General features: G+C 41.0%; 5 protein-coding genes across 12 annotated transcripts in view; 2 read left to right on the plus strand and 3 right to left on the minus strand.

Annotated features, from left to right (window-relative positions):
- Nucleotides 1-13,853, plus strand: part of RNF115 (ring finger protein 115) — a 64,338-nt gene extending 50,485 nt beyond the window's left edge. The window contains exons 5-9 of the mRNA XM_029227409.1: nucleotides 1,666-1,716; nucleotides 2,893-2,965; nucleotides 3,904-3,997; nucleotides 6,525-6,640; nucleotides 7,833-13,853. Coding sequence (XP_029083242.1) covers nucleotides 1,666-1,716; nucleotides 2,893-2,965; nucleotides 3,904-3,997; nucleotides 6,525-6,640; nucleotides 7,833-7,964 — 466 coding nt within the window. The 3' untranslated portion in view covers nucleotides 7,965-13,853. The remainder of the gene's footprint in view (nucleotides 1-1,665; nucleotides 1,717-2,892; nucleotides 2,966-3,903; nucleotides 3,998-6,524; nucleotides 6,641-7,832) is intronic.
- Nucleotides 13,854-16,483: 2,630 nt separating this feature from the next.
- Nucleotides 16,484-21,461, minus strand: CD160 (CD160 molecule). Its single transcript, XM_029226951.1, is given in 5 exon segments — nucleotides 16,484-16,704; nucleotides 16,707-16,733; nucleotides 21,158-21,339; nucleotides 21,341-21,413; nucleotides 21,416-21,461. Coding segments are annotated over 5 exon segments (549 nt in total).
- Nucleotides 21,462-37,907: 16,446 nt separating this feature from the next.
- Nucleotides 37,908-80,710, plus strand: PDZK1 (PDZ domain containing 1). 7 transcript variants are annotated; one of them, XM_029228411.1, is made up of 10 exons: nucleotides 38,023-38,079; nucleotides 62,069-62,339; nucleotides 64,764-64,975; nucleotides 65,885-66,131; nucleotides 67,884-68,020; nucleotides 69,251-69,446; nucleotides 71,771-71,967; nucleotides 76,974-77,198; nucleotides 77,872-78,162; nucleotides 79,773-80,710. In XM_029228411.1, the coding sequence occupies exons 3-10, from the start codon at nucleotides 64,766-64,768 to the stop codon at nucleotides 79,824-79,826; spliced, it is 1,557 nt and encodes a 518-aa protein (XP_029084244.1). In that variant the 5' UTR covers nucleotides 38,023-38,079; nucleotides 62,069-62,339; nucleotides 64,764-64,765; the 3' UTR covers nucleotides 79,827-80,710. The 7 variants fall into 7 exon arrangements, with proteins under 7 accessions (XP_029084243.1, XP_029084244.1, XP_029084246.1 ...); XM_029228409.1 differs by lacking the exon at nucleotides 38,023-38,079 and adding an exon at nucleotides 48,014-48,216; XM_029228410.1 differs by lacking the exon at nucleotides 62,069-62,339 and having other exon boundaries at nucleotides 37,908-38,079.
- On the minus strand, nucleotides 78,183-121,035 carry GPR89A (G protein-coupled receptor 89A). 2 transcript variants are annotated; one of them, XM_029228416.1, is made up of 15 exons: nucleotides 120,831-120,990; nucleotides 112,393-112,452; nucleotides 110,884-110,987; nucleotides 106,263-106,369; nucleotides 105,008-105,109; nucleotides 102,036-102,156; nucleotides 101,309-101,389; nucleotides 93,872-93,981; nucleotides 91,857-91,945; nucleotides 90,833-90,925; nucleotides 84,389-84,484; nucleotides 82,667-82,756; nucleotides 81,672-81,737; nucleotides 81,401-81,532; nucleotides 78,183-78,501 (listed from the first exon to the last, which is right to left on the minus strand). In XM_029228416.1, exons 1-15 carry the CDS (start codon nucleotides 120,870-120,872, stop codon nucleotides 78,475-78,477), a joined length of 1,320 nt encoding a protein of 439 aa, XP_029084249.1. In that variant the 5' UTR covers nucleotides 120,873-120,990; the 3' UTR covers nucleotides 78,183-78,474. The 2 variants fall into 2 exon arrangements, with proteins under 2 accessions (XP_029084249.1, XP_029084248.1); XM_029228415.1 differs by lacking the exon at nucleotides 78,183-78,501 and having other exon boundaries at nucleotides 80,863-81,532; nucleotides 120,831-121,035.
- Nucleotides 121,036-137,692: 16,657 nt separating this feature from the next.
- On the minus strand, nucleotides 137,693-139,057 carry GJA8 (gap junction protein alpha 8). Its single transcript, XM_029230557.1, has one exon. The coding sequence runs from the start codon at nucleotides 139,055-139,057 to the stop codon at nucleotides 137,693-137,695; it is 1,365 nt and encodes a 454-aa protein (XP_029086390.1).
- Between the last annotated feature and the right edge of the window lie 5,122 nt (nucleotides 139,058-144,179).

Consider the following 144,179-nt stretch of genomic DNA (forward strand, 5'->3'; position numbering starts at 1 on the left):
TGTATCCAACAAGCGGTTAATATCCAAAACATACAAAGAACTCATGCAACTCAACAGCAACAAAAACAACCCAAATTAAAAATGTGCAGAGGACTTGAATAGACATTTTTCCAAAGAAGACATTACAGTTGGCCAACAGGCACATGAAAAAATGCTCAACATCACTAATCATCAGAGAAATATAAATCAAAACCACAATGAGATATCACCTCATACCTGTTAGAATGGCTGTTATCAAAAAGCAAGAAATAGCAAGTGTTGATAAGGATGTGGAGAAAAGGGAATGAACCCTTGTTCACTGTTGGTAGGAATGTAAATTGGTGTAGCCACTATGGAAAACAATATGGAGGTTCCTCAAAAAATTAAAAATAGAACTACCTTATGATCCAGCAATTCCACTTCTGGGTATTCATCTGAAGAAAACAAAAACACAAATTTGAAAAAATATACGCATCCCCCTGTTCATTGCAGCATTGTTTACCATAGCCAAGACATGGAAACAACCTAAGGGTCCACTGATGGTTGAATGGGTGAAGAAATTGTGGTACATATATACAGTGGAATGTTATTCAGCCGTGAAAAAGAATGAAATATTGCCATTTGCAACAACGTGGATGGACCTTGAGGGCATTATGCTAAGTGAAATAGATGAGACAAAGAGAAAGACAAATACTGTATGATCTTATATGTGGAATCTAAAAAAAGAATTCAGTAACCGAGTTCACAGATATAGAGAATAGATTGGTGAATTGCCAGAGGCAGGGGTTGGGGGGTGGGTGAAATGGGTGAAAGGGGTCAAAAGGGACAAATTTTCAGTTATAAAATAAATAATGGGGATATAATGTATAGCACGGTGACTGTATCATCAGGGAAATGCAAATCAAACCCACAATGAGATACTATAGTTCATTACAGTATTATCACTTTAATACTGTATTGCATATTTGAAAGTTGCTAAGAGAGTAGATCTTAAAAGTTCTCATCACAAGAAAGTAAAATTTTATAACTATGTGTGGTAATGAATGCTAATTAGTCTTATTGTGGTGATCCTTTGCATTATATACAAACATCAAATCATTGTGTTGTACACCTGAAAAAAAATCATATAATGTTATATGTCAGTTATACCTCAGGAAAAAAAAAAGTAAGTCATTAAGTCCAACCTACACCCAGAGGAGGAGTATAAAATAACTTGTGAACATATTTTAAAACAAACACATAGTATAGTTAGCTATTGTTGAACTTTTACAAAAGGGCCCTTTAAATAGCATCTTGCACAATGTGCATAACACATAAAAATGGAACTACCCTTGTTGTAGGGAGGTGGGTCCAGAATCTCCCTGGCTTAGCATCCCTTTCAGCCTCTCATTTTGCTGCCAAGTATCCAAGAATCATAGTTTGAAAACTAACCATACAATAAGATTCCTTTCCAGCTTAATTCATAAAAATCTATTAATACATAAAGTAGCAGAGCTCAGGAAGACAGCCATAATAGCAGAGTAGCACTCTACCATGTAGTGGACTGATTTCTGGTGCTCTCTATTGTATAATAGTCAGTGAAAAGCCATTGTGTTTTGGGGAAGGAGTTGGTGATTAGTCAGCCATGGATATCTATAGAGTACTTTCATTAGTCTGTTCTCTTATCTAATTTTTTCCCTTCAACAGAGTACTACAACAAATCATTGCAGGATTCATTCCTGGATCCCCATTTTCTTGGTAAGTAATTAATTGCCTTCTGTCTTACTCTCCTGCAGTAGCATCATTTTAGGTATGGTAGTATCTGTGCCATAGTGAGAAAGAAAGAGCTGCGTAGGTGAGTATATAGGTGTAATTGGCAGGCTGTTAAAGACTGCCATTGTCTGCTGAGCCCAAACTTAATCAGAACTGATTCATTATAATTCAGGCTCATGAGGGCTATCCTGGTCCCACAGGATGTCTGGGTACTGGGTGTGTCTGATTCCATTCATATTCAGGTGTGAGGGTTGTGTTGAGGTGGGGAATGAGATGGTCCCTACCAGGCTTGGTATCTGATTTGTGTGTTTCTCCCGTAGATCATATGGGAAGATTTTATTCCTTAAGAATTTCTGAAATTGAAAAGATACTGCTTAACTTCCTTTTTTTTTAAGTAAGAAGGTTTTTCAGAAGAAATAAGAGTATTAGAGTGACACGTACGGTACGGGTTAAAGATGGAACTTCCTCTTGTCTGGACAGTTATTTGCCATTTCTGACTCTGCTCCAGAAGGCTTCTTTGCTCAAAGGGACCTCAGTCCTTCCACACAGTTACCCTATTTTCCAGCCTCTCGTTTCTTTAAACGTGTTCCAGCCAGAGTCTGGATATCTGTCATCCAGGCTAGTACACCAACAGCTCCAGAAAGAGGTGCTGCCAAGTCCCTTTTGTGATTCCTCTAAGTTGTGATTCAGAGACACTGCTGTGGCTGCTTCTCTACGTGAAAGCTCCTCATTGTCCAGGACCAAAGGCCGAGTCTTAGAATGAGGGAAGTCTGCTGTTGATTTTCGCTGATCACGAAGGGAAAACTCTCCTTAAAAAGCAGCTCCATCTATGTTTAAGTTAAATGGGCACAGAGAAGACAAACTTTTCTTAACCAACAGGCAATGAGTCACTCTTTTTGCTCTGGTTTGTCATGTGGTATTTTAGGTAGCTTCACATTTTATGCTGTATACAGTTAAGCAAAAATTCCTACAGAATGAGAGACTGCCTCTGGATAATCTGTTTGACCTTGAAATTATTGAGAAATTCTTTGCCACTTGATTCTAGAGAACTGGTGACTTTCCAGCTCTGAGAGAGAACAGGATTCCTCTGCCAATCTTTCTGTGGTGTAAGGCGGAGCCTGGTCACGCCATCTAATGCTCTGTGTCTCATCTCATGTATAGGAGCGGGATGCTGCACTCCAACCCTGGGGACTATGCCTGGGGTCAGACAGGGCTTGATGCCATTGTAACTCAGGTGAGGAGCTGCCTTTTGAGGGTGTCTGTTCAGTGTGTCTCATGGTTCCACAGGCTTCCTGCTTTCCTTCTGCTACTTTCTGAAACGGCAGTCACTCTGCTTTCCCTAATAGTTTGAGCTTGTGGGTTTCCATTTTACTAAAGGGATAGATGGTTTATGGGTTTAGCTCAGCATCCATGTACTTTCTTGGTCCTAGGGACTTTCTAGAAGATAGCTTCAACTCCAAAGGAAGAAAAGACTTCTGTAACAAACAATATTTTATATTTTTGGCCTCTTGTTCAGTCCTATGAGGATCCTATTAACAAGTACTTCACAAAAAAGAAGGGTCTGCTCATATGTTGAAGCAGGGATTTCTGCTAGATGGAACAAAGTAGGGGAAGGAAGCAGAGAAAAAGGTATTCCCATGCTATGTGTAATTGCTTCCACTTGTTTATGTTTATTTTAATTTAATTGGTTTTTCATTTCCCTTGTGGATTGCTGAGAATAGAAAGCATGTTGTTTATGTCTAAGTCTTCTTGTAGGCAGTAATTTACCTATTTCTTGGCTTACCTTGTGCTATTTTCCATACTCTGACCCTTTTTTTCCTTTCAGCAAAATGAAGTTTTTGAACTGGTTAAGTATTATGTTTTGTTACGCTGTAGTTTTATTCGTGACATCACAGCCCTTTTGCTGTCTCCGAAGTTGCTTTATGCCCAGAGGTGGGCCCTGCAATGATGGATCTGTCTGTGGGCTTATACTAATGTCACTCTGAAATTGTAAAGCAATCATGAGTGTTCTGGCAGCAGGAAAGGGAAAACCCAAGCCTCTCATAGCCTTGCAGAAGTAAGAGCAACTAACATTTTTAATATCTGCACTGTTCTCAGCTGGAACAGCTCCCTCCCTCGGGATAGTTAGATGTCTACCACTTCTTCTTTTTCTTTTTTCTTTTTTTTTTGTAGCTTTTAGGACAACTGGAAAACACAGGGCCTCCCCCAGCTGACAAGGAAAAGATCACATCTCTTCCAACAGTGTCAGTAACTCAGGAACAAGTTGGTAGGTTCATTTTCATACGTATTTTGTCATCTTATTACCTCTGTTCAGAATCTGAGCCATTTCCTATACTAAAGATCTTCAAGTGAAGCTGTAGCACTCCTAAAATTTATACCTGGGTGCCAGGTATGGAAGGTACCTACCCCTTCGTTAGGGTTAGTCAACAGGTAATTCCTGAGCAATTACCATGTTGGTTTTCTAGATGCCAGGCAGGAAATAAAGAGGTACAAAGGTATAGAAGACTTGATTTCTTGAAGAACTTACCAGGGGAAGCAGAACTTACCAAATGATTAGACAATAGTTTAAAAAGTGGTTGAGCAGATGATACTGACTTTGGGAGAAAAGGAAGAGAAAAAATGGGGGGCTAGGCATTTGTTTCACATCTACCCTGTACTCAGGTACATTAGACATAGACATTATTTTATTTATAAGCACTAAAAGAACTTAGTGGTAAGGGACATTATTTTGGACTGGGAGTTTCTTTCCCCATAAATTCCAGTTTAGAGTCAGAAGATTTTAAAGACAGGATGGGCCATATTAGAGAGATTATTCTATATATGGAAAAGCATGAACCAGTGAAGAATGTCAGCATGGACATGGTGTCTGGATCAGGTATAAGGAGTGTAACCTCATTAGACCTGAAATAGAATCTGATTTGGGGAGTAGTGAGAGGTATGACTGGATAGGAAGGGTGGGGCCTTGTTGTAGAGGACCCTGAAACTGGCAGAGTAGTTAGGGCTGGATAGTTTAGGTAGTAGGTAAGTTTTGTAGGTCCCCAAATGGAGGAATGAGGGAATTTAAGTGGTCTTTAGGGAAGATTAGTTTGGAGGGTAGTGTCTAAAATAGATGGGAAGGGACTTCCCTGGTGGCGCAGCGGTTAAGAATCCGCCTGCCAGTGCAGGGGACACAGGTTCGAGCCCTGGCCTGGGAAGATCCCACATGCCGCGGAACAACTAAGCCCGTGTGCCACAACTACTGAGCCTGCACTCTAGAGCCCATGAGCCACAACTACTGAGCCTGCACTCTAGAGCCTGTGAGCCACAACTACTGAGCCCACGTGCTGCAACTACTGAAGCCTGTGGCTAGAGCCCGTGCTCTGCAACAGTAGAAGACACCGCAATGACAAGCCCACAAATTGCAGCAAAGAGTAGCCCCCACTCAATGCAACTAGAGAAAGCCCACGTGCAGCAACGAAGACCCAACACAGCCAAAAGTAGATAAATAAATAAATTTAAAAAGCAGTCATTAAAAAAAAAAAAAGATTGAAAGAGGGAGGAAGCAGAAACAGATTTAAGGGGCTGTTGCAGCATCCTGATGGGGTTCAGGTGACGGTGGCAATGCTAACAGAAAGGAAGGGGTAGACTCAGATTGAAGAAAGCCTTTTATCACTGATTGCATAATGGGATAAAGGAGTGGAAAGGGTGAAAGATGATTCTAAGATTTTGCAACTCTATAACCACAGAGGTGGTGCTGACATCAGGGATGGGGGAATTGTGAGCCGGCCCTGGTTTGGGTAAGGGGGTGATGTTTTTAATTTTGAATTTGTTGATTTTGAGGTACCAGCTGAGAATCCAAGTGAAGATGAGCTGGGAATTGCTATGAAGCTGATATTAGGGAGAATTAGCTGGTAGCAAAATATAGGATATATCTGGAAGGCCTGGAGTCAGGGATGCTACATGGGAGGCTGTTACAGTAGAGTAGGCATGAGAAGTAGAAGCTAAAATTAGGGCTCAGGTGATGGGAATGGAGAGGAAGGAGTGAATCTGTTAAGTGGTATTTTACTCCAAATGCCTTGAGTACTGTGGAGCATGTAACATACATAGCCCAGCTACTGAAGAGATAGACTAGCTGGTATTACTAGCCAAACTTGGGAAACTTGGAATTTACTGCCTGGTATCCCCTGTTCAGTTTGTAGCCATTTTCTCTGAGAAGAGGGCTTCCTGTCTCTGGACTTAGAGCCTGAGCTACCCTTGGGCCTTGCAGTTCTGTAGCACTATCTCCTGGTACAGCTTCTAATGAACAGCTTGTAAAAGAGGCTTTAGGGTAACCATGATGAAATAGGATGTGTAATGTAGAAAGTAGTAGGGTAAAAGTGGCTTGAGACACTGAGTGGGAACAGCCAAGATTGCCGAGATGAGTTCCTTGGTTGTGGTGGACAGATTGCCAGTGTTTCCTAAGTAGAAACTGCCAGAAGGCTTTCACACACTTGGGAAGATGTTTTTCCTGTTTCACTTAAAAGATAATCTAAGCCCCAGTTCTTCCAACTCTTTACATTGAAAAGTAGGCCTTATGTAGTTCCTGTCTGGGCCTTATTGGAACAGGCCCATTAGTTAGTCCTCCTTCTCATACCCCTGTCTACTACCACCTCTATTCCCAGTTTGAAATAAAATTCATGCTTCCTATCTGCCTCCACCTTGGGTGCACTTTGTCTTTACTTTGTGTATTCCTTTGGCTGTTAAAGACATTGGGCTAGTTTTTTTCTTCCTTCTTTTTGCTTGTTTATTTTAAAAGGCGTTTCCTCCTCCAACAGATAAGGGTTTAGAGTGTCCAGTATGCAAAGAGGATTACACAGTTGAGGAGGAAGTCCGGCAGTTACCCTGCAACCACTTCTTTCACAGCAGTTGTATTGTGCCGTGGTTAGAACTGGTAAGTATGGACAGCTCTCATCTGTGATGGGGCAACTGTGCCAGTCATGTCTTCTTGGTGGGATGGTTCACAGTAAGGATGTAGTTAACAGTTAATTGGTACATATACACAATGGAATATTACTCAGCAATAAAAAGGAACGAAATTGGGTCATTTGTACAGACGGACATAGAGTCTGTCACACAGAGTGAAGTAAGTCAGAAAGAGAAAAACAAATATCGTGTATTAACGCATATATGTGGAATCTGAAAAAATTGGTATAGACGATCTTATTTACAAAGCAAAAATAGAGGCACAGACACGTAAGGATACCAAGGGGGAAAGGGAGGGGTGGGATGAATTGGTAGATTGGGATTGACATGTATACACTATTGATACTATGTATAAAATAGATAACTAATGAGAACCTACCGTATAGCACAGGGAACTCTCCTCGGTGCTCTGCAGTGACCTAAACGTGAAGGAAATCCAAAAAAGGAGATATATGTATACGTGTAGCTGATTCACTTCGCTGTACGGTAGAAACTAACATAACATTGTAAAGCAACTATACTCCAATAAAAATTTTTTAAAAAACAAAAAAAAAAAACCAAACAGTTAATAGAGAGCCAGGCAGATCAGATTTTAGTCCCTGGCTAACTCCTAGTAGCACCATTCCTGTGTTTTAGATTATTAATCTGTTTGGAACTTCTCTGACCAGGGGTTAGCAGACTACAGCCTGCAGGTCCCTGTGGCCTGCCACCTATTTTTGTAAATGCAGTTTTATTGGAACACAGCCATGCCCATTTGTTTACAAATTGTCTATGGCTACTTTTGTGCTACATCAGCAGAGTTGAGTAGTTGCAACATAGGTGGTGTGGCCTGCAACGACTAAAGTATTTACTACCTTTTCCTTTACAGGAAAAGTTTGCTGACTCCTGCTCTAGACCATCTCAGGTCATTGTTTCTAGTTAGTTCTGCTTGGTGATATGTGTTAGCTATTGTTAAGTTGCTGCCTAGAATTCTCTGTCAATTCTGTTGACATTCTGTTTGGGCGATGTCCTGGTGTTACACATGGAGCCCAGCGTGCACTATGTGAGAATTCATGCCCTTTTGGTTTTTCTACCTGCTAACTCTCAGGGTTTCTTAAGTGTTTAGTTCTTCCAGCTTTCGGGTCAGGCTGTTCATGTAGACTGATATCTTTCTGTTTCAGCACGACGCATGTCCTGTATGTAGGAAGAGCTTAAATGGTGAGGACTCTACTCAGCAAACCCAGACCTCTGGGTCCTCTGCAAGCAACAGATTTAGCAGTGACAGCCAGCTACATGACCGATGGACTTTCTGAAACTAAAGACCGCCTCTGAGCCAGGGCTATGGTAGACCTCTTATCACAGCTGTTAATTGTATCAAAACAAAAAAGTCGTAGGTGAATTTAGGAATCACCTAAGAAACCCAAACCCATAACATTAATTCATTGAGTGTTTTTCTTCTCTAAATTTAAAGTTAGTATCTACAGATGGAATTGTATCTACAACCAAATGCCTCTCATTCAGAGCGATAATTTTGTAAGTGCGAAACTTAATTATGTGGGTTTCCCCTGCCAGAATAGAATCAGTTCCTTAAAGTCTAGCTAGGGTCCTGCTATCTGTCATGTTACCTTGTGATGGATGTTTCCACCTCTTTCTCCAACCTCCACCCTATCATAAGTGTACTTTACACTAAATACAGTGGAACCAGAGCCCTAAAGTCCTGCTGATATAAAGTCCTTCTGTTTTAGTTGTACAAAAGCATCTACTTTTGGCCACATTAGCCATGAAGTGAGATCAGATTAATTCAAGAATCTGAGACACTAACGATTCTTGTTTTTTCTTAAATTTTCAGAGAGCAAATCAAAGAAAAATTACAGTGGGAAGGAGAAAGTGGCTTATCATTGTATTCTTTGGTTTTCTCATTTTTATTTTTAAAGACTACTTCACAAGATGCAGCTTCTGCAGAAACCAACCTGACATGTCTTAGGAGTCTTATGTTGGGAGGAATCTGATTCTGGTTCCTTTTTGGGAATGAGTTGGGCAGCATACAGGCACAGAAGGACAGATGTTTGAAATCTTTGGTTCCGAGGTTTTTTAGTGATCCTCAACTCATTGTTTATCCTGGGGACCTTAAAATAATTTCCCTCACAGAAATAGAATTACTTCATTACTGCTTCTACAGCTAAGTCATTGTTTTTTTGTAATTCACTGGTCTTCAGGAATTGAGATTTTATGTTGTCCCATTTTAATTTTTTAAGCCCATTTATCATCTCTGAAACCTTTCTGTTTGCTTGGTTCTGTCTGTACTTGGAGTCATACTGATTATTGTGATCATGCCCAAACAACTTGGCCTAGGAGACGTAGGCCTTCTTTTTTCAGCCTAACAGTGTCCCATGCACATGCACATGCTCTTTGGCGCATTTAAGTGTTTAAAGTTGAATAAATGAAGAAGATTAAGAATGTTGTTGGAACTTCAAAGTCTCAAAAATAAATGATGGGGACATGTAACCACTGTTGGTGCACCAAAAAGGGTGACAGAGGGGCAACAATGGTATGGTCATATCAGCCCTTCATAGTTTGGAATGATCAGAACAAGAAGGCTGCTCTTTGGTGAGTCTCTCTTGGCTAGGAGTCTTTCCTCGGTTTTTGTTGACTCGTTGTACACTGGTTTTGGGGGTGAGGGATGGGGTTAGAGATATCTTTGTAATTTAGTAGAGGACAGAGGAGTAGGAGAGGGAAGAGAGAAAGTGGGAGAGTTTAATTTAATAGCCTACCTCTAAAAATTGTGACCATAAGTTATGATTCAGGTTGGGCCCAGAGAGAATAAAAGATGTTTTCTCGTATGCCTTATGTTATCCTATGTAGAGATCGTTTCTTTGGAGAATGTGAACTATTTACTATGGCTATTGAAATGTAGCCCAGAAATACACACTGGTTTTGAATGGTGAGGGGTGAAGAGGCTGAGGGGACATGGGAGGTATGTTGTGAATATTTAATGGCCATTACTTAGATGGAGAAGGGCTAGGCTGAAGTTGGAGCACATTGTAGTTTTCAAGTGGAACAATATCAGCTGTCTCAGAAAAATGATGCCAGCCTGGCAGTTTTTGTCTGCTTGTTAGTGTCTGGAGATGCCAGAACAGGCAGGTGTATTTTTACTTAACACTAGAGAACTAGAAAGAATCTGAGTAGCTTTACAAAAGGATGCAAACAAAGTGCTGGACAGGGATTTAACTTTTCAATATATGGAAGAGCAAATCGCATCAGTCTTAAGTTATCTGAAATTTTCTTCACTTTTTTTGTGCTTTTAGACAGAGTGCATAAATCCGTTTGCTGTTTCTGAGACCCCTCCTACTTAATGAATCTGTAGTGTTTCTTCCTAGAATAGGAGGCATCTCAGACTTCCAGGTTAATTTAGGTAGTGTATTAGGGTTCTCCAGAGAAACAGAAGCAGTAAGGTGTGTGTGTGTGTGTGTGTGTGTGTGTGTGTCTCTGTCTGTGTCTGTGTGTGTGTCTGTGTGTGTGTGTGTGGGTCTGTGTGTGTGTAGAGATTTATTATAAGGAATTGGCTCACATGATTATGGAGCCAGACACAGTTTGATATAGTTCCCAAGGCAGAGGACTACATAACCCAGACTTCTCAGGTGTTCATTCGTTTACAACTGGAAGGCTTACAGACTCAGGAAACTGGAGCCTTACTAGGAGTCAAGGGAGAGATGATTCAGCTTTCCCTCATTATCAAAGAGAATAGAAAAAAGTTGCCATTTCAAATCTTGGGCCCTTAGACTTGAGGCCTTTACATTTGTACTAAATGGCCTACCCTTTGAATTCCATGCATAGATAAACAGATTGTTTTCCTATTCATGAATGTCTTTTTTTCTTATTCTTCCTTTCGTTCATTGTAATTTGAAATAAAAGAGGAAGTAAAACTATGTTAGCACAAAATTAGGAGGGACTTGCTAGAGGTTGGTAGACCTGAAAGTTGAGAGGTTATGTAGGGCAATTCCTTGCTGGCCTCCAAGTGATTATTGCTTCTTGGGTAGTTTCCAGATGGGTTATTCTGGCTGGACAGAACTGGGCAGTTGGGTGGGCAGGGCAGAGTGGTGAACATTTAACCGATATCTCCAACAGAGAGAAGGAATAATCCTTGTATTAAAAATTAATTTTCCTGCAAATTTCCTATTGCCAGTTCTCTGAAGAGTTGGGAAACCTGAAGTATCCAGATAGCTTCCTTAGTTGTCAACATTTGCTGCATAACAATTGAGCAAGTGCTTGTTAAATGTTTTCCTTGAGCAGTGCTCTTCTGGTCCAATAGTTAGTTGTCAAGTTGGAAGGAGGATTTGGGGGCAAGAATTTGTTTCTTCCCCCCGCAACAAGTCTCAGTTGGATTAAATAGTTATTAGGAGAAAAATTCCTTGTTTATGTCTTTGTATTGCACATTTGTATATATGCGTGTGTGTGTGTGTGTGTGTATATATGTATATTCATAGACATATGCATATATGCACATTTCACTCTAGAGGAAGAAGGGATATGGTGGGCACCGAAGTAGATAAAGTGAGCAGGGGTACAGCAGAGGACTGGAGCTTTAGTCTGATTCTCTCATTGCATGTGCCTCAGGCCCATGTGTTTCTGTAGTTCTCTGTAATAGGGCACTGTTAGCTTGGGCAGGCACCCCGTTATGCGGTGTGGCAAATGGATTCACTGGAGCTAAAAGTCTGGTCATTTCTGAAGGTTGAGGATAAATGGCTTTGAGGAAAGGGTGTTGGTCATCTCTTGTTTCTATATTATAATTAATTGAACTAAGACACAGTTATCTATTGCTTTCAAAAAATTTTCTTGGTAAGTTATTGATGACAACTTGACTTCTCACATGAACTTCTGCATGCTTCAGTTTCGTTCTTCCTGGTGTCCAAGTCCTATTTCCTCAAGGAATATATATCAGATATATCAGACTTAACAAAAACTAATCAGGAGGGGATCATAGTTTGTCTGTTTTAAACAACAACAAAACAACCCCTGGGGTTTTGGGAGGTGAAGGGTACCTCAGAGTTGGTTGTTAGAGCTCATCTAGGCAGGCCACTGACATCTGTGAAGGAAAACAGATTTTTAGGAGGAGAAGGAACAGGGCTGGTGAATGAATATTTGGATGTTAGGGAAAATCCCTCTTTTGTCTCTGTGGTAGAGAGGTGGGAAGATAAAGGTGCTGTTTACAAGAATAAACCAGTGGAGATTTGGGAGTTTGCGGGGGGACTAGCAGGAGAGAGTACTCCTACTGAGAGTTTCCAAAATGAATCTAACATAAGTTCTGATGTAGGGAGTTCAGGGAAAGATTTGGTGGGGTAAACATATCACAGGTGTTTATCCTACAGTGGGAAATTATAGCTTGCAGTAATGTCAGCATCTCAGCACTCAGGCTGGGAACCCCAGGTCTGCGCCATGGGTTTAAAATGGAATGTGTAGAATACAATGAGTACAACTGGAGATCTTTTCCAGGATCGAGACAGGATCAAAATGTCTTAGCTAATGGACATTAAGAGGTTTTGATCTCTCATACCTGCCAGATAAGTGGAATTACAGGCACTCAACTCTCTAATTTTATACCTATAAACTTTGTGTTTTGCCAGATTATACTTAGATGGTGTCCACAGAAGTGGAGTCTATATGTTGCCTTTCCTCTTTCACCTGAAACACTTATATCTGTAAATCATGAGATGTAGGCTTGTCGTTCTTTACCTTTTCTAATAAGATATACCATTTTTAAGGTCCCCAAATTATTAGACTCGCTCCCAACAAGATTATAGTTGTATTTTTAGTATCTTTTGATGGAAAAAACACATAGCAAAAAGCTGCTATGATTTTAGTAATGCTTTTAAATCAGTTTGTCTTTATTAGTCACACCAGAATCTATATCCAGTTGAAGTACAGTATATACATATTTGTAAGATATATTATTTATTCAGACTGAACATAATGCTTACATAGACCTCCTAAAATAACTACATGGCCTCACAGAGGTTCAAATTCCTTGGGTTGTGAATCACTCATATAGATTGAGGTTAAGATGTGTGTCCAGAAGTCTACCTATTCATGCATGGAAATTTATAGACTTATTTGAAAGGAGTGGTATCAATACACTTTGAAAGCCGAGATATAAGTATTTCAAATTTTTGTTTAACCATCTTGAGATAAGCAGAATAAATAAAATAAATTCTTTAGAAGTGGGACCCTTGACTTGCTGTTGCTTTGTTTATTCTGCTTAGTTCAAGTCAGAGCTAGTAGTCTAATGCTCTTGAATGTCTTGATAAACTTGGCCAGCAGTCGTGTGTCCTTTCTGCAGATTTTTTATGTAGACTATAATTAGCATAATAGCACAATGGATAAAACCTTTTCTGTAGTTAGACATGGCTTCTGTGTGAGACTTCCAGTGATTGTATAATATTGAGTGGTTTCAGAAGAGTCTTTGAATAGTGAAAAGTAAAAGACATCTCTGCTCATGTGAGCTTAAAATTTAGTTAGAAAAACAAAACTAACACATAAAACAGGTAAAGATTAAAGTGAGTGTAGTACAGTGGAGAAAGCTTTGGAGACTTCTGAGTCAGAATTCAAGTGGTTCTGGGTTTAAAATCCAGAATCTCATTTGATTCTCAGAGCAGTCCTGTGGAAACAGAAGATAGAGTAGGAAATACTGCGTTTTACAGATAAGTAGCATCTCAAAACTTCATTTGCCCAAGGACATGTAGCTGGTACGTTGCAGGGTCAGAATTTAAATCCAGATCTTCTGACTCCATGCCTAGTCTTTCTACCTCCATAAGACACAAAATCCAAAATCCTTAGTTTGAGGTTCAAGGCCATCACTAATAAGGGTCTTACCCATCTCTTTCAGCCTTCTGTCCCTCTGGTCCCACAAACCTTAGCTCCCCCATTTGGCAGGTCCTGGCCAAGGATCACAGGTAAGGTGTCTGTTTCCCTTTGATGGCTTGCCATTTAGCCCCAGTTAAATTGTCTGTGTTTCTACCTCTTTATTCATGTAGTTCCTCCTAGCAGGAATATCCTGCCCCCACCTCTCTGCTTAACTAAGACAAGAGGTTATCTGTCCAAAGAGACAAGAGGATTTATGAATTTAGAGAGAAAAGAAAAGGCTGCAGATAATTGCTTTGACATTTACTAAAAAAAAAAAAAAAAAAAAGAGAAATGACCAGAGAGATTGACAGGTACTTAGTTGAAGCTAGACAGTTAAGATCTGTGGAGCACCTGGTCTGCACAAATCTTCCTCTTCCTCCAGCACTGCTATGTGGATGCCGCTCAACACCAGGGTCCCTTCGTTTCCTCATTTTCTGCCAAGTCAGTTACTGGGTCTGGTGCCCTTCCTCTCCTATCCTACCTGTCTTTGCTTGTTTCCTCTCTCTTCCCTTAACAGTGTCAAATAAAAATTTCTTCCAAAAACATTGGTGTTCTCATTTTATTTGACTCACTTGTTTATTTTACTTTGTTGGAGGGGAGGGAGGAAAAGTTCTTCCTGGGTACAAAAACACACTTATCCAATATTTGAGTGAGAACTGTACGCCAGCTGCTTTTGTGAGAGCTGCTTTTTTATTTACTGGCGACTGAGGTAGGAAGAAAGTTAGGTTTGCTCTGGCAGTGAGGAGGGGAGGTCAGGGAACACATTCATTTGCCCGTCTTGTGTTCTCCAGATTCCTGGCATATTTAGCATCTCTTCCCCTGTGCCCTGTTATTTCCTTCTCTATGCATATTGTAATGTGAAAGATGCCAAGCTAAAGAGAGTCAGATTTATCTTGCTGTAACTTTTTTAAGACTTTTATTTTGATGTGGACCGTTTTTAAAGTCTTTATTGAATTTGTTACAATATTGCTTCTGTTTTATGTTTTGGTGTTTTGGCTACGAGGCATGTGAGATCTTAGCTCCCTGACCAGGGATCAAACCTACACCCCCTACATTGGAAGGCGAAGTCTTAACTACTGGACCACCAGGGAAGTCCCTCTATAACTTTTTTTAAAGTTTTTTCTGGCACAAGGCTTACAAAGCTGTAGAAAGAAAAAGGAAAGTTTGTTTTATGCTACAAACTTAGAATAGTAACAAAATACCTGATGTAATTCATCCTGGGATGTGTGTTTGATAGGCCCTTATGACTAGAGGGAATGGAACAGGAAAGAAGGGGAGGTATTGTATGTGTTGTGTCTACTGCTTAAAGTTGCAGTTGTGATCTTGTGAAATCTACCTGATCCTGATGCAAGTGGGAAAGAAGCCAACCTTTGATCTCTTCTTGCTGGAAGGTAAGACAATCGAAGAAATAGATGCCACTCAACAAGTTCAAGGTTGGTTTTCCATGTATAGCACTGAGTGGCTAGCACAGTGATAGGACAGGGATACTCATTGAAATTAGTTTCATGAGCTGAGGGAGGCATAGAGATCCAGGAAAGTTCCCTCATTGTATCACATGTAAGCATGATAACTTGACCTACATGATTTCTCTGGTCCTGAGAAAATGTGTGTACTTTGGTTCTGCTGAACACTACCACTTCCATAATTCTGCTGAGTCTTGAGGTGGGAAGAGTGATAAAAGGAATGACCTATCAGAAGTTCATTCTCCTCACCTGACTAGGAAAGGGAAAAGAGCTTAGAGATTTTTTCCTCTCACATAACTTGGGAGTAGGTTGTATGGCTAGACCCAATCTCCTTTTCTCTTTAGAGTTTTTAATATGTATGAAGAAATAAAATTGATTTTGCCAATGAAATAGCCTAACCATTGAGAAGATTTAGATTCAATAAAGAATTATGTCTGAAGGGTCAGACTGCTTGATGTTCACCAGTTTCTCCCTGAAAACTGGAGTAGGCTTACACTTGTCAGGGGCTTGCCAAGGATCACAGATGTGGTCTTTGTTTTCCTTTGATAGTTTGCAGTTAAGGGGTTGGAATGAGGGAGTGTTAGGTGGTCCTGTTTCTGGAAATGGGAGGAAGCAATCTCAGAATGGGGAGAGTGGTGATGGAGTTGAGAGGGAAAGTGCTTAGCATGTAGTAGATAATCACTGAGAGCACGGAGTTTGGAGTGAGAAGGTCCTGTATTAATTCCCATGCACTGGGGCAACATTTAACCTCCTTATACCCATTTGCTGGTGAGTAGTTGGGGAATATTTACCTGGAAGCATTGCATGAGGTTAGAGTCACCATATGGAAAGCCTAACCTGTCATACAAATTCTTTAAACAAATCTATTAAGAGCCTGCTATGTGCCTGGTACTGTTTTTGGTTGGGGTAAACAAGACAAAGGTTCTGCACGTATAGAGCTTACATTCTGGTGGCACAGTGGTAGTTATTGAATTGAGGAAGGCCTAAATAAGGCTTGGAGTTAAGAATGCCAAGGAGAGGCAAAAACCTGCATCAGTTACTGATTACGCAAACGTGTCGTTGCAAGTTCCAATATCTTTTTTATCTAATAGGGAAAACTAATTGACATTGATAAACGATGCTCAGAGGACTCAACTACAAGGGTTTTATATACTCAATCTGGCCATCAACCTTTGGTGGAGAGCTGCATTGTTTAAAACCCACCTCCAGACCAAGTCTGTTTCTTGCCTTGCTCATCACATTATAGCCAAACATCTGTTGCCTCAACTTGTAGCCCTCTGTTCATCCAGTAAGTAGAGGTATTTGTATTTGCTTGCCTCTCCCACAGGCTAGCTTTCCTCATGGGTGTGACCTCCTACCCAATGGAAAGTCTGATTCATCTATCATCCCCTAGTTAGTATGAAGTCTTTAGTCCCTTTGGACCGATTTTGCCCTCATACTGGTGTGATGTTTTCATGTGGACAGCCAGGGGCCTAAGGAGCATTTCCCTGTCCCACTCTGGGCTTCCTTTCCACCCTTCTCCTGGAGAGTAATCAAGATGTTAAAGGTATAGCACCCTCGTTTCTTGGGGTGCTAAAAGCTCTTCTGAACATACCTTGAAGGGCCACTAGGCTGGTGACCAGCATCATCCAGACCTTTTCTTGCAGGAAGCCTGAACTGAGAGCACCTTTACTGTGGCCAAACTTGGGGTGTCCTGTTTCAATCCCATTACTGTGTAGTTCACTCTCTGGTTCAGAAGAGAATCAATGGATCAGGAGAGAGTTTTGGAAGTTACTAATACCTCCTTTTGCATAATCTCAGGACATCTTTTTTATGATCCCCAAGGATACCTCTCAGTATAATCCGTTGCCCACATAAGTATTTTTTAACATTTGTGGGTGGTGATGATGACGTACATAAGTGGCAATAAATAAATATAGACTCTATGTGTGTCACAGTGGGGATGCAAATAGGCCTACCTTGAAGGAACTCAAGTCTTGCCAGAGAGACAGCTAAAATAGCTTAGTTACCTTGGAGTTGGGTGTCTCCAAGTCTCATTTAAAAACCATCTTCTGGAGTGGGTCAAGCAGTTTAGTCTAAGTTAAAATCGTGGGTTTTGGGCTTCCCTGGTGGCGTAGTGGTTAAGAATCCGCCTGCCAATGCAGGGGACATGGGTTCGAGCCCTGGTCTGGGAAGATCCCACATGCTGTGGAGCAACTAAGCCCGTGCGCCACAGCTACTGAGCCCACGTGCCACAACTACTGAAGCCCGCGCGCCTGTGCTCCGCAACAAGAGAAGCCACCGCAATGAGAAGCCTGCGCACTGCAACGAAGAGTAGCCCCGCTCGCGGCAACTAGAGAAAGCCTGTGTGCAGCAATAAAGACCCAACACTCAGCCATAAAAAGAAATGAAATTGAGCTATTTGTAATGAGGTGGGTAGACCTAGAGTCTGTCATACAGAGTGAAGTAAGTCAGAAAGAGAAAGACAAATACCGTATGCTAACACATATATATGGAATTTAAGAAAAAAAAAATGTCATGAAGAACCTAGGGGTAAGACAGGAATAAAGACACAGACCTACTGGAGAACAGACTTGAGGATATGGGGAGGGGGAAGGGTGAGCTGTGACAAAGCGAGAGAGAGGCATGGACATATATACACTACCAAACGTAAGGTAGATGGCTAGTGGGAAGCAGCCGCATAGCACAGGGATATCAGCTCGGTGCTTTGTGACCACCTGGAGGGGTGGGATAGGGAGGGAGGGAGGGAGGAAGATGCAAGAGGGAAGAGATATGGGAATATATGTATATGTATAACTGATTCACTTTGTTATAAAGCAGAAACTAACACACCATTGTAAAGCAATTATACCCCAATAAAGATGTTTAAAAAAAAAGACCCAACAGAGCCAAAAATAAATTAATTAAAAATAAATAAAATCTTGGGTTTTGTAATAGATATGGATTTTTGTCCATTATTTACTAGCTGAGTGAACTTACACAAATTACCTTTGAGCCTGATTGTCACAGGACAAGAATAGTACCTAACTGAAAAGGCCATGAAGATTAAATGAAGTAATGTATCACTTAGCACAATGCCTGGCACGCAGTAAACACTCAGTAAATGATAGACATTGCTTATTGATATTATCTGTTACCTGTTTGGCCTTATTAGTTTCATGTTCGGAAAGGAACCTTATTTCCACATTTGTTGAGCATCCATATTTACTGACTCTAATACTTAAATATGCTGAGAGGATGATAAAGGCTTTCTATCTTAGAACCATCACAAGTAGAAATACTTAAGGTGTATTAGGAGAACATCAATACTGGATTATAAGGGGCAGTGGCTTCGTCATACTCCCATTCTATTCTCCAAGACTTAGCACCGTGCCTGGGATACACAATCAATAAGTTTAGATGAATGAAAGAGGAGTTTCCATTAGATCAACTGGAACAGAGTATTCACGTAAGTAGTAGAATGAAATTTTATAGAGATAGAGCACCTCCAGTGCCAGGCTAAACTAATCACTGTCTCATAGACAGTGAAAAGCCATTAAAACTCTGGGGTGGTATGTACAAATCAGCATTTTAGAAAGATGTCTGGTGGCAGTATGGATTAGAGGCAGAGACAGTATCTAGTTGATGGACCACTTACTAGGCAAGAGCTCAGTGCCAGGCTCTGAGGTAGGTGTGGGAGGTATAAAGATGAGTAAAACATGGGCAGATTTGAGATCTGGGGCTTACCACTTAGGAGACTGTTGGAATATTTTAAGTGTGAGATGATGAAGACCTGGAAAACACCTTTGGAAAGAAAGGAATGAATGTGGGAAAGAACTAGTAGTACTTAGTAACTGACTGGATGGGGGAAGAGAAAAAAGGAGGAACCAAGGTTTTGACTGAATCATGGACAGAAATATGGTCTCAGGAGGATAGGTTTGATTTTGAGTGATTTGCTCTTTTTTTTAAGACTTTATTTTTTATTTATTTTTTGACCTGGGCCTACATTGGTGAAAGCACTGAGTCCTAACCACTGGACCACCAGGGTGTTGCTAAGACTTTATTATTTTGTATTTTTAAATTTGGGGGGGGGGGCTGCGCCACGCGGCATACAGAATCTTAGTTCCCCAACTAGGGTCAAACCCGTGCCCCTTGCATTGGAAGCATGTAGTCTTAACCACTGGACCACCAGGGAAGTCCCAGGAGGTGCAGGTTTAAATCATGAGGGTAGATCAGGAATTGGGAGAGATAGTAGAGAGAAAAGATTGAAGGAGTGGGGAATGAGTCTCGAGGAATGAATTTTCATGTTTGAGAGGTGGGAGGAGGAAACAGGCAGAGAAGGAGAGAAAAGAACAGCCAGAAAAGTAGAAAAACCAGAGGGGGACAGAGTCACAGAAGCCAATAAAGATGAGAGTTTAATAAGGAAGAGAATGGAAGTGCTGAACGCTAAGCTAGTTAGGTCAGATGGGAAGACACCAGGAAGCAAGGAAGAAAATAGAAATCAACCTAGACTGAAGTAGAAAATTTGGATTAACTACTAACCGTAGGTGATGATGAAAACATTTGTTAAAAGGCTCTGCGACAGGTTTTTATTTGGGGGTGGGTGGGTGTAATTTACATCTATTTTTCTTAAAGTCAAAAAGATAGTATTTGAAAGTTCATAAAAGGTAATAGCAGTGTCTTTTTATTCTCAGAGACAACCACTATCAACTCTTTGAGGTGTTTTACCATATTCCTACATAAAATGCTAATATTACCACTCTTGATGATAGTTTAGACATTGTCTATTGATTTTCTGTTATAGAAGATGAGGATATGGTTCTCTTAAACCCCTACCCTTCTCTGCATCTTTCAAAAAAATCATTATATTATAAATCTTAGTTTTTACATAATTTGGATTCTGTAAATGTAACTTATTACAGAGCCAAGTTGTGTGCTATGATTATGTTTCCTTTTGTAAAATTTAGTGTTTTCCATGGAGATGATGATCACCTTAATTTTTTTTAAACAGGCAGAGTTTTCCATATCCATATCTTTAATCCCTCGTCAGATCTGTCATGGGCCATCAGAGAAATGGTCAATTCCATTTTCACCCCCTAGAGATCTTTCAGTGTCCTGTATCTTTTGCTTTCTTCAGGACTAACTGCCCTTTTTGGCCCTTTTTAATTCTAGAATTTTTTTATCCCCTCCCCCTGTTAGATTTCTTGTTTCCTGGATCCCATTTTATCCACTCTACCAATTCACTTTCTTGCTTTACTGAAGCACATCCTCTGGTCGCTCCTTAAGAAAGGTCATATGAAAGGCAATTTTTTTTTTTTTTTTTGAGTCACTGTGTGACTGACAGTGTCTTCATTTTTCCTCATGTTTGATTGGGTATAGAATTCTAAGTAGAACATAATTTTCAGTTTTGAAGACTTGCTCCATTGTCTAGGAGTATGAAGAAGTCATATATATAAAGCTGAGGCTGCAGTGGCCATATTTAGGCTGTGCCAAAGTAGTAACAGAGCAGGGGAGCATGCACAAAATGAGGAAATATGCAGAGATGGGAGGACTTGCTGCCCCAGAGAGGACACAGTAACTGTTTTGGGTTCTTTTGGCTTTCTGGTTTCTTATTCCAGAAACCAGAACTCATGAGGGCTAGCTATACTTCTTCTTTATTATTTTCCCCCCTTTAATCTATGGCAATTTGAGTGGGTTTCTGTTTCTTATGACTAAATGCTCTTTAAGACAACTATCCATTTTATCCATCTTTCTTTCCCAGCCTGAAGGCTCAGTGCCTATATTCAGAAATACAGCCACATCTCTGAGAGACTGAATTGGGAATCAGGAGGCCTAAATTCCAGACCTTTCTGCTTTTACTGGCACTGTTCAGTGAGTGGCTTTGGATAAGTTGCTTTTCCTGCTGTGATTCAGTCTCAGTGTCGATAAAAATGGGATGGCTACCTCAGAAGGATTTTTTTAAATTAAAGATGAAATGAGATACCTTTGTATCCATGCTTTGAGGAAAGGCAGCATTTGCCAATGGGAGTGATGGAAAAGGATTTGAGTAATGGGAAGGACTCTTCTCCAAGGAGACTGCCTATCCAGGACCTGAAATAACTACTTCTGTCTTTAGCTGTTGACCCTGCTTACTGTCCCACCTGGTGGCACTGGGGATATCGGGAGACCACCTGTGACTCAAACAGAGAAATAATGGCCCTGAAGGTGGATATCCAGCTTCTGGCTTCTGGCACACCACTGGTAGGTCTCACTGTCCAATGCCATAGCTTGGTTTATGGTGAACACTAACTGAGATGATATTTCACTGATACCATCTTTCCCAGGATCCTATTTAAGTCTCAGTTGCTCCAGTCTCAGGGGAACAGTCTCAAGACTTGTCCTTGCACAAAAACACCATACCCACCTCAGCCTCTTCTTTTTTAAGCTACACAGTTGCTTCCCCTCCTGGGAAGTTGAGCTGAGGATGTGCATTCATCCTGGACTAGGAAGAGGAGTGTTAGCCATGGAAGCCGGGTGTATACATGGTAATCTAAATTCACTCACATATAAATGTTGAGGCAGAGATGAGGGCTGCTCCATAGACATTAAATACCACCCTCTTAGAAGAGTAGCCTACAGGCTATACCCGTATCTGAGGGAGATCTGCAATCCCAGTTCTTCATTAATTCAGAATTGGTTTATATTTTATTTCTACTCTTCAACTGGAACTTCTTTTGTATACATCTAATCTTTGGTATAGCCCTAGCGACAGGTATTATTGTTCCCAGTTTACAGTTAAACTGAGGCACAGAGTGGTTAAGTGGGTTGCTAAAGTTGACAAATATTGTAGTATCTAGATGTCAAACCTGGATTTCATATATTTATAGTGTGTAAGAGCCTGAGGGCCAAATTACCAGGCTCTTTTGCAACATATAGCAGAGGCAGAATGTCTGGTGGGGAGGGCAATAGAGTTAGTTCCAACAAAAAAGAAAAAGAAACTATTTTTCACCCTTTCATTAGTGTCAAGAAGAATGGGTCCTTTTCTTCCCCACCAGAAAAAAATCATGGGATCCATCCCTCATGAGTTCAGGATTTTCCCTGATGGCGGCTGTCTCTGCTCTGGGGATCTCGGGATGGGCTGTCCTCACGACCAAGCTTGTTCTCCACAATTGCCAGCCAGAATGGCCAGGGCAAAGCAGCCTCTGCCAGGAGCTGCATGTTGTCAAGAGCCCCAGGAACTCGAAGCAGATGTTGGCTCTGCTGATGTCCTTGGCCTCACTTTTCTGAAAGCACAAGGGGAACTCCTAGACAAGGCCTTACAGGGATCCAAGACCATCCCCCTGCTTCAGGCAGTAGCCTCGGTTGGCTAGAGTCTGATGGAGGTGGAGGAGGGCTTGGACATGAGAGTCCAGCTGGCTGGGAAGTAACACAGTTAATTAAATGAGGTGTACTGGAGAGAAGATAGGAGAAAAGAGAGAAAGAGAGAAGAGGCATAGAGAGACACTAAAGGCTATATTTTCAGATTTTTTTCCCCTAAATTAAGTTGGGTTGCTGGTCAAAGAATATGAACATTAAAAATTTTTTCTACTATGTTATTGGATTGCTCTCCAAAAAGATGGTTGAGATTCAGATGTTCAGCAAGAATATTTAATGTACATTTCTTCATGGACTTGCCAATACTGGTTATTATCTTTTACATTTTTGCCAATCTGATGGATGAAAAATTAGACCTCACTGTTGTTTTGCCTTCGAAACTATGACTAGTGAGGGTGAGGATCTCTTCATACATTTATTGGTCATTAGTATTTCCTCTTCTATGAATTGCCTGTTCATATTCTTTGCATGCTTAAAAAAAAAATCAACTTCTAGGAACTTTCTCTATATTAGAGATATTAACCTGTTGCCATTTTTTCTTTCTTTTTTTTTAACAAATAGTTTCTTTCATTTTGTTGTCTCTTGACTTTATTTTTTTCCATAAGGAAAATTTACATTTGTGTGTAGTTAAATACAATATACTTCTCTTTCCTAAGTCATTTGTGTTTCCTTTATTGTTTAAGTAAGTTACCCTCAGGCTGAGGTTACAATTTTCTTCCAATATTTTAATTATTTTACCTTTATATTTATATCTTCTAATTTTAGCTAAGAAAAATTATTTTCATGTCAAAAAGCCCAAACTGAACAAAAATCAAAACCAAGAAAATACCTGAATTTTCATCAAAAGGGAAATGGTTGAATGAATTTTGATTAATTTACACAATAGAATATTATATATTAAAAAGAATGAGTTCTATAAATATGGGCCTAAAGGCAGATGTCCATAATATACCATCATGTCAAAAAAAGGCAAATTGCAGAGCTATGTATATAAAATAAATATTTTTATTTAAAAAAATCCTCTGTGTAGATGTTAAAAATGTATTTAAGCACTTTTGTAGTTTGTAACCAAACTACAATGGGATAGGATTTTTGGATAGGTAATTACATCCACAGGGTTTAAAATTCAAAGAGTAGAGAGGGGTATACAGTTAAAAGTCTTCTTCCTACACCGACTACCCAGTGATCTATTATTGACCAATGTTGCTTTGTTGTTGTGGACCCTTCTACAGATATTCTGTGCATATATAAGCAATTCCCTATTTTTCCTTTTTTAAAAAACAACAATAATAACAACAACGAATGATGTTCTACATTTTTCTTTTTTCACTTACCAGTATGTCATGGAGACCATTCCATATCAGTACATAAAGCGCTTTCCCTCTTTAAAAATTGCTGCACAGTATTTATAATTATGTGAATTTATTGACATAGATTTCCATCAGTGAGCATTTTGATTATTTCCAATCTTTTTTCCAAACCCTACCTGGACATACATCATTTTGCAAATGATGAATCTCTAGAAATGGCATTGCTGGTCAAAGGGTATATGCATTTGCAATTTTGAGAAATGTTGCCATATTTTCCTCCATAGAGGTTGCACCAGCGTACCTTTCCACAAGCAACATATGAAATGCTTCCTCATACCCATGCCAACAACATGATGCTAATTTGAGAAGTGAAAAATGGCCTTAATGTAGTTTTAATTTATATTTATCTTATCATGACCGAGGTTAAGCACATTTTTACATGTTCAAGAGACATTTGTTTTTCCCTTTCCATAAAGTTGCCCGTTTCCTATTGGGTTGATGTCTTTGGTGGTGTTTTCAGATTGATTTGTAGGTGCTCTTTCTATACTCAAAAAATTAGTTCTTTGTGATAGGAGGTAGAAATATTTTTCTAGTTTGCCATTCATCTTTCCCTATGGTAGTTTTTGTTTTGCAGGAATCTTTTTGTTTTCATATAATTATGTGACATGTATACAGACCATCTCCACCCCAAGACTGAAAAAATTCTCCCATGGTTTCTTCCAGTATTCGTATTTTTTCATGTTTTAAATTAAATTTTTTGGTATTCATGAAATTTATTTTGGTGTAAGGTGTGAGGTACAGAACCAACTTAATTTTTCAAGTTGTCTACCGGTCATTCCAGTACGTTTAGTTGAGTGAAACTTCTTTTCACCGTTGACTTGAAATGCTTTGTCATATATTCAATATATCTGTGTGTATGCATGCCTATTTCTGTACATTCATTCTGTTTATATATGTGCCTGACAAATTTTAGATTTATATTTTAATTCCTAGAAAATAGTAATTTATATATTTGTTAATATTTTTAAATGTCTAATCATTTTTATAGATTTAGAATATTTTAATATTTAGTCCCCCTCTTTACTTTTTAAGAATTTTTCTATTAACTTAATTTTCTATCTAATTTTTATAATCTGCTTATCTGGTCTCTCCTTTCCCACCATCTACCAACAAGAAGACCTACTGGTATTTTTAAAATTGGGTTATGTTCTATTTATATTTTAACTTAGAACTGAAATTTTTGTGACATTGAATTTTTTGATCCAAGAACATGATATTCCTTACCGTTTTTAAAGTCTTGTGTTTTGATACGTGTGTAGCTCGGCCACGTTTAGAAGTTTTTTCATAAAGGTCTCGTCCATTTCTTAAGCTTATTTCTGAGTATTTAATATTTTATATCACTGCTGAAAATATTATCGCTTTCCCATTGCATCTTTTATGTTTGTTTGTATCTTTATATCATTTTAATTTATATCATTCATTATATCTTTTAACTCTTCATTGTTTTTCACACCTGAAAGATAACTAATGATTAAATATTAATTTCATACCCAGTTACCTTCTCTTACTCAATTCTATAATTGTTTTTAATAATTTTTCAGTTGTTTCTCTTGGATTTTCTAGTCATGCAATCATATTATTTGTAAATAATGATAATTACTTCCTTTTCTATTTTTATATCTCTGATTTCTTTCTCCTGTCTAATTGTATTGGTTAATATCTCCAGAAAATATTAAATAATAGTGGTGATAATGAGTCCTGTCTTTTTTCTTAGTTTAATGGGAGATTCTTCAGTTGTTTCCTTATTAAGCATTGTGCTCTCTTTGGGGATGAGATATATTTTATTATGTTAAGGAATATATATTTATTTCTATTTTATTGAGTTTTTAAGATATCTAGAATAAATACTGAATGCTTTATTAATTGGCTTTTAAACATCAACAAAAATGACCCTATGATTTTTCTTTATTCACATATTAGTATGGTGGTCAATGCTAATAGATTTCCTAAAATTGATACATCCTTACAATCCTAAAAAACAAAACAAAAACAAAAATAACATTTGGTCTTGGTATATTAGTCTTTTAATATGCTGCTGGCTTCTGTTTCATAATATTAAAAAAAATTTATTGGAGTATAGTTGATTTACAATGTTGTGTTACTTTCTGCTGTACAGCAAAGTGAATCAGTTATACATATACATATATCCACTCTTTTTTAGATTATTTTCCTATATAGGTCATTACAGAGTACTGAGTAGAGTTCCCTGTGCTATACAGTAGGTCCTTATTAGTTACCTATTTTATATAATAATGTGCATATATGTCAATCCCAATCTCCCAATTTATCCCTCCCTGCCCTTTTTGCCCCTGGTAACCACAAGTTTGTTTTCTACATCTATGACTATTTCTGTTTTGTAAATAAGTTCATTTGTACCATTTTTTTTAGATTCCACATATAAGGGATATCATATGGTATTTGTCTTTCTCTGTCTGACTCACTTCACTCAGTATGACAATCTGTAGGTCCATCCATGTTGCTGCATATGGCATTATTTTGTTCTTCTTTAATGGCTGAGTAATATTCCATTGTATATATGTACCACATCTTCTTTATCCACTCCTGTGTCGATGGACATTTAGGTTGCTTCCATGTCTTGGCTATCGTAAATAGTACTGCAGTGAACATTGGGATGCATGTATATTTTTGAATTATGGTTTTCTCAGGGTATATGCCCAGGAGTGGGATTGCTGGGTCATATGGTAGTTCTATTTGTAGTTTTTTAAGGAACCTCCATACTGTTCTTCATAGTGGTTGTATCAATTTACATTCCTACCAACAGTGCAAGAGTGTTCCCTTTTCTCCACACCCTCTCCAGCATTTACTGTTTCTAGAGTTTTTGATGATGGCCATTCTGACTGGTGTGAGGTGATACCTCATTGTGGTTTTGATTTGCATTTCTCTAATGATTAATGATGTTGAGCATTCTTTCATGTGCTTGTTGGCTATCTTCTTTGGAGAAATGTCTATTTAGGTCTTCTGCCCATTTTTGGATTGGGTTGTTTGTTTTTTTGTTATTGAGCTGCATGAGCTGCTTGTAAATTTTGGAGATTAATCCTTTGTCATTTGCTTCATTTGCAAATATTTTCTCCCATTCTGAGGGTTGTCTTTTGGTCTTGTTTATAGTTTCCTTTGCTGTGTAAAAGCTTTTAAGTTTCATTAGGTCCCATTTGTTTATTTTTGTTTTTATTTCCATTTCTCTAGGAGGTGGGTCAAAAAGGATCTTGCTGTGATTTATGTCATAGAGTATTCTGCCTATGTTTTCCTCTAAGAGTTTTATAGTGTCTGGCCTTACATTTAGGTCTTTAATCCATTTTGAGTTTATTTTTGTATATGGTGTTAGTGAGTGTTCTAATTTCATACTTTTAAATGTAGCTGTCCAGTTTTCCCAGCACCACTTATTGAAGAGGCTGTCTTTTCTCCACTGTATATTCTTGCCTCCTTTATCAAAGGTAAGGTGACCATATGTGCGTGGGTTTATCTCTGGGCCTTCTATCCTGTTCCATTGATCTATCTTTCTGTTTTTGTGCCAGTACCATACTATCTTGATTACTGTAGCTTTGTAGTATAGTCTGAAGTCAGGGAGCCTGATTCCTCCAGCTCCATTTTTCGTTCTCAAGATTGCTTTGGCTATTCGGGGTCTTTTGTGTTTCCATACAAATTGTGAAAATTTTTGTTCTAGTTCTGTGAAAAATGCCAGTGGTGGTTTGATAGGGATTGCATTGAATCTGTAGATTGCTTTGGGTAGTAGAGTCATTTTCACAATGTTGATTCCTCCAATCCAAGAACATGGTATCTCTCTCCATCTATTTGTATCATCTTTAATTTCTTTCATCAGTGTCTTATAATTTTCTGCATACATATCTTTTGTCTCCTTAGGTAGGTTTATTCCTAGATATTTTATTCCTTTTGTTGCAGTGGTAAATGGGAGTGTTTTCTTAATTTATATTTAGTTTTTTAAGGAACCTCCATACTGTTCTCCATAGTGGTTGTACCAATTTACATTCCCACCAACAGTGTAGGAGGATTCCCTTTTCTCCTCACCCTCTCCAGCATTTATTGTTTTTAGATTTTTTTGTTGATGGCCATTCTGTTGATGGTGTGAGGTGATACCACATTGTAGTTTTGATTTGCATTTCTGTAATAATTAGTGAGGTTGAACATCTTTTCATGTGCTTTTTGTCCGTCTGTTTGTCTTCTTTGGAGAAATGTCTATTTAGATCTTCTGCCCATTTTTTGATTGGGTTGTTTGTTTTTTTGATATTGAGCTGCATGAGCTGTTTTGTTTGTATATTTTGGAGATTAATCCCTTGTTGGTTGCTTCATTTGCAAATATTTTCTCCCATTTTGTGGGTTGTATTTTCATTTTGTTTATGATTTCCTTTGCTGTGCAAAAGCTTTTAAGTTTAATTAGGTCATATTTGTTTTTGTTTTTTTTCATTGCTCTAGGAGGTGGATCAAAAAAGATATTGCTGCAATTTATGTCAGAGAGTGTTCTGCCTGTGTTTCTCTCTAAGAGTTTTATAGTTTCCGGCCTTATGTTTAGTTCTTTAATCCATTTTAAGTTTACTTTTTTGTATGGTGTTAGTGTTCTGATTTCATTCTTTTACATGTAGCTGTCCAGTTTTCCCAGCACTACTTATTGAAGAGACTGTCTTTTCTCCACTGTATATTCTTGCCTCCTTTGTCATAGATTAGTTGACCGTAAGTGTGTGGGTTTATCTCTGGACTTTCTGTCCTGTTCCATTGATCTATATTTTTGTTTTTGTGCCAGTGCCATACTGCTTTGATGACTGTAGCTTTGTAGTATAATCTGAAGTCAGGGAGTCTGATTCCTCCAGCTCCGTTTTTCTTTTCCAAGATTGCTTTGGCTATTTGGGATCGTTTGTATGGAAACACAAAAGACCCTGAATAGTCAAAACAATCTTGTTTCATAGTATTTTATTTAAGACTTTTGCTTCAATATTCTTCAATAAGATTGATTTTTAAAATTTTTTGGTGTTACTTTCATTGGGTTTTGGAATACATGTTATGCTCACTTCACAAAAAGAATTTGATTACGTTAGTTAATTATCTATTTTATTGCTTGTTTTTCCTGAATAAACTGCTCAACTTACTTAATAGTTCTATCATTTTCTATTTTCTTGTTGATTTCCACATTTAACTTGATTCTTTCCTTCTACTTTCCTTAGCTTTATTTATTACAAAATTGATTATGTACTAGCCAATAAAGCAAATATCAAAGAATCTTTGTCAAAAAGATCACATTCTCTGCAATTAGCATAGATGTAAAAATTGTTTTTAAATCCTATTTTTCACAAATTGCATCTTCTTTGCCTATCATTCTTTCTTTGTCAGTAAGATGGTATGGGGAGAAATACATAGGTAGAAGATGCTTTTGTTTATGTTCTAATTTTGTGGTTGTGCCGTGGGCTCATTGGTGTTAATTATATTGTTATGCTTTAGATTTTTAGATATATGTTACATATTTTGTACATATAAAATAATATATTTAAAAAATATATGATAAAATCATATATATACATACCTGTGTACATACACACTATGATACCATGCATATAAAATTGAGAACACTGATCTGAGAAGGTTTACCACCCACCCACCATTTATGAAGAAAATTACTCAAGTAGGTACTACACAGCCAAAAAGGAAGACAAAACATAGTATTACTGTAAGATATAAGAAACCCCAGCCACTGAATATGATCTGAAGAATGGAAGACATCTGGAAAGAAATGAAAAGGAAGTCCATTTGACCTTGAAATTTGTAACATTCTCTTTTGAGGCAAAGATTTAATTAATGTCATAAGATTATATTTCTTTTTCTTTGGATCCAATCAAACTGCTTGATTTAATTGAATATTTACATAATTGTAATGTTGTTAGTACTCCTTATAGAATAAATCTACAGGCATAACATGGATCAGTTAACTGGTATTACAGAACAAATATAAATGTTACAAACCTTGACAATGTAAAAAGTTTTAAAGTACCTTACAAAAATTAGGTGGGTTAGAGTTAAAGGAGAGTAAGAAAGAAGTCTAACTGGTATTTCCTCAATTTTCAGAGGGGAGTAAAAAAACATGTAAAATTAGTAAAGCAATAAAGATGTAAGTATTTTTAAATTTATGAAGATGAGCACTAGAAGGACTAAAACATTTAATATCATTAACAAATATTGGAAAGCAGGAGGTGATGTCAGGGTGTTAAATTCCTCATGGAGGAGGGCCAATAGATACTCTTTGAAGTAACAGAAAATAAAGGTATATAATTAAAATTATAACCTTAACCATCAAAGGGGTTAAATGAAAAAATTTTAAAGTAGTGAACGTTTTTTTGGGAGGGTGTACTGTGGGTAGGGAGAGAGGTAAGTGTAAGGAAATTTTTTTTCTCACTGTATGTTATTTTGCTTGATTTATTCTACCTTAGGGACATATTACTTTTAATTAAAATTTTTTTTCAAGAAAAATAGAGTGTATTGCAAACACATAACCTATAAAAAGTAATTTTTAGAAATGAAATGGAGGACGAGGAAAAAGCAACTGTAATTGTAGGGGCCTATGGTATGTCAGGTACTTTATATGCATTGAATCATTTAATTTTCATAGATATTGTTATCTGCTCTTTTCAGGGAAGGATGCTTGCATTCTTTTCCTCCAGGGTATTTCCTAAACATTCCTAAATCCAGAAAACCAAGAGGAACTCTGATTCCAACTCTTTTTTTAAAGCAAATACTCAATAATTTTATTATAATGAACTAACTTTGAGGCCAGATCCTGAAAACTGGCTTTGTTTGCAGTAAGATATTTGGGAACTTTATAAACTTTTTGCTATTTGCTACATTAAAATAAACTCTTATACACATTTCTCCAAAGAAGATATACAGATTGCCAGGAAACACATGAAAGAATGCTCAACATCTCTAATCATTAGAGAAATGCAAATCAAAACTACCATGAGGTATCACCTCACACCAGTCAGAATGGCCATTATCAAAAAATCTAGAAACAATAAATGCTGGAGAGGGTATGAAGAAAAGGGAACCCTCTTGCACTGTTGGTGGGAATGTAAATTGATAGAGCCACTATGGAGAACAGTATGGAGGTTCCTTAAAAAACTAAAAATAGAACTACCATACGACCCAGCAATCCCACTACTGGGCATATACCCTGAGAAAACCATAATTCAAAAAGAGTCATGTACAAATATGTTCATTGCACCTCTATTTACAATAGCCCGGAGATGGAAACAACCTAAGTGCCCATCATCGGATGAATGGATAAAGAAGATGTGGCACATGTATACAATGGAATATTACTCAGCCATAAAAAAAACGGAATTGAGTTATTTGTAGTGAGGTGGATGGACCTAGAGTCTGTCATACAGAGTGAAGTAAGTCAGAAAGAGAAAAACAAATACTGTATGCTAACACATATATATGGAATATAAAAAAAAAAAAATGGTTCTGAAGAACTTAGGTGCAGGACAGGAATAAAGATGCTGACGTAGAGAATGGACTTGAGGACACGGGGAGGGGGAAGGGTAAGCTGGGACGAGCTGAGGGAGTGGCATGGACTCATATATACTACCAAATGTAAAATAGATACCTAGTGAGAAGCAGCCGCATAGTACAGGGAGATAAGTTCAGTGCTTTGTGACCACCTAGAGGGGTGGGATGGGGGGGTGGGAGGGAGACGCAAGAGGGAGGAGATATGGGGATATATGTATATGTATAGCTGATTCACTTTGTTATAAAGCAGAAACTAACACACCATTGTAAAGCAATTATACTCCAATAAAGATGTTTAAAAATAAATAAATAAACTCTTTAGTACAATAAATATTTTCAGAATTAAAATAATTCCGAAGGTATTTCAGTTACACACTTCAGAAGGTTGCTCACCAGATATCTGATGAGTGTTGCTGACATTGAATATAGTCTTACATAAATAAATACAGAATATTTGACTCTGTATTTGGACAAATAGTATCTGGACAATAGTTCAAAAGAATCCGGCTTTTTCTTCCGTTTTCATCTTTTTTTTACATATATGTATATATCTATTTTTTTTCAGATTCTTTTCCCTTATAGGTTATTACAAAATATTGAGTATAGTTCCCTGTGCTATACAGTAGGTCCTTGTTGGTTATCAGTTTTATATCACGTGTTCATCCCTCCCCCACTTTCCCCTTTGGTAATCATAAGTTTGTTTTCTATGTCTGTGGGTCTATTTCTGTTTTGTAAATAATTTCATTTGTATCATTATTTTTTTTTAAATCTCACATATAAGTGATATCATATGATGTTTTTCTTTCTGTCTTTAACAAGATTTCTGTTAGGACCTATAAGATAAAAACTATAAAGTACTATTAAGGAACATGAAAGAAAATCTAAATGGAGATTAATTGTTAATTTTCTTTATATTTACCTATAAATTTGTCACAATCCTAATAAAAAATCCCAGCAGCAACAGCAGCTCAGTGATCTGGTCCCCAGTGCTGCAGCCTTAGCCTCGACCTCTTGTTCCCTCTCCTATGTTGTTACACCTTCGTGCTTCACCATGTCTCCAACAGAATGTCCTGCTGACTTTTGATACAAAACATTGAAAGTTTAGTGATATGCTTTTGTGTCTCACTACAAGCATTATCTGATTTGAAAAGAAAGAGAAAGAGGATTGCAATTATTCCTTCAGCCAAGGGGTGTGGTTAAAAGCAGAGACTCTGGAGCCAGACAGCTTGTGTCCAAGTCCTGGTCCCAAAACTTGGTGACAAGCAAATTTCTTAGGCTCCTGGGACAGGTACTATGCTCAGCCCTTAATAAATGAATGTCTTTGACAAACACTGAGCAACTATGACGTGTCACGTGACACAGGGCACAGAGAGATAACTAAAACAGCAGAGACAGACTATTTTAGTGGTTAAATGCAGCCTCTAAAATCAGAAAGACAGGTTTGTAATCTGGCTTTGACAATTATTAGCTGTATAATGTTCGGCAAGTTTTTTAACCTCTTTGAAAATCTGCTCATTGATCTATAAAATGGTGATGATAATATTCTCTTCCCAGGGTTGTTGTGTAGGTTACATGAAGCAACCTATGTAAACTACTTAGTATAGTGCCTGGCATAGAGTCAGGGCTCAGTAAGTGTTAGCCATGATTATTTTTATGGTTCCTCATATTTGAGACAATTTACAGTGTCTCAAGCACATCCACACACATGATTGCGTTTAGTTCTGATAAAACACTGAGCTATTATGGTTATTTAAAAATCTGTCATTTGAACTAAGCATATGGAGACTTAGGCATTGTGACCAGCTTAAAATCACAGCTTCTAAGTGTGGGAGCAAGGATTCTAACCCCCAAGTTATGGGGTCTTTCTCTTGGAATTTCCTTTGCCTCTTTTCTCACACTCATCCAGCCATTCAGGAACAGCTGCAACACAAGGAGGACTCTGATAACGATAATAAGGTCATAAAGTATATCAAGGAATAGGGAAGGAGAAATTCTAAATGAGGGATCTGGAAAGGCTGCAAGATGGCAGTGGAGTTAGGCCTTGACAGATGTCTGCTGACTTTGGGGAGCTGGTGCCTTACAGGTGCAGCGGTGAGTGTGCTGGGGAGATTTGGATTCCAGTCCTGGCTCTGTACTAGCTAGCTGTGAGATATTGAGAAGGTCATATGCCTTTTCCCGGCGTGGTTCCTTAGGGACTGGTGCAGCGGGACGGGAGGGGGCAGGGTAGGGACTGCTTCCAAGAAAAGAGCGGCAGACAGGCTGGCCGGCTTGCAGGCGCTGATGCAAGAGTGGCCGGGCTTCGCGGTGCCTAGGGCCGAGCTGAAGCAGAGTGTGTAAGTGTGTCGTGGGCCGTTGTGGAGGGCTGTGGGTAGGTGGGGTCCATGGGACAAGGATGCTCCTGGAATAGGTGACCTTTGTGCTCCGGACCGGGAGCACCCTGGTGTGGTGCAGATAGGGCCCTGCTGGTTCTGCACTCTGACCGCTAGAGGGCGCTGCCTTCCAGTCGAAGCCTTCCTGAGACCAACCTTTGGCCCCCTGAACGGCCGGGGCGCAGGGGGCGTGCGGGCTAGCCAGGGAAAACCTAAACTAGTAGCGGAGGTCTGGGGGGTGCAAGATCGGGTCTGGTGGCTCCTGGGGTCACAGCCTGTACAAGGGCGGCAGCTGGCCCTCACTAGCAGGAAGAGGTGGTGGGGAGGGAAGTCTGGGGACTTTCTGGGTCCACCAGGTGCCGGAGGCATTCTCCTCTGCCTCATAAAATGTGGCCAGCCCCGGAGCGGGCAAGGATGAGGGTGCAGACTAGGTTGGCACCAGGCTGGCACCCTCACCTTTCAGCCTTTTCCCGGCGATTCCTGAACTCCGTTGGCTGCCCAGGGCCTGTGGACTCTCAGTATGGAGAGCTCGCAGCCGCAGCCGACAGGACACGCCCTCCTTTCCCCGACCTTTTAAAGCGGGAGGCACCTGGGTTCAGATCCAAGCTTCGTGTGATTTCGTGCACGTTCGTAAAATTGCTCAGCCACACATTCCTCTTGTGTTTAAAGCTGCCTCATGGGAATGTTGTGACGATTAAATGACACATGAAGCTGTGCCCAAGGTTTTCTGGTGGGGACAAGATTGTAAAGAAGAGGCTCCATTCTCTTCTCTACCAAAGCCCAGACCTAGCCTGTCAGAGGAGCTGGAACACTAGCAATCCGCTCCACAAATACCTCTGTTTGCAGATCTCCCACAAAAGTGAAAAAGATGCCCAGAGATGGGATCTCAGTAATCACCGTAACACCAAATTCCTTAGAGTAGAGCCAGATTTGTATGTAAGCCAAAGTTAGGGTCAGCAGGCCCTTGGAGCGCTTGTCTGCTTTCTCAGGCCTCCGGCTCTGACCCCTCTCAACACATTAGAGCAGGGCTTCTCAACCTTAACATAAATGTGCTGTGGACACTTCTGTTGTCTCGTGAAGCCTGTGGAGCCTGTTCTCAGAATAACATTAAACAATTCATAAAATAAAATACATAAGATAACAAAATAAACAAATTATTTCAAAATGGTTGTCCAAACATTAGAAGAATGTGTGATAGAGTAGTATACGTGCTTTTTAAGATGTGGCATCAACCTAATAAACTATTGTAATTTCATAATAGTGATGAGCATATAGGACATTTTGAGAAATCTGTAACAACCGTAAGGAGATTTGAAAGTAACTAATTTCTATTGATGGCAAGTTCTAATGTGGTTTGTTGCCTACATCATAGTTGAAGCAAATGCTTTCAACTAGAGACTGGTGAAAATAAAGATGTAATGTTGGGCTTCCCTGGTGGCGCAGTGGTTGAGCGTCCACCTGCTGATGCAGGGGACACGGGTTCGTGCCCCGGTCCGGGAAGATCCCACATGCCGCGGAGCAGCTGGGCCCGTGAGCCATGGCCGCTGAGCCTGCGCGTCCGGAGCCTGTGCTCCGCACCGGGAGAGGCCACAGCAGTGAGAGGCCCGCGTACCGAGAAAAAAAAGTTAAAAAAAGATGTAATGTTTCCCCCCGATTCACGATCCCATGGACCCTCAGTTAAGGGCTCCTGCAGGACAGGGTCCTCATTTTGCATGTAGGGAAACTGAGGTAACCAGGTCTCCTGATTTCTATGTGAAGGGTCTTCCCACTAAAGTGTATAACTCTGGAACTTGGGGAAAACTATCTCCAAACCATTATCTTCACCCTGGAATCCCCAGGTTTACTCTGCCAAAAACATGCCAGTGACCCAAAGTCTCCCTTTTTTGCATCACCCCCAGAGCATACATCTGGGATGTGAGCTTCCCTCAAGGTGCCTCACACGGCGAGCACCAAGCTCCATGGAGCCCAGTGGCTTTTCCCAGGCCAGGCTTTGAGGGATCCAGAGGAGAGTTTATTCAAACCTTGGTAATTTTCCTCTGGTAACTATCTCCTCTTCATTGATAAGAACAACCATTTGTCATTCATCCCCCAAGAAGACTGAAATTAGCCTGGAGGATTTAAAACAGCACAAGGAATTTAGGCTTTCTCAGGTGCAGTTACTTCAAGGAGTTCACCTGGATTTCCCTCCCATGAACACACAGTGTGGTTCTTTCCCACTTGAGGATATTGTCAGAACAGGCTGTATCCCTGAAAGCCCCCTGGAGAAGAGCGAGCATGCCAGCCCCGTGGGCATGCGGAACACTTCTCTTCCCAGGCTTCCGGGGGCAAAGAACATTTCAAGAAACGGGGTTTTTCAGGGACCTCACTGGAAGCCTGTCCTTGCCTGAGCAGTCCTGTCAACTGTCCCATCCCTGCTCCCAGACCCCAGGTCCCCAGTGGGGCTCTTTACCTCAGGACAGAAATTCTTCTTTCCTGCTCTCAGGCTGGGGGCTCTGGTGAAAGCACTTTGAATGAGGTCTCAGCCCTTGACTTGTTCATTTTTGTTGAAACTCCATCCCCCACGTCTGTCATTGCAGGTGCCTTCATTACTGGTAGTTATGGTCTTTGAAAGCCAGAGAATGGGTTCTTTTTTAGCAGTCAGGGGTCTTCCTGCTGCTCTCCTCCACCCTTACTGTGAAAGTTTCTCTCCTCTCTCTCCTCCGTGTCCTCCTTTGCCATTTTATCCTTTTCCTTTTCCTTTTTTTTTTTTTCTTTTGTTGCATGTTAGAAATAGACTAATGTGCTGAAAGGGCTGAGAAAAACCACTCTTTGAAATTATTTTCTTCACCTTGGGGGAGAAAGCTTTTTCACTTGATAGTTCATAATAAGGATAAGACTGATAATAGAATAACTAGAAGATATAAGGACAGAATGTGCCCTCAAGTATAAAGAAAGGTGCCTAGTCTTTTCTTGAGAGAAGACTTTGCTTAGAAGTAGGACAGAGAACAGAGCTGCTGCAGGATGAAGGGGAAGATGGGCTAGGAGCGATGCAGGGAGGCTGGGGGAGCAGGGGAGATGAGGGGTGAGGGCGGCCAAAATGGTCCTGTATGTACGGGTGAAGGGATGGATGACTGACCTTATTTCTTCACTTGTGACCCCCTCACCCATTTCTGTTCTGTTCTGTTCCTCCTTGGTTGTTGATGGCCGGGGAGATTGCAACGATTATTCCTAAATTCTAGGCTTGTGCACTTTGGTGGAAAGAGCATTGGTCTGAGAATGAAAAGCTTTGGGTTCTAACCTCTGCAAGAGTGGGCCAGGCTCTGTGCCAGAGGGGACCCAGCACAACAGGCAGTCTCCTGGTTCTACAGCAAACACCTGTCATGATTGCCAACCAGTGCTGTGCTACCCAGGAGGCCAAGTGGGGTTGGGGGAAATTTTTCATGACTAATCTAGAGTCCCTTTCACCCTTGTGTGGACAGGGAATTCCTGTTTTGTAGTGCTCTGTGCCTCCCTGCTCCAAAATTGTAATAGGACTTCTGGGGTTTGAGGTCCTTTCACGCGGCCCCATTGAAGCCATCCTCCTAAGTGTTGTCAGGTGAGACAGACATAAGGAACACCTCGTTACTCCACCAAAGTATTCAGGTATCACAGTAGAATGAGTCAATTCCAGGAGCCTGGGGTACAGAAAACCTTGTTGGGGAGGGGGGTCTTTCATCCCATTTCCCTGTCTCTCACCAGCATCCTGGTCACAGGGCCAGTCCACCACAGCCCACAGGACACCTAGCCCTGCAGACATAAGCTGTTAAACTGGGCCTGGTATCTGGTGACCCAGTATCCTTCTTTGCTGTCCTTACACTCGTGGTCTAATTTATGACCTCCCTGTTCTCTAAAAAGGAGTTTTGTCCATGCTTGTCTCTGTGGGATACTTGGAAGGTTGGCTGAGAGGGCATTCAGTATTTCACATCATCCAGAGATTATGCAACGAAGATTGTTACGAACATGAAGAGGAGTTGAAGATAACAGGGCTGTAGCTGCGTGAAGGTGGGGCACCTTCATCCCGGCAGCACACACATGCATTCACAGTGGTTATTGCAAAACCCTCAAAGTTCTGCAAAGACCTCAGGACTTGAAACTGAATCACAGAGGGCTCCCTTCTCACCCGTCAGGCAGCATCGGTTCATCTTGTAAATAGTTGCATACATCATTTTCCTAAAACGTTGCCTCTGATCCCTCCTCATTGAGCATCATCGAATGGTAGGTGCTGGGGGGCTCACATGACTAAGCGCCAGGAGAACGCCGCTCTGCTGAGAGGCTCCACCCCTGTGAGACGAGGCTGACCGCTCTAGGTGCTGCGAGTTGCCCAGAAGTGAGACAAAACCCAGGAAGGAGAGAGGGAAGGAAGGCTGCCCCGTGCACCAGATACTGTCGGCAACTTTCACGGACAGTGACATTTGAATTGAGCTTTCAGAGAAGGGAGGATTTCAAAAGGTAAGTGTTTTTCAGATAGAGGAACAACAGGAACGAACAAGGAGTGGGGACGTTCGGGGCTTGTTTGGAAACCCGTGGAGCGACAGGTGGCTAGAATGTAGGCTGCTTCCTGGTCGGGGGTGGGGGGCTGGAGGGGCAGCCCCTTGCCCACAGCCTTCCAAATATTAATTTTGTCAGCCTTGGGATGTCTAAGTTACCTGAGTCCAGTCACACAATTTAGCAGCTGATATATTGTTTCCAAGATATTACTAGAATGCGCTCAATGTTAAAAGAAAATCCGGTTAGATGTTAAATCATATTTGTATCTTGCTTCTACAGAACTGTGAGGTCTTAGAGACAGAAGGAACTAACACCGTCAGCTAGTCCAGTCCCTCGCCGGGTGCAGAAACTTCTATGCCGGTGGTTCTCAAACTTGAGCGTGTATCAGAATTACCTGGACGGCTTGTTAAAATACAGGTGTCTGGGCCCAGTCACAGAGTTTCTGATTCAGTAGGGCTGCGGTGGGGTCCAGGGATTTGTACTCCTAGCAAGTTCCCAGGTGCTGTTGCTGCCGCTGTAATTCTCCTTGCAAACTGTCTTACTAACACCTCTTGCCTGCCCTGCTTTCATCTCTCTAGTGGTGTGTAGCTCATGACCACCCAAAGCACCCGCCCACTGTTCTTTGTTGCCTCCAGTTGTTTAAAAATTCTTTCTCATGTTACCTTCAGATCTGCCTCACTTTCACTTGCAACCACTGCGTCTCGTTCTGCCAAGGGCTCCACACAGAACATGTCTCTGGATGGTGGTTAAGTCTCAGGCCTGGGCTCACCTGCTGACTCTACCACTAAGTATGTGACCTTGGGCAAGACTCTCAACCTCTCCGAATTTTCCTCATCTGTAGAGTGGGACTAGTAATAGCACTGATGTTTAGATTAAATGACAAAATGTGTGTAAAATAATTAGCCTGGTGCTTGGCACATAGTAAGTACTCAATAAATGTTGGCTATTAGCATCATATTAGCATCATATTGGCCAATTAGCATCATATTGGCTTTCCTTTTCTACATGGGGTCTCATCAAATCTGTGAAGAAAGCTGATCATTCTAGCTAACATTTCTCCCTTCTGGGCTAAATATCCTGTTCCTTCAACTCTTCCTTATGGCACAGTGTCAATATTTCCTTCATCCTTGCTACTCTCCTCCGGAGTCTAGTTTGTAAAGTTCCCTTGTCAAGTGTGTGTGGGTCTCAGACCTGCCACCGGCCTCAGCATAGTCAGAGCTTAGTATATTCACTGCAGCCAAAGATCACTTTAGCTTTTGTGACTAATTTCCACATTTCACTCCACCACGTCAGACTTTTAGGCAATGAAGATGCCTGAGACCACATCTGCATGTAGAGTAAATTTTGTTATTCTGGCACATTTCCCCTTGAGGCTCACCTGGCTGCATCTACACATGGCTCTTACTGTGTGTGAGTGTGTGGGGTGTTGGGTGGGGAGAGCACCTCTGAACCTTGGTCTGATCTGGGGCTTACACTTGCTTTGTGACGGGCGTGACAGTCGGCAACCTGGGTGACAGGCCATGTAAGGAAGCACGTCAGAGGCTGACAGAGAAAAGGGATCTACTCCCCTTCTCTGCCTTGCCCTCAGCCTTTCCTGGCTCCACGGGCCTGGTGGGGGACCCAGAGTCTCCCTGGGAAAGTGCGAACTGACCCCTCTGGCACAGCCAATAGTTTTCTGGAAGGAAACCAAACCTCAGGGCCAGAGGGCACTTAGAGCAAAGCCGTGTAGGCATTTCAATCCCGCCGCTGTCTCCACTGGCCTCTTGCCCAGAGTCCTTGGTAATATCATAAGAGGAGGGAATCAGGGCTGTTTTATTGTGGGGACGTGGTGGCAGCTTTGGGGGTGTGGGTATGAGGGCGACAGGGCAGGCCCTGAGAACAGCACCTCTCAGTTGCAATTCTAACTTCCAGCCTGTAGTGAATGGCTCACTGGGAATATTGACCTCAAGTTCTGTCTTTTAAATAGAAGGCAGAGAAAATCTGTCTGCCCAACTCACTGGTATGAGGGAGAGTCTGTTTTGTCTCTTCCTGGTCACAGAGGACAGCAGTTCCTTTGCAGCCAGGCCTCCCTCCTGCAGAACTGCTGGCTCGGCAGCCCAAACACTGCCACCTGCTCCACACGCAGATCTGTATGGGGATAACCTGAGCTTCTCCAGGACACAGCAGCTTGATGGCAGAAATGGCTGCAGTTGCAGCTCTGTCTGTCTTCTGGGCTGGGATGTCCCCTCACCGCCACCGCAAAGCCACACTGTGCTGTATGAGCAAATAGGAAGATGGTTCCTCTCGGCATCTCCCTGCCTGTTGGATGCCAATGTCGTGTAGCACGTGGCTCTAGAGCTGCAGATCCCCGTCCTCCTCCGATTATCGCCCCTTGAGAGCTGCCCCACAAGCTGCAGTCTTGTGAGTCCCAGTGCTGAGCTCCTCGCTAAGCCTCCTGCCAAGCTTTGTCTTTGGCCAAGGGAGTTGAAGAAAGTAGCCTCACACATCTTGTGACATCTGCACTTCTTCAGCCTTCCCACAGCCGCTAAGAATCCCAGGACTTCCTGATGCCCAAGTCTTTGAATCAGGGACTTCACATTTTGTGCTCTGGAATATTTCCAGTCTGATGTAGGGGAAAGGAAAAGATAGTGTATAGCAGAGGATCCACTGCTGAGGGTAGAATTTCAGCACTCCCATAGCTGGCTGAGGCAGATCAGATGGGATCATCCTTAATCTGACTTGGGCTTTTGAGAAGAAGATGTACTGTCTTCAGTGGATAATGAGTATCGTGGGGTTTTTTGTTTTTTCCGGCATGTCAGAATTCTAAGCAATGGGGAAAAACAGGGTGCACATGAATTCCTTTGTTCTCCAAACTAGAGTGTCAGGAAGTCCTGGGACCATCCTGAAGGAGGCAATACTTTGAGGCAGGGGTGTCTTTTATTTTTTAATTTTTATTTTTTTAATTTTTAAAAATTTATTTATTTTTTTAAGGGGTGTCTTTTAAATCATGCCACAGACTTGGGACCACTAGGCTGTTCCTTGTCTTGATTCTCTCTCACTGGCCTTTCACCCATGGATAGGATGGTCCCCAGTCTCTCTGTGAGGACTGGAGTCAGGCTGAGGCTTTGGCCTTGAGATCCCTGGCACTTTCCTTGCTGTTTTCCTATCCCTAAGCTTGTCCCTTTGGGGTCCCTGAGAAACTTGCTCTTTCAGACAGGGTCCGAACTTCCCAAGGACCATCGATCCTCCATTTCTGTGTCTTTCAGAAAGAGGCAAGTAGAGACCTTAATCCATACTCCGAGAGTGCCCAAACTTTGGTACATTCAGGAACCCAGGACATGGCCTGTTCTCGCTCTGCACGTCAGTTTTCTTCCCCCCAGTGGAAAAATACTGTGTATTCTGACCCCTCAGCTGGGAAAAGGAAGAGGGAGGGAATGACTACTAAAGTATCCTTTGCAGCCAGCTTGCAAGTATTAATAAGTCACAGCTCTCCAGGGGTCCTCAGGCCTGCCCTGACCTGCTACCTGGTTGCTGAAAAAAACTAGAAAGTTTAGATCAGCAGTCATGTGGGGCCACAATGTGTGAACCAGCCGAGGACCACGGCTTTGCCCTCCCTCCTGCCCATTGCCTCTCACTGCTGTAAAACATTTATCTCAGTTCTGCATCTGGACCCTGGCCTAATAAATCCCTCCAAAGGTATGCAGACTACACAGACTGCTTCTTCAGGTGTTGGATAAGGCCAGAGTAACATAGGGAGTAAAAGGGGAGATTGTCATAAACATTGACTCAGGTCAGGGACAGAAAACCACTGGAGCTTAAAATGTCAGGCTCTGAGTAAGTTAATGAGCTGCTAAAAAGACAAGGATAATCAGATCTGAAGTTGGAGCAAAAATTTGAGCATATCAGGGAATATCTCAAATGTGAAGGGTGGAGGCTAGAATCTTGTACTAAACCAGGCAGACTGGTAGTAGAAAGGGCATAGCCTTGGAATTTTTTTTTAATTGAACTACAGTTGATTTACAATATTATATTAGTTTCTGGTATACAACGTAGTGATTCAATATGTTTATAGATTATATGCCATTTAAAGTTATTATGTGGGGCTTCCTTGGTGGCCCAGTGGTTAAGACTCTGCGCTTCCACTGCAGGGGGCTCTGGTTAGATCCCTGGTCAGGGAAATAAGATCCCACGTGCTGCACCATGCTGCCAAAAGAAAAGAGAAAAAAAAATAAAGTTATTACAAAATAATGGCTATCTTGCCCTGTGCTGTATAATATATTCTTTTCTTTTTTTATAAATTTACTTTTATTTATTTTTGGCTGAGTTGGGTCTTCGTTGCTGCGCACCGGCTTTCTCTAGTTGCAGCGAGCGGGGGCTACTCTTTGTTGCGGTAGCTTCTCTTGTTGTGGAGCATGGGCTCTAGGTGCGCAGGCTTCAGTAGTTGTGGCGTGCAGGCTCAGTAGTTGTGGCTCGCGGGCTTAGTTGCTCTGTGGCATGTGGGATCTTCCCGGACCAGCACTTGAACCAGTGTCCCCTGCATTGGCAGGCAGATTCTTAACCACTGCGCCACCAGGGAAGTCCCTGTACAATATATTCTTGTCACTTATTTATTTTATACATAGTAGTTTGTAACTCTTAAGCCCATACCCCTATCTTGCCCCACTCCCCTTTCCTCTCCCCACTAGTAACCACTAGTTTGTTCTCTATATCTGTGAGTCTGTTTCTGTTTTATTATATTCATTTATTTGTTTTATTTTTTAGATTCCACATATAAGTGATAACATACAGAATTTGTCTTTCTCTGACTTATTTCACGAAGCATAATGCCCTCTAGGTCCATCCACATTGTTGCAAATGTCAGAATTTCATTCTTTTTTATGGCTAAATAATATTCCATTATCTATACTACATCTTCTTTTTTCCTGCATCTGTTGATGGATACTTAGGTTGCTTCCATATCCTGGCTATGTTAATAATGCTGCTATGAACATTGGGGTGCATGTATCCTTCAGATTAATGTTTTCATTCTCTTCAAATATATGCCTAGCAGTGGAATTGCTGTATCATAGGGTAGTTCTATTTTTAGTTTTTTGAGGAACCGCCTACTGTTCTCCATAGTGGCTGTACCAATTTACATTCCCACCAGCTGTGTAGAGAGCTCCCTTTTCCCCACACCCTCTTCAGCATTTATTATTTGTAGACTTTTTGATGATGGCCATTCTGACCAGTATGAGGTGACACCTCATTGTAGTTTTGATTTGCATTTCTCTAATAATTAGCGATGTTGAGCATCTTTTCATGTGCTTTTTGGCTATCTGTATGTCTTCTTTGGAGAAATGTCTATTTAAATCTTCTGCCCATGTTTTGATTGGGTTGTTTTTTTTTTTTTTTTTTTTTTTGATATTGAGCTGTATAAGCTGATGGTATATTTTGGAAATTGAGCTCTTGTCAGTTGCATCATTTGTAAATATTTTCTCCCAGTCTGTAGGTTGTCTTTTCATTTTGTTTATGGTTTCCTTTGCTGTGCAAAAGCTTATAAGTTTGAGTAGGTCCCATTTGTTTATTTTTGCTTTTATTTCTTTTGCTTTGGGAGGCTGACCTAAGAATACATTGCTATGATTTATATCTGAGAATATTTTGCCTATGTTCTCTTCTAGGAATTTTATGGTGTCATGTCTTATATTTAAGTCTTTAAGCCATTTTGAGTTTATTTTTGTGTATGGTGTGAGACTGTGTTCTAACTTCATTGAATTGCATGCAGCTGTCCTGCTTTCCCAACACCATTTGCTGAAGAGACTGTCTTTTCTCCACTGTATATTCTTGCCTCCTTTGTTGAAGATTAATTGACCATAGGTGTGTGGGTTATTTCTGGGCTCTCTGGTCTGTTCCGTTGATCCATATGTTTGTTTTTGTGTCAATGCCATGCTGTTTTGATTACTGTAGCTTTGTAGTATTGTCTAAAGCTGGAGTTTTGAGAGGAAAAGTAACTGCTAAGCGATAGAATCATTTCTGGAAACATGGAAGACTAGATAATCTGAAAACCCTTTCTCTACAAAGTTCGTAGAAATACTGGGTAAAATATACCAAACTTTTTTTCAAATAGGTAGTTGAATGTGGATGAAAGGAAATAAATCTCTAAGTTCCAGAAGTGAAGAGAAAGCTGAAAACCAGTAACCAAGCAATCTGTTTTGCAGGGTCACTTTGGGACAAGAGAAAAGACCTAGAAACTGAGACCCTGCATGGACACCAGACCCTCAGAAGGCTACACTCTCAGTGAAAGGGTGGGATAAAAAGCAGTCCTGTTGACAAAAGGAGATTCATTTTTCACTCACTCATTCAATTCATTTTTGGAAAGCTTGCTATAAGCTAGGCTTATATTCCAGGCACTGGGTATACAGTGACAAAACAAGTACAAATCCCTACCCCTGGGGAATTTATATTCTGGTGGGGAAGAGACAGAAAATAATTAATAAGCATATAAATATGATAAAAGGAGATATGTTTATGGAAAAAACAGGACAGGGTAAAGCAGATCAGGAATAACAAGGAAACCATCTGTCTTGGCCTGGACTCTGGAGAGAAAAAAGAATCCTCTCTTGCAAATTCCCAACCACAGATCTGCCTTTAGGAGGTGCTAGCGCTTTAACTGACATTAATTATTTTCATGATCTGGGAACACTAAGGCAAATAAGTAACATAAATTGACCCCAGGTTTTTGGTGCCTTTCCTCATCATTCTAGGAGTATGAAGAGGTGCTGCTTGACAAAAACAACAGAAAACCCTCCACCCACGCTGTCAAGGTTTCCAGAGATAAAGCCCAGACAAACTTGAGCTCACAATAAAAAATATAAAGCTATTAATGGCAGATTTAAGATCTTAAATCTGCCATTAATGGCATCAGCATCTGATGCCAAACCCCATGCTCGTAACTCTTACCTGCATGTCCTCTACGCACACACCAGGGCAGGACTCAACTATACCGTCATGGGCAGGACCCACAGCATTTAGGTTCACAGAACCTTAGAGTTGGAAGCAATCCAAGGAATCTCCTACTCCAGTCTCCTAACAATGCAAGACGTCCTTCTGTAACGTGACACAGGTCAACATCAGCCTCTGCTTGAGTACCTTTAGGGGAGTAGAGCACATTCCTTCCCTGGATAGTGGGAAGCCTTATTATAGAGGCAAAACAGTACCACCTAAGGAGACAGACAGGCTCTTTAAGCCTTCTGAGCCAGGAGATCTCAGACAGGGTAATTAACCAGATGAATTCAAGCCTTCTTATCTGTAAAATGGAGATATTGTCTCATAAGATCATGCTGAGTGTTAACAGAATAATAGATATAAAGCCTTACCAGACACACAATAGACAATGTTATTTTCCCTTCTGCATTAACCAGATCAGAGCCACTGATCTGGTAAATCTCATTCAGTTCCACATAACGGTGGGAAAGAGTTTTGTCATTAAAAAAACAACAACCAAACAATCGCTCATTTCTATTTAACTTTGAACCAGCACTGTCTCTATATTTCAAGGCCTCTTCTATTCCCAGTTTGAAGGCTTGTGGTTATTTATCCCACCTGGACTGCGGTGAAGGGTGAGTTTGAGAAGTCTCTTGATTGGGGGCTGAGTGTAAGCTCCACTGTGAAGGCTGCCTTTTTATTTTTTTGACCCCGTGGCATGTGGGATCTTAGTTTCCTGACCAGGGATTGAACCTGTGCCCCCTGCATTGCAAGCGCAGAGTCTTAAACACTGGACCACCAGGGAAGTCCTGCCTTTTCTTTTGATCATCCAACTTTTTTCATTTTAGAAGTTTCAAGAATAAATTCTACTGATTTCGGCTCCTTAATTTAAAAATTGAGGCATTATTTAGATGCAGTACAATTCATCCATTTTAGGTGTATAGTTTGGTGAAATTTGGTAATCGTAGACAATTGCATAGGCACCCCACACTCAAGATATAGGACAATTCCCTCACCTTCAAGTTTTCCCTTTAGGCCTTTGATTTTAAAAGGGACGTTGACAAGTTGGCTGGGACCCAGGGCAAGAAGTCTTGAAGTCATGACATAGGCAAACCACCTGAAGGAATGAGGGGTATCCACTGCTACCCAGAGAAAAGAAGGCTTATGGGGGATACATCAGCCTTCAAATAGTTGAAGGGCTGCTATGTAGAATAAAGAGTAGACTTAGTGTAGCTCAGAGGGAGCCATCAGGACTCAGGGACAGAAATGAGAGATATTTTGATTCAATATAAAAAAGTTTCTCCAATTTAAAAAAACAAAGAATTCCTGTAGATCAAACACTTGGGAAGTGATGGAGTCAAAATTTTTTTTTTTTTTTTTTTTTGCAGTACGCGGGCCTCTCACTGTTGTGGCCTCTCCCGTTGCGGAGCACAGGCTCCGGACGCGCAGGCTCAGCAGCCATGGCCCACGGGCCCAGCCGCTCCGCGGCATGTGGGATCCTCCCAGACCTGGGCACCAGGGAAGCCCGATGGAGTCAAAATTTGAACCCAGGTGTTCACATCTTTTTAAAATATTTATTTATTTATGGCTGCATTAGGTCTTTGTTGCTGTGTGCAGGTTTTCTCTAGTTGTGGCGAGTGGGGGCTACTCTTCATTGTGGTGTGCGGGCTTCTCATTGCGGTGACTTCTCTTATTGTGGGGCATGGGCTCTAGGTGTGCGGGCTTCAGTAGTTGTGGCACGTGGGCTCAGCAGTTGTGACTTGCAGGCTCTAGAGCGTAGGCTCAGTAGTTGTGGCGCACGGGCTTAGTTGCTCTGCGGCATGTGGGATCTTCCCGGACCAGGGTTCAAACCCGTGTCCCCTGCATTGGCAGGCGGATTCTTAACCACTGTGCCACCAGGGAAGTCCCCAGGTGTTCAGATCTTAAATCCAAACTTTTCCCCTTCTACCCTCCACTTTGGAAGATATACAGGAGGCCCAGGGAGTATGGAGTGAAGGTAGAGGTAATCTGGTATGAGTTAGCTGCTCAGATGTTTGTCATTGACCACCATTTACCCCCTGGCTCCGGCCATGCCTTCACCCCAGGGCAGCCAAGACCCAGCAATGACAAGAGGCCCTTGGAGCATGGGTGGAGGAGGGCAAGGCTACCCTGTCCTCAGCCTGTGGTTCGCTTTGCTTCACTGCTTGGAGCAATCTCTTGCCCTGATTTCCAGTGTGGGCTGAGGATCGAGGTCAGTGAGAAGCCCAGCCCTAGGTTTGCCTGTGTGGGTGCTGCTGACAGGGGTCAGCTGCTCGTGTCTGGGACTGAGCACAGATGCCAGCCCGCTGCCCAGGCACTGGCCCAGGAGTTGCAGCAAGTACCTCCACCTGCCCAGCAGGGCTTGCGTGAGAGGTTCTGAGCGTGGACGGGGAAGGCAACTGTTGGAGAATAGAGACAGAGCACCCTCAGGTGAGAGAGAAAGAAAGAGGAGAGAGTGTCTGAGAAGAGGAAGGGAGCTGGGAAATGAGAGCAGGGAGGGGCTTTACTGGCTCAACTTCTAGGGAACATGCAAGTAAGAACTCACAGGCAGGCGGAGGAGGAGGAAGGATGGGCGTGCGAGGGGCTTTGCTCCATTTACTGGGACTCCTTGACCTGCTGGCCTCCTGTTGGGTGGGGGTGACACAGGTACTGCTCCCCAAGAAGACCTCAGGGCTCGAGGATGGTCAGGTGATGGTCCTCAGCCCTGCCCTCGCCATGGGGGATGGTGGAGGCTCCCGAGGCTTTGGGTGCTGCTTGGGTGTGACTGAGGCATCTGCCGAGGGCAGAGAGCCGAGGAAGGCCCCTCCTCCCTAACTGGCCTCCCCCTCTCCCCTCCTTTTCTCCGGGAGGGAGGGAGTGGGGTGGGGTGGGGACAGCAGGGCGCCCGGCATCACTAGGCAGGTGGGCCGGAGCGTCGGGTCGGGTTTGCTGAGGGTTTTCCAGGTTTGCCCAGCTCAGGGCCCAGCCAGTTGGCAGGAAGCAGGACAGAGGTCACTTGAACTCAGACCACACGTCCCTGTTAAATACATCAGCTTTTAAATCAACCTTTGCTCAAAGTCCAGCGAGTTCCAAGACTAGAGCTCACCAGCAGAGAGAGAATTCCCTGGTGAACCCAGTGACTCCTCTTCTTCCAGGACCCAGGTAAGAAATGAGTCGGCTTCCCTGTGACGGAGGGCACTGACCACCTGGGCCCGAACCCCCTTCTTCCTCCTTTTCCTTTTCTACACAGTAGCTGGCTGTCCAGGGCAGAAGAGAGGCTGGTGGGGAAGGAGCCAGGTGGTGTTGGGGTTGAGGTGGAGGGATTCTCCACACTCTGAGGTTCTCTCTGCTTGAGACGCCCCGACCTTGGCAGGCTGGGGTCTGCTTCACAAAGGAATTGGTAAACTGATCCTGAGAAAAAGCTTTCCCAGGGTTGCATGGGGGTTCGATGTACAGCCAAAGGGAGTGAGACAACAGACTTCACAGGTCGCGGGGAGATTCTCCCTCACAGGACCTTCCCACTGTACAAGGGCTTTGGGTAGTAAAGATTTTCTTCTGGAAGCAGCCCTTAAAGGATACAACCTAACAACTTTCTCACTGGATAATAAAAACATGCGTCTCTCCTCTTTTTTTTATCACATTATAGCGCTGAGAATTGTGGAGAAACCAGCGGATTTCTAGGCTGGCTGAATTTTAAAACACAGATCCCCAGGCTCTGCTTTTGGAGTGTCTAGTTCTTTGGGTCTTGTGAGGTCCTGAAAAATCTTTTTTTTTTTCCCCCCAACATCTCCCCCACTCCCTCCCCAGATGACTCTTGTGGGCAGGTAGGTTTGGGAACCACTAGTAGCTTATTTCCTAAGCAGAAGTGGTCAAGGGATTTAAATGTGACTGTCATCTCAGGGCTTCCCAGCTAAGGAGACTCCTGATCTGGGCTGGCTCTGCAGGAACACGTTCCTCTTTAATTATAGTCCCTGCAATGTTGCACCCATGAGCTCTCAGTCCCCTTTCCAAAAGTCACAGGGGATCTTTGTCTCAGGCCACGGTTGTCTAGTCACCTGGAATCACATGTTCTTCCCTGCAGCAAATAACTCAGGGACTTTGAGTTTGTGTGTTATGACAAAGTGAATTGTTTTTATCTTTGACTCTTTTGTTTGCTCTTTGTATCATAAACCATGAAGTGGCTAGTAATGATGTCCTATGTTCATAGACCACTGGCTAGACAGCCGTTTCTCATCCTGTAGAAAGAACATGGGACTGGAATACAAATAACTTGGGTTTTGATTCAGTTGTTTGTAACGGGCCATTAGACAAGTCGCTTCACCAACCAGAGACTCAATTTTATTGTCTATCAAAGACTCTCATCTTTTCCCCAAGGCTGTATTGAAAATAACATTATAAATATGTGTTCATGCATAACCACAAGTGTGCTTACATTTCTTTTCTTTAAAATTTATTTATTTAATTTATTTATTTTTGACTGTGTTGGGTCTTTTTGCCGCACGTGGGCTTTCTCTAGTTGCGGCGACTGGGGGCTACTCTTCGTTGAGGTGCGTGGTGGCTTTTGTTGCGGAGCACGGGTTCTAGGTGCGCAGGCTTCAGTAGTTGTGGCACATGGGCTCAGTAGTTGTGGCTTGTGGGCTCTAGAGTGCAGGCTCAGTAGTTGTGGCGCACGGGCTTAGTTGCTCCGCGGCATGTGGGATCTTCCCGGACCAGGGATCAAACCCGTGTTCCCTGAATTGGCAGGCGGATTCTTAACCACTGCACCACCAGGGAGACCCCTGTGCTTACATTTCAAATGTGTCTTTCCAAGGGCTCTGTGGAACAGTGGGGCAGCCTTGCCGTCAGCTGGGGGATCTTGTCTTTTAATCTCATCGAGCCTCTATTTACTCATTTACCAATAAAGAGTTGAGACTAAATGATCACGAATGTCCTTTTCAGCCCACCAAGTACAATAGATCCTGGAGCTTTGAAGGCTGGCTCCTGCTTGTCATTTGGTTAGGAATTAAAATGTTACCTCCCCAGGAATGGCTTTTAAATTTAGCTTCCTCCCTCCACCTCACCACTGCATCTCATCATTTGTAGCCTTTATCATCAGAAGTCATCTTCTGCACTTTTTGTCACCCTTTGGCAGACGTTAAACTTCAAGAGAGCAGGGGTCTTGTCCTTTGTGTTACCTGCTGTAATACCAGTTCTTAGAACAATACCTGGTGTAGAGTAGATGCTTAGCTATTATGATAAATGGAAGTTAGTGTGGCAGGGAAGGAGCCACAGGCATGGAGTCAATACGTTTGGATAAAATGCTCTTATCAAAGACGAGGTTGAAGAACTCTGATAGTCTCTCAGGCACCTAAGGCCCCGAGTCTGATCAGGTGGGAATGGGTGTCTCCGGTCACACCCTGGTTAAATGATTTTCACATTTGTTGCATAGGAGTTGGATGAGAGTAGCAAGGTAGAGCTAGATGTATTTTCCTCGAGATCTCAGCAGCTCCTTTCCTTGGCCCTTCATGATAATCTCTTTGCCTGGTGGGTATCATGGCTCAATGATTAAAAATCAGAAACCTGAATTCCAGAGCAGATGTATTCTCCCTCTCTTATTTCCTCATTGGTCAAATGGGCATAATAGAACCTAGTTCTTAATGAGGATGAGATCGGAGAAGCTCACAGTGTCTTGTGCACCTTAAGTGCTACTGTCCTGATGATCTTCAGACAGCTTTATGATGGGCATGGCCCCAGGGAAGGAAGGAACCCAGGCAGTGGGAAGGAGTTTTGATAAATATGAAAGAGAGTCCCTCGTCAACTCAATGGCAGCTGTGGTCTGAGATGGCCAAGCCTCACAGGACATAAACACTGAAGCTCCTCTGTAGTCTATAGAACTGAGTCTACAGTGCTTCCCAGTCTAACCTGACCCGCTTCTTACTTTCAACATATGCCTATTCTCTGGGCTTTGGGAACCAGTCACCACCCCTGAACATCCCTGTGCTACTCCTTTTGCCTGGGATGCCTTCCCCCTCCAAGTCTAACTACTTTGGTTCCCTAACACAGCCCTCAAGGTTGGGAGGCTGGGGGGAGGAACCCAGACTCAACTGGGTTTGAATCCAGGTTCTGTTGCTTATCCAAATAGCTATGGGAAACCAACTTTTATATTTTCAGGGACTTCTTTTTCTTGTAAAATGGACCATTAACATTAAATGAGAACTCATAAAAGGTAACCTAGGCTGGCGCTTGGAGCCTAGCAGGAGCTCAATAAGTGTGTATAACAATAACAAACATTTTCTTTTCCATATTCCAGCACCCGTGTTTGGTAGTTGTGTCTATAACTTTCTCCACTTCACTCCGGGCTCTGTGAGGGCAGAGCAGTGTCTAATCTGGGTTGAGCCTCGGTAGTAGGTACTCAATGTAAGTTGTTGATTATATAAATGGTACTTGAAATTTAGAGGCTGGAGTGATTCCTTCAGACTGTGGTGGTTGGGGAAGGATTTGTATTTATATTTGAACTTAATTCAAATTTATATTTGAACCTAAAATTTGAACTGAGCCTTGAATAGGTCTTGAATTCATTCACTTGGAAAAAATGTGACCTACTATAAATAAGTAATCGGAGGGTGGGGGCAGGTATTTCAGGCAGAGCATGTGGTGTGAGCGAAGGGCAGGCTGGGTGTGGGTGACTGCACGTGGGCCAGTTTGGTATCGCCTGGGGAGCAGAGGGGGATGGAGTCGGGCTGGATTATGTTGAACCTCAAAGCCTGAGAAAGGAGTCTGGACTTTAGGTTCTTAAATGTTGTTTGTTTTTTTGCGGTACGCCGGCCTCTTACTGTTGTGGCCTCTCCCGTTGCGGAGCACAGGCTCCGGGACGCGCAGGCGCAGCGGCCATGGCTCACGGGCCCAGCCGCTGCGCGGCATGTGGGATCTTCCCGGGCCGGGGCAGAACCCGTGTCCCCTGCATCGGCAGGCGGACTCTCAACCACTGCGCCACCAGGGAAGCCCTTAAATGTTGTTTTTAGAGACTAACATGGTGAGAGTAAGATCAGGAAGTTTGTCTTGGGGCAGTGGCTGGGAGAACCTAGAGGCTGGATACATAGGAAAAGAGCGAGGGTGCAGAAATGCAAGTTCAAAAGGCCTTGTAAAACAAGACGCCAGTTTTGGGAGATACTCTTGTTCCAGCCAACCCTCGGCTATTTTCAGGTACCAATTCTATCAGCAGCACAAGGATATCCTTTCTCCGAGGGCACCTCTGTGTCCACACGATATCGACTTTATCTCTTTCCCAACTTGCGGAACTCGTAGATAAGCAAGTAGAGAGGGGAAGGTCTTGAACTCCAACCAAGAGTCCTACCATATAGGACAAAGTATCATTCATGATGCGTGGGTAGGGGGAAACGACATTTAGTACCAGCAGGCCAAAAGAACTTCAAGATAAGCGGATTCCATTCCTTATCATAGATGAGAAATAAGAATTACTCACTGGTCCTATGATCACCCTTCTCCGTTGGAACACATTTCATTAATTTCCCACACTTGAAATCTATGGCTACCTAAGACCAAACAGTAACCATCACAGTGGGAAAGTATAATTAGCATAAACATATTTTGGAGCCCTACTTATTTTTCTATTTTTGACACTAATCATTTAAAATTAATAAACTTGAGTGTTTGAATTTCCACACCTCTTGCTTTTTTTTTTTAATATTTATTTTTTGGCTGCATCAGGTCTTAGTTGCAGCATGCAGGATCTTTGTTTGCAGTGCGTGGGCTCTTCGCTTCGTTGTCGTATATACATGAGCTTCTCTCTAGTTGTGGCACGTGGGCTTAGTTGCCCTGTAGCACGTAGGATCTCAGTTCCCGGACCGGGATCGAACCGGCATCCCTTGCATCGCAAGAAGGATTCTTAACCACTGGACCACCAGGGAAGTCCCCCACACCTCTTTCTTTTCTTTCTTTTTTTTTTTTTTTGCGGGCCTCTCACTGTTGTGGTGTCTCCCGCCGTGGAGCACAGGCTCCGGACGTGCAGGCTCAGCGGCCATGGCCCACAGGCCCAGCCGCTCCATGGCATGTGGGATCTTCCTGGACTGGGGCACGAACCTGTGTCCCCTGCATCGGCAGGCGGACTCTCAACCACTGCGCCACCAGGGAAGCCCTAGGTAAAATATTTTTGAAGAAGGATGAAATTGAATTGCATTTATCTCCTCCTAGCTCAAGACATCTGTCAACACCAGCTGAGATATACTAGGATTTCTTTTATGCTGTTGGAAGAAACAGTATGTCCCGAGGCTCTGAGGCAGGCTTTGATAGAAGGTAGATATTCCTGACCCAGGGCTGGAACCCCTTGACCAGGGCTGATGGTTGTAGGGAATTCACCATCTACAGTTGCTGACTTAACATCACCAGTCTCCACCAGTTGTATTTTTCCAACAAAAGTCTAGTGATTGCTTTGTCTTACTTATGACATGGATGCATGTAAATGCTGAAGAGGCAGCATTTCTCACAAGGGTACGATGTGCAGACATGCCTGGTCAAGCTTCCTCCTTGCTGAAGTTCAAAGTGTTTTATAAACCAGCATGGAGTTTAGTGCAAAGTGAGTCACATTCAAGTTGAATGTTACCCGAGAGTTCCTGCCCTCTCTTCCCCGCTCTTCATGCCTCAATGAAACAGAAATAATTTACTCTATGGTTACATCCTAGGTTATACAAATATCCTTCCCCAGTTGCAGTAACTAGGATTAAACATTACTCCCCACTGTCTTGCTAAGTTTTCACCGTTTAGTTTTTCATGGCTCAGGTGTTGGTTACATAAGTGCCTTGTGAGGAGAGACTATGTTTTCTTTGTGGTCTGATAATGACTGCACCATTGATTCCTAACTATTAGATAAGATGGTGGTGGGTCCAGAGTACTCGTGACTAACTGTATTTATAGAATGATCCACTACATCCTGGATTTTGGGATACAAAGAAGACAATATTGGGGCATTTTCTTACCTGATGGTAGTCATTGCACCTGGCTGTCACTGATGACAGTGCCCTTCTGATTTTCCCTCTCTAAGAAGAATGCTGTTTATCCCACATCCTTTCTCTAATCTTTTGGAAATCCAGTGATGTTGTCTGGTGAGTGAACCTGTTCACTCATCACTCCCCAGTGACCATGATCCACCCATACATCCGTATATCAAGTGATGCTTCCCTCACTCCATCTTCTCCACCCTTTTCTGTCCCTTGGGTCCCTTGGCTGGTGTATCTTGTACTCACATCTATTAGAGCTCATCTGCTCCAGGTGTTGGGACTCTGTGGTCAGCTTAGCTCTGTAAAAGCTTCCTGGAATCTTATACCTCCTCGATATATGGCATTTGGTTCTATTTTTATAATTCCCTAACTTTCAGACTTACATGATACTTCTGGGTTTAGGGAAATCTGAGTTTATTATTTGAGCTTGATTTCATGGAGAACAAAATCTCAGCCCTGACTTTTCAGCAGCTAAAACTAACGTTGCAGAGGTGGTCCAGAGTGAGGAGATAGAGAATCCCTGGCCTGACAATCAAGATTCCTGCCCATCCCTAGTGCATCACTCAATCTCTTGACTGCTTCAAGAGGAAAATCAGGAAGATTGCTCAAATGTCCTCACAGGAAATGGGATTCCCATTGACTCAGGACTCTCACCAGAGAGCAGGGAAGATGGGGCACCTGGAGTGGGCTTCTCTACTCCAGATGCTATTCTTAGATTGCTTTACATGATCCATCTTCAGTAATCTTTGCTGCGTCCATATGCATTTCCTGTTTTAGGTGTATTTCTATCTCCAGCTCAGAATTAAGGAAGTCACGCATGTTCTCACAGCTGGCAAGTGGTGACACCGGAATCCAAAAGTGGGTTTGGCTTTAAAACTCTTGTTCTTTCTAATGTATTTACCCAAACTAGAATGCTGAGGGAAGATGGAAATAAAAATACAGACTCCCTTCACACAAGCTGCATACCTATATGGCCACTTTAGACTTTTTGTTAACTGGAAACTACTCTGTTCTAGACATCATTTAAGAAGACTTTTCCTGTGTCAACCCCTTAATTTGCAAAACTGCTCCCTCAGCCCCTTCTTCTTCCCTCTCCCCATTCATCCTGCCCAGCCAGTCCCTGCAGCACTTCATCTTTCCCAGGGGACACTTATGGCTTCTCTTCCTCAAAATTCACACTGGCCCCACTGTCTCACATTCTAATGAGTTCTGGGCTCACTGTGAACATAGAAACCCTCACCTCCTAGCCTTCTGTTTGTAAACATGTCACGCTCCAACTTGGGGTAAAAGTTACCACTTTCTCCTTCTATTCTTGTTAAATATTATAGTGAGAAGAAGCCATGAGAAACCATGCTGATCGTTCCGCTATAAATTCATGCTGATCGTTCCGCTATAAATTCATGCTGATCGTTCCGCTATAAATTCATGAGATCTGTTTATCTCTCTAATGAAGAGAGTTGTTAGCCTGAGTTGTTTCTTAGAAATTTTTATTCAACGCGTTGACTCATTATAGTGAAATAATGCTTCGGCTTTGGACAGCCTTTTTGCCAGGGTTATAACCTGCCCGTCCAGGGATTCAAGTCTGTTACTTTATGTGAAGTTTCTTAAAACTTTGAAATAGATGCCAGATTTTAAAAATGGGGACATTTTGCATAAATCTAGACTTCCAGGTTCTCTTGAGAGATTGGAAGGTCTGGCACACTGGGCTCTTATTTCCTCATAGCGGCTGTCTTTTGGCGGTAAGTACAGCGAATCCACCATCCTCTCCTGGCCACCTTCATGGATGTATCAGTTTGAGCTCAGTGGAGATTTTGGTCCACATTCTTGAAGTTCCTGATTTGTTTTGGTAAATTGACCTCGTCTTCCTCTTTATCTCATTTTTTCCACTTCTCTCCTGCCTCGGTAGAGGTGTTCCATCTCATCAAGGCCAAACCCATTTGCTGTGCTCTCCATATCATCCCTTGATATACAAACATTAAAAATAAAACCATCCACCAACCCTGCTTTCCCCTTAAGCTGCTATCCCAACTCTCTCATTTATCTGTTTCAAGATGTAATTTTATTCATGGCCTCTGTTATTTACTAGTATTCACTTGCTTCTTAGTCCCTTATCTGTCCTGAACTTGCATTTCCTAAACTTAGCGGCATTTTCTGTTTTCATTCTCTTTACCTCTTAGCGTCATTTTGCATTGTTAACTATCCTGTCTTGAAATTCTTCTTTTAGCTTGGACTGTAAAGTCTTGGCCTTCTGATCATTCCTTCTCAGCTTCATCTTCTTGTCGCCTAGATGTCGGTATCATGCAAGGCTTTATCCTCGGCTCTCTTCCTTTCATGTTCTCACTCCCTTGTGTCACCGAGCACTGCCATGAGGACTCTAGTCCATCATCTCCTGAGCTCCAGGCTCACACTTCTGTCTACCTGCAGGATGTTCTGCCAAGTCCTCTGATGTAAAACTGCCTCAAACTGACTTTGCCATCTCATTCCTCATAACTACACCATTTTTTTTTTTTTTTGCGGTACGTGAACCTCTCACTGTTGTGGCCTCTCCCGTTGTGGAGCACAGGCTCTGGACGCGCTGGCTCAGCGGCCATGGCTCACGGGCCCAGCCGCTCCGCGGCATGTGGGATCTCCCCGGACCGGGGCACGAACCCGTGTCCCCTGCATTGGCAGGCGGACTCCCAACCACTGCGCCACCAGGGAAGCCCTGGTTTTTTTTTTGACCTCTTCTTTTCTAACACCCAGCCCAAGTGGGCAGCATTACTTGGAAGATGTATTAAGTCTTGAGCTGCTGTAACAGAATACCACATGACAGAATAACAGAAGCCCATGTGGCTTAAACAGAAATTTATTTCTTCACAGTTCTAGAGGCTAGAAGTCCAAGATCAAGGTGCCAGCATTGTTGGTTTCTCCTGAGGCCTCTCTCCTTGGTTTGCAGATGGTGGCCTTCTTACTGTGTCTTCACATGGCCTCTTCTCTGTGTACATGCACTTCTGTGTCTTCTTATAAAGATGCCAGGCCCCACCTTTGTGACCTTATTTAGCCTTAATTATCTCTTTATAAGGCTGTATCTCCAAACGGTCATAAGGCCTCAACATAGGAATTTTGGGAGTGACAAAACTGATTCCATACAGAAGGGGAGTCTAGGAAAGTTATCAAGGGTGGTTAGTAGAAAAAACTGAGCAAGGGTAATAAATCCAGGGAAAGTATACCACTTATGGGGAAACAGACAGAATGAAAAGATGGCCACAGAATTAGGGTATCCTGGCAGCTCAGAGCTGAGAGGAGCCAAAAGCACAGCTACGTTCACATTGAGTGGTGACCTTAGAAGACTGAATTGTGCATGTACCACTCTGTGCAATGAGGCCTCTTGAACCCCCAGCAAAACTGTGTGTGAGTGAGGTAAGCAGTAATTAGGGAGAGGAATAGGGACCTCTTGTATTTCCTGGACACTAGCCACGGTCAGTGTAAATAAATATTTTGGACATCTGTGTTGTACCTGTCCTGTCTGAGACCATCTCTGCATGGAGAAATCTGAGAGGACAGGATTGAAGAGTTAATACCACATGTCACTCAGTCCTCTCTGTAGTTCCTCCACCTCTGTCACCTCCATTCTATTCTCACAGCTGCCGGCTGGGGCAGGCCTTCGTTGCATGTGAGTAGGACCATTACAAGAGCATCTTTCTTGACTTACCTCCAGTATGTCTTTGCTTCGGGCCATCCCTCTTGGAGCCCACCTCTGATCCTGTCCTTCCTCTGCTTATAACCTTTGCGTGGTCCCTGACCACCAAACTAAGGCCAGATCCCTTGGGCTGGTATTCGAGGCCTTTACAGTCTAACTTGTCACCTATGACAAAAGGACATCTTGGCTGCCCTCCTGTTGTCTTTTCTTCAGTCACGTTGAGTTTTAGCTCTTCTTTGACCATACCCAAGAACTTTCCCACTTCCATGCCTGAGGTCCACACTATTCTTTGTGGCTAGAATGTTCTCTTCCTACTTCTGTACCTGTTGAAATCCTACCAATCTGTTGTCAAATGTCTAAATCAAATCCTACCTAATTAGTGAAGCTTTCCTTAATTTGTCCCATGTTGTAGGTCTCATGGCATTTATACTCTGCTCATAATGGTAGCTCTTTTTGTACTAAAACTTTTCCTTCACCCCCATTTAACTATAAAGTCCTTGAGGATAGAGCTGTTGTTTCACTTTATTCCATCAACCACTTAACAGTGTTTTGCGTATAAGTGTGAGGCAAATATTTGTGGCACGGACAAACGAAATCACATTTGGGGTAATATGTCTTCTTGATGTTCAGTAGAATTTTGAGGGGCCTGTGTGCATGATCCCAAACAATCTGCACCCACTTCCATATGCTAACTGGAGAATCTAATTGATTGGCCTCAGACAGGAATGGAGCTTGGGTTTCCACCCATAGCGTGATGGAGGAGGAGAAATGGCCTCAGCTCTTAGGGTGGTTAGGTTTGCTGGCCAGGGGAGGGCTCCCTCAGACTTAATTCCTTGGACCAAGAGCCCACGGGAGCTGTTAAAGGTTGTTTTCAGCTGCTGGATTCTGTTTCCTGGCTCAGAACTAGAACGTGGGGAGGGAGGCAGGGTCACAGCCTTTAGGTTGCCACAAACTTCCAAGCTGTTGGCCGGGCAGGACTGTGGGCAGAACTGGATCCTGAGGGCCTCTCCTAACCAGGCTGCCACCTTGGTTTCTCAAATTGAGTAAAGGTGAGCTCATAGCCGTTAATATTTCACCCAACCTTGACATTCTTCTCTGACCCATGAGGGTGTTATCCCAAGACTGAGGGGAGAGAAGGGAAGCTGGGAGCAGCAAAGGGTAGTTTTGATCACTAGTTTCTTAAACTCGTGGGGATTCTAAAAATGCTTATGTTCAGGTTTCAAGCCTGGATTGAGTAAGTAGATCTGAGGCGGGGTTTAAGCATTTGTTTTTATAAATCTCTGCAGGTGATTCTGTGGGCCTGCTGGGATTGAGATTAAATTTGTAAGGTGATTGTGAGGATTAAATGAGATAATGTAGCATGCCTGACATATGGTGAGTTTTTAAACGGTAACGTGATTTATTATTACTGGCATCACCTGATGGTCTATAGATGTACACTGTCAACTAAGTAGATCTGTTCCCTCAGATGAAACCAGCTGCTGACTTTGGGCAGACAGCTCCCAGGGCTGAGGAGAAGAATAAATATCCTCTAATTATTTCTGACTTCACTTTTCCAGGAGTTGTCTTTTCCTTCTTCAGAAGAATTTGCTCTTCCCTGGCTTGTGTGTTAGCTGATCTATAGCAATTTCAGGATTCTTTTACAAAATAATACCTGGAAGCTTACAGGAGTTAGACAAATAACTCTGCTTTAGAGCAGGAAATAATTCGGAGAACCCTGTGTTCCATTTTGTATTGGGAGATGCTTTGTGTTCTTGTCAGGTTCCCACTGACCTTGAGACTCTCAAATATTTCTCAGGAGATCATGGATTTTTGATGAGCTAAGTGGCTTTAAGATCCCTTCACTCCTAGCCCTCCCCTGCACTGGAGGGGTACAGGGGCGCTTAAAGGCATTCACGCCCAGGGTATTTTTTAATGGGACCTTTCCATTTACAGCACCTATCGTGGAACAGGGGACTCTCTGACGTGCCGGGTGACAAGGCAGGCAAGCTTCACTACAAGTCCCACTGATGTGGGAATCAACTGAAATGGAGTCTCACTCTTTCTCCAACTAGCCCTGCTGAGGAAGGTCCTGTAGGTTCCAGCCCCAAACACACAAACTGAAGGGAAAATGAGGCTTCCTCTTAGCCTGGGCCAATTAAGCTGAACCCTTCTGGCTGTTTGAGTCTCACTTTTGTGGTTGTGTTCCTCTCAGGAACAGCTCCTGCCCGGACTCTTGGCTCTGTGCAGCACCGCTGGGGAGGGTGGGTGTTGACTCGGATCGTGTATGGGTCCATGTTGATGGCTGCCTGGAGCCGGGAGACCTTGGCTACCTTGGCCTTGGGAGAGTCCCCTGGGTCCTACCAGCTATTTTTCTCCTGTGGAAAATAGCCCAGTGGCTTCAGTTCTTTCTTTGGTCACATTCACAGGTCCTACCTACCCTCCTCTGTTGTCATTAGCTAGAGTTCCTAACTTCTAAAATGTACCTACTTTTTCTTTCGACCTTGGATATATTATTGCCTTTCCTGGTAGCAATAATCGAATCCTTTTAGAAGAAGGTGGGGTCTAAAGGTATGATTAATAATAAAGTTTGATAAAAAAAATCTCTTTGGCTCTCACCACTGAGTCTTTCCTGCCCACCAGCACTTTGTTCTCCTTCCCACAGACAAGAAACTTTGTTGCCAAAAATTGACTTTTCCCCCCAGAGCTCAGAAATGGTTAGAGCTTTCTTCCATTTCCAGTATTTTATTTTGGCTGTTTGAACTGTGGAGTAAGGTCTGCTGAGGGTTTGATGGACTCCAGCCTGAATCAGATGATCCCTGATATGATATTACGGAAATCCATAGGCCTTCACTAATTGCATATCTCTCCACCATAGGATTCTGATCTCTGGATTCTCAAGAAGCAGAAGATGGGGGTGGGGGCTGAAGAAATAGCAAACAGTATCCTTTTTTTTTTTTTAAACTATTACCTTACTTATTTTTAATTTTTAAAAATTGAGGCATATTTGATTTATACTATTATATTAGTTTCAGGTATACAACAGTGATTCAAGATTTTTATAGACTATACTCCATTTAAAGTTATTATAAAATAATGGCTATATTCCCTGTGCGGTACAATATATCCTTGTAGCTTATGTATTTTATACATAGTAGTTTGTACCTCTTAATCCCCTACCCCTATCTTGCCCCTCCCTCCTTCCCTTTCGCCACTGGTAACTACAAGTTTGTATCTGTGAGTCTGTTTTAAACAAACAAACAATTCATTTGTTTGCTTTACTTTTTAGATTCCACATATAAGTGATAATATACAGTATCTGTCTTTCTCTGTCTGACTTATTTCACTAAGCACAGTACCCTCCAAGTCCATCCATGTTGTTGCAAATGGCTAAATTTCCTTCTTTTTTATGGCTGAGTAGTATTCCATTGTGTGTGTGTGTGTGTGTGTGTGTGTGTGTGTGTGTGTGTGTATCACATCTTCTTTATCCATTCATCTGTTGATGGACACTTGTGTTGCTTCCATATCTTGGCTATTGTAAATAATGCTGCTATGAACATTGGGGTGTGTATCTTTTCAAATTAGTGTTTTCATTTTCTTTGTATATATACCTAGGAGTGGAATTGCTGGATCATATGGTAGTTCTATTTTTAATTTTTTGAGGAACTTCCATACTGTTTTCCTTAGTGGCTGCACCCACTTACATTCCTGCTAACAAGTGTACGAGGGTTCCCTTTTCTTCACATCCTCATCAACATTTGTTAATTGTGGTCTTTTTGATGATAGCCATTCTGACAGGTGTGAGGTGAATGATATCTCACTGTGGTTTTGATTTGCAAGAAAAGGAGGAAGAAACAGGAAACAGTAGGCTTAAATACAGAGATCCTTCCTAGTTAGGCCCTGTGTTCCAAAGTTCCAGGCATCCTTATCATGGAGCAGTGACAGAGTCTTGCTAAAGTGACTGATGCCAGCCCTGATTTAGGGGTCAGTGTAAACCAGGCTGTGGACTAGACAAACCCAGGACTGGAGCTGGACCAGAGCCCAGCCCTCGTGATTCCTAGTTGAACTGTCTCTCTACAAGATGGCACAGGAAACAAACAGTTTCAGGGCCCTATGTAAGGCCAAGCTTTGGGGGTTTTGATCAGCTTTCTCTATCGGTACAGTTGAAGGTGTTAAATATTTCATCAGTTTGGTGTGGGGGGCAGCATTAATCCTTTAGTGGCTGAACTGTGGGAAGAGCAGACAGGGTGGAAGGACGTAATCTGGGCCTGGACAGGAGCTGTTTCCCACCCAGAGTGGTAGCATTTCTATCAGTATTTTTATCGGTGTGAACTGGCTCTAATTCTCTGTGCTTCAACCGTAGATGTGAAAAGAAACTCTGACCTCGAACACCTGAGGCTTCAAAGACATAAGTGCAGATCTGAGTGATTCCTGTCTGGCTGTTTGAAACTTTAAAGAAAGAAAGAAACACACAAACAACTTGAGATTTTGCCCAGAAACAGGGATTTGTGTTTCCTTGTATATCAGACTCTCAGTTCTCTATTGAGATACAGGAAAACTTTGTCTCTTCTCTCCCCAAACACTGGACTGCCCTACGAGCAAGGAGGATTCATCTTCCATCCTTGAGAAAAAGAGTAAGATCCTGTGGTTGCCATTGCAGAGTGTGAGAGGGCTGAATTGTAGGGGTGGGTACCTTAGAAACGAGCATTCATACGCTGATCAGAAACATACTCATCTCTTGATGAAAACATAGCATCTAATGGCCCTTATTTTGAATAGTTTTAAGGACATGTTTCGAATTTTGTAGGATTTGGATGAGGTTTCTCTATAATTATTGATACTTCCAAATTTCAGAGGGCTTTTATTTTTTTCCCCTTCAAGGCTTTTCAGGCCTAGGAAATTGAGAGCTGATAGGGATCTAGGGGTAAGTTTGGACATAGATGTAGATTCCAGTTGGAAAATGGAATGCTTGCAGGCTGGATGATCAGTAGAAAGAAAAGTCATGGGTCAGAGTCAGAGGGGCCACACACAGGTTCCTGCATGTGAGGAAGCCCCACGCTGGCGCTGCCCTCTTCTCCCCTAACTCCCTACTTTCCCCCTTTCCTCCCAAAGCAGCATCTTCCTGGCGGTTTGTCATGATAAGACAGAGCTGCAATGCTCTCCCAGGTGTGGATGGTGATCGTGGTGACTGTGGTTTCACTTTTCTCTGCCCTTGATCCTCATTGGGGTGAGCTTAGGCCTCAGGCCCTCATAAGAGATCACTTGAAACATTGTCTATTTATTTTTTTATTAAAAAATTTTTTTATTGGAGTATAGTTGATTTACGCTGTTGTGTTAGTTTTGGGTATACCACAAAAGTGAATCAGTTTTACATATACATATATCCACTCTTTTTTTTTTTTATTCTTTTCCCATATAGGCCACTACAGAGTATTGAGTAGAGTTCCCTGTGCTATACAGTAGGTTCTTGTCAGTTATCTATTTTATGTAGACTAGTGTGGAAACATTGTCCATTTATTTCTTGTTTCCTTGGCTCCTTAGTCATTCATACCCCTGGTGGCTCGGCTGCCAGACCCTGCATTAGCCCAGGGATCGGGCCGTGGGAGGCTTTCTGCTCCATTTGTACTGTATGTTTCTGTGGGCACAGAGTCAGAGGTGGCCATCTCCAATCACAATGGCGTGGCTTCTCGGGAGCCTGGAGCACTTTGCTGTCTCTCCTCCGCCCTCCACCCCCATGCCCTGTGCGGTCATCTGCTCCTGTCCCTCCAGGAGAAACGGATGGTTTATTCTGAGTTACTGGAGGGAGCTGTGACGAGGGGAACGTGAGGGCTTGCCGTGCAGGCAGATTAACCAGCAGAGTCTAGCCTACTGCTCTCGGGCCTCTGCTCTACACCAGCAGTTCTTGGCCTCTATTCTCAAGCGCTTAAGCCAGGAGGTGCTGGGGACCCCTGGCAGGAATCTTTTTTTTTTTTTTTAAATTTTATTGAAGTATAGTTGATTTACAATGTTGTGTTAATTTCTACTGTACAGCAAAGTGATTCAGTTATACATATTTTTCATATTATTTTCCATTATGTTTTATCACAGGATATTGAATATAGTTCCCTGTGCCTAGCAGGAATCTGACCCTTAATGACTGGGTGCCAGGGCCCCAAGCTGTTGGTTTTCACACTTTTCCTTTCCTCCTCCTGTGGCCCAGAGCCTTGCTCTTGCAATGGGGTGAAAGGAGGGGCAGGATGGGTGGAAACGGAAGCGCTTCAGGAGGGAGAGATCTGACATGGCAGCAGGAATCCTCTCTCTGTCGGGCATCCCTACTCTGTTCTGACTAGAACTTCAGCGTCCTAGAAACCACTTTTCTATCTGTTTCCAATGTACCAGGTCAGCTCTCAGGCCTGGCTTCTCTGATTTTTAATTGTTTGAAGTCTTCCTTATCTTGTCTCACCTCACCACTCTTACTAATTCTTCAGCTCTTGGAAAAGTCATTTCTCCAGGAAGCCATTCTTAATTCTTCCCACCCCATTCCCTACTACCAAGACACTGTTATATTCTCCCTTATCACGCTCTTCTTCCCTAGTAGATCATTCATCACGTGTTTCTGTAGAAACATGTTCTCCCTGATATGAGAGGCAAAGTATAGGTCTGTCTTGTCCACAGATTTATCTTCAATGCCCAGAACTTGGCAAGCTCTTCAAATATTTAAATGAAAGTAGACTTGGATTTTCTTAAAATTTTTAGGTAATGTATTTGGAACTAATTTCTTTTGGTCAGGGGACAAAGGAGAATTTGGTTTTGGAGCTATTGAAACGGAAGCATCTCTGTCCAGTACCTAGCCGGATACATGGGTCTGAAATTCACGTGAAAGGTCATCTTTGGGGAGAAATAGATTTAGAAGTCACTAGCAAGTCCTGGAAGGTGGCTTCCTATACCCCGAATGTTGCTACCTGAACAGTCTGGACTTGGTGTGACAGAAGAATAGAGGTATAGGAGATGGAGGACAGACTTCTCACCCCAGTTAGATTTTCTGTCTTGTGGATTTACCCATTTGTTTTTCATCACAGAAATGGCCTCCACCTTCAACCCCCGAGAATGCAAGCTGTCTAAACAGGAAGGGCAAAGCTATGGCTTCTCCCTGCGAATTGAGAAGGACACTGATGGCCACCTGGTCCGGGTGGTTGAGAAGGGTAGCCCAGCAGAGAAGGCAGGTCTCCAGGATGGAGACAGAGTTCTTAGGATCAATGGTGTCTTTGTGGACAAGGAAGAGCATACGCAGGTAAATGGGACATTTGGGGTTCTTCTGCTTCTAGGATCTCTTCAGCTCCCACATCTCTGCTGATTCTAGTTTTGGGGGTCAGTGGAGCCTTCCTGGCTGCCACTGGCAAGGCAGGACACCTTTACGGCTATATTCTGCCGGCTAATCAAGTCTCCCATGATTGACCAAGAACTGTAAAAATTATTCCTAGGTTTGAATAGTGTCAGGTCTAATGTGCATTGCATATTTGCTACATGAAAGGAACTATACTAGGCAATTTCATATTCATTATTTTGTTAAATCCCCACCACAACTCATGAGGTTCATATTACTATTCCATAGATGAGGAAGTGGGGGCTCAGTCACCTTAGCTTGCTAATGTGTTCATGTAGTGAACGTGGCGGAGGGTCTGACCGTACCCCAATTCTGTCTGCCGCTAAGTGGGTGCTCTTTTCACTGTCCTGTACTGTCTCCATAGACCCAGGAGGACCTGTTGTGCTCTAGGGCAGCACTCGTCCCTGAAAGGACCAGTGCTAGTAAAAGTCCCCTGGGCTAGGGCTTCCCTGGTGGCGCAGTGGTTGAGCGTCTGCGCCCGTGAGCCATGGCCGCTGAGCCTGTGCTCCGCAACGGGAGAGGCCACGACAGTGAAAAAACACAAACAAACAAAAAAAACCCACAAAAGTCCCCTGGGCTAGGGTTGGGCTATTACAGTAGTGCTAGAGGCCCAGCCTAATCTGTATCTTGATCTCGGGAGGAGCCTGGGCAGAGACGGCTGGGGCACAATCGGCTAACTCTTCGGGTGTCGGGGGTCAGCTAGTAGAATCTCCAGGGCCAGATAATGAGCCAGATGGTGAGCCCTCCCCCGGCCCCCACCCCCGTGGTTGATAGAGGGTTATTGTTAAAGTTAACCTTTTTCTATCTTCCTCCTAGGTTGTGGATCTGGTCAGAAAAAGTGGGAATTCAGTGATTTTACTGGTCCTGGATGGGGATTCTTATGAGAAAGCTATGAAAAAACAAGTAGATTTGAAAGAGTTGGGTCAAAGTCAGGAGTCGAGTTGGAATGATAAGAAGCTGCCCTCTGTGATGAATGGAGGAGCACAGACTTGGACACAGCCACGGCTCTGCTACCTGGTGAAGGAGGGGAGTAGCTATGGTTTCTCTCTGAAAACTGTCCAAGGTGAGCTTGAGGGTGGGGCAGGCACGGACAGCTTTCCAGAAGAAAGATACTGTTATCTGTTAATGACTCCTTTGACTAATTTTCAGTTGCTATGGAGATCCAACAGCAGCCTCTCTCTCCCTTTCCCTCCCTGGCCTTTCCCTTGCTTTGCACAGTTCTGCAAAGACACAGCAGCACTGTGTGGGGGACACTGGGCACTCCGGTCCCCCAGTGTTTGTCAGTCTGAGCCTTTGAGGCCAGAGGGTTAGAGGGTTGATGCTTCTTCGTGGGTAAAGACAGAGGGGAGAATGGAGAAAAAGAGGCAAGAGAAGGGAGGTTCTCCACGATAGCCACTCTTGAATTAGAATGATATCTCTTTTCATCTCTCAGAATGCCCAGGTAGCCACTTATTCAAAAAATTCTTGAGTACCTATTCATGTATTAGCCACTCTTACAGTTAGGTGCTGAGGACACTGCAAAAATCCCCACCCTCCTGTGGCGTTTAAATAGTGTACCCTCAGCTGTGGCCAAGCTCTGACGTGACTTCCTGACATCTAGCTGAGAGGTGCAGTGATTTGAGAAATCCCAACCATCAGAAAACACTAGAAGTTCTGTTTCTAGAATTTCAGAGCGGCAGGCTGACCCACGCTCAGTTGCCCATGGTTTTCTAATGATTCCACTGGCATTGAGGTTGGAACCATAGCTGTGTTAGCCTTTTGGTTCCACCTCTAAGGTTGCTCCTTCCCTGTTCTTTCTGGTATTGGAGAGGTACTGATAGTGGGTCATAACTTGGTAAGTGCTAAACAGCAGACCAATAGTAAACATAAAATAGTTTCCAAGGCTTATTTAACCTGTAGCAAGAGAAATAAACTAGCTATAAGAGGTATTTCTCAAGTTTGTCAGTTATTAAAACACAGTGATGTAGGTGGTCAAGGGAAGCTTGGCATTTCTCAGAGGTTGGTTATCAGTAAAATGGTAAAAAAAAAAAAAAAAAAAAAAAAGAAAAAGAAATTGTAATTCAGACTCTACTCATTTGGCCTTTGTGTAATGTCCATGGTGAATGGTTTAGGTTAGCGTTATGAAGAAAATTTTTTCTTCATGACAAATACATAGCAAGGTAACAGGAGAAATGTTAAGTATTTAAGGAAGCAGAGTTTAAATTACTGTTATTCTTTGCAAACTGTTTATGTAGTCATTATGAAGCTACCCTTTGCCTAGGCTGATAGATTAATACCTTGAAAGAACTGACAGCATTTCTTTAAGAAGCACCTAAATCATACCACCTACTAATACACAATGACTGTGTGGATGCTTTCCTCTCCTCCTGTGCCTCTGCCCTCTTTAGCCTGCGTCAGTGAGATTTATTCACTCCACTGGATGTGGCGGTTGGTGATAGCATTAATTAAAGAGGACAGAATGGAGCAGACGACTTCTAATTCTACAAATGCAAAGAAAGGGAGTATGACACAGGGATGCAGTGTGGGCATGATTTGGTACTTTCTGGTTCAAGAAGCCAGTGCCACCTGAGATTGCTTCTTTGCATCTAGTTGGGCTCAGAAATCCTATTCAAATCAACAAAAGCCAACTGAGTAATGGCTCTGTCAAGCTTTGCGCTATGAGCTCTAATTGTCATTCTAAATCAGAAGCCAAGTCTATTTGAGTTAGCCCTAAAATTTGAAGTTCTAATATTGTATTATTGGGAGAAAACCCTTTGCTGTTGGACTTTCCGTGTAATGGAGTTGTGACACTTGTTCACCTGTTACCCTCTTTCAGGTAAAAAGGGAGTGTGCATGATTGATATAAAACCTCAAGGTGTGGCTATGAAAGCCGGAGTCCTGGCTGATGATCACTTGATTGAAGTGAATGGAGAGAATGTAGAGGATGCCACCCATGAGGAGGTGGTTGAAAAGGTATATCCCAAAGGAGTACTTTTCTTACCGTATCTTTTACTCTGCTCTCATTGGAAGTGACAGGAAGACAGGAATGGTAGTTTATGATGGGAGGACTATAATAATGGGAAGCTAACCCTTTGTATTAAGAGCAAACATACTCACTAGTGGTATAAAGTGTTAATATAGGGTTTTGGAATAAGGCCTTTGCTAGTTTCAGGTTGTCTTGAAGAAAAGTGTTCTAAAGAACCATTAACTTTATCTTTTGGATCTTATTTGTAATTGATTGGAATTAATTCCAATTTAGAGGGGGTTGGAATCCCCCTCTAAATTTATAATAAAGTGAATGTTGAGCCAATGTTACTAAAATGTTTTAATACAAGCTGGAAGATAACCAGTGTGGTGATGAATATTGAGCTACACATGGGGAGTACTTGAAGACCTGTTATATTCCAAATCTTATGTCTAGCATGGTTCCATGACACATGGAAACCACTCAGAGGATTTTTTAAAATAAATTTATTTACTTATAAAATTTAAAAATAAATTTATTTATTTATTTTTGGCTGCGTTGAGTCTTCGTTGCTGCGCGTGGGCTTTCCCTAGTTGCGGCGACTGGGGGCTACTCTTCGTTGTGGTGTGCGGTGGCTTCTCTTGTTGCGGAGCACTGGCTCTAGGCACGCAGGCTTCAGTAGTTGCGGCTTGTGGGCTCTACAGCACAGGCTCAGTAGTTGTGGCACACGGGCTTAGTTGCTCCGCAGCATGTGGTATCTTCCCGGACCAGGGCGTGAACCCGTGTCCCCTGCAATGGCAGGCAGATGCCTAACCACTGCACCACCAGGGAAGTCCGTCAGAAGTTTTCCTTTGGGGTCATATAGAACCTTGAAAATTGACCAACTTTATCTTCTCTTGGTAGAAGGATCTTTCAAAGTAGACCTTTACTTTCTTTTTCAAACTCCTTTCCTAGTCTTCACCTATATACCTTTCTGGGTACACAGCTTTCACTTGGGTTCAGTTAGCATCTGTGTGGGTGAGGTCATACTTAAGAAGGCGAAAAACAACAACTGTATGAGGGAAGACACATAATACCAGTAAGGTGGTAGAAAACAGTATTACAGCTTAAACTTAGGCCTCACATCTCATATTTCCTATTGAATCTATAGACTGTGTGCCTTGATACAGAAACTTTCCTATTTCCCAGCATCATTCTTGGAGATTGATGTTGGTCCTCACCTGCGTATGTTGTTGCAGGTGAAGAAGTCCGGAAGCCGCGTCATGTTCCTGCTGGTGGACAAGGAAACTGACAAGCACCATAGTGAGCAGAAGATAAAATTCAAGAGAGAAACAGCCAGTTTGAAACTGCTACCCCACCATCCCCGGGTTGTGGAGATGAAGAAGGGAATCAATGGCTATGGTTTCTATCTGAGGGCAGGCCCAGAACAGAAAGGTAAGGCACTAGAAGAGCAGAAAACCTGGTAGTGTAACCATCCAATTCCTCATCCCAGTCTGACTCCAGAGTTCCTTTAGGCCCCCACCCCCCCATCAGATTCATGAAGGAAGTAGTAAGAAACTAGGAAGCGTAGCTGGGTCAGTTTAACTCTGTGCATATGGGGGCCTGATGATGGGCATCCCTAGGTTTCCACAGCAGAATTATAAGGCAGAATTTTGGATCTGGGCAGTAGTATGCTGGTAAATTGGCTCTCTGGAAAAAAAAAAAAGCCCTAATTTGTAGCATGTGTTGTTTTTTGTGGTGTAAATACTCCCACCATGTCTGATTTCAAGCCAACCAACACGCTGTCACAGAATGCAAAGTTGAGAAGTGTTTTCATGAGCTGGTGTGAGGCAGCTCCAACACACCCCTAGGTCTGAGGCAGAGGGTGGGTTGGGATCTGGGACTTGAAGGGAACCAGGAGTCTTTCTGGTTCCTTGTAATTCAATAAGGAAAGAACTAAGGTTCTCCTACAGAAGCTGAATACATTAAAAAAATGTAGGTTCAGGCCATGTGAACTGTTATTCACCCAGAAGTTGCTATTTTCTTTTAATCATATATTTATATTAATTTATGAAACATTAATTTGGTTCATATAATGTAAAAACCTCCTCAGGGCCCTTGAGAATATCAAGTGAATCAGACAAGAATTCTTTAGTCAAGAAGCCTCTTGTTTAGTAGAGGAGATAAGACATGTGTGTCCATAACTGAAGGTAGATGGTGAGAAGCACCTTAATACAGGGCAGATAAAATACTGTGGAGATTCAATGTTGGAGCAAGTTTTTCTCACTAAAAATGAACTGGGAGGCCTCTTAGTAAAGGCAGCACTTGAGCTCAGGCTTCGTATTATGAGTAGAATTTGGGCAAGTTGATGGAGTGGGGACAGGAAGGCCAGTCCATGAAGACAGGATTGTGTGAAAAAAGCAGGAAAACACAGGCACAGTTTTACTGGCATCTAACGTGCAGCACAGAAAACCAAGTTAGAAAGCTTGGTCGGCGAGAAATGGACCTTTAGTGCGTGTTGAGGAGTTTGGACTTGTTTCTATAGTCAGTGGGGAGTTAAATGTTTTTTGAACAGTGTGAGAGAGAAGAAAAATTAAGCCTACAGTGTCTCGGGAGCTTTACACATCTCAATTACTCCTGATAATTCTGCAAGAATTGCTGAAATTGAGGACTTGAAGAAGATAGGATAATTTCTGTAAGGTCAAACAGTTAGTTGTGGTACAGCTAGGATCAAATTCAGGTCTGTTTAGTTCCAAAGCCCATGGTCATGCTGTTGCCCTGGGGAGTGACTCGGTCAGACATTGCATCAGGATGAATCTGGAGGCAGGTCTGCATTGGAGAAGGGGAGCATTAAGGACAGGGAGAGAAACTGGTAAGGTGCTGTGGCAGTTTAGGTGGAATTTCAGGTAGAGGATCTAGGACTCGAGAAGAGGAGATGTATAAAAATATTAAGGTAGCACTGAAGGACTTGGCTGATTAGACATGGGGAGTGGATGCTGAGGAAGAATCAGTTGCGAAGTGTCAGTGCCTGGGGAGATGGTGCTCCCACTAACAGGTGACCAAGATGAGGGAGACGGGCCAAGATGATTTTTGGTTTGAATACATTACATTGGAGGAATCTATGGGATATCCAGTTGGAGATGCCAAGCAGCTAGCTGGAAAAGTGAAACTGGAGCTTGTTAAAACTGAATGAAGGACAAAAAAAAGTGTGAGAGATCTGGAGGCATCTGGTGAAGATAGTTAAAGTCACGAGGATAAGGCTAAAGACACATCCTTGTGGCGTCCACACACAAACGTGTTCACAACTGAATTTGCCCAACTGCTACGAAAATGCCAGCATGGGTTTCCTAGGGTCTGAATTCTTTGGTTTTGTTCATCATTCTTCCCTTCCCCCTTTTTTCTTTACGGCAACTTCTACATAAGATGTACAGATACAAGTATGCACACTGACTTCCTGGGACTTTGCTGACCCTTCTTACTGCTGAGCATGCTATTTTGTTAAGATTGAATCCCAAACACTTTTAGTAACAACATTCTTTAAAACCCTTTCATTATTAATGGCTGGGTTTGTTCTTGGAATGAGTTCTGACCAAAGAATGAGGCTGGATAGGATGTGTATAGACATCCTAGGGTGCCAGTGGGAAGGACAGGAGTTGTACTCAGCATGCCTTTTATATCTATTTTATAAGGGCTTTAGGTTCCAGCAGAAATACCCCAGTTTGTTTTTTAGTGGTCTTTCTGATAATTTTATTAAATTTTTTTTTGGTGGGGGTGAGTAGGTCAAATCGTTAAGGACATAGATTCCGGAAGTCCAGCAGAGAAGGCTGGCTTGAAGAACAATGACCTGGTGGTTGCTGTCAACGGCGAGTCTGTGGAGTCCCTCGATCATGACAGTGTGGTGGAAATGATTAAAAAGGGTGGAGACCAGACTTCACTGTTGGTGGTGGACAAAGAGACGGAAAACATATATAAACTGGTAAGTAATACAAGGCCACATATTCATGAATTAAGGTTGGGTCCATTCAGTCATGCCCTCAAACTTTGGCTAAGTTACCACTTTGATCTTCATACTGGAAGGGGCATAAAATCATCATAAAGGCTGCACTGAAGCTCAGATTGGTAGAGATAAGAGAATGCCAAGTGATTGGTACATGAGTTTTAAGTCCTTAGATTCAAGATTTTGAAAGAATTTGCAAATATAACTGCAGAATCTCTCTTGGTGACCTGGGAAAAACCTATGAACAATAGCCTGGAAATAAGCAGATGTAGCCCTAACTTTCCCAAATAGGGAATAATTGGATTTTAAACTATAGACCAATACATTCTATCAATCCCGTGTAAAAGCCTAAAAAGGATTATTAAACAGTTTATAAGCCCTTAGCAAGGGAGTAGAAACACAGATTCACCAAGACCAACTGGTGTCAAACTAACCTTATTTCCTCTGATCACAACAGCTATTATCTGCACATTTTAAGGTTTTTATAACAGTTTTGTCACAAGAACTGAGGTTCACTCTAGCTTAGCAGACATTTGGGGGCCTCCTAAGGCACCATCTGCCTTGCTGGGTGTTGGTCACAAAAATGAACAAAGATGAACTTGTTCTATGTGATATGCAATAATAGAAGCATCCAAAGGTGTATAAGTGATATAGAGGGAGGAATATTATGAGAGGTGGTGGTAGTACTAGCTTCCTTTTTAGATGAAAAAAATGGAACTTAGACTAAGTGATGATTGGCGAAAGTCACACAGCTTAGCAGACTGAAGCCGGTGTGTGAATGCAGGTTTTATTATGCCATAATCCCTCCCAGCACAACATTTTGATTAGATACTTCAAGACACTTGTCTTGATGACACTGCCCCTATCCAAAAAATGCAACTTAAGGTTACATTAATTGACACTTAGCTTCTGGAGATGGTAGTATTACTGTACTGAGTTGGTCAGACTATACCTGAAATTACCAGTAATGTAATCTTGGGTAAGTTACCCTCCCTGTGCCTGTTTCTTTCGTTGCAAAATGGGCGTAGCTACAGTGAAGGGTGGTTATGAGTGTTAAATGAGTTAATATTTGGAGCATTCAGAATAATGCCTGGCACATATAAATGTTTGTTAAATCAACATTGTATCCAGTTCTGAGAACCTCACTTTAAGGCCAATGTCAAGAAAGGTAACCAGGGCAGAGGTTTCGTAAGACCCTACGTGAATATTTAGCTTGAATAAGCATAGACTTTGGGGAAGAAAGAACATCTTCAAGAATTTGAAAGGCTAAATGGTAACTATGTAAGGTGATGGATGTGTTAATTTAACTTGATTGTGGTAACCATTTCACAATGTATATGTCTAGCAAATCATCATGTGTACACCTTGAATATATACAATTTGTCAATTATAATTCATTAAAGCTGGGAAAATGTATGAAGCAAAAATTGACAAAATTGAAAAGAGAAGTACAGTTCTACAATAATAGTTGGAGACTTCAATATCCCACTCTCAATACTGGATAGAATAACCAGACAGAAGTAAGGAACTAGAGGACTTGAACAACACAAACCAGCTAGATCTAACAGACATACACTCTATCCAACAACAGAATACACATTCTTCTCAAGTGCACAAGGGATATTCTCCAGAATAGACAATATGTTAGGCCACAAATTAAGTCACAATCGCCAAAAGATGTAATCAACCCAAGTGTCCACTGACAGATGAATGGATTTAAAAAATGTTATCTATCTATCTATCTATCTAATCTATCTAATGAATTTGGAAGGCTATTATGTGCAGGAAGTAGACTTATTTTTGAGGTGTTCTATGGGGCACAGCTTGACCAAATAGAGAAGGCACAGGGAGCTAGCTTTTGGCTTAAGGACAACTGAAGCTGCCAGGAACAAGCTCTGCAGAGCAGGGAGCTCCCAGTTGGTGGAAAAAATCAAGCAGAAGTCAGGTCACTGCTGTAGCTGTTGTAAAGGGAATTCTGGCATCAAGTCCTTGTCAATGCCTCTTAAACTTATGACAGCATGACTGAACTATAATTTTAATGTTTTGGTTAATATGAGAGAAATTGGACCTAAAAAGATGCTTGTTGCCATCTTCTTCCTCCGTCTTCACTACCGCCTCCACCCCAAAGTAAGTTCCATAGATGGGTAGGTGGGAGGTGGTTGGATCTTTGATATATATCAGTGAATAAAACAAACACCTAAAACAGTTCCTGGAACATACTAGACACCCAAATATTTGAGTGAAGAAGGAGTAAAAACTCATTAAGTGTTTAATGTTACTGTCCTCTGCCTCAAGATTAGCTGCTACTGTCAGATACAGTTGATTTGCTTGTTTGGGTAGTGACATCAGTGGTACTTTTGCAGGTGATGAGTCACTTTGACAATTTTCCACATTCTATTTTATTTTTTAAATTTATCTTTGGCTGCATTGGGTCTTTGTTGCTGTGCACGGGCTTTCTATAGCTGCAGCGAGCGGGGGCTACTCTTCATTGTGGTGCGCAGGCTTCTCATTGCGGTGGATTCTCTTGTTGCAGAGCACGGGCTGTAAGCACATGGGCTTCAGTAGTTGTGGCTTGCGGGCTCTAGAAGGCAGGCTCTGTAGTTGTGGCGCATGGGCTTAGTTGTTCCACGGCATGTGGGATCTTCCTGGACCAGGGATTGAACCTATGTCCCCTGCATTGGCAGGCGGATTCTTTTTTTTTTTTTTACATCTTTATTGGAGTATAATTGCTTTACAATGGTGTGTTAGTTTCTGCTTTATAACAAAGTGAATCAGTTATACATATACATATGTTCCCATATCTCTTCCCTCTTGCCTCTCCCTCCCTCCCACACTCCCTATCCCACCCCTCTAGGTGGTCACAAAGCACGAAGCTGATCTCCCTGTGCTATACAGCTGCTTCCCACTAGCTGTCTATTTTACATTTGGTAGTGTATATATGTCCATGTCACTCTCTCACTTTGTTACAGCTTACCCTTCCCCCTCCCCATATCCTCAAGTCCATTCTCTAGTAGGTCTGTGTCTTTATTCCTGTCTTACCCCTAGGTTCTTCATGACTTTTCCTTAAATTCCATATATGTGTTAGCATACGGTATTTGTCTTTCTCTTTCTGACTTACTTCACTCTGTATGACAGACTCTATGTCCATCCACCTCATTACAAATAGCTCAATTTCGTTTCTTTTTATGGCTGAGTAATATTCCATTGTATATATGTGCCACATCTTCTTTATCCATTCATCCGATGATGGACACTTAGGTTGTTTCCATCTCCTGGCTATTGTAAATAGAGCTGCAATGAACATTTTGGTACATGACTCTTTTTGAATTATGGTTTTCTCAGGGTATATGCCCAGTAGTGGGATTGCTGGGTCATATGGTAGTTCTATTTGGCAGGTGGATTCTTAACCACTGTGCCACCAGGGTAGTCCCAATTTTCCACATTTTTTTAAATTATAAATTTATTTACTTATTTTTATTTTTGGTTGCATTGGGTCTTCATTGGTGCACGTGGGCTTTCTCTAGTTGTGGCCAGCAGGGATACTCTTTGCTGTCGGGCATGGGCTTCTCATTGCGGTGGCTTCTCTTGTTGCAGAGCACGGGCTCTAGGCACGTGGGCTTCAGTAGTCGTGGCACAAGGGCTCAGTAGTTGTGGCGCACGGGCTTAGTTGCTCCGCAGCATGTGGGATCTTCCTGGACCAGAGCTTGAACCCGTGTCCCCTGCATTGGCAGGCAGATTCTTAACCACTGTGCCACCAGGGAAGCCTCCAATTTTCCACATTTTAAAGAGAAAGAAATGTGGGAAGATTTGCAAGTATATCATTGAAAGGTCTGAAGTTAGCTGAATTAGGTAACTAGCAGGTTCTGTGCTGGTGCTTCTCTTGGTAAGAAAGGAAGATGTGGTCTTGGGGTTAGTAAGACAGATGATACCAGGACCCCAAATCCAGTTTTATCCAGGTTGCTAAACAGTATGATTTGGGGCAGAGCACATGTACTCACCTTCAATTGCTTGATTTTCTACTCATTGCCTAACAAATGTCCTGGATGCTTGTGGGCAATAATTTAACTACTGATCCAAGATCTTACTATACCCAAATATACCCTTTTAATTCTCTCAACTAAAACCCACACTCAGCTAAACTCTTCATTCTGTAACACAAACCAGTCATATGTTTCCTGTTCTCTGCCTCTTTTATATTTGAGACCATCACTGCCTTCTTCACATGGATGGTCTGGGAGTTGAGATGGATTAGAAGTATTTAAAGATAGTGAGGAGTCTGGCTTAACAGAAGTGTCAGCTAATGGTTACAATAATAAATAGTAAAATAAATTGAGTACAGCAGATACAGGACTGGAGGGGGAGGGGGAGAAGCAAGTAGCAAATGGTTGGAATTGGCTTTTGTTACCATATGTGATCACATGATTGCCAACCTCCTCTACCCGCTCCCTCAATTAATTACTGCGTGTAATTCAAATAGTGGTAAAAATAATGTCTCATGTTTCACTTTCTCTAATGTGTTTAAGGAGCTCTGAAGAGTTCTGAAGACCATCTTATTGAAGGGGAAGGGCCAGGTGAACCTGCTCTGCATGAGGTACTGGGCAAGTCACTCAATGTCTATAATCTCCTAACAGGGAGATTGCCTATGGTTTGTTCAGTGACTCGCTCACTATCATGGAATCAGAATAAACTGGCAGTTCTGTTAGACTTATTTTTGGATCCTTGTACAACATTCTATACTGCTTTTATTTTATATATATTTACATTTATTTTCACGTGTTTACACTCATTACTCTATAACCAAGCTCAATCTTCCTTTATACCTTTTCTGTTTGGGGTAGTAGAGAAATTTTACAGCCCACAGCCAGATGTATCTGGAAGAGGAGTGGAACATGGAGGATACCTTATAAATTAAACCAGCACATTTAATAAAGTGTAACTTCCCATACTTACAATTAATGGGTTTTTTTTCCCTTTATTTTCAAAAGGCTGGCTTTTCTCCATTACTCTACTATCAAAATCAAGAACTGCCTAATGGGTCTGTCAAGGAGGCTCCAGTTCCTACTCCTGCCCCTCTGGAGGTCTCAAGCCCAGATACTACAGAGGAAGTAGCAGATCATAAGCCTAAACTCTGCAGGCTGGTCAAAGGTGAAGATGGCTATGGCTTTCACTTAAATGCGATTCGGGGTCAGCCAGGCTCATTCGTCAAAGAGGTATGGTGATCTGGTTCCGGCAGCCCAACAAACAGTCACAATTAGGAGAGTCCCAGTTTCTCCCACTCACTGATGGCTCACTAAAAAGGTTACATTGAAGGCTTACACTGAGGGTCTCACATGGGCTCAAATAAATGCTGTTATGGTCTTGTACCCTTTAAGATAGGTACTAGTACATCCTAAGCTCACATCTTTCATTTCTTAAACATCTGTTCCACCTAATTGTCTCTATAGATACTTTCAAATCAAATACTGTAAACAGAGTGAGTTGACATGACTGTGGTGACCGTCACTAATGATTCTGGGAGTGATACTTGTTTGCTTCTGTGCATTTGGCAGAATGCCCCTACCCTGCAGGGACTGACAGTGAGGCGGCTATCTCTACAGCTCTCAGGTTGGGAACAAAGAAGGCAGACCTATGAAATCTAATGCCTTCAACCCAGAAGACATATGATATTCAACCACTGTGACACTACTCATCTGAGCACAGAAGTTGTAGCTTTCATAAGGAGAAAAGCAATAGAGCACCATTCTCAACTTCTCTACCTCAAGGAGAAATAATAACATGATTAAGAATAAATTCTCAATGTCCTCATCTCTCCTCTGAAGAATAGCTAGTCGAACATTCTGTTATCTGTGTTTGGAAGTGATAACTCAGAACCTCTGCCCACAGGTACAGAAGGGTGGCCCTGCTGACCTGGCTGGGCTAGAGGATGAGGATGTCATCATTGAAGTGAATGGAGTGAACGTCCTGGATGAGCCCTATGAGAAGGTGGTGGACAGAATCCAGAGCAGTGGCAAGAATGTCATACTCTTAGTCTGTGGAAAGAAGGCCTATGATTATTTCCAGGCTAAGAAAATCCCTATCGTTTCCTCCATGGCTAATCCACTGGATGACACCCCTGATCCTGAAGAAGGAACACCGGAGGAAGCAGAGCAAGACTCGCACACGGCAAAAGAACGAGTGAGTGGTGATGCATTTCTTTTACTGATCTAACTAACCAGAGTCTGGTAAAGTCCTTAATAAGTGCACCATGTGTCTATGTTTACCACAGATTTCCTAAAATACTAGAAAATGACAGCGTAAAGAGAACTAGCAAATTTATTTATCGTGGCAGAGAGGAGATGGTATAAGAACAGCGAACATCTTATTTTTCATAGCATGGAGTTGATGGTAACTTATCAAAATTATAATGGGAACCACCAGAAGAAACTGAATCAGACTATTTATGTACAAATTCTGGATCTACCATTTATCAGCCTTGGGTAAATGGATTTATTCTCCGTGCCTCAGTTTCCCCACCTATAAAACAAGGATAATTTGTCAGATTGTTATCAGGATTATATTAATTAAGACTGTTAAAGTGCTTTGAGCAGTGCCTGCTTCATGGTAAGCATGAAAATGAATGGTGGTGGTTAGTGACAGTATTGTTTTTAAAATAATTGGCAGATATTCAAGTTTTATTACTGGGGAAGGGTAAGCATTATTCCGTATGTATTTGGATTAGATAAATTCCTTGGTAAGTCTCAATTTCTTTTCACAGGTGAACTTGAGGTCCAAAAGTAAACTGACCTAAGTTCATAAAGAAAATGTATGGCAAAGCCAAGACTCTAAAAGTTTTATATTCTTTCTGTTACATTATTTCTATTGATTGGTAATATAAAAAACAAATACTCATTTTTTGGGTTTTTTTGTTTTTTTTTTTTGTGGTACGTGGCCACTTGCAGAGCACAGGCTCCAGATGCGCAGGCTCAGTGGCCATGGCTCACGGGCCCAGCCGCTCTGCGGCATGTGGGATCTTCCCGGACCGGGGCACGAACCCGTGTCCCCTGTATCGGCAGGCGGACTCGCAACCACTGCACCACCAGGGAAGCCCAACAAATACTCATTTTTAATGAATACATGCTGTCTTAGTCTGTTTGGGCTGCTAAACAAAATAGCATAGACAGGTTGGCTTATAAACAACAAACATTTATTTCTCACAGTTCTCGAGGCTGGGAAGTCCAAGATCACGGCACTGACAGATTCAGTGTCTGGTGAAGGACTTCTTCCAGGTTGCAGACTGCTGACTTTGGCCACGCCTTCACATGGAAGAAGGGGATGTGGAGTTCCGGGAGGCCTCTTTTATGAGGGCACTAATCTCAATCATGAGAGATCTACCCTCATGACCTAATCACCTCCCAAAGGCCCTACCTCCTAATAACATCACCCTGGGGAACAGGATTTCAACTTACCCATTTTAGGGAGGTACAGACTTGCAGACCATAGCATACATGATAGCCATTGACCTTGTATTCTAGGTGTCTTTAAAAAATTCTATAATAACTCTATAGGAAGTCATTATAGTACTATGCTAACTTTATAGAAAAGAAATTATATATATATGGACATTAAGAAGTATGTTAGTGTCAAACAGCAAACTGGAAACAAAGCCAAGTATAGAATTCAGGTCACCTGGCTTCTAGTGAGTGACTCTACTCCCTGATTTAAGTCATGCAACTCTAGAGTAGATCATCCATCTCCTGATGTTCACACTCTTACCACTTATAGATCCTTTGTTTTCTTTTGAACAGGCCCACAGTACAGCCTCTCATTCTTCTTCCAATTCTGAAGATACAGAGATGTGATGAGAACAAGCAATAGCTTTGGCTGATAGCTGTTTCTGGGTATTTAATAGGAATCCTTTCCTAAGGAATGAGCTACCACCGGTTTACTGTCTCTGTTAGAGAAGAACTCCTCTGGAAACCAGTTTGTCAATGTGTGATTGTCTTCTGTTGTCATCTGTTTTAGGGGCGGCTACTGCAGATAGCTTATTTATGGTCAACTTAGGAAAAGTTAAGGCAGGAGCCAGATACTTTTCATTTGATTTCTTTCAAGCTTCAACTTAACTACATTTCTCTGTATGCTGTTATCTCTTCTGTAGGTTCCTAGAGCACCAAAGATGATTTATAAATTTGTATGTGTGAGAACTGCTAATTAAAGTACCTGAGCAGATAAGCCTATTAAAATTATCCTTTGTAAGAATGTTGTTGTTGCTAAAATAAATGCCATTAAAAATGCCTTTTGAGTATGCTTAAATTTTGCCTGTTAGCTGATGTAACCTTAATAAACTTTTTATTTGTTTTTGGTAAACTTTTTATGCTTTAACCTTCATGTTGCCTCTAGAAACCCAAAACACAATAAAACTCAGAATAAGATCTTAGTAATAAAAAGAGACTTCCTGGTAATAAAATTCAGGATTTTCTTAAATTGCATATCTGAGTGTTCTACAAATTTTCCAACAGCTTCCTTTTACAGATGAAGAAATTGAGTCGTAGGATAGGAAAGTGACTTATTCCAGTTAACAGTTATTCATTGTTTTACCCCACAGCACGAGGGGCAGATGAAAAGAAAAAATGAGATATCATCACTGACTTGAATTTAGAGTAATTCACTTTTAAATAATAAGTTGAAAGGAAATCAAGAAAAATGACATACTTTGAAGTCTCTCTTGGTAGACTCTAGTTCAGTTGCATACCACTCCTTCCCCAGGACAGATAACCTCTTGGTTATTTTAAGGGGACAGGGTCTGGGGAGTAAGGGTGGGATGCCAATTCATATTAGATCACACAAGCATAACTTTTTAACCAAGCTATCCTCGATAAAATAATGCTAAGTCCAAAGTGTTAACAATCTCTGATTTTAATGATAGTCAACCTCAAGGGAACGTTATAACCTTCTCCATGTGATCCTTGACTTGAACAGAATCTCATGTGTTTGGCCCATGTGTTTGGCCCAGCTACCTTAGATCTCTCTTAGCCCAGAATTCCAGTGTATTTTCTCCCCTTAGTTTCTTGGCTCTGTCCAGTCCCACCACCCAGCATACTGCACCAGCCTCAAACCCAAACAGGGCGCTCTTGGCTGAGTACTAGCTTGAGTTACTTCTCTCATTTCTGTGATCATGAGTAGCTGATGTACTCATGATTACAGTACCATCTGAGGAGGCAGGTGTAAGCTGGAGGTAGAATATGCTACCACAACATTTTTTTTGTTTAAAAAATGTTAGGCCCCGGTCCCCTCCATTTTTTCCCTCTTATATCCAAATTCTGACACCACTGGCCTGTAGCAGTCTATAATAGGCATGAGTTCAAGGTGTCATATGCTTCTCTGGTGCCTGTTTGTGGGCCAAATAGAGGAAGAGTATGCTGGAGAGAGCACTGACCAGGAAGATGACATCAAACCAACGGTGATAGAAGTTGAACTGTAGCTCTCCAAGGACCTCGGTGACTATGGTGCGGTACTCCAGAGGCATGCTCATTCGGATCAGCAGCACAGAGGAGACGAAGTACATGCCCTGCAAGTCAGATTAATCAAGAAGTCCCTCTGAATGTAGTGACAGACAAGTCCCAGGACATTGTTAAAATATTTAAAAGTATGGAGCACATTTCTGGCATTTTACAGCTGTGCGCATAAAGCTAGTTCATTAAACTTACCATTATCTGTGCTAATAGCAGGACAATGACATTGGAGGACTTACTGCTGGATATGGCATAAAAGAACTGTCAAGAAAGGGAGGAGAGATGAATTTATATAGTACTGCTAGATTCCTGTGTCAAAAACATTAAGTACTACAGTTAACATTTAATTGAAAATGTCTCTTCCATGCCACAATCCTGTATAGAACCATTCATATGATTAAGGCTATAAATAAGATATTTAAATAGACTGCCCCAAAAGGATCCAGTTATACTTTTCCCATATGGGTAAGTTGGTGGTTTTAGGTATTATAACATGAAAGGATTCCACCTTATCAGAAACTATGTGATACATATGATTTTAACATCATTATAAATCATTAAAACAAATTACTCCAGGCCACTCCAAGCCCTTGAAATTGTTACTAGGCTCCTGAGCTCTTCCTAAAACTGTGCTAGATGCTTGGTGATCCCTTCTTCCCTCCCAACCTCTTCTCTCCTTTCATTCGAACAATTCTTGGGTTTTGAAATCCTTACCTCTTCTGACAGAGAGGATTTACCTTCCAGCTCCATGAAGCCTTCCTATGCTGATCAGAAAACAGCTGAACATTCTGCTTCTCCTACTTCCATATCCTCCTTACAAGCAACTCTCACAGTTATTCTTCTACCCTCAAATACTATCTCATTTATTCATTCCAAATACCTGCTCAGCACCTACCATGTGCCACGTTCTGTTCTAGATGTTGGTGACATATCAGTGAATGAAACAGACTGTGACCTCATTCTATGACCTTTGGTAACTAACTGTACTTATCTGATTGGTGTATGATGTAAATACATCATCATCAACTCATGTATTAGTTTAACTTTTTCTTTTACGCTGTTGTATGTCTTTTAAATATTTGCGACTGTTGTTTAAGATCTCAGAAGGCAGAAATGTTAATTAGGTAAAATCATCTCACAGTGCCACATGTAATTAAATTAGTACTTTTAAACTCTGTGATACAACCTACCTTGGTAAGAGTGATCAGCAGTCCTCTGATAGACGTGACAATGATTATTCCAACCAGAATGAAGGAAATGTGCTGGGACCAGAACTTCACCTGTCAACACAATAGGAAGGAAAAATATTTGTTAAATCTCTGTTCAGAGAGATGGGAAAGCTAAGAAAATGCATTCTTATCACTTATGTAGCTGTGAGAGGGAACTTCATTAGCAAGTAAGTGGCAGCGAAAACATGTACAGGAAGACTGCAGTGGATATCTTAACTAGCAGACTTAAAACTTAAGGACAGAAGAAAGCAAGTGCAATGAAGTGATGAAAATAACTCTAATAACCAGAAGAAACACAAAGCTAATAACACAGCTTCAAGTGAAAAGCATGAATTAAAAGGAAACTAAATAGCAGCCTGATAATTTTAATATCTGAATGACAGTTCTCTGATCACCCAAAACTATAAGAAACTTTTCTTCTTATAATAAAAGAATATGTAGACATTCTCAGCTATAGTCTAGGAAATAGCTGACCTTCATCTGAATCACATGATGATACTTTCTTCTCCTCTTGGATTGCTTCAGAGTGAGAGGCAGCTGTGATACCCTGTGCTTGATTCAGGGCTGAAAAGCATCTGAGGGGGAGCTGCATTGCTAACATCTAAGAGATGTTATTCAGAATTATGAAATGTGAAGTACGTATATAGATGAGTTATAGATGGAATACATATACACACACAGCAGCTAGCCTCAAAGCACTGATAAGGGCATTTCTAAAAACTCACCCCAGTAAAAAAGTGTAAAAGAGGAAAACACATGTGAATAAAGAGTGAAGCATACTTTACCGTATAATTTATACACTACTTGAAGGAAAGATGCCATGCTCCTTCACATGAAAAAGGATACACTATTGATCTATCATCAAAAAAATGTGTGCTTTGAGCTGTTTCTCAAGGACTGGCGCTCAATTTGCTCTGGTGTATTTTCATTTTATCCAGCTATGAGGGGCATGTCCAGCTGAGATGGCTGGCTGGGGGTAGCATGCAGTCTGTGGCCAGGATCATAGCACAGCTAAATGGCACTCATAGGGACTAAGAACATGACATTGGTCTTATTATCAAAGTGCTAATCAGCTAGAATCACTGGCTATATATATACCTGGAAAATATACTATTCTACAAATAAAGACATTAAACTTAAATTGGGACAAGAATGTGTTTAATAACAGTAGTATTATAAAACACGTAGAAAGATGATTAAAAAAACCTTTGTGCACAGGTGACAGTTAACACTTTTAGCTCAAAACCCACATGAATTAATTGATACGGTTAATTTTTTATAGCAGAAATCATTTCAGTTCTAACACGAAAACACTAATTAGTATTTAATTTTCTACCAGAGGAATCAAAGGTGAGTTACGTTTGAAGATGTCATCAAGTATCACAGAAAGAAGTATTTGAATATTTGTTACGGAGAAGCTGGTGAGTGGTAGCTGCTAGAGAAGAAGAGGAGGAACTACAGAGATAATCACTATCCATGACAATAATAATTGCCAGTCGTTACTTATGGTTTTATGCCCTTTATGAATTTGCCATAGGAATATGCCAAAACATAGAGGAGAGTGAGAAGAATGAAAGCAGAAGCAAGTACCTAGAATAAGGAGTTAGAATCTAAAGAATTGTTATTTAGAGCAGATAAAATAGAAAGAAACATAAGAAATAAGGATTTTGATACAACTCTTACATCAAATTGGATCCCCAGATAATTCACAGTGATCTCAATGCCTCTTGTGACTGGATCAGTTTTCCCAACTCGGTCAAAAACGATATTAATGGTTGCCTGCAGAGACACAGACCTTTACATTAGAGTATCTCAATAATCACCATTTAAAAAAATGATTCAAAATAATGAATTAATCACCAAATGTACCTTACAGGTAGATATTCCTAAAAATGCAATTCTACTCTCAATCTAAATCATATATAAGAAATCTATTTTGGCTATTCACACATAGGCAAACAAAAGTCCCTATCTACACTATCTTTCTTTTCTGTAGAGTCTAAAGGGGAATAAGGCTATGACATATACAAATTAATTTAATAGGATCCAGCAAGGAAACATTTTGGTAGACGAGCTTAGGGTAAGAGAATCAAGGAATTCCAGGGTAATTCCCTGTGGTTATTTTCTGACAGCTCTAATAGCAATCACTAAAACAACAAAAATAGAGTTATAGCTGACAAGCCAACAAAGAAGATCAAATGGAATTACGAAAAATACCCAATTAATCCAAAAGAAGGAAGAAAAAAAGGAAAAAGGGGAAAAAAGAACACACGAGATGAATAAAAACATACAGCAACATGGTTGTTTTAAACTCAACCATATCAATAATCACATTAAATATAAATGGTCTAAACCAGGGGTTGGCAGACTCTGCCACTGTCATATAACTGTAGCTACAGACAATATGTAGATAAATGGGCTTGGCTGTGTTCCAATAAAACTTTTAAAGTAAAAGCACGTGGTGGCTGGATTTGGCCTGTGGGCTATAGATGGCTGACTCCTGGTCCAAATATGACAATTAAATGGCAGAGAGCACCAGATTAGATAAAAAAGCAAGTTGCTTACAAGAAACCCACTTTAAAAGATACAAATATGTTAAAAGTAAAAGTATGGAAAAAGATACATTATGCTAACGCTAATCAAAAGAAAGCTGGAATGTCTATATTAATATGAGACAAAGTAGATTTCATAGCAAAAAATAAAAGGGTCATTTCATAAGAATAAAAGAATCATTTCAACAAGGGGCACATAATGACCCTACATGACATACATGAAGCAAAAAAGTGATAGAATTTAAAAAAAGGCAAATCCACAACAATAGGTGGAAATTTCAACACCCCTCTCTTAGTAATTAAGTAGTCAGAAAATCAGTAAGAGTACAGAAAACTTTAACAATACTATCAACCAACTTAACCTAATTGACACTTGCAAGCCATTACACCCAACAGGAGTAGAATACACATTCTATTCAAGTGTACATAGAACATTAATCATGGTTAGCCATATTCTGGGTCAGAAAACAAGTCTCAATAAATTTAAAAAGTTTCAAAGTATATTCGCAGATCACATGAAATTAAATTAGAAAGCAATTACAGAAAGATATTCAGATGATCCCCAAATATTTTATAACATACTTCTAACCCACAAGTCAAAGAAGAAATCAAAAAGGAAATCAGAAAGTATTTTGAACTGAATGAAAATAAAAATAAACATCAAAAAAGTTGCATTTTGTGAGACGCAACTAAAATAGTACTTAGCAAGAAATTTATAGCATTAAGACACCTATATTAAAAAAAAGGTTTCAAACCAATGATCTTAGCTTCCACTTTAAGAAATTAGAAAAAGAAGACCCCAAAAAAGCAGAAGAGAAATAATAGTAGAAACCAGAAAAACAACAGAGAAAAATCAATTAACCCAGATGCTGGTTCTTTGAAAAGTTCAATAAGATTGATAAACTTCTATCGAGGCTGATCAGAAAAAAAGAGAAAAGACACCCATTATCAATATCAAGAATTAGAGAGATATCAATTCACATCCACTAAAATTATTATAATTAAAAAGATAGATAATAAGTGTTGGAGAGGATGTGGAGAAATTGCAACCATCACACATTGCTGGCAGGAATGTAAATTGGTACAGATGCTTTAGAAAACAGCCTGGTAGTTTGGCAGTTTATTAGAAGGTTAAACATATAGTTAGCATATAACCCAGCAATTCTACCCCTACAGGTATCTACCTAAGAGAAATGAAACATCTGTCCACATAAAAACTTATACATGAATGCTCACAATAGCATTATTTACAGTGGACAAAAAGTGGAAACAACTCAAATGTCCATCAACTGATAAGTGGATAATTTAAATTAATGTGGTATATCCATATAAGGAAATAAATATTACTCAGTCATAAAAAGGAATGAAGTACTGATAGAGGCTACCACATAGATGAACATTGAAAACATTTTGTGAAGAAGCCAATCACAAAAGATCACATTGTATGATTCTATTTACATGAAATGTCCAGAATAGGGAAATTTATAGAGACAGAAAGTATCAATAGATTAGTGGCTGCCTGAGGCTGGGGGAGAAATAGGGAATGACTGCTAGTGAGTATGGGATTTCTTTTTGGGGTGATAAAAATTGATTGTGTTGATGGTTACACACTTTGTGAATATTAAAAACCATTGAATTGTACACTAAATGGGTGAATTGTATTGCATGTGAATTATATCTCAATAAAGCTGTTACATAAAAAGAGAATGAGAGAAGTGACATCATTACAGACTTTATAAATATTAAAAGGATAATAAGAGAATACTATGAACAATCTTATGCCAATAAATTTGACAACTTCAATAAAAATGGGTAAATTCTTTGTAAGACACAAGTACAAAAGTTCACTCAAGAAGAAATAGATAACCCTGAATAAACTTTATACATATTAAAAAAATTATATTTGTAGTTAAAAAACTCTCTGCAAAGAAAACTCCAGGTCTAGATGGCTGATGAAATCCACCAAACATTTAAGAAAGAAATAATAACAATTCCATGCAAACTCTTCTGCTAATTAGAAGAGAAAGAAATACTTCTCAACTTATTCTCTAAGGTTAGACACCTAAACCAAACAAAGACATTAACAAGAAAACTACATTCTGGTATTCCTCATAAACATAGATGCACAAATTCTTAACAAAATTTTAGTAAATTAAATCTAACAAAATATAAAAAGGATAATACATCATGGCCAAGTAAAGTTTACTGCAGGAATGCAAGGTCAGTTTAATATTCAAAAAGTAATGTAACACTATATTAGCAGGCTAAAAAAGAAAAACCGTATGATCATCTCAATAGATGCAGAAAAGCATCTGACAAAATCAAACATGCTTTCATGATTAAAAACACTCAAGAAACTATGAATAAAAGAAAATTCCTCAGCCTGATAAAGGGCACCTAGGAAAAACCGACAGCTAACATCATATTTAATGGTGTAAGACTGGATGCTTTCCCCCTAAGATCAGGATGACTGCTCTATTTAACTCTGTAACTGGAGGCTTTGGTCAGTGCAGTAAGGCTGGGGGAGGAGGATCAGAAGAAAGGTAGGATGGAATTGTTTATGTAGAAAAATCCTACGAAATTTATAAAGAGCTTCTAGAAATAATAAGGGAGTTTAGCGAGGTTGCAGAATATAAGATCAATATACAAGAATCAATTGTATATCTATATACTAGTAACACTTGGAAATTAAAATTATAAAAACATTTTCATTTATAATAGCATCAAAAAATTAAATACTTAAGAGATAAGTCTGATGAAAGTTTTGTACACTAAAAACTATAAGGGCTTCCCTGGTGGTGCAGTGGTTGAGAATCCGCCTGCTAACTCAGGGGACACGGATTCAAGCCCTGGCCCGGGAAGATCCCACATGCTGCGGAGCAGCCGGGCCCGTTCGCCACAACTACAGACCCTGTGCTCTAGAGCCCACGAGCCACAACTACTGAAGCCCGCGGGCCTGGATCCCATGCTCTGCAACAGGGGAGGCCACCGCAGTGAGAGGCCCGTGCACTGCAACAAGGAGTGGCCCCTGCTTGCCGCAACTAGAGAAAACCCGTGTGCAGCAACAAAGACACAATGCAGCCAAAAATAAATAAATAAAATAAAATTTAAAAAGAGTAATAAAAACTATAAAACACTGTTGAGAGAAACTAAAGAAGATCTAAATAAATGAAGAGTTGTACCATGCTCATGAATTGGAAAACTCATTGATCAAGACAGTGTGGTATGGGCAGAAGTAAATATATAAGATACATATAAATCTCAATAGAAAAAAAGAGAGTACAGAAACAGACCCACACACATATGGTCAATTAGTTTTTGACAAAACTGCAAAATCACCTCAATGGAGAAAGGATACTCTTTTCAACAAATGGTGCTAGAACAATTGGCTATCTATATGAAAAAAATGAACTTGGATCCATACTCCAATATCATATTAGAAAATTAACTCAAGATGGATCATAGACCTAAATGTAAAACCTAAAACTATAAAATTTCTAGAAGAAAACATATGAAAAAAATCTTTGTGACAAATCTTTAGACAAATATTTCTTTTTTTTTTTGCAGTATGCGGGCCTCTCACTGTTGCGGCCTCTCCTGTTGCGGAGCACAGGCTCCAGACATGCAGGCTCAGCGGCCATGGCTCACGGGCCCAGCCGCTCCGTGGCATGTGGGATCTTCCCAGACCAGGGCACGAACCCGCGTCCCCTGCATCGGCAGGCAGACTCTCAACCACTGCGCCACCAGGGAAGCCCTAGACAAAGATTTCTTAGATACAACACCAAAAGCATAATCCATAGTAGGAAAAAAAAAGATAAATAGGACTTCATCAAAGTGAAGAATTTCTGGTTTTCGAAAGATACTGCTAAGTGAATGAAAAGCCAAGCCACTGACTGGGAGAAAATATCTGAAAATCACATATTTTATAAAAGGCTTCCAGACTATATTGAAAAACTCTCAAACCCAATAAAAAGAAAACAACCTAATTAAAAAATTGGCAAAAAAATTTGAATAGATACATTGCCAGAGAGGATATACAGGTGGCAAAAAGGCACATAAAAAGTTGTTCAACATCATTAGACATTAGGAAAATGCAAATTAAAATGATTCAATACCACCTCATACTTATTAAAACATCTAAGATTAAAAAGACTGACTACACAATGTTGGTGAGGATGTGGAATAACTGAAACCCTCAAACACTGCAGGTGGGAATATAAAATGGTGCAACCTCTTTGGAAAAGTTTGGCTGTTTCTTCAAAAGTCAAACATACAGCCATTCTACACTTAAATGCTTTCTCCCAAGAGAAAAGAGAGCATATGTCCAAATACAGACTTGTACATAGATGTTCACAGCAGCTTTATTGTAATATCCCCAAATTGAAAACAAACAAATATCGATCAGCAGGTGAACAGATAAATTGTGGCACATCCATACAATGGAACACTACTCAGCAATAAAAAGCAATAGAGGGCTTCCCTGGTGGTGCAGTGGTTGAGAGTCCGCCTGCCGATGCAGGGCACACGGGTTCGTGCCCCGGTCCGGGAAGATCCCACATGCCGCGGAGCGGCTGGGCCCATGAGCCATGGCCGCTGAGCCTGTGCATCTGGAGCCTGTGCTCCGCAACAGGAGAGGCCCCAACAGTGAGAGGCCCGCGTACCGCAAAAAAAAAAAAAAAAAAAAAAAAAAAAGTAATAGAGAGGCATTACAAAGGGGCCTGAGGAAACTTTTGGAAGTGATGATGGATGTGTTCTCTATCCTGATTGTGGTGATGACTGTTGCACAGGTATATATATATATATCAAAATTTACCAAATTGTATACTTTAAATATGTACAGTTTGTTGAATGTCAATTACATCTCAATAAAGCTGTTAAAAATGTTATGCTCTCCTAAAGGCTGCATCTCAGGAAAAGCCTTTAGTAGCTTAGTTAATTGAATACACTATCTTCATTTATCCTCTCCCACTGAATGAATCAAGATTTAAAAATGTCATCTGAATGGGTATTAGCATCAATTTATTATAACATTAGATCTGTTAAATCCAGAATCCTCCATTCATCTACACTGATCAAAATTAACTAACAAGCTGACAAAGCTCCTCTTTGTGCAAGCACAGCCCCAGTGGGAAAGTCACCGAACTAGAACGTCAAATCAGCCTTTTCTATAATCACACTGAAATCCATTAATACCTACAGATGAGTCACAAGTACAGACAAATAATGCAGTACATAAAATGCACATAAAGAATAGAGCATTAAGGGAGAGCCACAAACGAATAAGAGCTGTAAGCACAGAAGATGAATTTATCTGTAGAAATATGTTTTAGAATTTACTTTTTTGGGTATATACAGATTATTAAAAAGGACAGGTGGTTTCTATTCTGAGCTGAAGGTAGGAATTGCGTTATATACAATCACGTACTCATGCGTAATATGGAAAGCAGGGTGTAAAATAAGAAACTTCAATATTCACTCTTCATATATTTCATAATCTAAGAAATTATTCATGATTCTCTCTGCCATTACCAGGGAAAATCACCTAAATCCTGACAATTAAAAATAATATACTTACCATGAAAATTTTCCAAACACAGTAAATAGAGAAAAAGTAACCCAGAAAATTAAAATATTTCCCCTTGAAAGTTTTGGAGTATTCTATTCTCTCCTGAGGGAAAACAAACACAAAACATGGTTAGTCTCAGCAAAATTACATTTATATTCCACAAAATTCCTGCCTCTATGAATCACTGTTCAGGCTAAGAATTAAAACCACACATGATAATAATATTAAAATAACAGTAATAGTAGTAGTGGGAAAAATTTATTGAATGATTACTTTAAGCCAGAAATTAGGATAAACACCTTACATGCATTATCTACTTTAATCTTCATAACAACTCTTATGAGATATGTTCTCTTTAATTTTACAGATGAGAAAACAGAGGCTTAGAGAGGTTAAATAACTTGCTTAAGGTTGCAGAGCTAGTGAGTAAGGGAAGTTAGGCTCAGGTGTATCTGTCTTCAAAGCCTATGTTTACCTCTATCCTACATGGCTATTCCTGTGAAGAAATCCTCAAAAAGGATTAAAATAGTTTGAACAACCTTAACTAATAGATTTTGCATATTTAAATTACATTGCATTTTAGGTGTACCAAAGGAAAGTTACTTCTTGTAGTTAGGTCCCTTCTTGATCTGGATCCTTTAAAATAGGGCTAGACCACGGCAGATTGGTGTCTTACTGCTCTTACACTATTATTAACTTGCAAGAGAACAAAAAACAGAGGAGCTACCATAGGAGCTACCCTCTTGATCCTGGATCATCAGTAGGAAGGGGTGCGTGCCACCTTCCTAGATGACTAAAAGCCTCTTCTGACTATCCCACTAATTTCTATTTTTGAGAGTGTTCCATTAAGGGTTTTGCTGCTGGTAGGAGCAATGTCACAAAGAGTGCAGCCATCAGTGCTTCATGGCTGATATTGAAGCTATGAGGTGCCTCTTACATGGCTTGGCCATAGAGGATGCTAAAAAGCTATTTAGTCTTGTTCTCTCTTCAATCATATTAGTAAAAACCACACTTCAGTTTCCTTGCTCTGTACCTTGGTAGCATATAGATCAGCCGTTTCCAGGAAAAGCTGCCTGCTTAGTTCTTCCAAAGCATCCACTTCCTGTTGAATAAGAGTAAGATCTGGCACAAAATGGGCATCAAGGTTTAAATCACATAGAAGTTTCAAGGAACAGCAATAAAGAAAGCATATGCTTTTGGTTTCTTCTACAGTGGGTCCTAGGAACTGCCCATATTTTCAATTTCCTGCTTATAGCCAGCATTACTACTTTAGAACAACTTTTCCAACCTCAGACACAGGTGTATAAAAGCTTTTCCATCAAGAGCGTCACGACCAAACACCTACCACTCAGTTTCTCACTAGCTCAAGTGGCTCAGAGAGATGGTTCTGTTTATTTTTGCTTTATCTAGTTAGATTAAGTCAAATGTAATCTTTGGAATCTCAAAAGGTTACATAGTAAGAAAAACACCTATAATATAGCAAAGTTTTCTCCTGAAATATCTGAATAAATACAATGTTAGGGAAGGGAACTAATGTTTACTGAGTTCTAATACAGGCTGGGATTTATAGACATTACCTTCTTTAGTTCTTTACAGATATTATCTTCTATTATTTACAACAATCCCATGAGATAGGTGTTATTATCCATTTTGCAGATAAGGAAAGTAAAGCTCAGAGAGTCAAATAACTTGCTCAAAGTCACACAGCTAATAGGCATGGAAGCAAAGGCAGATCTGCCTTACTCCAAGGCCTGCTCTTTCCATTACGCTATGCCACTTTCGAAGAACTCAGTGAGGTCGTGTGATTATCCTCTCCATTTAGGAAAGGATTCAGAGATCTTAAATAATCCCGATACTTTTTTGACTTGACTTAGTGTTGCTAAGATAGCTTAAACCTAAACTTTGGCTTTTATGAATTTTTAAGTAATAAAAATAGTAAAGACAGCCCTTTCTAAAACAGAAGCATTGGCTTTAATCCAAATCCTCCCTCCTCTCTGTGAGTTTTCCACTATTACCCAAATCAGCAAATGCCCATCAGCTCCTTCCTCAGTACTGGCTGCTGTTGGCATGGTCCAGGCCACTGAATAATGCGGTTTAATGAGTTACACGTTTGGCTCTTCCATGATTAGGCAGTAAGGTCCTTGAGGAGAGAGGCTATCCTCTGCTCATCATTTTATCCCTTAGCACTCTGCTGGAAATAGGAGATGAGAAATGAATTTAAAGTCATCTTTTTTTTCTCTCTCCTGTGGTCATCCTACTTTTTTTTCTTTTTCTTTTTCCAATTCTTACCTGCATTTCACACCAGAAAGATATATCATAATTTATAGCAAGAATAGGTTACATTCTTTTTCTCCAATTGAGGCACAGGGGAATCTGTTCTTCCTCAGGTCAGAGAATGAAGCAGGAATATGCTATTTTACCTCTAGTCCCCCACCCCAAATTCCAGCTTAATAACCTGGTAGCCACAAAGAGATTTGGTTACTCAATTTGGGAATCAGTTTAACACTGCAACCAGCTGGGCCAAGACAAGTCCATTATCCCAATCTCCTTGATTCTTTAAACCAAAAAGTCACTGGAGATACAGAGCTGCTTAAAATTTGTTTGTTTCTAAAACTGACTGCTTTAGAAATGGGCCCTTACAATCTCATATACAAACCATCCATCTGGGGGAGGCATTGTTTTGCGGTGGTGTTTCAGAGGTGGGAAATGCAATAGTGTAGTGGAAAGAACTGAGCAGACCACAGTTCTCGTCTTATCTTTGCCACAAGCCACTGTGTGACAACTTCTCTGGGTCTATTTTCTCATCTGTAAAATGGAAAGACTGACATGTTAGGACCCCTTCAGTTCAAAGACAATGGTTTTATTATTTTATGATCTTCTATGGCTGTTGGAAAGATGACTGTACACATTGTATTTCCTAAGCCCAGCCCTGGCCAGCTGAACTCTGTTGCAGTCAGGTATCTTAGAAGAGAATATCCCAATACTATTTTTTCTTCTGCCCTTGGTCCAGAGTTGAGAAAAAGAATCAAGCAGAGGGATAAAGGATACTTTCACTTCCTGGTGCTGAAGTGGTAACACTCTTTATCATTCCCCAGAATCCTGATGGTTTGTTATGCACCTCCCCCTTCTGGAACATAGTCCTCCGTGTCATTGCCATCCTGAAATAAAATATAAAACCTCAGCAAGGAAGCATGGACCCTCGTACTCCATTCTCATCCGCTTTCCAGTCTCATAACTGCTCCTTTCATTTGCTGAGCTGTTCAGGGAAGGATTCAAATTCTGGAGTCCCACTTTTCCACTGCTTACAACTGAGGGAAAAGCATACACTCCCAGAAGGAATGTGGAATAGGTGAAGGAGCACAGAATTGGAGTAGGCAATAAATTTGAGGACTGCCTCTACAACTTGGAAACTGTGAGACCTTAGAGTTTTCATTTCCTCATCTCTGGATGATTGTGAAGATCAATGAAATAATATATTTAATTATTACCATTATCATTTAAAAACAAAATAGAACAATAGCTAACATGCCTAGCTAAAGGATCAGGTACAGGGTAGGAACTCAATAAATGTTTTTTTCTTTCCTTTTTAAAAGCAGACAAAAGAAAAACAAACAAACAAACAAACAAAAACCTCGGAAAATCACATAAACCTGGCCTCTTCTAAAACACCATTCTCCCTTTAATGACAGTCTCCCCCTACTACCGAATAAATCAATGGAAAACTTGTCCTTCCTCTTGTCCTGTCAGTCTGTGGAAGGACCTACCGCTTCAGTGGTGGCTGCTGGCATTTTCCAGCCCATCACATAGAATAGGGTCCTTGTGAGGAAAAATAGAGCATTTATGCATAAATGGCTTCTTGAAGAGTACAATAGGCCAAGGCCTACAGGCTTGAAGTAAACCAGAATGAGTCTAATAAAAAGAGTTGTAGAACTAAAGAAAAATTTAACTCAAGGTTAACCTCAAAAGGATGACAAAAGATAGAAGTGGTAAGGATAAAGAAGCAGCATTGGTATTCATGGTTAGGACCAATACAAATGGAACCAATGGTACCAAATACCAAATGGTATTTTTGTGGGCTAAATTCTTTAAGCCATTGGCTAAAATGATATTAACAATAAAGAATATTAAGTGTGTTAGCCACACTGACTTAATTGTTTCCTCCTTAAAATGTCCTTTACCGGGATACTGAGTAAATGGAATATAGCTCCCAAGTTGTATCAGCTCCTTCTGCGTTTTCCTTTAATTACGCATGTGCACCGTAACTCAGCATTATTGGAAGATGTAGAACAGCCAAGAAGAGGCTCAGACCTAGGGAGATTTTGACTTGGCGAGACTCATAAGTCTTAGTTTTCCTATTTTCATAGTTGGGAAAGCTGGAGCAAAAGGGAAGAGGTTCTATCCCACTCATTTACATCAACTTACCATGCTGAATTAAAGGAAGGCAGAGGGAGATAGGGCGCACAGAAGTGCATTTCTGTTGTCCTTAGTTTCAATGTCTATAATACAATAAACATAATGACTGGCTGTGGAGTGGAACCTCTTGAACATGTAAAGATGACAGACACTGCATTGTGGCCCCACAACAGGCAAAGAGGTAATCACTAGAAGAAGTATGTACTTGGTAGTAGTTTGCACGTAAAGAAGCTGAAAAATGTCTACTATGGTTTAAATACTCCATTCTGCCATTTTCTGGTGTCCATTGCTTCTGGTTGGAAGTCAGCAATTACTTTTTTAATTAAACATTTTCTTTTGAGATAACTGTAAATCCACATGGGGTTATAAAAAAAATACAGAGATACCATGTACCCTTTCCCCACCTTTCCCCAATGGAAATCTTGTGGGTACAATATCACAACCAGGATACTGACACTTATAGAGTCAAAATACAGAACATTTCCATTACTACAAGGATTCCTCATGTTGCCCTTGTATAGCCCACTTCCCTCCTCCCACCCCCAGGCCTTCTTTAACCCCTGGCAACCACGAATCTGTTTCCACTTCCATTTTGTCATTTAAAAAATGTTATATAAATAGAATCATACAGTATGCACCCTTTGTGAACTGGCTTTTTTACTCAGCATAATTTTCTGGAGATTCATACAGGTTGTTGCATCTATCAGTAGTTCATAACTTCTTATTACTCAGCAGTATTCTGTGGTATGGATAAACCACACTTTAACTATTTATCCATTAAAGGATATCTGGATTATTTCCATTTTTGGCTACTATGAATAAAACTGCTATAAACATTAAGGCACAAATTTTTGTGTGAAGATAAGTCTTCATTCCTCTGGAAAAAGTACCCAGGAATGCAATTGCTATGTTGTGTAATAGTTGCATGTTTAGTTTTTTTAAGAAACTGCTAAACCGTGTTCCAGAGTTACTATACTATTCCACATTCTAACCAGCAATGTATGAGTGATCCAGTTTCTCTGCATCCTTACTAGCATTTGTTGTTGTCACTAATTTTTATTTTAGTCATTCTAATATGTATGTAGTAATAGCTCATAGTTGTAATTGCATTTCTCTAACAGCTAATGACGTTAAAAAGCCTTTTCATGTGCTTAATTGCCATTTATACAACGTGTACAGTGAACGTCTGTGCAGGTCTTTTGCCCAACTTCTAACTGGACTGTTTTTTTTTTTTTTCTCTAACTTGTGAAAGTTAGTTCTTTCTCAGATATGTGGTTTGCAAATACTCCCTCCCAGTCTGTAAGTTTTCTTTTCATCCTCTTAGCAGGGTTTTTCACAGAGTGAAATTTTTTCATTTTGATGAAGTCCAATTTATCAATTTTTCCTTTTATAAATTGTGCTTTTGGTGCCAAGTCTAAGAACTCTTGTGTAGCCCTAGATTTCAAATATTTCTCCTATTTTTCTACCAAGTTTTATAGTTTTACATTTTGAATTAATTTTTGTATAAGGTGTGAGACTTACACTGAGATTCATTTAAAAAAATCTATGGATGTCCAATTGTTCAAGCACCATTTGTTGAAAAGGCCATCTTTCCTCCACTGAATTGATTTTGCAAATTTGTAAACAAATTAGTTGGGCATTTTTCTGTTGGTCTGAGTCCTCTATTCTGCTCCATTGGTCTATGTGTCTATACCTCTGCCAATATAATCCTTGATTATAGCTGTATAATAAGTTTTGAAATCAGATAGACTGATACTGTTCATTTTACTTTTTCAAAATTGTTTTAGCTATTTTGAAAAAGTGTCTAGTACTTTTGTGTCTCCATATAAACTTTAGAATAATTTTGTGTGTATCTACAAAAAATCTTGCTGGGATTTTGAAATGACTTACATTAAACGTGTACATCAATGTGGGGAGAATTAACATCTTTACTACGTTGAGTCTTCCAATCTATTAAACACGGTATGTTTCTCTATTTAGACCTTTGATTTCTTTCATCGGCACTTCATAGTTTTCAGCATATAAGTCCTGTACGTGTTGTGTTAGATTTATACCTAAGTATTTCATTTTTTTTGAGTGACTGTAATTTGTACTGTATTTTTAATTTCTAGTAATATAAAAATACAATTAATTTTTGTATGTTTACTTTGTATTCTACAACCTTGTTCAGCAACCATTACTTTTTTTGTTGTTCCCCTCTATTTATCATTTTTCTCTTGATGCTTTCAAGATTTTTTCTTTATCTTTGTCTTTTAGCAATTTGACTATATGAACCTAGGTGTAGTTTTGTGGTTCCCCTACTTAATCCTCTTAGATCTGTAAATTAATGTTTTCCACCAAATTTGGAAGGCTTTTGGCCATTATTTTTTCAAGTACTTTTCTGGCCCCTTTCTCTTCTAGGACTCCAACTACAAGTATTTAGACTGCTTGATATTGCTTCATCCTGAGATTTTGTTCATTTTTCTTCCATCTTTGATTTCTCTGTTCTTCAGACTGAATAATTTCTATTGATCTGCCTTCAAGTTCACTGATTCTTTCTTCTGCCATCTCAATTCTGCTAAGTCTACATAGTAAAATTTTCATTTCAGTTACTGTAGTTTTCAGGTTTGAATTTTCTTTTGTTTCTTTTTTAAAATATAGTTTCTATTTCTCTTTTGAGACTCCTTGTCTGTTCACTAATTAATATTATGCTTCCTTCATTTCTTTGAATGTATTTATAATAGCTGTTTTCAAGTCTGTTTGCTAAATCTGTTATCTGGGCCCCCCCGGAGTTGTGTCTATTAGTTGCTTTTTATCTTGAATATGGGTTGCACAGTTCTGTTTCTTTGTATGTCTAGTAAGTTCTGATTGAAAACTTGACATTGTAGATATTATGTTTTAGTGGCTTTGGAATCTGTTTTATTTTTCTGAGGACTGCTCTTTTTTTGTTCTAGTAAGCAGTTAATTTACCTGGACTCGAAATGTGAAACTGTCATACTTACTGTGTGCAGTAACTAACGTTTCTGCTCAGCTTTTCAACTCTTAGCGGCTCTTTCTTTAGCCTGACTCTCTGGTGGTTTCCTCTGAGCCTGAGCAGGTTAGTGGTCAACAAAGAATTTGGGCAGATTTTATAATCAGATTTTAGGCCTTGCTTACCCTCTCTGTGGTCCCTTTGTTTCTAGGGATCCCTCCTAAATTTCTAATTGCTTTGCCAGTCCTGAGTTGTACCTTCTGACACCTCAAGCCAAGTAAGAATTTCACTTTCTGTCATCCAACTTGTCTAACTTACATACCTGTCACTTTCTGTCATCCAACAATGTCTAACTTACATACTGTTCAGACAATGCACTCAGTCAAAGACACAACGAACTTGCAAATCTCATTAAGAGGCAATGCTGTCTTTCAAGGGTAGACCCCTTTCTAGTTTCCGCCTACTTCTCAGCTCTCTGGTATTTCCTCTACACATGCATAGTTTAGTGATGAGGCAGGGATTTGGGCAGAGTTTATATGTAGATTGTAGATCTCAGTCCTTCTGCATCTCTCTTGCTTCCAAAATTTTCCCTTTAAATTTTCCAGTTACTCTGCTGATTTGAACTCTATCAATCTGTATACTTGAGTGGGCAGTGGTTGAAGAGCACTCCGAGGCAAGAAAACCACAAACATGCAGTTACCTGACACTCTTCAAATTTCTACCTGTCTCTGTTCATTTTCCATTGCCTTTGAATATTTGTTTTTAACAATTTTTCCTGTTTCTAATTCAAGGGTAGAGATAAGGTTTTTCCTCATAGTAATAGCTTGCATTAACTTTTACATACTCTACATACTCTAGGTTTTTTGTTTTTGTATGTCATAAGCTGTGTGAAAAAGTATAGATTCAGAATTTGTGGGTTGAAAGGGATCCTAGAGACCTTTTAGTTAACCCCACCATTTTACAAATGAGAAAACTGAGATAGTTTAGTATTTGCTCAAGATGACTTAACAAGTTTCTTGTAAAGTGATTGTCTAGTTCAAGTTCTTTTCCTTATGCCATGGTGTGTAGTTGCATAATTGTATTTTTTATCTTCTACAAAACTACAATTTCAAAACTAATATTGTTTGTGAAAAAAGACTATACTTCAGTTATATCATAGATCTCCAAAACAAAAGCTTTAAAATCTAAGTCAACAGAAAAATAAAACAAAATAACAGGTCACTTAATTCTCTCAAACTGAAAAAAGCTGAAAGGCTTTGATCACTAACTCAGCATATTTATACTATCTGAACTAGGTTTTTGATGAATATTTTCCAAATACTATAAACCTTATCCTCTATTCAGTGTTCCAAGTGAGAAGACAGTATGCCTCTTTCCTGCCCCCATTTTCAACCATTAACTTTTCTGTACATAACAGATACTATTTTTCGTGTATGTCATCTCACTAGGGCCCTCTGCTGTTAAATTGAAAGATGTTTTCTGGTCACTACTCTTCTGCAACTACGAGTGTTTCTGCAAACATTTTTTCAATATTTTGGTAAATAGCAAGGACATTGTATGAACCTCGAAGGTCGCAGTGTTGTCATGTTAGCCGTCTATCTGCCCTGTTAGCTCCACTGGGTAAAGAACTGTGATAATCAGGTTAAGTTGGGAGGCTGATTCTTCTGAGAGCCACTCAAATTAGTAAGACCTACGGCAGGACCACAAACCATCCCAGACCCTGACTTAACAAGGTCTATAGGGGTACATGTATAGATCAGAGCCAATTCCTCAGCATGACTAGCGATGAAATGGCTTAAAAGTGCACATCCACAGTGACATGGGTCATGACTTTATATTCATCTCTCTATATAAATAAAATAAATATAGTACAAGGGAGAATGACCATGGGAATCAAAATAGTATGTTCCTATACAAGTATCTTTTAATATTGAACAATGTTGCTCTTGTTGTTATATTCTAAAAATCTACATTCATATTCATTCATGTAAAATAAACTGTAGAGCATGAATGTGAACAAAACATATATAAGTAAACAAATGTATACACATGTGTATCTACTTCCACTCCCTTAGTAAAGATGTATACAAATGGAGATAAATAATTAGTTGGTGAATCTGGACCTCTTTATCATTCTAATGTTTATTGTTCTCTCTTATATTAAGTCTTCTTTGACTTGATTATGTATCTTACTGCAGTAAAGTGTTGAAAGAAGAAACATGAAATGGAAAAACACTCATGCAATTTAAAACTTCTGTGACATCATTTTTATATGAGTACTAATAACTCTAATAAAAACAGTAGACCAATAAGCTTCATGAAGGTAGGAACTGATTACCTCGTTCATCATTCTATCTCTATGTAGTATTCAGCATTTAGTACAGTGCCTCGCATAAAGTAGGCTTTCTATATAATTATTAAGTGAATGACTATATGAATGAATAAATAAAGGTAAAGTATTAAAACCAAATGATTGTCCTGCTGAGATTATTAGTAAGTTAGATAGTTTTCCCTGGCTATGTATAGTTCACTGTTCTAAGAACTCTACATGTTAGTCAACTCATTATTATTATTTCCATTTTACAGATAAGGAAACCAAGACATAAAGAAATAAAGCAACTAGCTCAAAGTCACACTGTGAGTTGTAGGCCAAAGATTCAGATTCAGATAGTCTGAATCTAGAGCCTATGCTTTTACCCGCTGTGATACAGATTTCTAGAAATGTCACCTCGAAAACATACATTTTAAAAGTAGTTTTTAAATAATAAAAACAACAACAATAGCTGGAAGACTTGAAGGATTTTTTAAAGTAGTTGGAGAAAGGGAAGTTGAAATAAGGCATGAAAAAGTTTGTAAAAATGTAGCACAATAGACTTTTAAAACATCCAGTGTAGAATACCTTCAAATATAAAAGTTATTATAAAATTTATCTCAAGAGAATTTATCTAAAGTTAGGAACTAAGGTTGAATTTGAAAATTTTCTTTCACATAAGATTAGACACTAAGTCTTTGATGGTTCCCTAACTTAAAAATGAAATGAGATGAAATTCCCTGTTAGCACCAATTCATGTCAAATTTCCTTGTTGAAAAATTCTAACAGCATTAATGTGCTGATATCTTACCTTTTCTTTTTGCTTATGATCATATCCATGGTTTGGAGTAGTCGCCGTTCCAGGGCTACAATATCTGTGTCAGTCACATTCCTATAATAAGCACAAGCTGTTAGCAAAGTTTTGGGTTCCATCCCTGGGCATAATACAAGGCAGCTGGAGAAACACATAAACCTCAATTGTTACCCTATAATTCAAGGAACTGTATTTTTTCTGAGGAATATTAAAATAACTATAATAAGCAAAAATGTTTTTGTTGTCATTTTTTAATAGCTAATTCTTCTGGGGCCTCAGGGAAGTGGAAGGTAACTAGCTCTCTTATAGACTTGCTTAACTTTGATCCAGTGACATTTAGGATATACGTGTATGCACAGTTTTAACTTGGCATTGTCAACTACTGTTCTACTTTTGGGAGGAACTGATTTGCTGAAGTTGAGACTAGCTCACATTGCTGTCCACTAAAAATGTGTCTTTAAAAAGTGGGGGTGAAAAGGGGGTGGAGAAGATCAGATTGAAATTGCCATTTTAAAAATAAATAAATGTAGGACAAATAACAAGGGCAAGCAATATAAGTGATAAGACTTATTTGAAAGATTCCTAGGTCAATGCCCATAAGGACAGAGAAGAGTAAAAAGGCAGTGTCATAGATCTAATATTTAAGTATTAATGATGGTGGCACGATGTGACATATGTATTAATAAGTAATGGGAAAAAAGAAAAGAGACAAAACTCTTGTTACCTGAGGAAGTAGGACAGGTAAGTGTATGGGCAGTTGACAGCACCAAATCCAGAAAGAAGAGCCATGAGAGTCACCCCAATCACACCTACCCGGCTGATGAGTTGTTCTATGGACAAGATCCCTAAAAATATCAAAGCACATTAATGTCAGGTGATACAGGTAAAACGGCTTTCACCTGCACAGCAAAAGGAAACATCACTGAAAACAGCAACCATTACTTTTAGCTAACTTACATAAGCTAAATTTTAATTATTAATATGTAGATTTTTCTCTAATAAATATGTCTATTGATTTTCTTCTTATCTCAAATGCTTCCAGAATCATTCTATTCTTGGGTAATGGTAATAGTAAAATAATAATAATAACAACAGTTATAAGTAACACTTATTGTCTATTTATTCAAGGTAGTGTGAACTCTAACAAAGTAAGGTAGTACTTTTAGTAAAAGGTTTGGCAAAAAAATTAGGAAAGCAAATCTGCTGGAAAAGTATAAATAGCAGATACTACTTCTTACTATAGTTAACTTCAATCTATACATTTTCCCCTAATGTCATAAGCTCTTTACCTACCTTTGTCTTATTCATTTTTGCCATCAATACACACATAATGCATCTAATAAATGGGCTGAATTTATAGAATGAGTAATTCAAATGTAAGTATGTGAGTTTTTGATACTCAGTTGTATTCTAATTATCAATTGTTTCCTATTATTTGAGAAGGCTGAAAATCAACTTGGTAGTTAAAATAAATGCTATTGTTGATGTATTGGGGATACATGAGAGAAAGCAATGCTAAGAATAACTCAGGAAGTTTAGTGTCACAGAAAAAAACTAGTTTAAGTTTGTTTTCACTTCCTGTTTCTAGGATAGAATCACTTCAGCCAACCACTCCTAAGGCCTAATGCCAGAGCTGCCATTCAGGAATTCTACTAGCTTTGAAGCTGAACTTCCAATATTTGAGTCCTCTTGTGCCTGTATTTCCACTACACCATTTTAGAGGTCATTATGACTGCTGGTCTCTAATCTTTTGCCTCCTCCAACCTTCCATTTCCTTCTTTGCTGAGCTTGGACTCCAAGCTTGTTTGCTTTAACTTCTCTCTCCAGGACTTTCAGTCCTCTACTCTTCTCCTGGAGCACTGATCCTGCAAACTCCCAACTCTGGATCAGTCTAACACTCTGCCTTCCCTGTGCCCATGACTGAGCTGCCCCAAACTGCTAGAATGCATACTGACACTGATACCATTACAGGTGTATGGTCTCCAGTCTTAACAGAAATCACACACTACTAAGGAATCCTTTTCTCCCCCTTGGTCAGCCATTTCTCCCCCTACCCCTCAGCAGATACTAACTCATTTTTCCAATCTGTTCTTTTTAGCTAATGTGCTTATTATATAAGAAAGAAGTTATTAGACATAAACTACCTTCATTCTACTATAAATATTTGCATCTGTAATCATCCTTCCAACTTGCCCCCCTCAGAACAAGACGGTGTCCGAAGCTAAGACTTCTCTACCTGCGCTTTTGATCTAATTTCCCTTCCACCTCCTCCAAAATCTTGTTCCATTTCCTGTCCTCTTATCTCTCATATCTTCAATCTTTCCTCCTTTGCTGGTTCTTTCCTTTCAGTTTCAAGCCTCTTTCCTAAGAAAAAGTCTGTCCTTGGCCTTGAGTTTACATCCAGTTACCAATCCTCTCTATCTACCCCTTAATAGCCAAGCTTCTTTCACCTCCATTTATTCTTCAATTGGCTGCAATTCAGCTTTTAACCCATTCTTCTTCACCCAATGAAAAGTACTTTCATTAATAATTGTAATGACAATAGAATAGGTAACACTCACCAAGCACCTGTTATATAACAGGTACTGTTTTAAGTATTCTACTTACAATTAATTTAATCCTCATAACAACCCTATGAGGTGGATATTATTGAATATCACATTTTACAGATGAGGAAATGGAGGCACAGAGAGGTCAAGTAACTTAGTCAAGGCCACACAGCTAACAAGGGGCAGAGTCAGGATTAAAACCCAAACAGTCTAGCTCTAGAGCTTGGACTCTTAGCCATTATTATAATATGGTCACAAATTTTCTTCTGGTTGCAAAATTCAACAACATTTTCCAATCCTTGTTTTATTTAATCATTTATGACATTGAATCATTCCTATTTAAAATTATTTTCCTTTCTTGGCTTTCATACCACCATTTCCCTTGGTTTTCCCATTTCCTTTTCTACTTGCTTTTTCTTGGTCTTTTTTTTTTTGCTCTGCACGGGCCAGAATTCCTTCTTTCATTTCTGTCTATACATTTTCCTTGGATGATCTTGCCTGTTTCCCCAGTCTCACCTAATGGCATTTAGCTGACGTCTAACTTTTCAGATTCCTGAAATTATCTCCAAGAGGACAGATAAATCCATACCTTTTTCCTAAGTTCCTGACTTGTGTATCCAATTACCTACTGAATATCACTTAGATGCACACAGGCAACTCAAATTCAACATATCCCAAACTAAAATTATCTTCCTTCTTCTGTATTACTTATCTCAGCAAATGACATCACCAGCTATCTAGTCACCCAAATAAAAAATCTATACCACTAGTCTCCATTCTGTCTCTTACTCACTCTTGAATACACCAGTCTTTTTTTACCTCAGGGCTTTACATGATGTTTCCTGTGCCTTCCTGCTGGGTCTACCTTTGATCTTGTCCTTTAAATCTCAGCTTGAATACCACCTCCTCAGAAAGGTTGACGCTAAGGCCTTGCATTAAATTTGATATCCTTATCTGCATTATTCTCTACCATAGCAACCTGTTTGCTCCGTGATGATAATAATCACAATTGGCAACTATGTGTTTATATATTTACTATATATTTACTATGTGTATGTATATTTGATATTTATAACTCAAAATTGATTTTTTCAAATTAGAAAATTATAAACAACACTTTCCCTCTCCCCACCACATATACACTCACCATGTTTTGGGCTGAGAATGGGAAATGGATCTCCTAGTTTCCAGAAGAAATACATAAAGGTCAACCATAAGAGACAGGAAAAAAGCAGTCGCTGTTTATGCACTAAGAAAGAGGAGACAAGGTGAAATAGATATATGATAAAGAGCTTTCTCTACATAAGTTTATGGGATCATTCTAATTAATATTTGGTTGGCTTGCTCACTTGGCAAATGAATGATGGAACAATATAAGTTTTAGAAATTGTTTTCTAAACCTCTTACCATCATAAGAGAAATTTGGCTGAAATTAAGATGTGGGTTGAGTTAGGGGAGACATTTCTTTTTTTTTAAGAATGCAAGAATTCTTGGGTTTCCCTGGTGGTGCAGTGGTTAAGAATCTGCCTGCCAATGCAGGAGACACGGGCTTGAGCCCTGGTCCAGGAAGATCCCACATGCTGTGAAGCAACTAAGCCTGTGCGCCACAACTACTGAGCCTGTGCTCTAGAGCCCGTGAGCCACAACTACTGAGCCCTTGCGCTGTAGCTACTGAAGCCCGCGTGCCCTAGAGTCTGTGCTCTGCAACAAGGGAAGCCACTGCAATGAGAAGCCCCTGCACCACAGCAAAGAGTAGCCCTCTCTCCCCGCAACTAGAGAAAGCCTGCGTGCAGCAACGAAGACCCAATGCAGCCAAAAATAAATAGATAAATAAATTAAGAATGCAGGAAGTCTTTTAAAATGACAGTTAAAGGGGGGAAAAAGGTCATTTTCTGATAAAGTACTAATAACAATTCCCAGTACAAATCAGAAAGTACAAATAGTACCCTGCATTGGAAAAATGAAAGGAAAGATATTATAGTAGAAACAAATAAAGCTGTGGCAGGACAAATAACCTAATCATTCATTCAGCATTTATTTTGTACCAATCTTTTTTTTTTTTTTTGCGGTACGTGGGCCTCTCACTGTTGCGGCCTCTCCCATTGTGGAGCACAGGCTCCAGACGCGCAGGCTCAGCGGCCATGGCTCACGGGCCTAGCTGCTCCGCAGCATGTGGGATCTTCCCAGACCAGGGCATGAACCCGTGTGCCCTGCATCGGCAGGCGGACTCTCAACCACTGTGCCACGAGGGAAGCCCCTTGTACCAATCTTTTAAAGATGCTGTGTATGAGGTGCCCTCAAACAACAGTAGCTACTGAAAGTAATATAGAAATGAAACTCTCTACACCCTCAATCCCTAAGAATACTCATCTTATGTGCTGACATGAGGGTAAAATACTCACATAGTCGGATGTTGCTCACAATAAAATAGCCAATGTAAAAAGGCACCATGAAAACCAGGATCAACAGAATTACACACAGGTTCATTTTCCAGTGAAAATAACGGGAGCTGAAACAAATGTCAAAGAACATCACTAGGAGGGGAAGAGGGCAGCTACTTTCACTCTCTTTAGTCTTCCAAAGGATCTCTTGCTCTTTGAACTCAATACTGAATATATCCCATCTAATTAGTCAACTAGGTTGTTACTATCTGCTCATTTATAGAGATTAAAAAATACAAAGTTCTGAAAGGTATATATGACCATCTTAACCTCCTAAGAATTTTACTTATTAAATTGAGTATGTTAATGCTCTAGTCATATTCATAGACAATATATAATAACATTTATCAATATATATTATTGGTAGAATGACTTGTTTCACTTACCAGTGGGAGTCCTATTTCAATATGAGTTAAAAGAAAATAAATGTTAATATGTGTTATAAAGACACATAAATACTTCTTCTGTACTCTCAGTATAAACATCTGATTTGCATGACCACTTTTACTACTGCTTATAAAATATATTTTACTTATTGATTAAAATATTTTTAGGGCTTCTTTTTATAACAATTTATTGAGACATAATTCACATGTTTAAAGTGTACAATATAATGGTTTTTAGTATAGTCACATCATTGTGCAACCATCACTACAATCAATTTTAGAACATTTTTCTCACTCCATGATGAAACCCAGTACCCATTAGCAATCACTCCCCTTTCCTTTCAACCTCCCCAGCCCTAGGAAACCACCAATATACTCTCTGTCTCTATGGACTTACATATTCTGGACATCTCATGTATGTGGAATCATGTAATATGTGATCTTTTGTGACTGACTTCTTTAACTTAGCATAATGTTTTCAAGGTTCAACAATGTGTAGCATCTATCGATACTTCATTCCTTTTTATGGCTGAATAATATTCATACCGTTGTATGAATATACCACATCTTGTTTATCCATTCATTAGTTGGTGAACATTTGGGTTGTTCTACTTTTTAGCTATTATAAATAGCAATGCTATAAATATTCATATAGGAGTTTTTTGTGTAGACATATTTTAATTTCTCTTTAGGTATCTACCAGGGAGTGGAATTGCTGGGTTATATAATAACTCTATATTTAATTTTTTGAAGACTGCCATTATTTTGCAAAGTGGCTGTATCATTTACCTCTTAGCCATAGCAAATGAGGGTTCCAATTTCTCCACAGCCTTGTCAACACTTGTTATTGTCTTTTTGGTTATAGCCATCCTAGTGGGTGTCAAGTGGTATTACACTGTGGTTTTGATTTGCATTTCCCTGATGGCTAAAGATGTTGAGCATCTTTTCATGTGCTTATTGTCCATTTGCATACCTTATTTGGAGAAATGCCTATTCAGATCCTTTGTCCATTTTTTAATTGTGATATTTGTCTTTTTATTATTGAGTTATAAGAGTTCTTTATATATTCTAGATTGAAGTCCCATAGCAGATTCATGATTTACAAAAATTTTCTCCAATTTGTGGGATATCTGTTCACTTTCTCGATGGTGTCAAGTTTATTGATTTTAAACTTACTTAAAACTAGGCCTTGTTTCAAAAAAGGTTAAGTGGTTAAGTGGTTTATGAGTACATATAAAATACAGGATGATGAAATAAACTATAAGGAAATAAGGAAGGAAAAACAGTGGCAAAATATAGGTAGAATATCAGGGCAGGCCTGATGGTTATTATGAAAATGCTCACCATAAAGTTCTAGAAACTTGCTACAGGTGGGTCATAAATTTAGCTTTACGTTTTCTAATAGTCAATGTAAAATAGAAAAATTGATCAGTTAGATAAATCATAGTGCATGTAAGAAAAACAAATTACATAAAGTAAGCATAATTACTACTGATTTATTATTACTGAATTATTACCATGATCATATTGAAATTTCTCCAAAGATTTCATAAAGAAGAAAATATGAGGGCAATTAACAATGTTCTTCACAACATCCTTTCAAGAGAAACACTGATGAGTTTCAGCGGGCTATTTCTTCTGCTTACTCCTTAGTGTAGATGGCAGGAATCATAAAATAAAGAGCTATTCAGTAAAGGCTATCCTACAGAGAGCCAATACCATTTGGTTTAGATAAACTGACAGCTTTTGCTCATCTGGATTACCCACTTTTGAGCATATGGAGAAACAAACAATATGCACATCCTCCAGGCAATCATACTTAGTATTTCAGCTAAGTTTCTGAAAGATATTGGGAGGCAGTGGGTTTGAAATGACACGTGTAATCCATATTGCCAATTAAAAGCAAACCATATATTTTAACTGTCATTTGAGCTGAGGGTAAAATAACATTCTCTTGAGAAAATAACATTCTCTTGAGAAAATTAAGGATACCAGCAAGATTACATATTTGAATAGGAGGCTATACCACTTCTGTTTAGAGAGGAGCCAAAAGAATACTCTTGGTCAGGTCCAAGATTTTCCTTTGAAAAGTATTCTGAATAGTCAATGCACAGGTAATAATATATGATCACGGTCCATAATTCTGTTACATAGTAGGACCAAATGTTAGTATGAAAAAATAGGTATAACTGAAGACATGTCTCAGCCTACCCAATCCCCCAAAAAAGCACCTAAAGAAGAATGAGATTTTAGCAATGCTACTTCCATACTCTTTAAGATAAGCTATTTGAGGAATATAAATCCAAGTAACTGAGTGAGGTGTCTTACTATATGGGATTGTTAATTATAAATGAGTCAAAAGTTGGGGGACGTCAGCTACCAAAAACAATAATTTTGGTTTTAGACTATTTGAGTCATAGTCCTTTCTACACTACTTAGATCACTACTTATGGCCAGCCAGGCACCTGTTTTTATAAATGAAGTTTTACTGGAACACAGTCACACCCATTTGACTACATATTGCCTATGGCTGCTTTGGCTCTACAACAGCAGGGCTGAGTAGTTGCAATAGAAACGGTGTGGCCCACAAAGCCTAAAATATTTACTATCTGGCTCTTTACAGGAAGGTTGCTGACCTCTGCTTACATATCAGTAAAACTTCCAGGTTGTGAAAATAAATTTTATTTTCTAGTTTTATTGAGAAATAACTAACATAGACCACTGTATAAGCTTAAGGTGTCTAGAATGATGGTTTGACTTACACATGCTGCGAAATTATTACAAAAGGTTTAGTTAACATCATTCTCTCGTATAGATACAAAAAAAAAATCTCCTTGTGTTGAGAACTCTTAGGATTTACTCTCTTAAATTTCCTATATATCACACAGCAGTGTTCTACAACTTATTTACCTTATAACTGGAAATTTGTACCTTTTGACCACCTTCCTCCAATTCCCCCTCCTCAAACACCCCGCCTCTCGCAACTACCAATCTGATCTCTTTTTCTATGAGTTTGGTGTTCTTATTTTTGTTTTTAGGTTCCACATATAAGTGAAATCATACAGTATTTGTCTTTCTGTCTGACTTATTTCACTTAGCATAATGCCTTCAAGGTCCATCCGTGTTATCACAAATGGTAGGATTTTTTCATTTTTTATGATTGAATAATATTCCATTGTATATACATTCCACACTTTATCCATTCATCCTTTGATGGACACTTAGGTTTTTTCCATATCTTGGCTATTGTAAATAATGTTGTTATGAACATGGGGTGCAGATACTCTTTCGAGTCAGTGTTTTAATTTCCTTTGGATATATTTCCAGAAGTGGAATTGCTGGATCATATGGTAGCTCTATTTTCAGTTTTTTGAGGAGCCTCCACACTGTTTTCCATGGTGGCTATATCAATTTACAATCCCATCAGCAGTGCACAAGGGTTCCCTTTTCTCCACATCCACACCACTATTTGTTATCTTTTGTCTTTTTTAATTTTTTGAAAAATTTATTTATTTATTTATTTTGGCTGTGTTGGGTCTTTGCTGCTGCATGTGGGCTTTCTCTAGTTGTGGTGAGAGGGGGCTACTCTTCATTGCAGTGCGTGGACTTCTCATTGCAGTGGCTTCTCTTGTTGCGGAGCATGGGCTCTAGGCACACAGGCTTCAGTAGTTGTGGCGTGCAGGCTCAGTAGTTGTGGCTCACAGGCTCTAGAGCGCAGGCTCAGTAGTTGTGGCACACTGGCTTAGTTGCTCCATGGCATGTGGGATCTTCCTAGACCAGGGCTCAAACCCGTGTCCCCTGCATTGGCAGGCGGATTCTTAACCACTGTACCACCAGGGAAGCCCTCTTTTGTCTTTTTGATGTAGCCACTCTAACGGATCTGAGGTGTGGTTTTACTGTTTTCATTGTGGTTTTAATTTGCATCTCCCTAATGACTGGTAATGTTGAACATTTTCTCATGTACCTGTTGGCCTGTAAATCTTCTTTGGAAAAATGTCTATTCAGGTCCTTTGCCCATTTTTAAATTGGATTATTTGGTTTTCTTGCTATTTAGTTATATGAGTCCTTTATATGCTTTGGATATTAACCCCATATCAGACACATTTTTTCAGATATGGGATCCCAGTAAATCTTGCACCATAAAGAAAGTAACATAGGTCTCTTTAAGAGGATAGCTAATTAGTACTCTTACTCACCTGCTATTCAATACTCCTAAGATTTCAAAGATGATGAGCTCAAACATGGTGCAAGAAAATGCAAAAGTCACAGAGAAGATCACCTGTACCACATACTGACGCACCTGTTAAAAGTCAAATAGAGACTAAAAGTCACTTCTTTATGTGAAATATTGAGTTGATAACCTTCTGGTTACAAGTCAGAAAACTTATATTAAGGAAATTCTCAAGTTATTAGAAACAGGGCCATGACAGTAACTAGTCTGGAGCCAAAGAAATAGATGAAAGTAGGTGGTACTTCTAATTCATGGGTCACTATTATCATCCTCCTCCTGTGGATGAAAAATTTAAAGCACAAGAAGATGAAGTGACAGGGTCAGAAGCAGCATTTAGAATTCCTCATGCACACTGACAAAAAAAATTACAGATTTATATATACAGGTTAGTGCTAAAAGGGTTACTGCAACATTCTGCAGACCTTGGACCAGTTTTAGAACCTTCCCTAGGAGGCCTTAAAGTATTGAGCAGAACAGAATCTCTGGAATTCTGGGCTATTTCAGACAATAACTCAAACTCCCTGGGGAAGTTTAATGGAGAACATACTAGAAATGACCCCAGATAGTCCATGACCATTGAGCTTATTACTAAATGAGGAAGATTAATTAGGAAATGTCCAGTGTAGGCTGTTGTCTTTCTGAATTCAAGGCTTAAGATACGAATCCAACCAACCTTAGAATTTGGTATTAACTTAGGATGTACAATTGGTAATTAACACTGAAGGCCAGACACCAAATGAATGAGCATATTTATGAGACATTATAAGTTAAATTCTCTCCCAAAGAAGAACTATCTGCTACTGGTATATATACTGATATGACTAAGGCGTGGTATTTCTTGATCCTGGCTCCTGGGCTATACACAATTTGCCTCAAAAAAAATAATCAACTAAGCTTGATTATATTCTCCAATTTAAGAATTATATAGTGGCAAAAACTTCCCATCTTGGGAGTAAACGTGATTTTTCTTTTTTTTTCTTGACCATCACAGGTCATGGAAGTTCAAGCATAACTCATTTTGTTTTTAATTGAAGTATAGCTGATTTACAATGTTTCATGTGTACAGCTGATTCAGATATATATATATATACACGTTTTCAGACTCCTTTCCATTATAGGTTATTACAAGATACTGACTACAGTTCCCTGTGCTCTACAGTAGGTCCTTGTTGTTTATCTACTTTATATATAGTAGTGTGTATATCTGTTAAAACCAAACTCCCAGTTTACCCCCCCCAACCCCCCACTTTCCCCTTTGGTAACCGTGAGTTTGTTTTCTACGTCTGTGAGTCTACTTCTGTTTTGTAAATAAGTTCACTTGTATCATTTTCTTTAGATTTCACATATAAGTGATATCATATGATATTTGTCTTTCTCGAACATGATTTTTCTTTAATGGAGGTATTTTTCTTGTCTCATTTAAAACAATCTAAATTCATATAATATTAGCATAATCAAAATGATCTCTTCTCACCTCATAGTCCTTAAACAGTTGTCGCATGAAAAAAAGCCACCCAAATCCAAAGAAAAATATCTGGGGGAGAAAGAAGATAGAAGGTCAATATACATAATCTTTTGATAAATGTCTTCTACAGACTATTTTACGATAAAAGGTCGCCTAACTAAATAGCTTATTTCAGAGATTAAAGACGACATCCACCCATATAAGATCTACTTATTAAAGTCCTCAACACTGGGACTAGATGTTGAAAGGCTCTTCAATTTTTGAAATTATCCTTGTTTAAGTTAGACAAAAAATTAAAGTATATATTTTTCCTGTAATCTTATGATAATCATTTTATGAGCCAGAGAAATTAGCAAACAAAAAAGGAGTCACTGAAACTTGCTTCTTACAGATGATTCTTGCTCACAAGTATTTAGAAAAACAAAACAACTTCAAGGAAAAGGAGTTATTTTTAAGATTTTTTTTAAAAAAGGAAAGTAGTGGGGCTTCCCTGGTGGCACAGTGGTTGAGAGTCCACCTGCCGATGCAGGGGACGCGGGTTTGTGCCCCCGTCCGGGAAGATCCCACATGCCGCGGAGCGGCTAGGCCCGTGAGCCATGGCCGCTGAGCCTGCGCGTCCGGAGCCTGTGCTCCGCAAACAACAGTGAGAGGCCCACGTACCGCAAAAAAATAAAAAGGAAAGTAGTAGACAGAGTGATATTTTCTATATGTTTTCCTTCATGGACCTTTCTCTGATTCTCCACCATCTTGCCTAATCCACTAAAGTGGTTTCCATCTCAGTATAAAGCCAAAAGATCGCAGGATCTCACGTTGTCAGTTTTGGTTCAAGCTGGCATCAGAGACAGTAGCCACATGACAGCTCTGTTCAGCTTTCTAAAGCTCATTTGTTTTCCACTGGTAAATAGAACTTTCTCTACATACACACACTCTGACACAACTCCTCTTTTCTTCTTATATTGGCTAGGAACTTTATTGAAGAATAACATTTTTTTTAAATTATAGTTGCTTTACAATGGTGTGTTAGTTTCTGGTGTACAGCAAAATGGTTCAGTTACACATATATATACATATTCTTTTTCATATTCTTTTCCATTATGGCTTATTACAGAATATTGAATATGGTTCCTTGTGCTATCCAGTAGGACCTTGTTGTTTATTTTATATATATAGTAGTTTGTATCTGTTAATCTCAAACTCCTAATTTATCCCTCCCCCACCCCTTTTCCCCTTTGGTAACCATAAGTTTGTTTTCTATGTCTGTGAGTCTGTTTCTGTTTCATAAAAAAGTTCATTTGCATCATATTTTAGATTCCACATATAAGTGATATCATATGGTATTTGTCTTTCTCTTTCTGACTTACTTCACTTAGTATGATAATCTCTAGGCCCATCCACTTTGCTGCAAATGGCATTATTTCAGAAAAAAAAATCTTTTATGCCTTCCCACTGAGTTTAGGAGCAAGTGTGAACTTTTGAGCATGGTTTAGCAGACTCCTCCTCCTCTTGTTGTGTCCCTCTTACCCACCAAATTCATATTTTCAGCCACATGGAACTGCTTTTGCTTCTTTAGATACAACATTCTTTCATACCAAGACCTTGGCAGATGTTATCCTCTGATGGAACTTCTCTCCAGTCCCCTCCCTACTTATCCTACAGATCGCAACTTAATTATTACTACCTCTTGAAGGCCTTCTCTGGTCTCCCAAATACAGGTAACTTGCTCTTTTTATATAATCCTATTCTACCCTGTATTTCCCTTACCAAAGCACTCACCACACAGTTTTTTAATGTCTAATTTAAATACACGCTTTTTTTTTTTTTTTGCGGTACGCGGGCCTCTCACTGCTGCGGCCTCTCCCGCTGCGGAGCACAGGCTCCGGACGCGCAGGCTCAGCGGTCATGGCTCATGGGCCCAGCCGCTCTGTGACATGCGGGATCCTCCTGGACCGGGGGCACGAACCCGTGTCCCCTGCATCGGCAGGCGGACTCCCAACCACTGCGCCACCAGGGAAGTCCAAATACATGCTTTTTAAAAAGGCATTAGACTGTAAGTTCTGTGAGGATAAGGATCATGTTTGTCTTGTTAATCTTTGTATCTTCAGCACACAGCACAATGCCTGGCACATAGCAGGCTCTCCATAAATGTTTGCTGAATGGATAAATGGTCCACAGTGAAAGATGTTTTGTTCTTCAGGAACATTCAATCTCAATTTTTTGGTAATAACTTCTATGTGCTGTGCTAGGTGCTGGGGACAAAAAGATGAGTAAGATAGTTACTACCCTCAAGGAGGTATAGTATAGTGGCAAAGACACTAAATAATCATAATGTGAGACATGCACATGATATTGTAAAAGAATATGAAAGAGGGAAACTAAACCAATCTGGCAGGGGGTTAGGACACATTTTTCTGGGGATGATAATACCTTAGAATGAAGGAGGATTTAATTTAGGGTTAAAACCTGATATCATGTGCAAATTTGGGGGTTATATGCATTTCTCTAGAGAGAGGTTCCAAGGTATTCACCACACACTCAAAGGTTTCCACCATCCCTAAAATATTAAACAAACAAACACTCTTAAAAGATGAAAAAGAATTAGGCAGGTAAAAGACAGGTAGTGGGGGTAGAAGGACAGGGCTTTCTTTTCAGACAGCAAAGAGCATGAGTAAAGGCACAAAGGTAAGAAATATTGGGTTGGCCCAGAAGTTCGTTCGGGTTTTTCCATAAGATGTTATGTTACAGAAAGACCTGAACGAACTTTTGGGCCAACCCGATAGTATGGTATATACTGGTAACTACACACGGTTTGGTGCTGCTGGAAGATAAAATTCAAAGAAAGAAGTGGTTAAAAATAAGGCTAAGAGAGAAGGAACAGAGAACTAATGACTGAAAGCCCTGGAGGCCACTGTAAAGAGCTTGGATCATAGTCTGTAGGTGATGAGGAGTTATTTAAATACAGAAAAGACATGGCTGGGTTTATTTTGTATAGAGCATTATGGTAGCTATTTGAGGGAAACAACACTGTAGAAAAAGAAACATGATAGGAGGTTGTTGCAGCAGTCCCGATGAAAGATGATAAAGGCCTGAATTAAGACATCGGTGGTTAGAGAGGAGGCAACAGATCTGAGTACTTAGAAGGTAAAATCAGCAGGGAGGAATCAAAAGTGACTAGTTAGGGATACAGGATGAAGAGTGAGGCCACCCACTTTACATAAAGACTACTGCAAGAAAACAAAGGTTTGGGAATGAGGGTGGGAGATAGGACTATGATGGATTCACTTTTAGATGTGCTAAGTGCTTGAGGGCAATCCAAATTGACATAAAATACAGATTAGGAAGGTAGGGCTGAGATGCACCTAAGAGCTGAAACCACCAAAGAATATGAGATCACCCAGGAATAGTATGTAGAGTGAAGAAGGCAATATGCCAGGAAGAAAACAGTAGAGGGAAGGAATGGGAAGAAGAGACCAGGAAGGAGACAGAGGAGGAATGGTCAGAGAAATAATAGGCACCAGGACACCGTGGTATCCTGAAACCAAGGAAATAGAGTTTAAAGGAGTGTTAAATGAAGCAGAGACGGGCAATAGAACCAGCACTGAAAATGCTCAAAGGACTTGGTAACTTGTAGGTCAACGCTGACCTTTGGAAAACAGTTTGAGTAGTGAGGTGGAGGCAGCAACCAGACTCTAGTGGGCTGGGGATGCCTGCGGCGGGGAGGGGGGGCGGGGGTGGGTAAGGCAGTAGAGACAATAAACACAAATCACCCAAGGGACAGCCAAGAATGAGACAGAGAGAAAACAGAGAGTAGCCTAAAGAAGCATGTGGGGTAAAGAGAAACATTTACAGGCCAAGGGGAAGAAAGCAGTAAAGAGATAAACAAATATGAGAAGGAACTGATAGAACACTGGAGGTGAGTTGATGATGTTATTAATTTATTATTATTAGCAACAGCTACCTTTTACTGACCATGTGGTATATTCCAGGAACTCTAAGTGCTTAGCCTTGCAATCTCATTAATCATGAAAACCAGATAAGGTAGTTTGATTGTCTTCATTACAGAGAAAGCTGAGGCTTAACAGAAGTTAACCCATTTATAGTAAGTTTCGGAATCAGGATTCAAGCTGAAGTCGGGGTGGCCGACTCCAAAACTTGTGCTTTTAACCACTTCCCAATAAGCTCCTCCATGATCAAAGGCACAGGTGGAAAACATCGCCTTAAACAGGAGTAAGGGGCACCTTATTTTCTCACATGGGAGGAAAGGAATTGGGAATGGTTGCGGATATAAATAACTGCTTAGATTAAGATATAGGAAATAGAAGGAGCTCATACCTCTTGGCCTCAGTTTTGTTGATAAAGTAGGAGGCAAGGTGGTCTGCTAAGAGTAGGAGAGGTGAAAATGGAAAAGGGAGCTTTGAAAAGAGTGATAAAGACTCAGAGAAATTATGAGGGGAAGGAAACAAGCAGCCGATTAAAGTCAAGAAAAAAAATGATTCAGTGAGCTAAGGGTGTCCGTAAACTTATGGCATTGGCAATCTGCACAGTTGTATGATTTTCTACAGAAGGCTTTAGGCCCCTGAGTTAGTAGTAGACAAACTATAGCAGTGATCCGAGCGTGGACTTTTATACGTAGGTAAAGAAACAAGAGGGTATGAGAAAGTAGCTTGGATCCATGAATCCAGACCGAGTAGAAAAGAAAGAGGGTGAATAGATTAGGAGAAAATACCCCTAGACTACCTGGGAGATCCTTTGGCTATTATAAATCATTACCAGGGGCTTCCCTGGTGGCGCAGTGGTTGAGAATCTGCCTGCTAATGCAGGGGACACGGGTTCGAGCCCTGGTGTGGGAGGATCTCACATGCCGCGGAGCAACTAGGCCCGTGAGCCACAACTACTGAGCCTGCGCATCTGGAGCCTGTGCTCCGCAACAAGAGAGGCCGCGATAGTGAGAGGCCCACGTACCGCGATGAAGAGTAGCCCCCGCTTGCCACGACTAGAGAAAGCCCTCGCACGGAAACGAAGACCCAACACAGCAAAAATAAATAAATTTAATAAACTCCTACCCCCAACATCTTAAAAAAAGAAAAGCATTACCAGTGGAGACATTTAAATTTATAGTTTAGAGGCCATATTTAAATGAAGTCATGACTACAGATGGAGAAGTTAGAAATTTAGGGAGTAGTGTATATGGTGGAGATGGATGAAAAAAGAATAAAATATTTCACTAAGAGCACTCTGAAATGGGATTTAGACAAGGAAAAGAAAACAAGTGAAATTGGTAAGTCTATATGAGGGGGTGGGAAACGGAAGAAAAAGAGAAAGAGATACATACCTTTATATTTCATTGTGGGCTCCTTTCACATTGAAGAAACACTTAAAAAGAGTTTTACACAACTAATATAAAAAAATACCAGGAGAATTCAAGAAGTCCAAGATTAATATGAATTCTGGCAAGATTACAGAGGATCTAAAAAGCATACAAAAGGTAAAAGCGATTTCAAACATTTTTGCAAATAAAATAGAAAGTGCACAGCTCTTATTCAAAAAGAATATTTTTGAAATTGTGCAGTCTTGACCTTGGGACTTAAGAGTGTACTTTGGAACTGATAAGTCTTACGACTGTAGAGAAGGCTGAAAACAGAGGTTAGATAACAGTTGCTTTTACAAAAAATAACTCCTACATTGAAAATTAGCTACAGATTTGAAAAAAATAGATGGCCATTGGCAGGACAGTTATTAAAGAACTGACAATAAAAGATCCCTTTCTTGGATCATTTATTTACACTTTTATTTATTTAACAAATATTTATTAGTGTCTAATACGTGCCAGGCCCTAGGGGTAGAATGGCAAACAAGAGAGCATGGACACTGCCTTAAGGAATTTATAATCTATGGAGGAGATAGACAAGTAATTATGAAACAATGTGATAGTGCTGTTATAAGTGAAGCGGGCAAAGGGTACTAGGAAAACATGTATAGGGACATCTAGTCCAGTCTGGAAGAGGTTTTTTGGATATCCATGTTGAGATCTGAAGGCTGAATAGGAGTTAGCCAGGAGAAAGAAGTGGAGGGATATGGGGAAAAGGTCCAGAAAGAGAACAGACTGGTGGAAACCTGGAGGCATGGTAGCATGGCCAGGTTAAGGAACGAAAAGAAGTTTAGTAAGGCTAGTGTGTTATAAATTGAAGTGAGAAATGGTGAGGGCCAAGGCTGAAGTGAAGAGGTAAGAGCTGGGTCTCATCATAAGAGACCCCATAAGCCACATTAAGGATGTGAACTTTATCCTGTGACAATCTCTACACCAGGATGTTGCCTGAGGCAGACCAGCTTCAATATGTGACCTCTGATTTCAGATTTCGTTTCAAATAAATCTTTCAGTTCATACAAAACAGGAAAAATGAGGGGAAGGTGTTTCTAAGGTACTCACACCTCTCCAGAAAGGTGCTTTTTATTAAATATTTACTAGGACTACTATGTGCCAGAAACTGATCTAGATGCTGGGGAATACAGCAGAAACAAGACAGAGAGTATCCTGGACCTCATGGAGTTTGCATCTAACGAACACAAACAAACAAGTGATAGATATGAAGAAGAAACTAAAACTGGGACATGAGACAGAAGGTGGCTGGAATGGAGGCTACCTTGACTGGGGGTAGGGCATCAGGTAAAGCCTCCCTGAAGTGACATTTTTACTGATACCTAAATGATGATGAAGTAGCCACATAAATATATGAACAGAGAACAATTCCACACAAAGGATTCTTTGGGTCTTAGTTCCTCACTTGTAAAGAGCAGGCTTGAGAATTAAATTTAATATTGCATGTGAATGCATGTGTGAAAGTTAAAGTATTATATGGCATACAAGATCAGAAAGCCACTTTCTTGGTTCAACTTGTCAATCAATTATATCCACGTTAAAAATGGTTATAACCATCTTAGTGTTATAATGTAATGCCAATTTCCTCACTGACAGTCTTATTTTTATTCTGAGTGAAAAAAATGCTACTTAAATATTGTCATTTTTCTTGAGTTGGTACTAGGGCTAAAAATAACCCTGAGTTGTCATAAAGGGCAACAGGAAGCCTTGGAAAAGTTAGAAAAGCAAGAGAGTTACATGTCCAGATTTTTGTACATTGATGCATTTGAAAATTATGCAGCCAATAAAAACTATAGTTATGAAAACTTACAAAGAATGGTAATTTTAAAAACAAAAAATTGTATCAGGATGTTCCTTGTTTCATGCTCTCTAAAATGTTTTAATAAAACATTTTAATAAAATATTAATAAAACAATGTTTTAATAAAAGGTTTTCAAGAAACAAGGATAATGCTCCACTCTGAAGACAGAAGCATTAGGATAAAGCAATACAAAAACAGAAAAAAAAAAAACCCCTAAGATTTAGTTTACTTTAAACCCCCAGAAGGAACAGTTTCTGTCATGTGCCACTTGAAAAAAAAGAACAATTAAGAAAGAATACTTTAAATTACTGGAAAAATGGGGGTGGGGTGGAGGGAAGATCAGTAATTAGGTAGTCTGAGCTTCTACAAATTTTATCAGTTGGCCAACAAATATTTATTGAGTGCTCACACTTGGAGGGAGGATAGAGCTATGAAGAATGTATCTCAAAAAATAAATTCATAAACAAATACATAAATATCAGTGCTATGATAAATGCTGTGAAGAAAATAAAACAGAGTAACTCAATGAACTGACACGGTAAAAGCAAAAGGCTCACTAGATGAAGTTTCTATAGAGCAGGGACAAGTCTGTCTTATTTTAGGTTTGTATCCTCAGAACTTTATATAATGCTCGATAAAAGTTTGCTGACTGTACGAATGAATGAAGGTGGCCAATCGGGAAGGAAAGAGGGTTAGGAAAAGATCCGAAAGCGTGGGCAGCAAATAGAGGATGAAGGATGGAGGTGTTACTGTACAAACGAAACCTGATACTTATTAGATCTCTGAAGTGACGGCGGCAAATTTCTCCGCATCCGGATTCAGGATTTGACAGCTAAACCAGCAAAGCCCTCACGTGTCCCCAGGAGCCAGCAGGGATTGGCGAGTCGCTCCCTCCGCGCCCGGAACCACACTCTTCCCTAATCCATGAATCAGCGGCGCAGTCCAGAGCTTCGGGGCGCTTTGGGGGCAGCTCCCTTCTCATGGCATCCGCTCTGAGAGCTAAGGCCACCTGACCTCTCTCAAAAGTGAACGGAAAACCTGGGGGTGGGGTGGGAGGCGCGGACCGCCGCAGGACGCCTCCTGACAGCTGGGGGACAGGGAACCAGATGCAGCAAATCCCACACTCTCCCCGAGCTCTGGTCATGGGTGAGGCGGGCACTGGCCGCGGGCGAGAAGACCGAGACCCCGGGCCAGCCCGCATCGCTGAGGCCCGGAGGAGACGACTCGGGAAAGGGAGGCTGAGGAGTCCTGGGGCAGAACGCGGTGGCTCACCTGGGAGGTAATCATGATGCTGGAGTCGATCAGGAAACTCATGGCGAAGTATAAGGAGGGCTCGTGCCTCCACTTCCCACTCCCCAAGGCCACAGCACGCTCTGACCACGGGCCCCCTCACACTGGCAGCTGTCGCCCGCGGGCCACTGCCAGGACCTCCGCTCGCCAGCCCGACGCCATCAAGCTGCGCCCCAGCCAGCCAATCAGCAGCTACGTCCAGCGTTTCCCGCCTCGGGCTAGGAGTGGGCGGGTGCTGAGGAGCTGAGGGTCAGGGGAGGGGCCAGGGAGGGGCCGCTCTGGGGGGCGGGCCTTAATTAGAGGTGGCCTGGCTAAAAGGGGCGGGATACAACAATGTGGTCTGAAAATTCAAAAGCAGATGTATTGCAAGGTAGCGTTTCCATTTCTGAGGCTAAAGGAGGTGGGGCCTGAGCTAACATTTTAAGTGGTAATTTTATTTTATAATGGTCATAGCTAATAAGATGAAGTTAATAATAATGATTATTATTATATTGAGTTAGACCATTTAAAAAAAATGAGTTAGACCATAAATCAGGCATCGTGTTCTAGATGTTACAACTTATACTTGGCTCCACAAACAACTGCATAAAGAGGGAAGAGTGGAAAGGCAGGTTTTAGCAAATATAGCTAACCCAGTAAATTTCTGATGTGATAACAATAAAAGCACACCATCTTTAACAAGGGAGTGATCCATCTCATTGTACTTGATGCCCATCAGACCACACCTGGAGTATTGCATTCTTTTACCACGCGGAGGCAAGTAGATGTATTGGAGAATGCTCAGAGGTGAGTCACCAGATGAGGACAGATGAAAGGAATCGAAGAAAGAAGACTCAGGAACATTGACAGCTGTCTTCATTTGAAAGAATGGATAGACTTGATATGGCCCCAAGAGATATTTGTAGGGCAAAGGACTGGAAGTTAAATGAAGATAGATTTAATTCAAAACAAGGAATAATTCTTTAAGAGTCTGAAGAGTTATTTTAGGAAATAATCTCCCCCACCCCCTCCACCCATGTTGGAATTGCTCACATGTAGACTGAATCACTACTTCATCCATTCAATACTCATTGCGTGAAGGCTTAATGCACTGCTGTAGGGCTTATCCTCTCCCACCAGGACTCTACCTATTCCTTGTAGTCCCTGTAGTCTTGTCCTGAAGCCGGCTCCAGCTGAGGGCAATCACCCAGTGTGGGATTCAAGGCTGCAGTCAATACCGGAAGCACAGCCTTGAGTGGACCTGCATCTTCCACCAGAGTGCTTAGATTACTGCAACCTGAGTAACTGAGACTCAGATTTATTACACACAAGGGAATGTGTCTTTCATTCTTAGACTTGAACTCCACTCATACTAAGCAGCCCAAACTACCTATCAGATGTCCAATCCCCAATCCCGAAGGCGAGGGAGCAGCGGAGGCAGCCCCACTAAGGGAGAGTCTTCAGCCAGAGAACTTTGTGTCCCTGGCTACATCTATCAGGGAAGCAGTAGCATCTGTGTAGGCATATGATGAGTTAGACTGTCATCTATCAAGACTGTGTGATAGTGCAGAATGCTGGGTTAACCTATTAAGGCAAACAGTTTACCTTGGTGGCTTACTGGAGTGCATGGTGGGGATCAGGGTCTCAATGAATCTGACAGCAGAAAAAGGTATGCAATCTCATTGGCCCCAGGGCTGTGTAAAACTCTGAAAGACACCATTCAGGATTCTCCCTGTTGTTAACAACTGTATCCAGGTCAAGGACAGGCACGGATGACCCAAAGAACCACTGCCCCCTGCTTTTGATGGAATGTCTCCAGAAAACCTTCGCACTAGATTAACGTCCAATTGACTGTCCTTTCAAAGCAGGTGTCTTTCCTGGTGGTGGTGGACTCTCACCAAGATGGCTTGTCCTCTTACCCTTACCTCAGTACTGTTCTCCCAATTCACGCTAGCTGCTGCAGTCCTGTCCAGCGGTGAGATCTGCTTCTGCCTCCATGGACTGTCAAGCCACCTGGGCTCTAACTAAGCCCCCTGTTTGTATCCATTTTCCAAGGATGCTTTCCAAAATAGTTCATGTTCGTAGTTGCTGGCCATTGTTTACCATTCATCTAGGGATTGACAGCCAGACAGCCACATAGATCTACTCTTAAAGAGTCTGCTGACAACATGACCAATCTGTGTCCCTTGGACCAGTGTTTGTTCACATCAATTTTTTGCACTCTTTTTCATAGCAGCTACAGCACCTATCTTCTCACACCGTCCAGCACCATCCACATCCTGACAGCTAACTATATTCCCCTCTTCCTCCAAATTCATACAAAAGACTGAGCCTAGGAGCTGACACAAACACTAGATCCTTGGGAAACATCCTAGCACCTCTTCTCCTGCCCGTGCCAGTGGCCGGATGACTTCTGTTAGGAATTTTCATTTTAAACTTTTTGTTGTGATATAGTAGTAGATTCACATGCAGTTGTACTAAACGTACAAATGGATTTTTGAGATATATGACATCACCAATTCCATGGCATCCTACTCCAGTTGTCTTCCTCCATGTATAGCCATCCTACCATGTAGCTTTCCTTGCTATGTCAGGTTCACTGAGACCTTGAACCCCACTCTATACCCCAGTAATCCACCAAGGTTGGCTGGCCATGAAACCCCAAATATTCAGAGAGGAGACATTTCCTTCCCAGTGGTCCCAAGGACAGCATCTATACTTGGTACCTAAAAAGTGTATAGGTGCAGTTTTCTCAAAGTGTGGTACTGTAACTGCTTGGGAAGCTTGTTTAAAATGTAGATTCATAGGCCTTAAGGCAGACCTGTGGACTTAGGATTTCTGAGGGTGGCTCCCAGGAATCTGCATTTTTAACAGCTTCCATACACACTGACAGAATTGGAGGACTGGTTGTGAGACTCTGCTTCCCACCTCAAAGCCCTTCTTCAATGGGGAAAGGTCAGCTCTGATTTGCCTGGAGAAAGGGGACTGAGAGCCAGAGTGTTTTTTGTGTGTGTGATTTTTAAAAATTGATTTATTATATTTTTGGCTGTGTTGGGTCTTCATTGCTGCACGCGGACTTTCTCTAGTTGTGGTGAGTGGGGGCTACTCTTCGTTGCGGTTCGTGGGCTTCTCATTGCGGTGGCTTCTCTTGTTGTGGAGTACGGACTCTAGGCACATGGACTTTAGTAGTTGTGGCACACGGGCTCAGTAGTTGTGGCTCACGGGCTCAGTAGTTGTGGTTCGCGGACTCTAGAGCACAGGCTCAGTAGCTGTGGCGCACGGGCTTAGTTGCTCCACGGCATGTGGGATCTTCCCGGACCAGGGATTGAACCCGTGTCCCCTGAATTGGCAGGCAGATTCTTAACCACTGAACCACCAGGGAAGCCCCTACTCATTATTATTATAATGAATTTACATTCACAGTTTTCCTTCTTTATTACTCTGTTTAAACATATATTTAAAATTTCTGGTTGCCAATTATTCCTGTTGGATTGAAAAGACTGATGATTGTATATCTGCCAAATTTGGAAAGACTCAGAGGCATTATTTAAAATATATAACATTAAACCTTTTCCCATTTATTAAATCTAATTTGGGGATTCCTTATTAATATAATTATAATGCAGAGTTAATTTGATCCATGTAAGTTGTGAATAAAAGGGAAGAATACATAGAGAGGAAATTTAAAATTGAATATATAAATTGGAATTCACGAAAAAAAGTAAAAGATGTGCATGTTTTTCCCATAAGAACTGTTGTGAACTTCTCCACACTTAAATTTGGGTTTCCTGTCCTCTGGGCCTGCGCAGAGCAGAAAGCTTTCCTTATCTCCCCACCACTTCCTGCTCCAGGACTAACTTCTTCTCTGGATGACTAACATCAAGAACGTTCCCCTCATTTTAGAGAAGCCCCCGCCTTTCTCACTGGATTGTGATTTACCATCAGGACTTTGGAAAGACAAGTACCAATGAGCATGATATTTTGTTATATACTTTTTCCACTTAGAAATATATCATGAACATATTTTCTCATGCCAAAGATTTTACATTTTTCATTGATTCAATAACATTCCAATCATCTGATTATGCCATGATTTATTTAACCAGTATGCTTTTTTTTGTTTTTGTTTGTATCTTATGTATCTTATGTTTTGTTTGTATCTTATGTATCTTATGTTATGTATCTTATCTGTAATAAGATAATAACGTGGTGAAGAATTTGGCCCACAAGAAACACTTACCCAAGCCCTCAAGTTTCTCTGGGCAAGGGGCAGTCACCATGTCTGTGACTCAGCAGATCTGGGGCCACACACATTAGCTCCTCCAAGGTTGGCTCCTGTGGTAGCCTGAGGTGGGCCTGCAAACTTCTGAAGATTAGTAAGTGGCTAATGACTAGTAAGATGTCAGGCTTCCCTCCAAGCAAGTGTTTCCCAGAAAAATTTCAGAGGTTTTCCTTGAACCCTTATTTGGAGGGGACGGGAGGGAAACATTGCAGCACTTTATTTATTTATTTATTTATTTATTTTTTTGTGGTACGCGGGCCTCTCACTGTTGCTGCCTCTCCCGTTGCGGAGCACAGGCTCCGGACGCGCAGGCTCAGCGGCCATGGCTCACGGGCCCAGCCGCTCCGCGGCATGTGGGATCTTCCCAGACCGGGGCACGAACCCGTGTCCCCTGAATTGGAAGGCGGACTCTCAACCACTGCGCCACCAGGGAAGCCCGCAGCACTTTATTTTCATCTGAAAATGAATGCCTTCACAATTAAACCTTATCATTCTCTTAAATAATCTGGAGCAGATGGTGGATTAAGTGTTGCAAGACCATTTGAGGGGCCACTTTTTTTTTTAAAATAGCAGTTCTGGAATGTTTTTGCTTTGTTTCACTCTTCAGAACATATAGGCACTGAGCATTCATTGTCCTTGGTTTTGCAGCCTTGGCTGAAACTCTAAGGCATAGGAAATATTCCATTTAACATTCTGTTACATATCCACTAAGTCGGACTTGTAAATTATATTCAGGTCCTCTATATTTTTGTGTTCTATTTATTTGTCAAGAACTGAAGGAGGCGTGTTAAAGTCTCTAACTACTACTATTTTTCTGTCTATATCTCCTTGTATTTCTGAGGGCTTCTTATAGATGCCATATTTTACAGTGCAAAATGATCCATACTATGTCTTTGTTCCATGTTATATTTTATATCAATACAAATAAATATTTGGTTTGGTTTAATGATTCTGCCTTCTTGTTTTGTGTGTCTGTTGTTAATTTTTCTTTTTTCTGTTCTCTCTTTTTTTCTGTATGGACTATGTGTTCCTTAATTTTTTCCCCTGGTACTTTGGAAGGCATACATTTTGTTTTAAAATAACACACACAACCCTATATTTTTCTAACTGCTAAAATAGAGAATAAAATAATATCTTTGTAAGTAAAAAATATCAGGGTACTCTACTTCCTCATATTTCTCCTTCTCCCTTACTCCTTCCACCTCACACAGTTCCCAAGTTTATGTTGGTATAACCTGGGATTTTAAGCCTTACTATTAAAAAATTACTATGTGTTAAGAATTATTTATGACATTTGTATTCTGTTTTGTAACTATTCTTACTACAGTTACATTTAATTCATTTTATGTTTAATGTCTTCAGTATTCATCACCAGCCTCTTTCATACTTGGCCTTCTTAAATTCTTTTTAAAAATCCTTTCTCTTTTGGCTTGAGTGAATCATGAGATAAATTTTTCTTTAAAGAAGGGTTTGCAGGAATTTTAAGTTTTGGCATAATTGAGAATGCCTTTCAATTGCCTTTACTCATGAATGCCATTTGGCTTGTTGTGGGGGTTCCTGGCTTAAACTTTTCATCCTCAATATTTTACAGATGTTCTTTTCTGAAATTTAATATGTTATGGAGAAAAATGAAGCCAGCTTGATATTTTCTTCCTTTTTAGCTAACTTAATAAATATCCTGTTAATCAAAGTTGGCTCCGGAGGGACTAACTCCACATTGGGAGGGATGAGATGGCTACAGTTGAGAGCCAAGAGTTTTGCTTTCTTGTCCTCACCCTAGCTTCTCTTTTCCTTTAGAGCTATCACTAAATATATCACTATCATGGCCAACAGTGGTCTCTGAGAGAGAGGGGAGATTTCTCCTTCTTATCCCTCTAGACCAAGTGTACAAACCCTTCTCTCAAATCTCTGTATCCCAGTTGAGTCTAAGGTGTATCATTTAATAATAACACTATACTAAATGACAGTAATTAATCACATAGAAATAATATTTATGATAATGATAATAGCTAATACTTACCAAGTGCTTACTATGAGCCAGGTAAGGTTCTATGATCTTGACAAGTACTAAATCACTAACTCCCTAATTTAGTCCCTGACTTGCTTCTATATGGCACATGCCATTGTTCCTTTATCTGTTGGAAGCATACTGAGCACATTGGAACTCTTTGGATTCCAGGCTTAAGAGAATGAGGGTCAGGCAGAGAAAGGAATTCCCTCTTCTTCCTATTTAAGGCTCACCTTCCAAGTCCTCTTTTCTCAACCAAGATCTTTCCCTTTCCAGGATTATACATTGAAATATATATTTTCTTCACAGGAAGCCTCAACTCCTATTGACAAGGTGTGATCCTACTCTATGTTCACAACTGGGCAAGAATGTGAAAACCTAACTGCTCATTAGCAGTACACAAACCACAGCAGGAGTTGTTTCTTATATTTCTAAAATTGTAGAATTATCTCTTTATACTTTCAAATCACAATTTATCTAGTTTTTTTTTCTGGGTACATGGTGAATTCCTTCCAATTTGTGGTTTCAGGTCTTTTATCAGCTCAAGGAAGTTTCCTCCCATTATGTCTTTGATGATTGTGGTTCTCTTGTCCTGACTCTCCTTCAGGAGAACCAATACCTATGTATTGGATTTCTATTGCCTTCTCTCCATATCGTTTATCTCTTCTCTGATAACTTTCATCTCTTTGTTCTTCCCCTTGGCACTCTGGGAGAATTTCTGATGTTGACACTTTACAAAACTGATTTGGCTTTATGTGCTGTTAATTCTGCTCTTTATTCTTCTTAAATTCTGCCATGACATTGTTTGCTAACTCTGCCAGCTCCTTTTCCAATTCAGTTTGTTATCTTATTATCTTGTGTTTCATCTCTTGTTTTATAGAGCCCAGGTTTTCTTTACATCTTTTTGAGAGCATAAAATAGATTTCAAGATTATTTTTGTTTTCTTAAGTAAATATCTTTTGAAATTATTCTATTCTTTTACTCTTGGTGACCGCTGTTTTCTTCTCATGTCTCCTATACCTTTCATAGATTCTAGGTTGTTAGCTGTCTCTTTGTTGTTGTTTTCCTTGTCTGTTACTCATCTGTAAAGATGAGAGTCTCATCTGTCCCGGTCTATGTATAGGACCTAACTAGACACAGTAATTAGGTCAACAGGATTTTTTACAAGTCAAGAAATGTCTTTGACTACTGGATAAGTATATAAAAAATATTTAAAGGGAGGACAAATAGTCTGTAATTCATGAAAGATAGAGTTGGCCTGGAAATTATTGCTTCATTATGATACAATCATGAAAAAAGAAGTTGGAGAAAGTTGAGGTTCTGGTCTGAGAGACATTAGAGATGTCCCTATTTGTTGTAATGTCACAAGAATGTCCCTTGTCATAATGTCTGCCTTAAAGATGTAATTGGGGGCTTTTTGGTTGTTGTTGTTACATTATATTCTGCTGGTTTAGCTCTCTTGTGTTTATTTGATCTCATCCATTTTCTGCTGGTTTTATTAGCCTAACTCAATTCCAGAGGTGCCTTGTTCTTTCTTCCATCTACAGATCTAGCCAGTGTGGAGATGACAACTGTAGCAAATAAGAAAGATAGAAAAATGCATTTGGAAAACTTAGATGAATTAGAAAAGCTGAACAGTTTTCAGGAAAGCTGAATGTTAGAGAAGAACAGAAGCTGGAGGGGGAAGAAAAAGAACTCAAAACTCTGTCCTGGACAAAAACATTATCCTTGGCTGAGGACTTCCCTGATGGTGGCAATTGTACTGTGGTCTGGGATTTGCATTATAGTTATCATTTATGATTCTGATCCTGCCTATTTCCAAGAAGCATTTGGAGACGATTACAATACATATCATATGTACAAGGAAATCATTAAAACAGAGAAAAAGGAGCGAAAATTGGCATCTTTATCTCAAATCTTGCTCCTCTCTAGTTTATTCTCTGTACAGTAATTGGAGCAGTCTGAGGGAAAGTGACTAATAAAATGCAGTGAAACTGATGGTATGTGACTTCCAAGCTTAGGTCATAAAAGGCATTGAAGCATTTGCCTTGATCTCCTGATTCAGTCGCTCTGGGGGAAACCAGACACCAGGTCATGAGGACACTCAAGCAGACCCATGGAGAGGCCCAAGTAGAGAGATACCAACTTGCCAGCACCAACCTTCTGGTCAAGTAACCACGTGAGTGTGTGGATCCTACCACCTCAGTCAAGCCTCGGACGACTGCAGGCCCTGTCAAAATCTGACTGTAACCTCATGAGAGACCCCAAGCTGCTCCAGAATTCCTAACCCTCAGAAACTACGAGAGATAATACATGCTTACTGTTGTTTCAAGCCATTAAGTTTTGGAGTGATATGTTACCAAGCAATAGATAACTAATACACAAATCATCACAGGCGACATTTGTACTAAATATTTGCATGGCATAGCCTGAGGCTCTATCCTTGTAACCTTTGATTTTCATTTCTTCACCACTCACTGTTCAACTGTTAAGCCAAAGCCACATAGTTTAGGTTTTTGTTATAGCCACACCTAACCTCAATTTCTGTAAACAGATGAGATAATGCTAGATCCTGTAACAGATAAATCTTGAGAGCTCAGAAGATTAATACAATAAAAGTTTATTTTATGTTTCATGTAAAGTCCAAAAGTGCAATTAGTGGGAATTGGTAGGGGTATCGGTGGGAGGGGGGGCTGGTCCTCTAGTCTACAGTCATTCAAAGGCTCTGACTGCCATCGTCAACATATGGCTTCCAAGGCTTCTCTGGGAGATGACATCCAGCAACTCATGTGAAAATTTCCCTGCCTTCCTTTATTTATGATAAAGCAAGCCTGACTGCCTTCAGCCTGGAACTCTTGGGACCTTCACGGAACCTCTTCCTCAGATATATTGCTATGAAGTGTCAGCCTGCTCTGGTGCTGGGGAGTGCTTAGCCAATTATCTCCTTCCTGCCCTGGGAGATGTCTGAGTAGTGTTCATTCATTCACCAAACATTGCTATGTTCTAGGCACCGTGCTAAGTACCGAATATTCAGAGATATATAATATGAAATCTCTTTTTGAAATCACTTTTTTTTTTTTGCGGTACGCGGGCCTCTCACTGTTGCGGCCTCTCCCGTTGCGGAGCACAGGCTCCGGACGCGCAGGCTCAGCGGCCATGGCTCATGGGCCCAGCCGCTCCGCGGCATGTGGGATCCTCCCGGACCGGGGCATAAACCCGTGCGCCCTGCATCGGCAGGCGGACTCTCAACCACTGCGCCACCAGGGAAGCCCTGAAATCACTTTTGATAAGTGCTATGATAGAAGGGTACACAAATACTGAGAGATCACAAAGGAGGGAGCAACTCACTTTGTATAAGGAAGTTTGTGAAATTTCATAAAGAAGACAACTGAGCTGAATCTTGAAGGATGAGAAAGAGCTGATTACAGAAAAAAGGCAGGACAGGGCAGAGTCCTGAAATACCATGGAATTTCTTCATCACTAAGTGCCAGGCTTGTCCATATTTGGGGACCAGCCAATGTTTTTGTAAGGCTGGGACACATGCATATGTGGATGGATGTGGGAGACGAGGCTAGAAAGGTGGTGTACCTACCAGTCAGAGGCTTGTAATTAATAGAGACAATTTTGGCAATATTAAATTTAAAAAAAAAAAAAGGAACTCTGGGCTGGCTTAGAGAACTGAAGGAAGGCCAATGAACCATGATCTGAAAAAAGAAGAACTAAGCATCTCCCAGAAATCTAGGTAAGCAGGAACTAATTGTGAGTCTCTTTAAGGGCTTCTGTCAAGACAAATGAATCTCAACCAAGTTTCGGTCCCTCGGTTACTCCACTCAAGATTCACATTCCAGGGAGTGAGTGTATGGTTGGCCCATTTGAGTTAAAAATAAAAAACAAAAAATAAAAACAAACAACAAGACCTGACTCTTGACCACGGGAAGTCAGGGTAAACATTACTAAGAGTCCCACCAAGACTATATCCAAATGAGGAAGAGTATTTCCCAATAGAAGATGTTATTATAGAGGAAGGGAGAATAGATTCTGGGCAATTAAAAATAGACATCCTCTCTAGGTGGGTTTCAATCAGTTATAAAGGCTTTGTAAGTCATGTTAAGGAATTTAGAATTTCGGGGTAAGCAATTGAGTCATTGAAGGATTTTAAGCAGAGAAGTGACATGATAAATCTCAGGCAGAATCTAATCTCAGGCTAATTTTATTTTATCTATTTTTATCTGTAATGAATAACTTTAACTCTTTCTACAGTTCTCAGTGACATGGAAGAGAACAAATCCTATTATTTTGTCCCTTCCCAAAGCACCAAAGAAGTATACTTCGATTTTTCCTGAGATTTGTGTAGAGAAAGAGAGGGGACAAACTGACCAAACCTCAATTGATAAGGAGAGTTTCATGTTCTTTCTAAATCAGATTCTCCTCCATTCCACCCAGCTGTGTGCTGGAGCTGGCTTGTACTGGCTCGTAAGAGCCATTTGCTAAATTTCTTGGAATTTTGTGAGGCAGTTTTAAGTGTACAGTCATTATTAACAATTAAACTACATAAACTTAAAAATGAAACAAAGGTAATGCACAGAGTTCAATCACTTCTTAATTATTTTACTATTATCTATGCTCTTGAGGTTATTTATGTCTATTGTATGGTGGAAATATTTATAATTTTATGCTACTGTACATCTCTTCTCATCTCTGTGTCTAGTGACATTATGTTGGTGGGTTGAAATTGGTGATGGTGGGAGAATTTACAGCAAGGAAATTGGCAAACACTACAAACCAGGGCCTCTTTACCCTGGAAAGATCTGGTTGTTACACGTTTACCAGCATATCACTGCCCCTCCCGGTCCCCCAGTGCTCTTGTCCCTCAACCCCTTAATTTCAAAGGAAGAACACCAGAAACTGCTCTTCACAGGGTAGCATGGCTGACAGGTCAAAAGAAAAAACAAAGATGGTGAAAAGTCAAGTTAGTTTTATTGTTTTGTAACAGTCTAACATGTAACTATTAGCTCTGACATAAAGATGTGGAAGGTTGGAGAATTCAGGACACAATCCCAATAATGCCTTTGCCAGAGATTTTCCCCAAGAAGTTTGTTGTGAACATATTTCTTAGCTGAGTCTTTACTAATCCTGTTTCATAGATGGAAAATTTGCAGAAAAAGGCAGTGACGCCATCTACTTTTCCCTCCAGGAGACTTTATGAATTCTTCCATAATATACTTTGTCTGCCTGGGAGAACTTCCAGAATGCGTGGGGCTGGAGGCTACAGTATATCCCATTGCTACCTCGTTGGCTGCAGTGGAGTACCACTCTCTCCTGGCTTTGGGAGCAGCAATGTCTAGGGCAGTGGAGATGACTTGTCTTTCATAAAAATCTTTCCTCTTATTTAACTGCTGAACCTAGAATTTTATTTCCTTTCTCTCCTTCCTCCCCAAATTACATATTTAGTTGTAATATGATAATTACAAGAAGGAAAACTCTCCGTGCCTATTTCACTATCACTTTTAGGTACACACCTACTTTACTTTACAGATTGTATTTATGTTTTTGTTTTTTTTTTTTTGCGGTACGCGGGCCTCTCACTGTTGCTGCCTCTCCCGTTGCGGAGCACAGGCTCCGGACGCGCAGGCTCAGCGGCCATGGCTCACGGGCCCAGCCGCTCCGCGGCATGTGGGATCTTCCCGGACCGGGGCACGAAGCCGTGTCCCCTGCATCGGCAGGCGGACTCCCAACCACTGCGCCACCAGGGAAGCCCCTGTATTTATGTTTAAGAGTAGTTTCCAACCAACCAGGCAAACGTTTTTCATCCACACTTTGCTACCTTGGGCTGTGTGATCATTTGCGCACAATATGCGTAGAGGGGTGACTCAGGGTTAGAGGAAGGAGACAGGAGGAGGTGTGGGGGATGGGGGCGCTGTGTAGTTGGTATGCTCATTCCTACCTGGCATGCCCCAGTGACCCTCCTCAGAAACTCAGGAAGAGCAGTTGTTTACACCCGTCTCGCCCCGGGCCTTCCCCATGCCTTGGACTAAAGAGCTGCTGTATGTGGCCCCTTCAGCCTCCGTGAACTCCCTTCTGCCCTGAATCAGAGACTGTCTCAGGGACTGGTGCATCTCTGTACACGAGCCCTAGTAAGCTGAGTCCCTGCAGCACCACTTTCAGCAATGAATTTCTTGCATGATTAAGGATGTTCTTTTTTTGCACTATAATTCTCAGGAATTTAAAACGACAGAAGAATTGACCTCCCCCCACCACTCCCATTTTCTTCCTTCACTCTACTCACTGGCTCACTTTTAATCAGTCTCTTAGTTAACAATCTGTACAGTTTATGAAAGTGGTGGCTGTTATTGCTTCAGTATACATTTTACAAAAAGGACTTAACAACAGATTTGGATAACACCTTCTTCCCTTTCCTTTTATTTCCAAATGAGTGAGTTAAAAAAAAAATCGCTTATTTCTTCTAGCATGCTCCTAGTGCTTCTTTTTTCTTTCTTTCTTTCTTTTTTTTTTTTTTTGCCAGTACGCAGGCCTCTCACTGTTGTGGCCTCTCCCGTTGTGGAGCACAGGCTCAGCGGCCATGGCTCACGGGCCCAGCCGCTCCGCGGCATGCGGGATCTTCCCGGACCGGGGCACGAACCCATGTCCCCTGCATCGGCAGGCGGACTCTCAACCACTGCGCCACCAGGGAAGCCCCTCCTAGTGTTTCTTGCATATCAATTCACTTGATCTATCTTGTGGAGGAGGGGCAGAAATTATTACCCACAATTAACCTAAGAAGAATTATCATATCAAGCAGGTAAATGACATCTTGGGGTTCCCAGAGTCAGAGAGGTGCAGTCCACACTCTGATTTGAACGTCAGTGTTCTTTGTGGGAAAATCTGATCCCCAGGTTGCACTGATCTTCAGGAATATTTGTCCAATTCTGTGTTGCATGCTTCCTCTGGGTGCCAAGTAACAAAGTCATGATGAAAAGCAGATAGGCCTTTCTATGATGCCCCAAATATGAGGCCTAGGGAATTACAGAGCCAAGTTTGAAACTTTCTAACTGAACTTGAGTAACTCTATCCCTCCTGGTCATAGATCTCCCCTGATGGAGGTCTTATGACTGCTATTAGGCAATTAGCCGTCTTATTCTGGAGAGAGCTGTGCTTTTGATGTCATGCTGTCCAGTGCTTTTTTTTAATTGGCAGATCCACATACTGTAAAGGTTTAATCTAACAGGGGAAGGACCAGGATTAGGATTTAAAGCTTGGCCTTCATGGAGCCCAGGGGCGATTACCGTCTTGAGTCAGTCATAATTATTTGCCTCAGAAGAGATACTGAGGGATCCAGCTGTACCGGGTAAGGTCCTCCACAGACACACCACTGCCTGTGAATGGAGCCTGGCAGCAGCTGTGTGGCAGCTTAAGGTGAGGCATGAGGCGACATTTTCCATGGCTAGAAAGTAAATTGCCCATCTGTCCCCAGCCATTTTTCAAGGTCAAATAGGTTCCTACCAAACATATGGTGTCAAGATTCTGTTTTGAGCCTTCTCTGAGAAAACGGATCTCCTGAGTGTCTATTCCACACTGAAAAACTCTCACCAGATAACTGCCAGGCAAGTTGGGAGAGTCAGAAGCTTCCCACCTGTCCTTCTTCCCAGTCTCCCTGCTGCTGGAGGAATCTCTCAGACACCACTCAACAGGCTCTAGACTTGGCAGCTAACTTATTAATCCTTCTGATACCCCTGGAGGTACGTTGGTGGTAAATGCCACCTCTAGTTTGTGGACAGAAAACTGAGGTACAGAGAGGTTAAGAGATGACACAGCTACCAAATGGCAGAAATAGAAAAAAAAAGTCCTGGTCCTTTGATGCCTGTGTCTGTTTCTTCCAAAATAAGCTTCCTCGTTTGTTGGGAAGACTGAGAGGGAAAATGGCAACTTCCCCGCTGGTGGGGTAGGTACAGACACTGAAGCAGGCTGCTGCTTCATTCAAGGAAACACACTCACACACTTAGGCCCCAGCAAGACAAGGAGACAAGCAGCCTTCACCTACACCTCTACAGCTGGTTCCAAAGAGCACCAGCAGTTTTCACTTGGAATAAGACATAGTGTTTTCTTTTCTCTTTTGGATTAAGTCCTAGTTGATATAGACACTTTATTCTGGTAACGATCAAGCTATTTTCAGGCTCTGAGTTTACATCTTCTCAAAATGGGTCTTCAGTAGCAAAACTGTAGGAGCAATAGTGCAGCCATTAGGGAGAGTGCAATGATGTCTGGTTCTCAGGCCTGGGATTTTGTTACTTCTGTCATTATACTGAAGAAAGTCTGTCTGGAATAGTGTTGATTGCCAGGGGAAGGAAGAGTCAAGTAGTAGCCAGAAAGTCACCTGTCTACAAGACAAATATACCTCTCTATTCAACTGTCCATTGCCTGATACATTCCTTCACTGAAAGTTTGTCACTTTGGATTAACCTAGGTAAAATACATTTTAGGCTTTCCCTTTTAAAATGTAAAATTTCCCTGGATTAATTACAAAAAAAAAGCACACCTTAGAATGAATTTCATTTTTAGACCATTTTGCTTTAGAATGGAGCACCAAGGAATGGGAATACTGTCACAGGGGAGGAATAGTTTTGGAGGAGGCTTTGCTCTAGAAAAGCATATCTAAAATGAATATCTTAAAAGGAAGGTGGTAAACAGAGGGCAGCACAAGGGATTTGCATTCTTTGGGATGGTGCTGGTTGGCGGTAAGATAGAATGAAGGCAGTTTTTTCTGTGTACCCTGGTGGTCTCCTGTCCAGATCCCAACTGTATTTTCTATCCCTCCTATCTTAGCCTTGGCACTGCAGCCCATGAAGCATAGCTTTGTTTTAGATGGACCAGCTTGGATATCAATTTCTCCCTCTGCTCTGGGAACTGATTGGCTCTAGGTAAAATTGCTCCCTGTGTGAAATATGTACTTATACCTGAGGATTTTCCCTGACTGGACTCTATGTTTGAAGAGAGTTGGTTGGGGGGATAAAGGGTAGGAGACCTTCAAGATCCCTGTTGTTCCCTTGTTAAGCCTTTATGTCCCTTCCGGGGATAAAGTCTGGCCTGGGGCTAGACTTTGAGACCCTTGCTGTTTGTGTTCCCAATTTGTAAGAGGCTCTCTCTAGTGCCGCTCTGATGGCCCTTTTTGCACATGTCTTTTGCCTGAGAAAGGCCTGAGGGTTAATCTCCTCAAGACAGGCCAGTAGGCAGGTATCGTCTGGCTCAGAGCTGGGCTTGCTCCCAGCCCCTGATGAAAGGAGGTGTAGATTTCAGGCTGAGCACTGATGTTGGAAGAGGACAGGAAAGAAAAGGACCTCCTTTGCTTCAGGGAAGAAAACTGCGACCAGGGTTCAAAGCCTTTTCCGTTCTGGGAGAGGCTATGGGGTTTGTTCTCCTTTTCTGAGAGCGCCCAGTGCAGAATTCCCACCAATACAAGGGATGTAATTATATCAGAACCCAGGGGCTACAGTGACCCAAAAGAAAGGCCAGTGAGAACTCTGGACATCTCCTAGACTGATGATTTAAACCAAACACTCCAAAATGGTGAAATGAGGTTTGGAAGCCACAGGAACAAGTTGAGACCCTAAATAATGTGACCAATTCCATAGGAAAGTTAGGCTCATGAGTATAAGCTGAACTTGCAGATTGGTGCCCCACAGGTTAAATTTGGCTTGCACACATTTTCTTTGGCCCACATGGCATATTTAAAATTTAGTTGGCAACATTAAAAATGTGGGAGGGCTTCCCTGGTGGCGCAGTGGTTGAGAGTCCGCCTGCCGACACAGGGGACACGGGTTCGTGCCCCGGTCCGGGAAGATCCCCCATGCCGCGGAGCGGCTGGGCCCATGAGCCATGGCCACTGAGCCTGCGCGTCCAGAGCCTGTGCTCCGCAATGGGAGAGGCCGCAACAGTGAGAGGCCCGCGTACCGCAAAAAAAAAAAAAAAAAAAAAAAAAAGTGGGAAACTTCACTTAAACGTTTGGATTTCTGGCTTCTCTTGAAAAATCAGATGGCCAGGTAACACTGTCTGGTAATCGCTGCCTGGAAATGAGCAGCAGTTGCCCTCTGCTTCCCAAATTCCACAGCCGTAGCTCTCCCATGGCATTAGAACAGGCGCACTTCACCAGTGCGCTTAAGTTCGGGATCCCTGATACATGTCACACGGTGTCTGCTAGGGAAGTGCTGGGGTGAAAAAGTTCAGTGGAGTTTGTGAGCTTGAGACAAGACTGGTGAAAAGCTATGAGACAATCACAATTCTGATTGGAAGGATTTCTATGGGGACATGGGGATGAAAGCAGAATTCCCTGTGGCATAGAGGGGCAGGGCAGTCATGAGACTGGGAACTTTGACGGGACAGTGGGTTCATCTGGATAGCCTTTATATACGGGAAAGGCAGTTTCCTAGTTGTACGGCATGCACGGTTCTACCGCAGTGCCTGTCCAACCAGGGTGGGTGTGAGGGGAGGGACAGAAGACTCAAAGCATGTTGGCAACTTTAGGTTTCATCTTGCCATAGGTTAGCTCGGGTGTTTTCTTTTCTTTTTTCCTTTGGCACTGCTTCATACCGTTAGATCGTCTGACCTGGCCCGGCTGCTGGCTTTGCTCAGCCTGCTCAGGGGTCTGGTGTCATCCCCAGGCAGCTCCGGACACAGTGAAGGTGCCTTCTCAGGCGGCAGCCCCTGCTTTGATACCTTCTCAGGCGTCAGCTCTTGTTTCTCAACCTCCTTCCCCACTTCGGGGGTCTCCATTTTCTCCCCCTCCAGCACGGCCAGGGTCTCCTGGCCTTCCGTGCTCACTCTCTCTGCCTCCTGCCTGTTCTCTCCCACCTCTGGTTCTGCTTCCACCTCCGGTTCTGCTCCCGCCTCCGCAGGCTGCCCCTCCCCCTCCCCCTCCCCCTCCCCTTGCCCCTCCCCCTCCTGGGCTCCCACCTGAGCGTAGGAAGGCAGTGTCTCTTGGTAGGCCCTGGACAAGTCCCCTAGGGGCCCGGTGCCCATCTTCTCCTCGAATTGACTGAAAGGCTTGGCAGAAAGTGGGCTGGCCTCCACCATCCCAACCTCAGTAAAAGGGAAATAATGGGACACGATTTTCTCTTCTTCGAGGAGCTGGTAGCCCTTGGCCTTCTGGATGGAGGAGACAGCAATGGAGTGGAGGGACTTCTCAGGAATCTCCCCCAGTGGCTGCTCCACTGGCTTCTTGAAGGCCGATCGGATTCTCTTCAGGCCCAGGTAACTCACCTCCAGAATATTGAGGAGGAGGGACACAGAGGCCATGGCCAGCATGAACAGGATGAATATGGTTTTCTCGGTGGGCCGTGACACAAAGCAGTCCACCACGTTGGGGCAGGGCCACCTGCTGCAGCGATAGAGAGGCAGGATCCGGAAACCGTACAGGAAGTAGTGGCCCACAATGAAGCCCACTTCAAAGAGGGTCTTGAAGATGATGTGGCAGACGTAGGTCCTCAGCACGGTCCCCTCCAGCCGGAACTTGGTGCCTTTGCTGCTGCTGCTGCCCTTCTTGATGCTGCCCTGGTCCGCTGGGACGGGCGACCTCTCGCTGCCGCCGTTGCCCGGCGACTGCTGGCACAGCTCCTCGGCTGCGCGCTCCTTGCGCTTCTCCTCCATGCGGATGTGGTGCACCGCGTGCCCCACGTACACCAGCGACGGCGTGGAGACGAAGATGATCTGCAGGACCCAGAGGCGGATGTGGGAGATGGGGAAGGCCTCGTCGTAGCAGACATTCTCGCAGCCTGGCTGCTGGGTGTTGCACACGAAGTCGGACTGCTCATCCCCCCACACGAGCTCTGCGGCCGTGCCAAGGATGAGGATCCGGAAGATGAAAAGCACCGTGAGCCACACGCGGCCGATGACCGTGGAGTGCTCATTCACCTCCTCCAGGATGTTCCCCAGGAAACTCCAGTCGCCCATGTCTCACCCACCTGGAGGAAGGAGAAGGCAAAGCTGAGCCGCTACAATGCAATCTCGAATCAGCCTCTCTTTGCTAACTCTCAGGGTACCTCTCCTTCCTGAGTGACTGGCAAGGTCAACAGTGTAAACAGCATGTACTGAGTGCTTCCTCTGTGCAGACTAGTATTAGGGAACGAAAGAAGCATAAAAGAATCTGCTTCCACTGGTTTCCTCATCTGTAAAATGGGTTCACTTCACAAGCTGCCTGAAAGGATAAATGAGGCAGTATCTGTATGAGCCTTGAACTCCACCCCAAAATAAGCGTTCATTGTTGATCATAAATAGAAACCCATGGTTACATGGATTTAAATCAGAACCGTAAGCTGAACTGAGGTTCATGAGTCATAATGCTGAAGAAATATTCTAATCCATTTGTGTCTGGGCCCCCAACAAAATTTTGCTATGTATGAAATTGCCTGTAGTCACCTTACTTTTGACTGCGTTAGGGTATATAATGATTGGATGTTGGAAGTGGAAGGAAACATTTTTTTGAATATCTACTTTATGACAGACCTTTGACATTATATTTTTTCATTCAGTTTGATCCTGCTAGACCGTAATCTTCATGAGGGTATGGACCACACCTGTTTTATTTACTGCTGTATACTCAATGCCTGTCACAGAGCCCAGGACATAATGAGAGCTTGATAAGTGTTTAACTGATTTGATTCCACCACCTGAGAAAACTGAGGCTCAGAGAGGTTAAATAATTTTTCTAAGATCAGACAGCTAAATAGTAGTGGTTCTGTCTGTCTGATCCCAAAGTCTGGGTTCTTTCTGTTGCCCCATTGAGATACATTGCCTGTGATTGGAGCTATACAATTTTGTGACTCCTGTACTCTCTTTTTTTTTTTTTTTTTTTTTTTAAGGGCAACGTATTAGTTATTTCCTGCTGTGGTAAGATTACCATAAACCTAGTGGCTTAAAACAATACAAAATGATTTTCTTACAGTTTTGTGGTTATGTGAGCAACATGTACCTTACTGAGCTAAAATCAAGGTCTCAACAGGACCGTGTTCCTTGTTGGGGGTTCCAGAGGAGATTCAGTTTCTTTGTCTTTTTCAGCTTCTCATGGCTGCCCACGTTCCTTGGCTTGTGGCCCTCTTTCTCCATCGTCAAAGTCAGCAATGTTGCAACTCTCCCACCTTTCTTTCTTTGTGACTCCTGTACTCTTAATTTACGTTTTCTCTTCTCTACGTTGAAATCTGGAAACCTTTCTTAATAGCTTTACAAATTGAGAGCAGTATATATATATTATTATTATTATTACTCTTTGAAACCCAAAGAATGGGAAGAGTGCTTTCGGAAGAAATCATGTTACAGGGTGAGGAAAGTCCTCTAAGACAGTTTTAGTGTCCCACAGAATGAAAAGGGTTTAGGGTCTATAACTGTGGCTATTTTAGTAGAGCTAAAATTTGGTCTGTAGGAAAAAAAATACCATTAAACATGCTAGTATATAATGCCCCTAGCAACAGCAATGACTAGTGAACGTGGGATTGAACTGACAGGGGTGATGTGTGCAAACTGGGTCATTTGTCCAGTGCAAACCTGTGGGGCAAGCTGGTAATCTCTGAAAGACTGATCAAAACCTCCACCTCAGCTGATGTTCCCCAGGTTGAACTTCTCTAGCGCTGTGACGTTTACTCATCACTGCCCTCAGACCAGGGCATGAGCCCATGCTAGAGATGCTGGTCCAGGCTTCTCCAGCTGTGCCCCACCTTATAGGAACAGAAGTCCGTGGGGCCAGAGGAATACACCCACCACATTTAATGACAGGGATATTTGCTAAACACTTGAATGAGTGATGAGAAGTGGTATCTTAAATTAGGTGGGATTTTCATCTTTAGGAGAGGATAAGCTTCCTTCCAACCTGCAGTTTGGAGCCTGGCCAGACAGAACTTGTTGGCCGATACTGATTGCAGGTGTGAACAATGCCCAAGCTATGCTCTCAGCTGTTTCTTGGTGAAGAGCAGAGAGTGTTGCTCCTCTTGAACCAGAAACTTCTAGTTAGGCAAGGCATCCAACAGCAGCTTCTTTCCTCCTGGGAAGGTGAGAGCAGCTGTGGCATCCCTAGTCATGACTCTGACATTGGGAAGAGTTCCATTTAGGGATGGGGAATTGAGAGTGGGAGAGGGTCCTCTACTCAAAACCAGCCATTCAGAATCCCAGTCACATGTATGTAGTTATACTTCTACCTTTAACACTCCTCAAACTGCAGCTAAATCTAGTATTCGCCCTATTAAAGAGTGGTAGCCATTCCCATTGCCTTCTGGAAAAAGATGGAAAACACCACAACCAGGTAAACAGCCCAAGCATAAATCCTATTGGTGGAAGAACCAGGAAAATCCAAGGTTTTTTAACCAAAAAGTTCAATCTAAAATTCATGTCAAAACAATAATTTGTGTAATTTACTCCTATGAGATCAAGTCTGGCTTTAACGAACTCTAAATTTAGTGGTGTTGATGGCTTATCCGCATTGATATATCAACTCATTTTACAATCTTACTTGTACCATATTAGTCCCTTTGGCATTTTGTGTGTATTTCACTCATGTACCCACATGAATGTGTGTGGTGAGCACAAGCTCTCAGGACTGTATGTCTCCCAGTCTTGTTTCCCCTTTTTAGGATCAAAAGCTCTTGGTGGACAGGGACCATTTTGTCTTTATCCTCCGTGAACCATCATGACACAGAACAAAGACCTTACAGACTGGGAGCTCCATAGATACCAGTGGATAGGACTAATGGTAATCATTTGAAACCTGAAATTCTCAATTCCTGAGTGCATGTAATACCAGTATTATGTACCGCCTAGGGAACTCCAGTCCTCTTCGCTGCGGCTAGCAGTGGGAGACTGACAACTTGCAAAGAAATGGTAAATTCCAAAAAAGAATAGTAGATTGATCCAAAACTAGCTATTTTGAGGTATTGTTTTGTATAAAATTAAAGCTATAAACTGGGGCCAATACTTCTTGACCCATGAGTGTCACGACACATGTTCATGACACATGAAGACCCTCCTGACCAACCCATTCATAATTTCCAAACTAAAGCCAGACAGAGCTGTGTCCTTCCATACCCACCCTGCAATGCTAGGATTGCTTGAGTGGTTTTCTTTCTTACTTTTTTTTTTAATGTCTAGTTACAAAATTTCTTATAATATAATGGAAGAAGAGAAACTATAACTTAGGACAAAATCTTTCCAATGTCATGCTATTGAAACAGGCCAACTATGGCGTTAAGGAGAAAAGCTTTAGAGGTGCTAAGGAAAAGTGCCTCGGGTTCTCCCCTTCTAAAAATGAAAATTATAATTAAAGGAAGTCAGATCAGAGTAAATCTGGGCAAACTGTTCCACTAGAGCAGGGCAAAATCTAAACCAAAGGATTTCTCATCATCAAAGAGGCAATTCTCTGTTTTATTTTCTTGTGAAAATCTATTGCAGGTGGAAAATAAGCTGCCAGAATTCAAGCCTCCACCCCCAGGGTGTCCACCAGAACCCCACTAGAGGATTATGGTTTTAAGTAATGATTGGAATAACACCTTATGTTTGGGTAGCCCTTATCTATTTATAAATGATACGTTTTAGCAAATCTTGTTTCAGTCCTCATAACAACCTGTGAACTATGCCAGTGGCCCTCAGACTTGGATTTCAGAGACTAGTACAATAACAACCACTAAATATGGTAACCAACATAGGGCTACTGACTCCTTAGTTTGCCAAACAAGGACCTAAAACTTATTTAATTGCTAACTATGACTGCAGTCTATTTTCACCATCATTTCATAAAAGGGGAATTTTAATACCATAAACCTAGGCAGGACATAATTTCAGAATAAAAGACAGGCCTTTAAATCAAACACATTTAACTTGGTGAAAAATTTACTACACCGTTTACTACGTTATTGTCACATTTTTGTCACAGGCTGCCGAAAAATTCATCTCGGACCGGAACTGACAGGTCTACAGATGGATGTTTGAGAACCAGGGAACTAGGCGTTATCAGCCCCGGTTACCAGAATGGGAGACGGAGTGGGAGGTTAAGTAAGTCTCCCAAGAGGGGGGTCAGCCAGTGAGGGCAGAGCTGGGATGTGAGCCCTGGTCTTCAGCTTCAAGCCCAGGGTGATTTTCAGGATAGCATTGCCTTCTCCTGCCTTTTAAGAGGCAGAACAACACATACACATTCGTGTTAACAAGTTCCACAAAAAGGATTAGAGGCCACTTACCACTCTGGTGGGTAAGGGAGTGTAAATGCGCTTCCGTGTTTCTAGAGAAGCCCCTTTAACCTCCAGCTCTTGTAGGGACCACGGAACCTGCTCCCAGGAAGAGTTTAATGGTCCTTAGCAAACCCATCCCTGTGTTCTAGTAAATGCTCCAACATCAAGAATGCTGAGCATGAAGCCTCTGCTACACCCACAGCACTCAACAATTATTACTATTACTCCTATCGCAGAGTTTAGGTGAAAAATTACAGAAATCTTTCATAAACCTCAAATACTTGGTTTGGGTCCTCAGGATAGCTGGGGACATGTTAATTCATTCTGAAAAATGAAAGGCCGTAAAAAGTCAAGTTGTAGTTAGAATTTGGACATCTCTGCCACCACCCCACACTTGTGACCCCAATTCCTACATTTCTTTCCCTTCCAAACCTCTGCCAACTCTTAGGGCGATTCCAAGAAGGTTTTCGGAATTGGACTCTAAGCCCAGACATCCCAGTCCAAGACCGAACTTTAGTGGCAAACATTTTTCCTTGTGGAGAATTCCAGATATAGCCCTTAGATTAGGCTGGGAAAGGAGGGGGGTGTGGGAAGCCTGCAAACTAATATCACCCACGGAAAACTTGCCAATAGGAGTAGGGTCCCCCGGAGAAATAGGTACTCTCTTCTCCTCTTGGCGCTCAGCAGTAAAATGGCGAGCTTGGCCTCGAAATTTCCTTTGGTGCCTAAAAGCCCACCTCCCACTTCTCTACCCCGCCCCTACTGTGCTGCGCGACTAAGCAGATATGACTGGATTGGCCCTGATGGGTAGGTTTTACTGTCCAGCAATATTTTAAGCTCCCAGCCAGACAGCTTTTATGAAGGGAGGG

This window comes from Monodon monoceros, unplaced genomic scaffold, assembly GCF_005190385.1.
Source record: "Monodon monoceros isolate NGI ecotype Baffin Bay Population unplaced genomic scaffold, NGI_Narwhal_1 Super_Scaffold_18, whole genome shotgun sequence".
NCBI lineage: Eukaryota > Metazoa > Chordata > Mammalia > Artiodactyla > Monodontidae > Monodon > Monodon monoceros.

What these genes read in the sequence shown, in the direction of transcription:
- PDZK1 (XM_029228410.1), top strand. Translation starts at nt 64,766, where the DNA reads ATGGCCTCCACCTTCAACCCCCGAGAATGCAAGCTGTCTAAACAGGAA. An exon ending in GGCAGGCCCAGAACAGAAAG is followed by an intron (nt 69,447 to 71,770) that starts GTAAGGCACTAG and finishes GGGGGTGAGTAG; the next exon opens with GTCAAATCGTTAAGGACATA. An exon ending in CAGGCTCATTCGTCAAAGAG is followed by an intron (nt 77,199 to 77,871) that starts GTATGGTGATCT and finishes CTCTGCCCACAG; the next exon opens with GTACAGAAGGGTGGCCCTGC.
- GPR89A (XM_029228415.1), bottom strand. Translation starts at nt 120,872, where the DNA reads ATGAGTTTCCTGATCGACTCCAGCATCATGATTACCTCCCAG. An exon ending in TGTGAGCAACATCCGACTAT is followed by an intron (nt 105,110 to 106,262) that starts GTGAGTATTTTA and finishes CCTCTTTCTTAG; the next exon opens with TGCATAAACAGCGACTGCTT. An exon ending in TACCTGTCCTACTTCCTCAG is followed by an intron (nt 101,390 to 102,035) that starts GTAACAAGAGTT and finishes TGCTTATTATAG; the next exon opens with GAATGTGACTGACACAGATA.
- GJA8 (XM_029230557.1), bottom strand. Translation starts at nt 139,057, where the DNA reads ATGGGCGACTGGAGTTTCCTGGGGAACATCCTGGAGGAGGTGAATGAG.